The sequence below is a fragment of the Zootoca vivipara genome, chromosome 11 (genome assembly GCF_965207765.1).
Source record: "Zootoca vivipara chromosome 11, rZooViv2.hap1.1, whole genome shotgun sequence".
Taxonomy (NCBI): Eukaryota; Metazoa; Chordata; class Lepidosauria; order Squamata; family Lacertidae; genus Zootoca; species Zootoca vivipara.
In genome coordinates this window covers 39,557,872-39,683,766 of record NC_142594.1, presented here as the reverse complement: position 1 = coordinate 39,683,766, position 125,895 = coordinate 39,557,872, and the positions used below count along the sequence as shown (strand labels likewise).

Sequence of the window (125,895 nt, the reverse complement as noted above, 5' to 3'; positions counted from 1 at the left end):
TTTCCTGCGGGCCACAGGCTGCCGGTGGGCGGGGCCAGAGGCACACTTGTACATTTACACATGTAAATTTGACCTCTCAATCCTCCATCCTGGCAAGCATCCTCAGAAACAGGGCCGTTTCAAGCATTTCGGGCGCCCTGGCGCGAAGATTGCTCCGGCACCCCAGCGCCACCCAGCCTACCCCTAGAGCCAGCCCTGCTCAGAAAGGACACACAATCTTCTTAATACACTTAGAGCTCACCTTTCCTCCAAGGAGCTGCTCTAGGTGGCATGCATAGTTCTCTTCCTCCCCATTTTATCCTCACAACAACCCTGTGAGGTAGGCTAGGCTGAAAGTCTGACTGCTCCAAGGTCCCCAACATGGCTGGGATTTGAACCCTGGTCTGCCAGGTCCTGACCTAGTCCAACACTCTAACCAAGAGGCAGGGAGAGGCAGGACTCTGGATGATGAGTCACAAACAAACTTGAAAGTCTCACTATCACCTCATTTACTTGCCACAGCAAGGGGAGCCTGTTGATTACCCAGGTACTTAAGCAGATGAAGCCACTCTTGCTCAGGTGGGGAAATCCTGGGGCTGTTTCTCCCCACCCCCTGGTTTTAATGCTATATGAAGACACTGTGACTATGTAACCATTGACATGGTAAACCTGGGCCCAGGTTGTACCACTTCAAACTACGGGGGTGGGGGAGGGATGTTCCTTCAGACCTTGATTCTCAGCTTCCTTAAAGCATCTGGATGGCCACAGTTGGAAAAAGAAGTGCACCACTCCATCCCTTCCTACTGTGGTCGCATGTTTCCCCATACCTTTTTATATCCTGCTTATTATGGATTCATTTCCTATGAATGGAGTCTCCACCTTGCACTTGTGTTACGATATCTATACAGAACAAGAACCATGTTCTTCAGGGTCTCTGTCAGCTCAGGCACACTGACTTTGCTTCATTCAAAATGCATAGAATAGTTATTTGTTTAAGAAGAAAGCATAATACTTGTACCAGGAGAGGAATACAGGCATCCACAGGAATTATTCTCACTGTGGGGCGGGAGGCAAAGAAAAACACTGAAAGGAGAGATCAAGCTATATATTTTTTGCAAAGAATAACACCTGTCCATTTGTGTTGCATATCTCAGGTTCTACAAATGCAATAAACTTACTCATTCTGAAAAATGAAAGCTGGGAATCTGGGGATTAGGGTTCATCTGGAGGGTCAAATATGTTGGGCGTTAATAAAAAGCAGTACATTTTTAGACTGATTTTTTAATGTGTCATTTAACAAGAGTGCAACACAGAAAATTATTAGGTGAAATTTTCCCCACCATGCTAGGTGATGTTTGGGCGTCCTAACAACTCTCAGCACCCTTTAAAAGCAACAGTTTCCTGCATTCTTTGGGGGAAGCGATGACTGTTTCAGTGGTATAAGAGGGTTTTAAATGTCATGTGTGAATGTGACAATAACAAAGAAGGGTAGCAAACCTTCCCAGCAAGCTGAAGAACGGGAGGAGGGGCAAAGCTGTCTGTGGAAAAATGGGAATGGGCGGCCATTATTTACTCATACAAGGGGAGCTGAAATCTAAGATTATTCCCTAATAAAGGCATGCTCTGGAGAATACCAGCAGTGGCCTATGGGGGGGGGGACACACACCACTTTGTTTATGCATGGGAGCTTCAGTCTGTGCTTTTTATGGTGTGAGATGATGAGAGGTTAAACTATATCTCCCCTCACATTGTGTCCCCTTATCACATATTACTTTTGATGAGTCATGTTGTGGTAAGTGAAGTGGTGTGTCTGTTGAAAACCAAGATGGGGTGATACTGTTGTCTTCAGTGGGATCAAGGCCTGGCTGCAAGTGATTATTCCCCAAAGCACAGGCACCTAGATGGGCAGATGCTGCCCCATCTTCAGCTTTGCTTGACCAGGGTCAGTGATTTTCCTCTGCCTTAGAAGACAGAGCGCAGTCTCTATTTCTTCCCTTGTCCTTTACATCTCATGCATTTTTTAGATTAAGATGCCGTAAGTCACTTGCATCCCATACATTTGCAGCAACATTATACTCCTTTAACAGTCATGCTTTCCCCCAAAGAAATCTGAGTACCACAGTTTGCTGAGAGTTGCCTATTCCCCACAGAGAGCGGCCATTGGTAGAGTGGGTTTAATGGACGACAGTTCCCAGAAGTATTTGACAGCTTAAAAGAGTGCAAATTGTAACTTATTTCTGAAAATGAAATTGTGTATATATACTTTTAACAAATCACTCAGCTGGGCAATCCTACACGTGTCTACTTGTAAGTAAGTCTCACTGAGCTCAATGAGGCTTACTCCCAAGGAAGTAGGTGTGGGATTGCAGCCTCAATGACAGGAGCAGACTTTAGCAGCTGCCAGCTGGTTTCACTTTGCAGAAGTTAATATGTGTGTTAATTTTTCATTCAAAACTCTCTCTCTCTCTTTTACACAGTTTTCTCTACAGCCCTTGAGGCCTGGTTTGCATTTCAGAGCATATCTCGAAACTGCCAAATACCTGAAGGCGACCATAACTAACTCATCACATATGCAGATTAAATGTGCAGCTCTGTTACTCCTCTTATCCTACACAGAAGATCTTAAGCTGCAATATATTACATGTTCAACAGGCGCTATTCAAAAACAAAGTCACAATTAGCCTTCCCAGGCAAAAATGCCCCTGGATGGCTAGCCACCTATTTAGAAAAAATATGCACCCCTGTATTTTCATCTAAAGCAGAGGAGCACCCAGTGCTTTACCGCAACACTCTGGAAAGAGGGGGAGTTGCCTCTCTCTTTTTTACTAGCTCTTTGCTTCCTTTTTCACAGCATTTTTGACCCTGGTCATGTGGTGATTAAATTTCTTAACAGTTTTAACAGCTTCCTAAACATTCTTTCACATGAAGAACAGGAGGGCTTGTGGGAGGCAAGGAAGGAAGCCAAACAAGGAATCCTTTTTGCCAATGTGCTCCTTGACATATCACACAGGCTTATTCACTGTACCTCACACATGATGCTAGCAGGTGCAGTCCTCAGGTCATTTACTCCAGAGCAGCCTCTGAATCTCTTTCGTAATCCTAAAAGGAATACTGGTTTGGCTTAGGACAAAGGCTGTAATTCTGTGCATAAAACAGTGAGATAAACATAGGAAGTGTTTGGATGCAGCACTAAGCCACAATTGTGCAATGTGACAAGTCCAGCCTCCTCCTGGCCACACATGGCCAAGAAGAGGAGTTGGGAAGCTTTCGTACACACACACACACACAATTTGTATTGCTTTTTAAACAAATATAAGAGCCATTAAACACTTATCCAGCAGTTCATCTAATGGTGTTTGTTCTATCCAAGGCCTTTAGACATAAACTCACACTTTTGCTTCAACTTTTAGCTAACAAAATCCTTTCTTTCACCTCACAGCTCCCCATAGCCGATCCAACACCGTATAGGAGGGCCTCCTGAGTAGGGTTGCCAGACTCAATAGAGGACAGGACTTCTGTGCCTTTAATTGCCCTGCTCTCTTTTGAGTCTGGAAACCTTAATGAGGAACCAGCAGACCCTTTGTTTAATTTCCAAGCAAAGGGTCTGCTGGTTTCTCTTTAAGGTTTCCAGACTCAAAAGAGAGCAGGGCAATTAAAGGCACAGAAGTCCTGTCTTCTATTGAGTCTGGCAACCCTACTCCTGAGCCTCCAGATTTTTTGTGGGGGGAGGAGGGGATATGCAGCTGTAGCATGGAAGACAGGGCAGGAAACTCCTTCTAAAATAGGTATCCTACTTTCCACGCAAATTAGAAGGTAAGCTGTAGCTATAGAATGGCAGCAAATACTGTACATAGACGACCCCATCCCTTAACTGACAGGGCATCATACTTCAATTCAAATCCCATGGAGAGATAAAGCAGAACTGGTGCTGTTGTTACTTCTCTTCACCTCTCTGCTAATCCAAAGAAAGCATGACATCTGAGATACTACAGAGCAGAGGCAAAGAGCACACTTATTTACTCTATCCATTTGGCTTCCAGATAAATGGATGATATCTCTGCCCTTTATGAATCTTATCAAATGGTCATTAATTTGTTCTTGCTTCATCTCAGCTGCTCCCTAAGCTTCTTTGGGGAGTCTTTCTTGAGATTCCTTAACAAGGGGATGGGTAATAAAGATAAGCTTTGCAAATGCTGACCTGCTAGATCAAAGAGGGGTTCAGGGAAAGTACTCAGGCCCACCATACATCAGTTAAGATGGAACAGATAACTTTAAGAAGAGGTCAATTGCAAGTCAATTACATATGTTTAGGGTTGTTTTCTGAATTAAACAAAATATATGAGTTGTCCTCTTTTTGCAGTCAGGAAGTAGAGAATTCCTAGGAAGGGATGAGCCAAAAAAAGTTCCTTGCTAATGAGTCAACAAAAGTTACAAGGCTACAAAATTGTTCCTGACCTGCCTGCCCAAAATAAATCTGTACCTATGTTAGGGAGCAATCCTAAATATAGGCAACTCCCCATTTACATGGGGGTTACATTCCGAGGTATCACACATTTAAGTGAAGTAATGTATATTGGGAACACCATTGAAAAAGCCTTCAAGCACACAATTGCTCCCCCCAAACCTTGTTGCTCAAACTCAAACTCTCCACAGGCCTCAAAGGTCAGTGCAAGGACTCCTGGGATTTCACTAGCAAAGGCCTGTGGGATTGCTAGATGCTGTTTGTGTGTACATTAATTTTTTTCAATTTCCATACTCTTTTGCAGGCATTTTCACCCCTTTTTGTTTGTAGTGATGCGTGTGTGCGCAGTCGCACATGTCTTGTATGCACATAAATGGCTAGTTGCCTGTATGGGAAGCCAGCATAAGTTATGCTTCCTTAAATTTAGCCAGCATAAAGTAACCCAGATCCAAACCCCATTCAGGAGTGGGGCTACTGCCAGCTGAGCCAGCCTAAGCATTGCAAAGGGGAAATAATCCTTTGAAATAGAGTTGAATTACACCACCCTTTTTCATGGGCACAAGTTCTGCCAAGTTGCCAGGTCACATGAATAAGCTGAAGAAAGTTATGATCCAACATATGCCCATCCCCACCTGTTCCCCCTTCAACCACCCATTTTCCAGGCTTACGCTAGGGTAAGTTCGATCAGCTGGAAGACCACAGGTTCCCCCACCCTGCCCTAGATCAATTAATTCCTAGCATGGCTGAAGTACAGACAAAGGACTGTGTGTGATTACTTTAGACAACTCAACTGCTTTTGCGCTTGATGCTCAGTTAGTAGTTTGAGCTTGGATAATGTTATGTGGCATTCAAGCGGGCTGCCAGTTTTACTGAACTCTGCCTAAGTCAGAGACTTTCTCAGTACATTGAATAGGGGAGAAACAAATAATTTCCCTTTATGTGAGCCTCACAAAGGAATGAATGGTTGAGAAATTCATGCAGGGAATTCGTTTGTTCTACTGGCCATGCCTCTCAGCTAGAACTTGACTATCTGTTTGGGTGATCTGACAGAAATCTTTCAAATGAGTTCATATGCTGCCATATGAGAAGTGCCAGGTTTCTCTGACCATATGATAAAGCAGTTAGAGGTCCACGAAACAGCAACTCTTGCACTTTTCAAAGTTTTGCCTCTGGTGAGACCCTCTGTGAACAATGTGCTTTATTCATTAAGTCATGCAGTCTGGGGATCTTTCAGTGCAGCCTCCATAAATGCACTCCAGACTCAAGAAAAAGCCTAGGTCATTAAGCAGCTCAGAGCTCATTCGCACATGCAGTTCTTTCATTAGATCTGCCATCACTAGATTACGCAACACTCAGGCCTGGGTCATATGTGCAGATAGCACAAGTGAATTCTCTACATTTGTGGCGAATGTGTGAGCTGACTTGTGTTTGAGAAGATGTGTTTGAGGAGATTAAAAAGCAACTCACAGAACCTTTGCTAGTTAGAACCTTTGTTAGAACCTCAATACCAATTCATATAGATGTGCAGAGGAGGTGGCCAAGATGATAAAGGGTCTGGAAACCAAACATTATGAGGAACGGTTGAGGGAGTTGGGTATGTTTAGCCTGGAGAAGAGAAGACAAAGAGATTATATGATATGGAAAGAAGATAAAGTCCCAACCAGAGAAGAATGGCAGATTAAGTTGATGGATTGGCAAAAATGACCAGAAGAATCAGAAAGACCAAAATTTTTATAAAGAATGGGGGGAAATTTATAATTTATCTTAAAAACCACTGTAAACAGTTAAAATTGTTAGTAGGAATGGAATAACACTTGTAGTTTAAAGGTGAATTTTGGATATAATGAAGATGTAAAAGATTTGGATTATTATAAAAGATGCAGGAGGAAATGATTAATAATAGGACCCACAAAGGGGAGGAGGGAAGTCCAGGGGATTCTATGGGATCTTGTCTTTATGTTGTATGTTGGATATGTGATTATGAAACTGTAATCTGAAAAACAAATAAATTAATTTACAGAGGTACCTTGGGTTACAAACATCTCAGGTTATAAACACTTCGGGTACAGACTCCACTAACCTGGAAGTAGTACCTTGGATTAAGAACTTTACCTCAGGATGAGAACAGAAATCGTGTGGCGGCGGCATAGCAGCAGCGGGAGGCCCCATTAGCTAAAGTGGTACCTCAGGTTAAGAACAGTTTCAGTTTAAGAATGGACCTCCAGAACGAATTAAGATCGCAACCAGAGGTATCACTGTTTTTCAAAAAAAAGAAAGCCCCCCCCCAAGAGATTACAATCATACCTTGGGGTGTGAAAGCTGTGGGTTGCGCTTTTTCAGGTTGTGGACCGCGCCGAAGCCAGAAGTACTGGAATGGGTTGCTTCTGGGTTTTGGCGCTCATGCATGCGCAAAAGCGCAAAATGATGTCACTCACGTGCACAGAAGCACCAAATCGCGTCACACACGCGTGCAGACGCGGCGCTGCGGGTTGCGAATGTGCCTCCCACACTGATCATGTTCGCAACCCGAGGTATGACTGTAATGATAGTCATCTTCAAATATATGAAGAGCTGTCACATGGAAGGAGGAGCAAGTTTGTTTTCTACTACTCCAGAGTGTAGGACCCAAAGTGATGGATTCAAATTGCAAGAAAGTAGATTCTGACTAAACATCAGGAATAACTTTCTGATGGGAATAGCAATTTGACAGTGGAACAGTCTACCTCAGAAGGTGGTGGACTCTCCTTCATTGGAGAGACTGGATGGCCATTGGACAAGCATTCTTTAGTTGTGATTCCTGCATTGCAGGGGGGTTGGATTAGATGCCCCTTGGGGTCCCTTCAATGGTATGATTCTATGAAATGGTGGGTGGGCACATTTCAGAAACTGCTTCATTTCCATTTAGAATCAATCTGTCCTTACGACAATGCAGTTGGGGCTTAATGAACAATGTGAGCATGAGCTTGGGAGGGAAGGAAATTCTCCCCCATCTTGCGTAGTCATGCTCAGACCCATTGCCTTCTTTTGCAGCCAGCATATAAATGTGTGTCCTTACTTTAAAATATGCACATGCATGCAAACAACAGGGAAACGGAATAATGAGTAGCATGACAAAGAACAGTGTTGAAGATTAAAGAGCCTTGTGGTCCTCTGTACTTGTTATACAGTTTATTTCCTGCAGCCGGCTGCTGTACTACTGTGGTATTACAGTCCCTGTTTCTAAGGGACCATCATTCCTCCTAAAATTACCAGGAGCTGTGGAGCCAGCAGACTCACTCTGGAGAGCAAATGCATCTTAGTGTCCAAGTGAACAAAGTCCAAGTAGCAATTTTCTTAGAGATCTAAGGACATAAATCTGGCACCAGTTGGAAGCAAGTAAGTGAGGCACATTGTAAAAAGAATAATAATTACAGTACATTTTTAAAATTCTGTTTTTTGTTTGCAGTAATTACAGCAGTGATCTGCTACTTTCCCCTGTTTTGTTGAGTTCAAAGCCTTTGAGTTTGGAACAGTTGCTTGGGTAGATAAATAATACAGAGCCTGTGTTCAACAAGGAGGGGCACCCTAACCAGCAGCTGGCTGGCAATGGCCTACTTTTGCAAATCTAGAGGGAGATGTGGAAACAGAGCACCCCAGGATATGTCTCTGGTTAAAATGGCTCTGCAGAAACCCATGAGCAGCCAAACAGATGGAAGAAGCAACTGGGTAATAAGGCTGCAATCCTAACTCTGCTTGCCTGGGAATAAGCCACGTTGAATTCAATAGGACTTACTTCTGAGTAGACATGGATAGGATTGCACTGTAAGCCAGCAGCAAAAATATTTACCTCAATGGAGAGAAGACAGTTGTGCATTTGGGCTAAATTGAAAATTTTTATCTGGGAATTTAAGTTGATTAAATTAAGCAGCAGATTTAGTCAACCAAGCAAGTAGCATCTTTTTGTAGTGTATCTAGAACTAGGAACCATTGTTTTTTGTTATATCCTGCCTTTTGTCTGTCATGATGAAACTCAAGGCAATGTCCATGTCTTGTTGTTTCACAGAGTATCTTGCAAAGGGTTGTTATTTGTTCTGCAGGTCAAATCTTCATTGCAGCACACTGATTGAGAGGCAGAGAAAGAAAGTGCCCAGTTAAAAATCTCACCTATGACTTATTTTCCATGCTCATTAGAAGGATTTGGCAAGCCTCAGTTGCCTATGGGGAGAATGGTGCTGACTTTTTTGGCACCTGAGTTGTCAACAAGGCCATTGGGGGTGGAGTCCCCACTTTGACTTGGGGCACCTTGTACAGATCCTGCTTCACCTCGGACAAGCCCAATATTCCTTCTGAGGCTCCCTTGGTGTTTGGGACACCTTCCAAAGCTGCTGCACACCCCTAGGATTTAGGCATGTGTATATGTCAAACAAGGACAACACTGTGCATCTGTCGAAGTGGGCACAAACCCACCAAAACTTATTACAGGGCTGTCCCTACCATTAGGCAGAGGCAGGTGGCTGCCTTAGGTAGATGTTGTTGGTCAGTGGTGGCAACATTCACACACAAACACACACCAGCTATTCTCTGTCCCCTTCCTCAGCCATTTGCAATGCTCTGATGGTACCTGTCCATCCAGCTTTTGTAGGAATAGTGAACTCACCCTTCGTTTCAGGAATCAAAACATTTTGGGGCCAGCTCTAACAACTGTTTGTCGTTTTTTTTACACCTTTGAACCACAGGGCTACCCCTCTGGAAGTTGTAACCAGGGCTTGTTTTTCAAGTTCAATTTTGTCCCTTTATTTCCAGGCATATACTCCAAGCAGCAGGTCATCCTAGCTAATGTTAACCAACACCTTGCTTATTGGAGATGCAGTAGACTTCTGACTTACAGGGTAAACTATTTTGCAGTTCACCAGTATTACGTAATGAGGCACTACTCTAGCAAAATATACTTTGGGGCCCCTATGGTAGGTACGCAGGGAGTGAAACTCATTTTCAATCTATATTCAAGAGGTGATTGCTGAAAAGCCTAGCAGCTTTTCTTCAACTTTCTCTTAGATCTTTCTCAGCAGGAAACAATTACATGTAATACCAATTTCCTGCAGAATCTCACAAATCCTTCCCTGCAGGGATTTCACCTTCCAGTGGTCTCTAGAACGCACTACACAGCTTCTAATTGGAATAGTACTAAGTCAGAGCTGCTAGGTAAGAGAAGTTTTTTCCCCTTTGTTATTACTATTACTCTGTTCCCTGAAGGCTGGATACTTTCAGATTATCTCAACTTTTCCAATAGGCTCATCTTTTTCAAGATCATCTCTGTAAATCAATGCAGCTTATGATGGAAGGTTTACTACAGCATGGTGAGAAGGATGAATATGATGCTGTGCTGCACAGACAGAGAATTTGGACACATTAGGACTTACTGCCTCCAACGGTTGGTTCATTTAATGACTTGCATCTGAACATGTGAACTTAAAATGCATTTCTTTCCTTTGAAATGCATTTGTTTCATCCAACTCCATTACTGGAACCAAACTGCAGGCTCCCCTGCCAATGGAAAGAGAAGCTTCAGGGAGACTGTTTTTTTTTGCAGTATTAAGAGACCTGTTACAGGTCTGACTTGTTCAAGATCTGTATTCCAACTAATGTAACTCCAAAACAAAGCCTCCCCTTTCTGATGACATCATCTAGCTGGATATAACTCTTTTTACTACAGTTTACATCATGACCAAGGCAGAGGGGAAAGAGGGGTAAACTTTCCCCATCAGCCTCCTGTAGCCCCACAACTGCTATTCATGTTTTCTAAAACAAACTGCACATTAACTGCATCTACACAACACCATACAGTATCTAGTTTAGGACACAATGGGATTCTGCGGAGTGAGTGGTAAGCTTGGAAAATTCTACCCATCAATTAGGTTTATTTTTATTTTTTCATTTATATCCCACTCTTTCTCCATGCAGCTCAGGAAGGCTCACATGTCACACTTTCTAAGAAAGAAGGGCCAACTGGTCTCTTCTTGCTCAGTAATGATCTCCAGACATTCAGCTAGGTCTGCATTTTGTAAAATCCTATCAATCCTTATACTATTGCAACTGTTTATTAGCCAAGCTCAGGTTGAGGTGCCATTTGAAGTGCTCCCAGTCTTTTAGCCAGAAGAGAACAGCATTTCCACGTGGAAAGCACATAATCACCTACAGCTTAATCTTGAAGGTTAATAAGGAAAGGCACTAAGGAATGTGCTGCTGGCAAAATGAAAATAAAATAAGAAAAACGTAGCAATTAACCTCTTGAAAATGGACTGTTGCATAATGAGAGACTAGAACAGCCCAATTGAAGGATAAAGGACACCTGTGAAACTCTGCATGAATGAATAAGAATATATTTATTGTGTAATAAATGTTTGTGGACCAGTGATGTAGTAAAACAGGGATAAGGAAGGGTGCTGCCCATTATTTCACAGCTGGGATAATAATGTCACCTCCTGAGGTGCTATTTGCCAGACCCCTGTATGCCAAATAAAGAAGCTGTTATCAGATACAAACTCACTCAAATAAGCTAACCAGAGGAAGAGGTAGGTTAGCATGCATGATGGTTAAACTGCCAGTTTTAGTTTGCAAACGTTCCAAAATGGAACAACCAAAATATGACCAAAGCAACAACAACAAGCAAGCTTTTGAAGCATTAGGGTTTAGTAAGTCAGATCACCTAGTGTTGTCTACAGGCAGGCTCGGATTAAGACCTTTAGAGGCCCTATGCACTTAAAAGATTTTGGTGCCCCCATATATATATCTAATTCAAAATATAAACAATAACAAACCATAAAATAAAATTGTATTTTTCAAAATGAAATGAAACCTACAAGAAGATTGAAAACAATGTGGGGTGTTTTTTTGTATACTTCCACTACAGTATTTATATTTGATTCCCCCCCCTCCTACTTATACTTTTTCTAATTGCAAAGCCTTTGCAGTGGCCCGCCAGGGATTCAGGCAGGGGTTGTTCCCAGCTCTACTTAGAGATGTTGATGATTTAACCTGGACTCCTTTGCATGAGCTCTACCAGAGTCACAGCGCTTCCCCAGGCAAGCACCCCACACCAGTGCACTTCTTTGGCCTTTAAATCATCCTCCCTCCCCTGACTTAGACACAGATAGATTAGAGTTGCATTTCAAAGATGTCCATCTGCTCCAGGAGAGCCCAAGTCCTATGTAATGACAGCAGCCGGCTAGCAAAAGCCTCTAGAAAAGACTTCTGGAGGTCCAAGGAACTGATGGAAGAAAAGGCAAGGAGTTAATATGGCACTGAGTTGCAACCCCTTCTCTTGTCTCCTCCTAGTAAGCCTTCTCTGTGGTTATGCACTGGCTAGAGGGTTTGGCTCACTTCCCTCCACCTCCAGCTGACCTTTTCAGATTATGCCAACATGGAAGAGGCAGGACTTCCCCACTTTATGTCGGCATAGCCCCCCTGCAGGTGGAATGGAAGATTCACCAGTTCCTCCTGCCATATCCCTGACCAGAGTGGGCTGGCAGCTGACGGAGGGAGGAACACACAGTTATACCCCTTTGCAATGATAAAGCATATGATCAGTAGGAATTTAAGCAGACTCAGAGGAGCTGGTACATCTGCATGGGGATTCATTACATAAATGGTGTGTCAGAGGAGTGGGCTCTAGCTAGGTTTCTACCTGGAGCGTTTGTTCTGCTCATTCCCTCCCACAGCTTGTTATGGGAGATGGTTGGGTAGGTTATTACTCATGTCAGCACAAACTGGTGGTACCAGTCATGCCTCTTCAGTTGAGAAGGAATATTCTGGCTCAAGTATTTTTTTCCCCTTTACAGCATACGTATGTGATGAGATAATACACATCTGGTGCTGAACAGTCACTGAACTCTGCAAATCTTCCTTACGTAGTGTGTGGGCAGAGCAACTGTACTGTATATGGGAGATTTAGCAGCACCCAATCATTGATGTTCTGCTTTAAGCTGGAAGTAGAATAACAGCCTTCTAGCACTCTGTAGACAAATGAGCAGTCCCGTTTTCCCAAGCCCTAACTATCGGAAGGGGACAATTTGCATTGAGGCCGTTAAGTGTGGGTGAACTTCCTTTCATGCACTTCCAATCATGATTCTCCCTGCCCTCCACCACAGCTGAACTTTAGGAGTGGGGAAGAGAGAGCAGGTATAACGGCAGTGCACGTGGAAAAGGAAGTTTCCTAGAGAGAAGAGGCAGACCACAGAGAACAAATGGCAAGAGCAATCTATCCTGGGTAGAAAAGCAGTGCAATAGGCCTGGGGAAATTGCACTGCTATTCCACATCATTAAAAAAGGAAAAAGTAAGCTTTTCTTAGCTCTAGAATGAAACAGCAACTGAACAGAGAAAACATGAAAGGGTAATGTTTTGTTCAGGACATTGTGCAGATGCCCCATAAAAATGGATGAATAAAGCATACCAATTTCACAGTAAATGCCCAGTGTGGACATAGCCAATATCACCTATACAAGTGAGATAATCCTAAATTATTCTAGACTCTGAAGAAAATGCTTAAGGCTTGAAACCTATTGATAAGGACCACTTCACACTTTACATGTAAAGTATGTATAAGATGTATTGAGTACACACCTGGTATGACAAAAATATATCAGGGATCTCCAGTTGGCTGCAGCTCCTTGTTAAGTGTACACTCAATGGCAACTCCAGGTTTGCTCTGCAGAATACAGCGGTACCTCTATTTACGAATAACTCTACTTACAAATGTTTCTACTTACGAATGGAGCTCCGTCTGCCATCTTGGATGCAGTTTAGATAGGATTTTTTCTACTTACGAATTTTTAGATAGGGTTGCTTCGACTTACGATTTTTTTCTCCCAATGCATTCCTATGGGATTCGACTTACAAATTTTTTCTACTTACGAATGTGTGTTCGGAATGCATTAAATTCGTAAGTAGAGGTACTACTGTATGCCCAATGCCTCCAAAGGCTTTACAAATGTGTCCCCTTGACCCATTCAGTTCATACCTGTCAACGAGTCACATTAGACAAGATGTTCAAAAACTATGAACAATCTCCCCCCCCCAGTCCTATCCTTCACCTGCTATTTGCCTCTTTAAGAAATTTCCTTTTTTAAAAAAGAGGTTGGAGAACTGACCATGAATCTCCATCCATTTACTTTGGCCCTCAGTCCAAAGGGTCTTCATTGTCTTTGGTCTGACCTGCTTGCTTAAGCTTCATATTTGGATCACACATTATCTCAAGTGCATTTTTTCATTCACAGGAGTTGTCAATGCATGAGCAAAGTAACATCCAATCCATCACGTGTTGTTAACTTGGGACTCATGGACAATTATGCACTTGAGATTAGATAGTCACTGGCCCAATTTGGACACAATGCTAAGTGTGAACAAGCAAGCATGTGAGTGCATGGCGTGAAGACTACAGCCTCTGTATCATTGGCCACATTATTTTTTGTACATTTGTTTTGCATTGTTACAAACATGGTTTTTGTTTCTTATTCACTATTTTGGATTATCAAAATACAGTGAAGAAGTCTATACAAAATACAAGAGTCTTGGTGGTCTTCCATTTATTTCACCACCTCCAATTCAGTTTCAAAATGAGCAGCAGTTGGAAAAGCTCAGTTAAGTTTACTTTAGCTTTCCTTGCTGTAATGTGATTCCCTTCTTTCCAGGGAAGTGAACCTTGAAGGTGAACAAAACAAAATAATTGTTGGAGGTATCAAAGATTGTTCAACAGAAATAACACAGAAAGTGATACTACTGACCAAAATGTGCTGATATAAGAAGCCAGCTAAGGCGGGAATTCTTCCCCCAGGGAGTCCTTGCACAAAGCACACAGGCCTATCAAAGCAAGAAAGATAAGGAAGCTCCGTGTAGGATTCCTTTTGCTCTTTGCAACCTTTGACTAATCTTCTTCCATGGACAAGTGATGCCAAGCAGTGACAGAACTAAGGTCCTGCTGTGCAGGCCAATCAACCGTTCATCCACAGTCCAGACCTCCTTGTTTTATCACTCTCTTAACTACACTTCTAAATGAGCACAGGGGGCCCATTTCCTAAGAAAGGGTAGTGGGAACGAGAATCATTGTCTGTAACTAGAAAGAAGATTTGTTTCCAAGCAAAAATACTGGATTGAGATGGAATGGAATGTAGTTTCAATTGTGCTAATTTTAAATTTGCTTCATTTTTAATGCCACAGTCTGCTGAAGGCTGGAGGTTAAATATGATTCTCACATATGACTAATTCTTTCTTTGCAATCTGTTTCTGTTTTGACTGCTTGTTGCTCTTATGAGTTTTTGACAGCTTAGTATGCATGTTTTTAGGATGTCAGCTATGGTGAGCTGAACGGAGCTTTTTGGGGGGAGAGGTAGGGTAACAAATGGGTGGGGGAAAATATAAATATTCATCATGTGTGGGTGATCCTGCAGCAGCAGTTAAATTAATCTGCGAAGGGTCAATAGGTCCATCTGCTACACCCCTCTCCACATAGCTGCCAGGTTATCCCTTTTTTTAAAGGGATTTTCCCTTATGCTGAATAGGCTTCCTCGCGAGAAAAGGGAAAACTTGGCAGCTATGTCTCCAGCCAACTTTCATATGGTGGAAATTAACCTCAGGGTTTTGTTCTGTTTTTTTGCTTTGGTGCTGGTTAACTGATTGGGGTCATTTGGGTCTGAGAAAGGTGAGTTGACCCCAGATTATTTAAAGCCCAAACTGATAAATGTAAGCAGAGCACATGACAGACTGCTCCTTGGTGAGGTGGCTCAGTTGGGAAGTAGAGTGGAGGTGAGAAGAGAAATTGCAGGGTTCAAGCTACTAGACAGTAGGTAGATTCAAAGGCAGATGCAGATACAGGTGTTTCCATCTTTGTATAGGTGGGTATATATGTGAATTGGCGATGCCACGTTGACCCACTAGGCAACTATTGAAATAGGGAACTCAGAAAGTGACACGGAATAATCGCACATCTCTGCTGGCTCGGGAGCAAACAATCTTGTTACCAGTTACCAGTACAGTCCATTGTCCAGGTATACAGATAGGGGAGTAAGTTTTATTTAATCTCAGTAAAAGTAATGCCTATTAGCCCAGGGGTCGTCAACCTTTCGGGGCTGGTGAGAAATACCCCCTCAACATCTTCTGTTGGCTGCAACAGAGTGCTTCTCTAGAGCTTATCAGCAGGCACCCTTTGGGCACTATGGAGGGCCTATGCAAACCCCACAATCCTCTTCAACTTGTTATCACTGCATAGCAACATGGTTTATTTTCATGGGTTCCAAATATTCATTTAAGTAACTTTCCAAAGTTAGTTCTGTGTTAAGTTATGCAGCTAAAGTAACAGCAGTTTTGTGGGTAGATGTTATCCTGACTAATTCTTTGCTCTGTGTGGGGGAGGAAAATCCTGCATCCACCTCCCCCCCCCCTCATACACACACACACACACACACCTATTAACCAAGTTTTCATTTTTGCAGGATGCAATCACTCTTTTAGTGAATAATTCATTATTACAAGCGTAAATTTCAAAGGATTCGAGAATATACAGCTTAATGATTTCAACAGCTTTTTAAAAAAAATGAAATGAAATTAAAAACAAGCCACAAAAGCACAGAATCTCATTTTGGTGGGACTTGCGCAGCATCATAATTTTGAGGCTTTGGCCTGGTGAAATTCATTAAGAATTAGGCATCTCAAATCTCTGACAAAATATTCTCTGTCAGGCACTGAGGTCCAAGTACTGATTAAAAACCTAGAGCAGGTGAAGAAGCAGGCAGGTAATGTGGAAACAAGGGTGGGGAACCTCTGATCTTGGGACCAAATGTGGTCCTCTATACCTCTTTGCTTGGACCTTGGGACTCTCCTCAGGCACAGCCCCTTGCCAGCCCTCCTTTAGACCCTCCTTGAGTGCTTTTCCCTGTTGGGAATGTGTCCTTGAACTCTGATAAAATGCCTCTTGCTTGCCTTGGAGACAGGTGCATAGAAAGCAGTCTACTAAGGCAAAATGCATTAGTTGCTCCACCCACTTTTGCTTCTGGTCACACTCACCCCTGGCATGTTCATACCCTCCAACATTTATCTGATGAAAATGGGGACATCCTATTCCATCATCATTATCTGATTATTTATACCCAGCCCATCTGACTGGGTTGCCCCAGCCACTCTGGTTGGCTTCCAGCATATATAAAAACATAGTTAAACATTTTTTTAAAAACTTCCCTATACAGGGCTGCTTTCAGATGTCTTTTAAAGGTTGTAAAGGTAAAGGTAAAGGGACCCCTGACCGTTAGGTCCAGTTATGGACGACTCTGGGGTTGTGGCACTCATCTCGCTTTATTGGCTAGCTTCTGGGTCGTGTGGCCAGCATGACAAAGCCGCTTCTGGAGAACCAGAGCAGCGCACGGAAACGCTGTTTACCTTCCCGCTGGAGCGGTACCTATTTATCTACTTGCACTTTGACGTGCTTTCGAACTGCTATATTTCCTTGCCTCCATACCCTCCAACATTTCTCCAATGAAAATATGGATGTCCTAAGGAAAAGCAGGGCATTCTGGGATCAAATCAGAAACCAGGACAGCTTCTGTAAATCTGGGACTGTCCCTGGAAAAATATTTGGAGGGTCTGCATGTGGCCGCTGGGTGTTTGCCTGGAAGGGGATGTGGATGAAAAAGATTTCCCTCCCTTGGCTTGGCAGTTCCCCTCAATGAGGAAGTTCCCAGACTGAGAGTGTGCAGCCAATCTGGAATATCTGTAGTGAGTAATGACAGGAGAGTCCCTCTTGAGCACCACTTGATAGCCAGGAGGATTCTGATCCGTATTACTATTATTACTGTTGATGGTGATTATGAAGATATTGCTTTCGAGGCAAACATCTCAACTGTTGTTCTGTCTCTAACCAGTTGCAATTTCCTTTCCCAGCCAGCAGGCCTGGCACTATAGAGAGTAGAAAACTAGTGCCGGGCATACTGGGGTTCCAGTTTAAGATTTTTGGTGCCTCGTCACGCCCTAGTATTGCATGAATCCTGAGTATAAGTGAATCACAAGTGCAAATGAATCCTGGGTATTCTCACCAGCTTCTTTTGCACATGTCCAGTGGAGAATGCACAGCCACAGCTGTATAAAGCCTGAAGCTCTTTGCGCAGGACATCCCCTTTGTTTAGCTAGATTATTCTGAGCTCACAGATCTTCCAGTAGACGCTGCAAGTGCAGAGACGAAAAGCTGGAATAATCGGCACTGACATAATCACAAGATGCTTGGCTGAACATGAGGGATGACTAGGCCAGTGGCTATAAGCATCCCTACGAGGCTAATGTGCCTGTATTGTCGATTCCGGTGAAGAACCCTTTCTCCATCAGAAATTAAACGGAGGGAAAATGTGTCTAACTGCCCAGCCTGACTGTCAAGGTATTTATATTGAACCTGATGGGTGTCCCACTGATTCCAGTTGGCTTGGATCTAACTGCCAATTTCAATTAACTCTTTCCTTGACGGAGGAAACCCTTTAGAGGAAAATACATTAAAAAGCTGCATCAGAAAATGGCATTTTAATATTAGAATCATAGGATCATGGAATTGTAGACCCCAAGGTTCCTCCTCCCACCACAAGCCTTTCTCTTCACCACCACCACTAGCTGCTGTCCTGCTCCTTTTCCGCATCCTTGTAGCACCCATTTGCCTGCTCCATAGGGAGCCAACGAAGGAGCTGTCAGTGGCATCTCCTGGTCCTTTTTTGGCTAATACTCCATAGTTTGGGACAGAGCAAGAGCTGCGTGAACAAGGAGGTTGCAGTGGTGATGTGAAAGAGCAGGTACAGGAGATTCATGTCAGTGGCTGCCTGGCTGGGGTAAAGGCACTTGGCAAATACCCAGCCATGCTGATTCTATTTCTGCATAGGCTCACTCTGCTTATCTGCATGTATTCTGGGCAAGAGACCTGACGCAGGCACTTATAGCCCTTTCATCACCACCTCAGAGGACCTGAGAGAGTTCTTTCAGTTTGTTTGCAGCACACATCAGCCCCGCAGAGCAGAAAACATTTTAATCCACCATGGGAGGCAGAAATGCTTCTACATACCAGCTGCTGGAAGCCACAGGAAGAGTGCTCTTGTGCTCAAATTCTGCTTGCAGGTTACACACAGTTATTTGGTTTGCCCCTGTGAGAACAGGATGCTGGAACTAGATGGGCCATTGGCTCTTATGTTACAGAAATAAAATAGGCAAGGGCTAACAAATATGCCATTTGCTTTTCCAGAGTGACCATGATAAGCTGCTTCTTGGTAGTGGTGGTGGTGGTGTTTTTTAAAAAAAGAGCTGTGGCTTTGTGAGTGGGATGGTGGAGTGCTCCCATGCCCTGATACCCTCAGCTAACACTTTGAGCTAAGCCCAGAGCCACCCAAGCTCATCCCCATCCTATTCCAATGGTGGCACTCTCCTTCCTCTGGTCCAAACGCAGGAAGCTCCGTTTTCTAAAGGAGGACCCAGTTATGAAGAATGGCTCCACAGTTCCAGAAGAACGAATGCACACAACATGTGTCATTTTCATACCGGTATTTTTTTAAAAAAAGAAATGCTAATTAAGGCTGTAAGATACTTGAAAAACCAGAAGGTTTTGCAAACAATCTGGAAAGCAAGATCACATAAGTGCCTTGTTTTTCTATATACAGTATGTAATTCAAGTCCATTTTAAAAGGGCTAACATACTTCTCTGGCAGGTTCCCATAAATACTTTCCACAAAAGTTCATTTTTCCACATGAGCAAACGCTTTCAGTGTGTGTGTGTGTGTGTGTGTGTGTGTGTGTGTGTGTGTGTGTGTGTGTGTTTTAAACTAAGTCTTGATATGGAACTTAGAAAATTCTTGGCACTATTGTGTGGAGTTAAAATGACATCAGCTGGGCTTTCTATATTGAAACGCAACCGCATTTCATTGTTCTGAACACATCAGCTTTGCATCTCTCATGCAGCTCTCTTTCCAAAAATAGAGTGTGATTACAAAGTGGCCGCCTGTATTCAGAGCAACCCTAACTTACATGCCACGAAAGTGGGAAACCCTAGGGCAGCATCTCTCTCAATGCAACAAAAAGAAGTACCATCATCATGAAGCGGGGTGGCGCGTCCCATTTTGCCACCTGGGGCAAAACGGAATGTGCTGCCCTGCCACTCGGCCACCACAGCCTCCCTTATATGGGTAGTGTGGCGGCACCTGTGAAGCACTGCAATGATGGCAACTTCCATCATTGTAAGGAAGGGCATACTCGTTGATGAAAGTGTGTGTGCTCAATTCTGACCAAACTAAGCCTCCTATGTTCTACGGTTGGTCAGAATCAAGTACAGTATACATTTCCAGAGTTAATGCTAAATACATTACTTTTGCTACAGAGGCAACATAGCCGATTTTGTGTCCTGGGCTTTTTAGACGCGTCTACCCATATACTATCTGAAACCCAAGGGGTGCATTGTTTGCCAGATGTTAAATATATTGGCATTATTTTCAGCTCTCCTAGCCAACTATGATGCTCCACACTGAGTGTGATCAAACCAGTTGCACTCCCCTAAATCTACCTCTGGCTGTCAGCCAGCCCACACCTGCCTGCCGTCTTACTTAAATCTACTTAAATCTAGTCCAGGGGGTGGCCCTGGCTGTCAGCTTCTTCCTCTTTTTTAGACTCTTTACTAGAGAAGACAGTGGGGACCAAACTAGAATTAGTTGCCTCTGCCACTGGCTCTGGTTCCAACTAATGCTGTTGACTCTCTGCCTTCTGCCCCACTAGCCTCAATGAGCACCAACCACCACTGAGGATGTGCATACCTTTGCCAGAACTACTGGCTTGCTTCACAATCATGCTACCCATTCTCAGGCAAACATCAACCAGAAGTCTCATAAAAACAGTGACATTGAATACAGGCACCTAACATTTCTAAATACATACAAGTGTGTATTTTAAAGGGAGGGAGATATATGTTTGTACCACAGAGGTAGGGAACCTTTTTCTATCTGATGGGCCACATTCCCTTGTGGTCAACCAGCTAGGAACCACATGCCAATGGTGGGGAGGGCAAGAGGCAAAAGTGGGTGAAGCAATGAATGTGCATTGTACAGTAGGCTATATTCTAGCAGTGCAAGCGTTAGAGGTTTACACACACATATACATACACGTATCTCCAAGCCAGAGACATTATCACAGTTCAAGGACACATTCCAGCCAGGCAGAAACACTCAATGAGTGTCTGCAGCAAGCCATGGAGGAGTTTGGCCCAGGAAGGGCCTGGCTATAATCCCGAGGGCCAGGTAAAGAGGCCATGAGAGCCACATTTGGCCCCCGGGCCCAAGGTTCCCTACCCCACCTTTGCTATTTGTGCAAACACATTATCTTTTTCAGCATGCAGAAAAATGATGTGCATCACAGATGCGCATTGCCTGGATTGCATCTCCACACATACTAAGAAAAATTCAATATGGTCTTGGGCCAAGACTAGCCCAAGTCATGGCCTTGGGCTAGTCACTTTCTCATTTGTATAAGCCCACATGCAGGTGTCTAAGCATATGGTACCTATTGGTCTTGGGCCAATATGGTCTTGGGCCAAGACTAGCCCAAGTCATGGCCTTGGGCTAGTCACTTTCTCATTTGTATAAGCCCACATGCAGGTGTCTAAGCATATGGCACCTATGAGGGAGCCCACAAAGCAATTCCCTTTCTTCCAGTTGTTGTTGTTTTTAATGGTGATCACTGATTGCCAATCCTGAACCAGAATGTGGTTTGAGATTCCCCTCTGATTATCTGCACAGCACGGAGAGGAGGAAGGAGCAGGTACTGTTTACATAGCAGAGTACTATGTGGAGAGTTCTCTTAATCCAGCATTTTGCAGAGCTGCTTTGTTATTTGCATTTCAGCATAAAAGAGGTTTTCACCTCCCCCTTTTCCTCCCCAATGTCTCAACAATTGAAACTGATCTGTAAAAATGTTATAAGAGACATTGTACACGTCTTTGTAAACTGAGAAAACAGTTAATAATTTTTTTTTTAAAGAGGTTTTCACCAGAAGCAAACCCTCACTGTGCCTTTGAAAGGAACCAAGCGGACAGAGAGGTGCTTAATTATCTGGCAAGGCTGCATTAAAGAAATACTCTGGAACACAGGGCAGTCTTGTGGTTACTATAACAGCATTAAGACATACACTGTAAACACAGCTAGTGCGATCCAAGTCAGGCACAGCTTCAGCCTTTGGCATAGGGATTACACCGAGAGACCTGAAGAGAGGCTGTGTTGAATATTCAACCAAACAAAACCAGCCAGGAGTGTAGCGTTACGACAACAGATCAACTCCACAGCAGCAACATCCAGTTGTGCCATCAAAGTCCCAAGATCCACAAACAGTTTCCTAAACACATTGCCCTCTTCTCCATGTGACACAGGAGTGCTGGTTTGCTACTATCTGCTCAGGGCACTGGGATAATTTCACTCAGGTTGCATGTACAGAAATAGCCACAAGACCAGCTGTGAACAGTTCAAAGCCTTTGCCACTAAATGCTTCTCATAATAGCAACAGCAGTCTTGTGGCCACATTCACACACGAGTAGACAGCAACACACACACACACACACACTCTCTCTCTCACACACACACACAGCCCAGAAAATCATTACCTTGAATGCAAAGAGGAGACACCTTGCTTTCCTCTCATGGATTGGAAGAAGCAGGATTTTTAAAATGCCACCCTAACACAGACCCCGCCTGCTGAGAGTTCTTTCAATCCCACTTTGGCTAGCGACTCTAAGTTTGTGCTCTGAATAGAGGCTGTGTTATTTTAACCACAGGATTTCTAGTCATGGGGGAGGAGAGATGGATTAGGTACGTTTGCAATCTAATGCTCAGCATTCGATGCTGGAGAAATGAACCAGCCCTAAAGCTTGATGGAAAGGAGAACTTTGTGTCGAGAGATACATTTCAAGAGACCCTGCAAGCCAATTATGGCTAAACTAACATGCTAAGGAACTGTAAAATTCCAGAGGAGTAAGATAACATACGCTTGTGTTCTTTCCTAAATAAAAGGCATGTGTGGAATTTCATGCCAGAGACTGACATGAGGGAGGCTGAGCAGATGTGCTCAGTGCGGGTCAACCTCTGTCTCGATACCTGAGCATACCTGACCAAGAAGCATGCCCAACACCTGCGAAAATGGGTTTCAGCAGCCATATCATCCATTTGTGTGGGACATGGGGAGAAATTTGATTCATGTGCTAGATTGATGTGCATAGGAACCCAGAGTGGCAGAAATGGCTGCAAGTGTTTTCTTTGATGTGCCCTGTGCATTCCTTTGGCTGGGGAGATCCCTTGACAGTGCAGAATTGCACAACAGGATGTTTCGTGTGTCACCAATTGAATATTTCCTTCGTGGCTTGCTCATATTTTGGGAGATTTCATCCATAATTGTCAAGGCTGAGTTGCAGGCAGGTGGGTGATAGGGGGGGGGGAGGAGTCAAGAGTGTCATTGCTCCCATAGGTACAATGTGACTAGGGCAAAGGGCTTGATCTCAACACTTTGGGCCAAGCGGTTGTGCGGACAGGCCCTAAAAGGGCACATTGCTACAAATGCACCTATTAGGCTTCTGCATTTGGATGCTAGAATGTAGGCAAGATCTCTGACTTGCAAGAAGAAGGAAGTAGCTAACATGTCTTAACACAGACATGTGTACCAGAAATAATTACAGACCTAATTAAATGCAAGGATGAAATTGTTCCTGCAAAACTAGTTTGGAACATCTGGATTAGATCCCAGGCTTAAAATAATATATGCCTGATGTCACGCTATTTCATGGCAATACAGCTTTGGGCTTCTGTACACACCTCAGAAGCAATTGTTAAAAACCACAGCCGTTAATAGCACCCTGTCTTCCTAAGATGAATGCTTAAAAAATAAACACACACACGAATTTGAGGGAGCAGTGGGGGGGACACACACAGCGAAAGCGAGGGTCAACTTTAATCCGTCCATTGAAACAAAAACACTTGGGCTTAGTTCCATTGAGAGCAAAATCCAGATCTATAAATAAATAAGCAAGTCCTATGAAAAACCGCTCATGGTGGGACATTGTTTTGCCCGCCCTTAAAATGCAAGCATCTCTTTAGTCACAGGCAGAGCACAGATGCCAGAATGCTCTGGCTACCAGTGTAAGAAGGAAAGGACAGCAAATCCCATTGAAACCACAAGGGGGATTTAAAAAGGCTGAATAGGCTGCAATTACCTACCCTGGAATCAGGCCAGCATGTCAAGACTAATACCCTTTACTCTTGTGAAAACGACATGGTGGAGAAGAGCCAGTCCTTTGCTAGTATTTAAGCCTAACACACATAGAGCTCCTTTGAGATTCCAAAGATCATGCTCCAATAAAGTGAAGGGCTCAAATCTATTTAATTATCATCGCAAAACTGTTAAATAAATTTCAGCCCAAAGCCTCAGCTGCCCTTTTACTCCACCTAGTGGCCAGAGGAATTTGTTGCTCAATTTCTTAGAGGGCAAAGGGGAAACTCCTGCAGGATTAGGCTATCTATGAATACTAGCCAGGATGGCTATGCTCTACCTTCACTGTTGGAGGCTGTATGCTCCTCAATGCCAGTATTATTATTATTATTATTATTATTATTATTATTATTATTATTATTATTATTTGCTGGGAATCCCAGGAAGGCAGAGTGCTGTTGTGCTCCTATCCTGTTTTGGGACTTACTTGAGCAAACAGGAATTCTACCCCAACACGCAAGGCAATTATGAAACAAGTTGGGATAAAACCTGAAATCCTATGCATGTTAACAAGTACCTGCTAAGAAGAATTTAGTATAACAAACTGGGTAGTCGTAAATAATAAGGATGTAATTAGTAAACTTGATAAAATAAACCCAACATATGGAACAAATAAAAATTGTACTAAACATCAGACTACAACAAAATGCTTTCTGACCAGATGGGCTTTTGGATGGATCTAGCAGGCTCTTCTAATGTTCTTAAATGAAATGTCGGAAGCTGCAATTGTGGATCTCCAATGCCTCTTCTGGCTTGGCCCTCACTCAGATAAATTTGAACGCTTTCCCAACCAGGGTGGGCCCATAGAGGCACCTGCACAAAAAGAAGCTTGGACATACTAATCTTTCATACACAGTACATATATTCATGTTTCAGCTTTTTGCAATGATTTAGTTTTCAGCGTGGAATTATTAGACATGTTTTCAAAATGGGTAGGTGAAAACTCAAGTGTCAGGTGGGAAAGGCCAGCTAAGGTGGAGAGAAATTGCCATGGAGCTTTTCTAGACATGCCTTCCATTGACTTTAGTTCTCTCACCTGGAATGAGAAACAGAATGGAGCTTGAAACCAAATATAGCATTTCTCTAGTTTACGGGCTAGCAAGATTAATCACCAGAACAAGATGGTAGGTGTCCCACACCCACATTCTGACATATTTTTTCACAGCTATGTGGGATGCTAGCAGAGATGGGATATGTCTTGTTTTCCAGGCAATCAAAGACCAGCCACACCCACTGATTTGCAGCACATCAGTTTTAATTAAGAATAAGAATACTATATTTGGCAGGCATAGATAGATAAAGGCCTCAATTGGACACCATGTAAGGAACCTTCCAGAGGCCACACACTAGTATTGGGTGGAGTCGGGGACAAAAGTAGGCAGAGCTATAGGCTATTTTCTACATACACTCAAGCATCTCTCTAACCTCCATCTAGGCAAGAACGGCATTATCAGAGTTCAAGGACACATTCCAGCCAGGCAGGATGTAAAGCAGGGCCAGTGAGGGGTGTGGCCTGAGAATAGGGGGTGTAGCCTTTGGAGAGCTCCAAGGATCAGATGGAGAGACCTGGAGGGCCACAGTGGGTTTCTGGGCCTGATATACCTCATCCCAGTGATAAATGAGAGATAACATTATACCATGATCATATTTGCACTGGGAGGAAACAAACAATGACCTCAGGCTGAGTGTTTACATCTGAAGCAGAGATCATGGTTTCTTTTGCTACAACAAACCATGATCAGCAAACCTTGGCTACAGATCATGGCATATTGAAAGCATTATCCAGCACTCTTCAAAGGAGGAGGCTGACCAGGAGGAGGGGAGGCAGTTAAACAGATCGAAGGATGAAGAGGATGGGAGAAAAGTCACACTGGGTGGGGAGCATTTCCTTGTTACAGAAAGCCCTGCTTCCAAATATTTAACGGGGAAACCACCCACACTTTTTACATTTTTCTCCAAAGTCATCTTAAGCTGGAAGTTCTGATTCTTCAAATTCCACAGCAGATATCATTCGGCACTAGAGTTACGTGTTCATTAGCACAATTCCAGCCATGTTATTTTCCAGAGCCCTCTGCTCAAAAGGTTTGAAGTTTCACGGGCACCAATGAATTTGTCAACATCAAATCCATGTCAGTATCTCAGTTTTGCAGATAATGAATTAAGCCAGTGAATAATTTGCTTAGGGGCAGTCATTATCTCAAAGAGTTTCATTCTCCTCCATTAGCGGCAGCTTGTTTTTATGCTTGCTTCCTTCCTTCCCGCTTCTGTCCCAGTAGATTATTTGATACATCAGCATGTTAAATAAACCAAGAAACGGGGTTAACCCAGACACTATCATCTAGCCACCATTTGCCTCTTTAAATAGCACTAATTTCATCAGAACTGGCCGATTTCTATAGCTCTTGAAGACTTAGGGCCTACATAGAAGTTATTTATCATTATTTATTTATAAAAATATTTCCATACCACTAAATGATAAAAAACACCGTATATCAAAGTGGTTTACAACATTAAATTATTATTTTTTCAAAAACTAAAACCATACGATAAAAGCATAAAAGGCTAAGACCATTTTAATGCAAAAAAGGTTATTTTTATTATAAAAAAAGGAAGAAGTAGAAACAAAATAAAATAAAAAATAAAAATAAAATGAGCATCAATCCCTGCATAGGCCTGGTGCAATAGAAAAGGGGCACATGAGGAGGTGACCAGCCTGAACCTCCATGTTATCTCCTCAGCATGTCGTGTAAAATATGTGATGTTGTGTTGCCTTATATTAAGAATTTCCTGGCCACCAACAAATTGGATTGGAGGAGATGTCATGGGATGTGTCTGTTTTATTGACCTTAGTGGAAACAGATATGGGGAAGGATGCAAGTCAATGTCTGCTACACATATCCCCATATTACCAAGTGAGGCCCTGAAAGCCTCTGTGTGTGTGTGTGTGTGTGTGTGTGTGTGTGTGTGTGTGTGTGTCCTACAGGCCAGATAGAGATGCCTGGAGGTCTGCATTTGACCCTGCACCACCCTGTTCACCATTGGTGCTTTCTACAATCCCCATGCTGATTTGTTACCTGGTTCAGCATAAAAGGTAAGGTTCCTCAAATTATTTATATTCATTTATTTATTTATTTTTAAAAAATATACACCACTGTATCATAAACATGTTTCACAGCAGTTTACAACAAATAGGAAAACATAAAACCAGACAGTAAAACCATGAAAAGTTAAAAACAAGTTTAAAGCATAAGAAACAAACAAATAAATTCTATTATTCCTCCTCCTTTCCTTCCCTGCACAATAGCTTCCCATTTATGTCTCGGCAGTGGTTGCAGTTGGTTCATGTGGAGTTTTTAGAGGAAAGGAAAGCCATTGGATTGTGGTCTTGTAACTCCTCTGACCAGCTAGGCAGCCTTAGGGTGACATTGTGGGTCTCTTGTGTGTTTGGCATTTGACAGGATGAAGCTGCCTGGGTGTTAGCACTGTGTGGCTGTGGTATGTCCCTGGGGGATCTGATGCCAGGGCACTGGGGAAGTTGCATGAGCATACTGGTATTTGTGGATCGTGGCCCACTCTTCTAAACTTCTAATGTAAGCTTCTCCCCCTTTTCAGAAATTGATTCATCCTGCTTCTCTAAGGCAAAAGACTGGCACTGCAATAGCCCCTTCCCATGAGATATAATATAACTTCCAATATTTAACTAGGAACTGAAAAAAGCATGATGAGAAATGAATACCAAACAAAAACAGTCTTCCCAACTCAGAATTTCAGAAAAAGAAACCACCCAGTGTGTTTTGCTTAATTAAGAACCGAAGGCTCAGGTATCAATCTATTTTGATAAGTACACTATTAAGTATCTATTTCTGCAGAAGGAAAATATTTTTGTTTTAAGTGAGACTTTTAGAAAAGAATGTTGGTCCTAACCATATGGTGTTTAAAATTCATCACAAGGAAATTGTGGGGGATATCACAAAACTGCTCTGACGTAGGTTGCAGTTTTCTATGGAAGCAGGCGAATTTGCTTTAAATATGTATTTGACTCAGAAATACAAAACAAACCTTAGAAAACTCTGGGCTGTTTCAAATGCTTCGCATTTCCAGATCTGAAAGCACTTCCCCGTATGAAATGGGGAAAACCATAGAGGAGAGGTCACCATTCACATAGATTTCATCTACTTTACTACATAGAAAAGCTGCTTTGTAGGAAATGCATAACATAAACGGAGCACCCAGCCAAAGGTAAATCTTAACCTTTTTTCAGAAGCAACATCACCCTTTTCATTTGGCTTTTTGGTGAGCAGGATTAAGCCGTTAGCAAAAATTCTGTGTGGTGTCTTAGAAGGGGGTCTGATTTTTATCTGGTGCTGTGTTATTTTAAAACTATGACCCACTCGAAGCCTTAGGGATGGGGCAGGCTAGAAATGGAACTACATGAAATATATAAATTATTCCATGCATAGCTAAATGAGAATATTTATGGAACTCTGTGAACCATAACCTAATTCCACCAAAGACGCAAAGTGAAAACATACTTTGCAAACCAGCGTACTTTGTTATTCTCCATGGGAAAGCCACCACATTTTTAGTCACTGCAGAACTAACAAGTTTATTAGTATAGAAGAGCTTGCTAGAGTTCATGCCGTGTCCATCCCAGGATTAATTCAGGAAAAGACTATTTCTTTACTCAGAATATTTATACCTGCCGCTGATAAAGGAGCTTCCAAACATGAGTGTATTTTGGAATTGATGTTGGTCAGGTCCACAACTTTTTTTTTTTGTAGCAGCCACGTGATGCCATTGTCATCAAAACACCAGATTTTACACACACACACACACACACACACATATATATATATATATATATATATATATAATCCAGATACAGTGGAACTTCAGTTTTCGAACGTAATCCGTTCTGGAAGTCCGTTTGAATTCCGAAACTTTTTATAAAGCGAGGATCAAAGGGCTGCCAGCAAGTTCAATGGGGAAATTTGAAAAATGTGCCTCAGAAGCCATTCAACTTCCGAGGCATGTTCGAAAACGGAAGCATTCACTTCCGGGTTTTCGGCATTCAGAAACATTCGGCAGCCGAGACGTTCGAAAACCGAGGTTTGACTGTAATTACATACCATGGAAAATCCAGTAAGTAAAGATAAGCTATTAAACATCCGCAGTCATTGTTGGTTTGGAAGTTCATTAGCACATTTGTAAGCGGGCGTTTTGTCGTGTGCATTTCGTAGGTGGTCTCTTTCAACACTTCCCTACTTCCTTTTCCTTTGATTATCACCAAAACACAACCTAGCCATTTTGTTTCCAGCAGACCCCAATACCAAACATAACGCCAGTCGTTGTATGCCAAAGTAACACCCAGAACACAGGAGATACTGTCCATATGAAAAATGTGGGGATTACCTGGAATATATTAACTGCAGCACACATACATTGGACTGAAAAAACAATAATACAGGGGTCTTGTGCAAGATTTCTTTATCACTCTTGCATGAGACCTCACTGTTAAAAAGCCAAATGGAAATAGATATTATCCCTCTCCCAGAAAGCACGAGCCTTCATTTTGCCTACTATGATAACTGCCCACTATGTAACACTGCCAGGTTACAGATAAGGAAACAAATCACAAGGAGCACACACAGGTTGTATAGCACGCAATTTGGAACAGTAAAGAAGCAAAGCAGAGTGAAACCAGGACTGTTATCAAGGGTAAAATGAGCTACAGCTATTTAACAGCGAAGAATTAAATAGTGCAAAAGTCATGTATACCTAAATGTCAGTCCAGCATTAAAAGCTCTGGGTGAATTTGTAACAAGAGACTAAACTACATGAAGCATAACTTGACTTGCACCAATTGACTAACAGCGATTCTAACAATCCTACTGGGAAGTAAACCCTATTGAATTCAGTGGGACTTACCCCCAAGCAAGTGAGGTTAGGATCGCAGCCTAAATTTTTGCATGGCATTTCAACCTAAGTGGGGAACATGTTGAATTTCAAGGAGAACTCTGTAAAATGCTGCATAGTTGGCAAGAATTGCGACTACAGAGAAATGCAGAGCATGTTTGAGTCCATCAAAGTTACCACAGGCCCCAAAGAAATATAGTTGTGGTACTATAAAGCCCTGCCCTGTTTCCATCCTCCAAAAATCTTGTGGAATGTTAGAAGAAATAATATACATCTCTAATATCCTCAACATTATGATACAGTGGTCTATTTAACTGCACCAAGAGAAGGCCCACAGCTGTAATTTCAGCCTTCAAATTTCCTGGCTTTGCAAGCTTAAGCCAGATGCTCAGTTTTGTTTTTGTGAGGGAGTAATATATAACATCACTGATGCATGCATGATTTTATAAGGGAAAGGTATGTTTGATGTATATGAAATGGTGCCTCATTATGATGTTGCCGTTTGAGAGCATAGGGTACCGAGCAGAAAGGATTCTTCAAAGTACAGTCTTCTAGAGGCTGAAGAAACTTGTGAAGCATATAAGCACCAATGTTTTCATGGCGGTGTGTTAAAGTGGATGCAGTTGGGGGAGGACGGCAGTCCAAAGTCAGCCACAAAACTCACAGGTGACCTCAGTCTAGCCTACCTCGCAGGAGTGATGTAAGGATAACAGGAGGGATACGTATACTGCTCTGAGATTATTGGAAGGTGGTACAGTGGTATCTCGGGTTGCGGACCCGATTCATTCCGGGGTGCAATTCACACCCCGAAAAGTCCGCAACCTGAGCGGCACTTTTGCACATGCACACACGATAGAGCGCTTTTGTGCACGCATGCACACGCAATAGAGCGTTTCTGCGCATGCGCGCGTGGCGAAACCCGAAAGTAAACACTTCAGGGCCCGACGTGTTCGTAACCTGGAAAAAGGCAACCCGCAGCAGACACAACATGAGGTATGACTGTATAAGAATGCAATAAATAATGTTTTGATTGCCCCCTCTTTTTTGTTTACAAGGTTCTCTATATTTTGTGAGGTAGGGCAATAGTGAAATGCAGACTTTTGTTTCGAAAGGAATTGTACTCTCCATTTGTCATTGGAGATAAGTTTGAGTAAGGAATCGTCAGTGCTTAGTACTAGAAAATGTTTCCAGTATTAGGCCTTAGACCGGAGAGGTGATAAAGAGTGAAGTGATTTGAGGATGTGCAGAGTGTGTCTTCCTTGCAGCGCTGAACAAGCACAGTGAACAATTCCCCATGCCTATGGCTTCCCCCAAAGAAGCCTGGAAACTATATGTGTTAAGGGTGCTGGGAATTGTAGCCCTGTGGGGTGTAAACTACAGTTCCCGGGATTATTTAGGGGAAGCCATGGTGTGTGGGTGTCACCAACGTGCCTGAAGGCCACAGGATGTGATTCGCCCTACCATTTTCACACAGTTGTTTTGTTTTCTAGGATGTGGTAGCTTGTGATGCCACCATACAGAGCTTTCCAATCCCAACTTCTTCACCGCACAAAAAACTTGAGAGGGTCAAAACTCAAAAACGGGTCACGCAAATCAGTTCTTGTCTTGTCAAATCCCCACAGATTGCTCCCTCCAATAAGCTCAAACAAACAACGCCCCCAAAATGGATGCCGATTTGCTCTGTACCTGGCGGGGACTTGCCAGGTCCCAACTCCCTGAACTTCTGAACTCTTCTTAATTCTCTGTACCTGGTTAAAATCACTTGGCGCTGTGGGGGGGACGGGATCCAGGCCTACTGACAGCAGCATTTAATGAGCCCTCGCCCCGTTCTTGGCTTGAGGGAGTGAGAGAGACAGAAGGGATTCTGGTGGCCTTCCTGGGGCCTTTTAGCATTTCTGAATGATGACAACGCAAGTGAGCGAGACGTACACATTTTTGAGTGAAGCGCTACATGGGTTTAACCCCTTCATCTGGCAGTACATCTTAAGTTTGTTTGGATTTTTTTTTTAAAAAAAGACAAGGCAGTAATACCTGAGTAGGCCCATCATTAGGAGTTGCCCTGGGCAACCAGGTCACAGAATGTGATTTATCTTCCTGTTTTCTTGTGCAGCATAACAGTAATATTTCAATGACCACTTTCCCCTTTCGTGCCTCGACAGCTCAGCAAACTGAGGAGGAAAGTTAAGCAGCATTCGGTCAAACTGTGCCACAAAAGGAGTCTGTGGGTGTTTGTGTGGGTGTGTTTACAAATACAAATTGAGCACCCCTTACCTCAGAACAAAGATCTTGAAGAACATGAGCCAGTGATTTTGTTAGGTCCCCATCTAGATCTCTAAAGCAGACACTTCTTGAGACAGACATTCTTCCCCTGCCCACTGCATACTTTCCAACACTTTGAAGCCAAAATCTGGGGCGCCGTCTTCCCAAAGGCCGCCTTCCCATTTTTTTTACTGCGAAAGCAAGCACAGCAGCCATTTGGGTTGCTGTGATCTTCTTGCGCAATTCGTATCACGGTTCCCCTACCCAAAAAAAAACACTTTGGGGGACATGGCGCCCCAAAAACATACATTTTGGGGTGCCACATGAGATTGCAGCCCCAAAAAGTGCTTTTCCGGGGGTTGCTTGGTGAATTTGCTTGGGATCATGGCAACCAAAATGGCCACCATTCTCTCATGATGGAAAACAGGACGTTCCTTTAAATACAGCTCAGCCTACAGATTCCTGCTCTCTTCCTTTGCCTGTGGGCTGGGCCAGGGATAACCAACCTGGTGCCCTCCAGATGTTGTTGGATTACAGCTCTCATGGCCAATGACCATGCCAGCTGGGGATGATGGGAGCTGTAGTCCAATATTATATGGGTTGGTTACTTCTGGGCTAGGAGAAAAAACCCTGCTTGCAAGTCTGTGTTAGAGCCCTGCTAGGTGCATTGCCAACATCTTATACAGCACCTGAAGAAGCAATCAAGATTCAACAGACAAAACAACATCTTGAGATGATAGGTGCGATGTTAGTAGGAACTAAAGTGACTTAGAAACATAGCTGCCAAGTTTTCCCTTTTCTCGCGAGGAAGCCTATTCAGCATAATGGAAAATCCCTTTAAAAAAGGGATAACTTGGCAGCTATGCTTAGAAATTGTTATACAGGGGAAATCATTTCTTGGTGAGATCATCAGGGAAGTTAAGGAGTACCTGACTAATTTCAGTTTAGTATGTACTTTTGGTAGCAGGGTGGTACCCTGTAAAGTTTGTTCCTTCTAATCCAGTCTGTGGATGATTTATAATCTTGCAAACACTGCAGGGGGTGGGTCTCTTTACAACATGATTTAACCAGACAAGATCCCTTTCTCCGCTTTTATTTTCCTCTGACTGGCTTCTTTTCTCCTTTTCTGCATAGCCAAGCTTTATACAATCATGCTGTCTTCAGAAAGGCAACAGATAAGTCTTGCGAACACATATGAACTCTATTTCACTCTAGTTTTCTGAAGAGTCCCTTTTACCATCTGCTTTCTTTGAAATCTAGGCTCTTGCATGTAGATTGTTGATACTAACAATAAACATTAGCGTCTGCTTAGAAGAAATGGTAATTACCCTTTACAAATAGGTGATGATTTTAGTGTCTTCTTCCCAGACAGAGAATCCATTGTTTATTGAAGATAAATTCTAGGCAGCAGCAGGCTCCGAATTAGCTCATCCAGTAGAAACAGAAGATAATCTGAATGCATTTTCTCTATGTAAATCATCCCAGGCAAATAGCTGGACCTAATTTAGTGGGAGAGGGTGCTCTGTGATGTATACAGTAAACATATAATCAAGGACCAAATCAGTGCTGGATTTACACACCGGATTGTAAGCAACAGCATAGGAACCCAGAATATGTGGGACCACTAAATTAAAATGAATAAATAGGCTAAATTTAAATTACTAAAAAATTACATAACTGGTTAAATAATAAAGGAAGTGGAAAACACTCTAAGCAGACATTACAAGTTTTCATATATGGAAAGTAGGAAGTCATAAGGTATTTTCATTTAAAGGCATTTCGTATGCAAATAGACTTATTGCAAGGTTAAATTATATTGTTAATCTACCATTGAGCTATGGTGTCCCCAAAACCAGGAAAAATCTGGTGGGTAAGAAAAGGAGCCAGTAGAGTTCTGGTGAAGTCCTGGGGGAAAACGGCATTTGCTGACTTTTCACCCCAACCTCCCCTCCCAAAAAAGTGTCCCCATTTTTGGGCCAATAAATGTGACACCGACACACAGGATAAGCTCATGTATGAATTAATGTCAACCTCAGCTTCTCAGAGGAAAAGTGGGATACAGTGGAACCTCGGTTGATGAACACCTCGGTTTATGAATTTTCGGTTTATGAACGCCGCGGACCCATCTGGAACGGATTAATTCACTTTCCATTACTTTTAATGGGAAAGTTCGCTTCAGTTTATGAACGCTTCAGTTTATGAACAGACTTCCGGAACCAATTACACCCATGTTTCAGTTTATGAACGCTTCAGTTTAAGTACTCCGCGGACCCGTCTGGAACGGATTAATCCACTTTCCATTACTTTCAATGGGAAAGTTTGCTTCAGTTTATGAATGGTTACTCCGTGGACCGTCTGGAACGGATTAATCAACTTTCCATTACTTTCAATGGGAAAGTTTGCTTCAGTTTATGAACGCTTCAGTTTATGAACAGACTTCCGGAACCAATTGTGTTCATAAACCGAGGTACCACTGTATAAGAATGAGAGAAAACCTAAGCCCAGGGGTCAGCAAACCTTTTCAGCAGGGGGCCGGCCCACTGTCCCTCAGACCTTGTGGGGGGGCGGACTATTTTTTTCGGGGGGGGATGAACAAATTCCTATGCCCCACAAATAACCCAGAGATGCATTTTAAATAAAAGCACACATTCTACTCATGTAAAAACACCAGGCAGGCCCCACAAATAACCCAGAGATGCATTTTAAATAAAAGGACACATTCTACTCGTGTAAAAACACGCTGATTCCCAGACTGTCCGCGGGCCGGATTTAGAAGGTGATTGGGATGGATCCAGCCCCCAGCCCTTAGTTTGCCTACGCATGACCTAAGCCCTTGTCAAGAGTTCAAAATGTGTACAATGAGCACATGGATGTGTGTGACAAATTATACATGTGGAGGCACCCTGCAGATGCTCTGTTAAGGCACAGGTTGAGGGCCAGAGTCTCCTCCTCCCAGTATTCATTTTGAGTGTCTGAACAGAGTTTAGGCCTACCTGGTCTCGACAATAAGAAACAGGTGTTTGGTTTGGTTTGATTTGAAAAGAAATACAAAATGCACACTTTACTCCATGATCATATTTCTTCCTTGTACCGGTTTCAAAAAATGCATTCCACAAGTATATGAAATAGAACTGCTAGGTGTATTTTTAGGTACGCTTATTGCTCATACATTGCATAGCAGCTCATCAGAACTAGAGCTTCCTAACATGTTCGAAACATATGGGCCAGGTGACATATGCCACACAGATGCACTTTACTATTCAGTGCGTGAACCTCAAAGGAAAGAAGGCAACTCATCTCAACTGTAGGTGATCCATTGATTTGCTCTTAGTATCCACTTTCTTTATGTTTTTAATTTTCAGCATATGCAGGCTCTTAGGAGAGAGATGAGGTGTGATTTCAAACACAAGCTTTCATATGGGTCAACTATCTAACAATCTGGTAATTTAGTGTGATGCTTCAGCTGAGATTTCTCCACATGAAGTACACGCAATTGATTTGCATTTCTTTCAGCCATCTGCAAAAGATTGTATCAGATCCATGACAACAAACAGCTAAAGTATATATGCAATTCTGTTGTTATGTGGCTCTAAAGGGCTCAGATGGTCATGGGCAAAATATCTCTGGATATCCCTGGTTATTCCCAAAACAGTAATGTAAAGCTAATGCTACACCTGGCTCCAGGTATCAGAGTGAGACACCTTCCATAGCCTCTGCCCTCCCCCCAAATAACATCACCACTTTTCTCACCAGCTGCTGCTTTTTCCTCTTCCTGCCTGCCCGACCCCTTCCTATTTTTTTGTAATTGTTTTATGAAATTGTTAATGCTTTATGTTGCAAGCTGGAATAAAATAGAAGCCCTGCAACATTGGAAGAATGCCAGATTGCCTCTGTGACAGATATGCCGGCAGATCACCCCAGTGTCATGAACTGGCAGGACACCACCGGGACAAGCTGAACATGGGGAAGGGGAGGTTGAGGACTTAGGAGGTACTCACAGGCAGTGCCGGATTTACATATAAGCTAAACAAGCTATAGCTTAGGGCCCCACTCTCTTGGGGGCCCCCAAAAAAATTAAAGGGAAAAAACCTGGATGTACATTTCCAAAGTTTAAGATAAAAAACAAATAAAATAAAACTTACATACAGCAACAGTGTTTTGTGTTGTGTAGGCTCCTAAGATTTAAGTACAGTGGTACCTTGATTTAAGTACACAATTGGTTCCAGAAGTCTGTACTTAACCTGAAGCGTACTTAACCTGAAATGAACTTTCCCATGGAAAGTAACGGAAAGTGGATTAATCCGTTCCAGATGGTCCGCAGAGTACTTAAACTGAAGCGTACTTAAGCTGAAGCGAACTTTCCCATTGAAAGTAATGGAAAGTGGATTAATCCATTCCAGACGGGTCCACAGAGTTCTCAACCTGAAGCGTACTTAACCTGAAGTATGAGTGTAATTGGTTCTGGAAGTCCATACTTAATCTGAAGCGTATTTAACCTGAAGTGAACTTTCCCATTGAAAGTACAGTCATACCTCGGTTTAAGTACGCCTCGGTTTGAGTATTTTCAGTTTAAGTACTCCGCGGACCTGTCTGGAACGGATTAATCCACTTTCCATTACTTTCAAAGGGAAAGTTTGCTTCAGGTTAAGTACGCTTCAGGCTAAGTACAGACTTTCGGAACCAATTGTGTTTGTAAACCGAGGTACCACTGTAATGGAAAGTGCATTATTCTGTTCCAGACGGGTCTGTGGAGTGCTTAAACTGAAAGTACTCAAACCGAAGCGTACTTAAACCGAGGTATGACTGTAATGGGCCCCGCCTGCTCCCTAAAATATCACTGGTTTGCTCATTTCTATATATAGGGTGCCTATTAGGTTCATAAATTACCATATAGCATATATTCAACACAAAAAACAGCAACAATTTGTTGTTGACAAAGGACACCTGGACATATATAAAGGACCCCATTACCTCCAGTAGCTTAGGGCCTCATCAAACCTAAATCCGACCCTGCTCACAGGACATTGGAGGACATTGCAGGGCCAGTGGGCTCTGAGGCATCAAGAAGTGTGAGAAGTGCACTCCAAGAGACTGAGGCAGGCAAGTGAACACAGCCCAGACCCCTAGTGAACTAGGTGGAGATCATGGGGCTTCTTAGGTCGAGGAGGAGGTTGATGGTCACTCAGGTGGATTAAGATTGGGGCAAGCGAGGATCACGTGCTTCATCAAGCGGCGAGGTACAGCTTCTCAGCTTGAGCAAACTCAGGTGCAGCAATCCAGGTTGGGAAGGATAAAAGGGGAGCGAGGCAGAGACTGAGTGCAATGGGGAGCAAACTATGGCTGCTCTCTTAAGTCCTTCCCACAGAATGTTCTGAGGTCCATTGTATATCTAGCTTTCAAAAAGGATTAAGTATACAGAGTGTCAGCTGATTAGCATTATTCAAGCTGAAATACTATAACACCTCTGACAACGTGTAATCAATGTAGAAGATTAATATGGCAAACATTGAAAATTCCCCTGGGACATCTAGCCAACTAGGGTTGGGAGAATTCACTATACCAGGGTTTCTTTGTGTGTGTTTTTTTGTTTTAGGGCTGCATGGGCAGTGATCTGGGATTACACGCATGTACCGGCTGCAATGGACATGGCCAGAGTGGGCAGAACAACTGATGTGCCTTTTACCTTTGTGTAGTTGGCTACATTCCAGCCATGCAAAAGTCAAATTTCTCTGACAAATCTCTCTCTCTCCGCCCTGGCAAGCAAGAGGCATTATAACAGTTCATTGGCATGTTCCAGGCTAGGAGAGAGTAAGGCAGGGCCACTCAGGGAAGAGTAGTCTAGGGGAAAACTTGAGAGCTGGATAGAGAGGCCTAGATAGAGAGCTAGATAGAGAGGCCTAGATAGAGAGCTGGATAGAGAGGCCTAGATAGAGAGCTGGATAGAGAGGCCTAGAGGGGTTCCTTGCTCCTGCACTGTGCACACATTGCAATGAGCAGATCATTGGTCTGGGTCAGCATGACAATCCTTATCAACCCTGATCGGATTTCCAGAAAGAAATCAGTCCATAAGCTCAATGATTACTTGGCCTCTTTGAAATGGCAGTCTCAGTTGTGGGGATGCCTGATCTCCTTGCATTACAAACTTTCTTGGTGACCAGGAAAGATTTCTGCATGGTCATTTTTCATAGTGTGTGTATAATATATCTATATCTATTATATACTGTATACACACACACACACACACACACACACACACACACACACACACACACACCCTTTAGAATTCCTATAACTGTGAGCATAGTCTGAGCTGCTTCAGGGTGCTTTGGCAAACAAAGAGAAAGCAGAAGGCCATTTTCCCAGCTGCGAGTGAGCACTACAGGAAGTGTGGCTCTGACTTGGTGACTCACATAGCGCTAGCCAACAATTGGAGGAACTCTCTAGAGGAAGTGACCAGAATAGCTGTGCAGGATCCTGCTTGTGGCTGTTTAAATAAATATGGGATAAATAAAAAGCCAGGCTGTAGGGCACAAAGTATGGACGCCAGGTTTGAGAATTATTTAATGCCAGTTCCGTGTCAGGCACACACCCACACACCCAAACACAACACTCAGGAAACAGCAGTGATCTTATGCCTACGTCTTAAGGTGTGTGCCCTTAGGATATTTCATCCCCTGTGCCAGGAGAATAGATGGAAGCTTCTATTATGGCTTCTAAAGCTGTGCAGGTGCTTCGACAGCTGCAGGGGGAAAGAAGAAACAGGTGGTGCTGCCGCTAGCACCATAGGAAATGGATGGAGGATGGGAGGCACAGAGGACCAGATGGGTGTGACCTAGGACATTGGTTTGGAAGCTGTGGCTGGAGAAAGGCTTGCCAGCGTTGATGTAAGCAACTGTGGAAGCTGCCAGGGATGTCTGAGAAACAAGGCAATAGCTTCCTCATTAGTTTCTCACTGACAGAAGATAGCGTGGGGATGGACCTCAAGGCATGCAGAGGGCCTGGTTCACACTTGCCTCGTAAATTTCTCCCCCAGCTAAGCTGACATTAGGAGCTGCCGAGACCCACAGACAGCTACCCCATGAGGTGATCCCTGGAACTGCAGGTAGCAGTTTCTCAGTGCAGTACACTGGCTTCTCAAATATCTATTCTGGATTCACTTTAAATAGTAGTTTTATTGTTGAGCCAAACTGGAATCCCAAACAATAACTGAAACACAGACTGTGCTCTCAAACTTTTACCTGCTGGAAGAACTGAACAACTTCCTTTTGTCCAATAAAAACGAGCAACCCCAGCTGCGCTGTTATTAGCTCTGGGCCAAAATGCTTTTACCCTAAGCCAGGCATCCCCAAACTGCGGCCCTCCAGATGTTTTGGCCTACAACTCCCATGATCCCTAGCTAACAGGACCAGTGGTCAGGGCTGATGGGAATTGTAGTCCAAAACATCTGGAGGGCTGAAGTTTGGGAATGCCTGCCCTAAGCCATCAAGGACCCTGAAAGACGAAGCCTAAATACTTAACGGTTTTAACTTGCTTGTCCAAAAGTCATTCCTTCAATTCCTTTTGGAGAAGAAGACCAGTATTTTAGTTTTTTCATAAACTGAACCTGGGCTCCTTTGGAAGAGAATTAGGATGCAAATACTGTATAATCAATTAATGCGGGTGCTGTTTAGCGTGCAACCTCCCAAAGCTTTTTGACAAGTGCATACTTTTAAATCTTTATTTTATTTTACTTCCACAATCATTTGGCAGCATGGAAGCCTCGAAGGCTGCTATGAACTTCCATAAAAGGCTTCACTCAACATGTATTAATAATATTTGTGCAAGCAGTTGGCCAGTGTTTAAACAGGACAGAGAACGGAACTAAGTCCTGCCAGCTCTCCTCTCCCATTATGAGTGATGTGACCAAAGTCATTTGTGGCATAACCCCACAGCGATCAGGGTGTCCTTGTCAAGGTGGAAAGCACAGACCACTCCCTGTAGCTTTTGAGGCTTCTGCATTTGGTTAAGAAAGCAATAAATTTGCGTAGCATAATGTCTCTTATCATATCCTTTTTATCCTTTGCTTCAAAGAAGCCAAATATATTTACACAAAGAGCACAAGACTTTGTGGAGTTTATCTTAACATATGTGCCACAATAAACAGGACTTCCAGTAAAAACAGAATCATAGTTCTACTTCTTCCTTTGTTTTACAAGGGGCTCATAATATAGTTCTTCCCTCCAGCTAGGCTTTAAACATATTCATTGCCCTTTTCCTTTCCTTTTTCTTTTTTCTTTTGCAAGGTTTCCTCTATATAAAGCATAAATATATGTTGCTTGCTTTGATCTCCTCACTGGCAGCACTTGAGTTTGGTCCAGACCTCTGTGTAGTTAAACGTTATCATATGCCATACAGCATTTCCTGCGGACTGTATTTAAAAAGAATGTGAAATCTATGCATGTCTTGCTGTAAAGGATGGGGGCATGACCTGTGTTCTGTTTTTCAAAAACTTTGATTCAGCTCTGCCTTGCTCATACTTAGGCTACAAGTTGCCTGGCTCTAATCCATAGCCTAGTTAAGCCACGCTACTTCATTTTAACGTGATGTATTCCTCTTGATTTCAACAGGAGCAAATCTGTTTAAGTCTAAGTCCTTCAAGTTTAAATAGGATGTGAATGGGGCTCCACCAATTCCCATTATTGTTACCTAAAGTAACTCTGTAGCCTTTCAGCAGCAAAGGGAAAAATGCTGAATAAATACATCAACTCCAATCAGCAGCGCTATTAAAGTCTTTCTGATCCTTTGTAATCCCTCCAGAGTTTGGTAATGTTTAGCCTGTATAAACTAGGGAGACTTTGTGGAGGGGAGATATTGAAAAAAAGGACTGCATTGTGTGAAAAAGAAAAAAGCTTCTTCCCTCCCTCCTAGTTCTGCCACGATACCCAAATCGCATGCAGAATCTGATCGTAGTCATGGGCAACAAGTAGTTCTCTTTGGGCAGGGGTCGGCAACCTAAGGCCTATGGGCCACAAGCAGCCCACAGGGGTCATTTAACCGGCCCATGAGCCGCCCCCCAACCGAGCCGCCCGCTTGGCGAGTCCCCGCGTGCTGCGCTAAACTGGTGCAGCACGGTGCAGGGACTTGCTTTCGCGATGCCGGAAAATGCCTCTGAGCACGCACCCACGGCTGATCAGGCCCACGAACGGATCTCCGCTGGAGTGAACTGGCCCAGGGAAGGTAAACCTTGCCGACCCCTGTCTTTGAGGAAGGGCTGTGGTTCAGAGCACATGCAGAATCCTTGGCATCTTCAGGTAGACAAAGTTTTAATTCAAAGACAGTGCAAGAAGAAGAAAAAGAATAACCCAAACAGTCATAACCGTAACATATCAGATGAATATCATCAGTATTATTGGGTTGTGTATTTAGTCTAACTTCCGCAAATAAACCAACAAGACACTTTAATCATAGTTTGCAAACTCTCTTTGATTGGGGGGAGTCTGTAGTGAGCAGAATGGAGAGAGAGAGTTTTCCTTTCCATCTCAGAAATACAGAAAATCACTAGCTCCACATTATTGAGAAAGTGGCTTCTCCTTGCCGCCCCGCTAGGTAGGAACCATCCTTGTCGCCTTGCTCTGACTTTGAATTTCCAATGTGTTTTGAATGCACACACTAATGGCTCAGAAGGGAGTGACGTTGTGGGAGAGAAGTTAAAGATTCTGGAATTGGTGTTTGAAATCTAAATCATCTTTGAACTGCCCAAGTCTCTCTGCTCTCATTAGAGAAAGTTGACATTTTCAATAAGGAAGGTCCATTTGTGGTTATTACTACAAATGTATTGCTTTTCCTGCTGTCAAAAGCTGAAACTCAAGCCACCTAACTGTGCTGGAGACATGCAAGAGGCAACGTTTGAAGAGCAGTTTATTAAAGGAGGAAATGTGCTGAAGCTCAGATGTCACAAAATAAAGGCAGATTTGTTTTTAATACCCTCCATATAACATTAAGGTTATTGTATTATGATCCACTTGTTACGAGACTCGGTGATCTTCAGTAAAGCAGAGCAAAGACAAAGGTTAGAAAACACAGTGGCTCAGATTGAAAGTACAGACAGAGTTTAGGGATATACCGTACATGCTGTGTAGAAAAGATGTCATAGTCGTACAGGACTACCTGTTTATCGAGCATTTATCCTGTTTCGTTTGCAGGAAGACTAGACATTGGCTGTTTAATAAGCATTCACTCTGATTTGTTTGTGGAGAGGTTATATGACATCGCGTCAAAGCAGGTGGTATCTGACTTTCTCACTTTCCTTATTGAAAAAAGTCTGTATGAGCCTTTTCCTTACACCAGGATTATATTAAAAAGATGGTGATTGCACGTCTCTTGTTTTCAGTCACCACTGCTATCGTGTGGCTGTCAGTGTGTATCAGCATCCATCACAACAGTGCGCCAGGAGACCACTCGTGCTTTTGTTTTTTAATCTAGCATCTTCCTCCATCATTGCAGTCATCTCAGTCCCGCTCAGAAACACAACTGAGTTGCTGCGACCAACTTCCTGTCAGACAAGTGGGGGGGGGGAGAGGTGCTGGGGGGGAGGGCAAGTGTCCCTTTTCTTTGCACACACAGGGAGTGCAGAATGCTTTGTCATCCAGCAACTTGATGTGCCAGGATGTGGCCTTCCTGGTGGCCTTTGGTTTTAACACGCTGCAAAACTGCTTGCTGGTTCCATTTGTTTTCTGCTGGGAATGCAAAGAAACAGTTCATAATTTCCTGCACTTTATTCCCCCAGGGTGTCATCATTACGGGGAAACACTGCCGAAAGAGGAGGAAATGTGTATGCGAAAATAGCAACAGAAATCAAAGGGAGGCATATTCCATATTCCAGTGCAACTGCAGCAAAAACTGTTGACTGTAACATGTTAGCAGGGTCGTTCTTCTGCTTTGGGTGACTGGTACAAATTCTAGAAATTCTGGAAGTGGGGTGTGGAATAGGGGTTTTCCCCTAATTTGGTTTTTTTTAAATGGAAAAAAGGTAGGGAAAGTTGGAGGGAAATTATAAAGATCTCCAACATTTACTTAACTATTCACAATAAAAATACACTTGGCCTATGCCAAGTTGGGACTAAATATTAGGAAGAACTTTCTGACGGTGAGAGCTGTTTGACAGTGGAACAGACTACTTTGAACGCGTTGGACTCTTCACAGAGGTTGGATGGCCAACTGGCAAAGATTCTTTAGATTCCTGCATTGCAGGAGGTTGGACTAGATGACCCCCAGAGTCCCTTCCAACTCCACAATTCTATAATTCTAAAGCCAAACAGATTCTCTCTCCAGTACAACAACTCAAGGGGCCTATTCCACTTTTAATGAACATACGGGTTATTAACTGCACCAGACTAGAAAAAAAAATCACATTTAAGTTCCACTGAAGTCAATGGTGTGGGCTAAGTTCAGGATATACCGGTAAATGTAAGCAAGGCTTTGTTCTTTAGAGTTGGCCTTAAGGAGGGTTCTTACATTGTGCCTTTGCACTGGCCATGAGGAGCTTTTTTTCTGTTGGGTGAAGGGCTGGCTGATCTTATCTGCGGGTTGGCACCAGTCCCCAGTTCAGACTGCAGAACATAGACTGATCCGGAGCTAAAACCAGTGTGTGTGTCCTTCCTCTGCCCATTAACTCCTCCATTGAGGAGGAGATCCACTGTGGAGAGGATTTGGGAGTCTCAAACATCGGTGCCGTGCAGGAGTTCATCATTCCCAGACCTAACCCTAAACCCCAAGGAGAATCAAGAAATGCATGATTGGGGCAAAGGTGGTACAGGCGTTCGCCTGTGAGACTTTGACTGCGCAGGTCTGGGTTTGCATGCCTCATAAGTCATGAGGTTCACTGGATATTCCTGGGTCTGGGCTGAGCCTGCCTAAAAAAGAGCTCATGTGCCAGGCCATCCCATGCGCAGATCCTGTTTTATGAAACTAAAGGAGCTTAAGATTCAGGGCCCTGAACCCTTGAGGGGCCTCTGAAGCGACTTTAATCCTCATTGCTTAGAGAGAGGGGCTAGTAAACCAAATTTGAGTCACACAGCTCAAATAGGTTAATTTCTGGTGGTACCTATGTTGACAACTACAAAGTCTGACAGTCGGTAGTGCAGGTGCTGCAAAGGTAAGTTGGTAAGTTGGCTGTTCTGCTGAACAGTGCTTAGATTCTTTCTGCATTTGGTCTCCAGAAAATGACATTGCAGGAAGGCTCTCCACTGATTAAACTGGGTGGATGTTGCTAGAAAACCCAGAAATGGTAGAGGTGGAAGGGACACTGAGCATCATCCAGGCTTTGACAGGTGAGATAATCCAGGACTGCCATTTTAATCAAAATCTGAGATGTAGTAGTTAGTTGATTAAATGTGGTGATCTGTCATGGAAAAACCCCATTGAAGAAGGTAACAGGGGTGACCCAAACCTCATTGCTGGTTGTGAAGGGGCCCCCATAACATTTTGAGCTTCAGGGTCCCAAAAATGTAGGTCATTCCCAAACATACAACACTGGCAAATACTTCAACAAGTGATGCCAGCCCTCCTGCTATGAAAAAAGTACCAGAGCTGCACTCCCACACATTAATGCTCTTTAGCCGTACACTGGTCTCAAGTCCACAGTGATGGCATTCATAACCTTGTGCATGGTTTTACTAAAAGTTGGTCCAATTAATGGTGCTCCTTTTTCTACTCTCTCTCCCACCCCCCATCACCCGGTAGTATCCAACAGCTGTTTCCAGCAGTCATTCTTCGTATTCAGCAAACCTTCCTCTCCCAACAGCTGGAAATCGATCTATTCTGTGTTAAGACTCTTTGCTGTGAAGGTTACTAATATCCCTCTTGGGCCTGCCTTGATTTCGCCTGGCTACATCATTAAGCAGGTCAGGACTTTGATCTTTTGTGCTTTGTACTTTGGTTTCACAGGGCTTAGATGCTTGTGAAAGGAGAGGCCTAACATGGTCAAAATATCTGCTCTGAGTTAGCAGCTCTTTAAATTCTCCTGTGTTAATGAACCTGCTAGGAAATTTAAGGAGGGTCAATCCAATAGCAAAACACTCAGATTGGCATACTAGGAGTTCCGATGTAGTTCATACTAGGAGTTCATGTAGGAGCTCCAATTACTGTATGCTTCATACCTATTGTCCCAGTATTCCTTTTAGGAGGGATGGGGGACCTATGAACCTGTGGCCAGGTCCTTAAAAGATTCGGGTGTGAGCCTGTAGACAAACATTGGCATAAAGTTATATGTGTGAATTTGAAGGTCACAGAAGGCAAGCCAACTAGTTTCTCGTACAAATGAGGAGAGGAGCTCAAGAGCAGCTCATGTCATGGGGCACAGATGCAGCAACAGCCTCACTGCCACTTACCAGGAAGTGAGCTTAACATCTATTCCAGGAAAGCTGGTATTAAACATTGTCAAATTAAAAACCGCCAAGCATATACAGGAGAACAAGTCTTGCTGAAGCAGAACCAGCATGGTTTCTGTAAGGTTAAGCCTTGTCTCACCAGCCTGTTAAAGTTCTTTGAGAGGGTCAACAAGCATCTAAATCAGGGGTCAGCAAACTTTTTCAGCAAGGGGCCAGTCCACTGTCCCTCAGACCTTGTGGGCGGCTGGACTATATTGGGGGGGGGGTGAACGAATTCCTACGCCCCACAAATAAACCAGAGATGCATTTTAAATAAAAGCACACATTCTACTCATGTAAAAACACGCTGATTCCTGGACTGTCCATGGGCCAGATTGAGAAGGGTCTTAGTTTGCCTACCCATGATCTCGATAGAGGTTATCCACTTGACATTGCTGAGGGAATTTGTCAAAAGTATGCAAAGACTCCTTGGATCACTTAGCAGTGATGGAATAAGAGGAGAGGTCTTCTTTTAGATCAATACTGTAACTGGTTTAGAAACAGGAAGCAGAGAGTAGGGATAATAGACAGTTTTCCCTATGGAGAGACGTTGAAAGATTATTGGGAGTCCCCCAAGACAGGGGCAGAGATACCTTCACCAGATGGTTTCTTTCCCTGCACTGAGTGAAGCTTTGATCTGCGCATTTGTAAGAGCAGCCTGAAGTGTCCATTGCACAGGGGAATTCTGGAGGGTAGGACTCGAACCAATGGCTTCAAGTTACAATAAAGGATTTTCCAACTAAACATCTGGAAGAATTTTCTGACAGCAAGAGCTGTTCGACAGTGGAACGCTCTCCTTTGGGAGGCTGTGGGCTCTCCTTCTTTGGAGGTTTTTAAGCAGAGGTTAGGTGGCCTTATGTCATGGATGCTCTCACTGAGAATCCTGTATTGCAGGGGGTTGGGCTAAATGACCCTTGGCATCCCCTCCAACGCTACAATTCTGTGATTCTATCATTAAAATGTCCTCCCTAGTATTTTCTGATGCAGCTTTTAAATGTAATTCTATGGTTTCTGCTTTCAAATCGGATATTAAAAAGGAACTGCGAGATTGAGAGTGAGAAACAAAGCCTGATGGTGGGAGGGAGGGAAGTCATAAGCTCGGCAGAGCGAAAGGATTGAGAAGGGTGAATATATGATGAAATGTAATTTGCTTTGTTTATTTGGAAAATTTAATGAAAATTATATTAAAAAACAAAAATAAAAAACACCAAATATGATGGGAGCTTGTTTCAAGAAAAACACATTGAGGAGGAGCATTTCCCTTAAGGCTATGGGGCACAGATGGATTGTGGCTAACGTCGTCATGTGAACCCGGCTTAAAAATATCAGGGGTGGGAGGCATGCTGGAGTCACAGTAAATGGTAACACAAACACAACCGCTTCTTGCTTCTAACAGGGTGACCCCACCCCACCGAAAGCTTGGTCTCAGAGATTTCATTCCTGCTAAGATAATTTGTGTCCTGTTTCTCAGGAATAGAACCCCTTTTCTCTACATGGCCTTCACTCCGGGGATCCGGGTTAACAGCCAAGGACTGGCTATAAATTGTAAGATGCATCTGAAGGAAAAAATCTCCGAGTAACAATTATATTTGTCACAGACTTGCTGGAGGGGAATCAGCCAGGTAAGTCCTGGCTGATGAGACAAGGTTTGAACTTCCAGTTTCATACCTCGGTATATTAACTTCCCCCCTACTACGTTGAATATGAACTCCTTAACTTCTTTGTAACCTTCAAAAAGATGGTTGATAAAGGAGATTCCACGTGAAGCTGCAGAAAGGGTTTGTCTCCCAATCAAAAAATGCATGCCCCAATGAAGAGCGTGCAATGAAATAGATTTTTTTGAATCCCCGGGGCTCTTTGGCTTCAGATGAGATACTGCTCCATTTGTTTGGGTTTGTGGGTGTGCAGGAGGCTGTTCTGTTGGCCCCGGCTCTGTTTTGCCTCGGAGAGCAGCAGGATCCGTGCCAAGTGCAACCCTGCCTGCTCATAAACATGTCCAAAAGGGTAGGGGCGTAGGGAGGACAAACATGCCAGCGGCTGCACATAAATAAATAAAACCCAGTTCTCCGGCCTCTGTTGGCATAGGGACTCCAGGGAGATCCCTTTCCCATTAATGCTTCTGAACTTTCAGATTCTCCTTGTTGCTTTTTTACTCTCTCTTTTAAGAGAGGTTTTTTATTATTTCGGGAGGCGAGGCTCTCTGCAGCACACTGTGGGACATTCTGAAATGGAGTCCATGTGACTCAGTAGAAAGCTCATCATTACCTTGCTGGGTGGCCAGGTCAAGGTCTGTCTTCATCCTTCCCTTACCTGGACCCACCAACTTGAACCAAAGCATGCATTTGGGCACCCATTGCTTTCATATCTTTGTAGGGTGGTAGTAGTGCTGTTACAGCGCCCACCTTGGATCAGGTATCAATCAACTGGTAGTGGGTCCCGATCTCCCCAGTTGAAGACCACTGGGCTAGTCCACCATTCTGCTTCTCTTTGTGGTCCTGAGCCCCATGGAGATGTCATGGGGTGTGTGGTCGAACTCAGAGGAGCAATGGGAGAAAAGCAGAGAGAGCAGAGAGCAGAGTTTGGGGAATGGAAAGATGGAGGACCCTTGACAGAGGAGTGATCTGCCCTGGGATATTGGACACTCCTAGTCAGAAACCTCCTGCTGCAGAACTGCCTCTGATGCCTCCTCCTGTCAATGTGGAGCCTCTTCCTTTGGAGAAGGCGACTGAGAGTAAATCAGATGCTGAATTGGAGCTGACACCACCTCTATCTCCAAGGCCTCGGACATGCCAGCATTAGTGCAAAGTCGACCTCACAAGCCCAGCCCACTCAAAGGAGTGCCCTGCTTGCTTGCCCAGTCGTGGGACTCCATCTGCTTGCTGTGCTGTGGACACCCCATCCTTCAAAAGGAAGGTGCAGGGGGTCTGTTGCATCCATCTATATCTTCTTTGTGCCTGTTGCTCTGTGTAATCCAAACCTTGCCTATGCATAGAAACATAGGAAGCTGCCTTACACTGAGTCGGACCGTTGGTATATCTTGCTCAGTCTTGTCTACACTGACTGCCAGCGGCTTTCCAGGGTTTGGGGCAAGAGTCTCTCCCAGCCCTTCCTGGAGATGCCACCAGGGATGGAACTTGAGACCTTCTGGGTGCAAGGCAGATGCTCTACCACTGAGCTACGGGTCTCCCTCATTTACATGTTGTAGCCTTTTGCCGAGTTTGCTGTTCCGGACCACATCCATCTTCATGTAAATAAGCAAGAGGCACTATCACTATTCAAAGATGCATGCCAGTCAGGCAATAGCACCAGAGGAGGACATGGGTCCAGAAGGGTAAGAGGTGTGGCCTGGGGAGAACCCCGAGAGCCAGGCAGGGAAGACTGGAGGGCTGCATGTGGCAAACAGACAGGAAAATCCACACCTCCAGGCATGAAGGTTATCTCTCCAGAAGCATGTGATAGTCAGGACAGGGGTTTTGAACCAGTGTGTGCCTTGAATGATGCTCGGGGTGCCACAGGCAACACTGGCCTCTGTCCCTCTTTCCTCCCCTCCCTCTTCTGATGCCTTCTCTTGTCTCTGCCTCCCAAAGGCTTTTGCAGCTGTTTGTTGCAAACAGAGAGGAATCTATAAACCAAAATATTGTTCAAAGGAGTCCAAGTGGCTGCTTTTTCACAAACTCTTTGGCTGGAGTAAAAGTAACACAGAAAGACAACCTGTTCCCAGGCATTGCCCAGGCTGATGTCTTTACTGATAACAGAAGAATTCCAATTCAGGAAGCAGGTGAATTAAGATCTGTTTATTATTTGTACTTCCAAAGCTCTTGATGCTTTTCTAGTCGCCGTCCCCTTCCAATTCCTTAAGCCATATTTTGTAGCACAAATGTGCCTCAGAGCAAAGTTTCTCTCATCTTATAATGTTTAATTAAAAGTGCCAAGAAAAGCAGGCTAGCTACACAACCGCATAGCCCAACCACAAGGATTTCTATTTACTCCACCCAAGAGAAAAACACGCCTGTAACTTGAAGACTTGCCTGCTCATTTTCATGTCTTAAATCAAGAGCTTGTGAGAAGAAAAAAGAGATACGCAAAAGATGATGACATCTCTTTCGCCTCCCAAATTTATCCCTGAGGCCACCCAAGGAAACTGAGGGTAAAAAAGAACACAATGCAGTCATGCCTTGTCTTATGTTTGCTTCACGTTGCGGCTTTTCAGGTTACAAATGCGGCAAACCCGAAAGTGTTAACTTCCGGGTTCGCTGCATGCGCAAAAGCAATCTGCGTGCTTTGCGCATGCGCAAAAGCGCTCTATCATGCTTCGTGCACCCGCAGTAGCGGTGCTCTACTTATGGACTTTCCGGGTGCGAACGGCACCCTGAAACAGATTGCGTTTGTAAGTAGAGGTACTTGTGTAGCTTGCAAGTGTATCAATGGTTAAAACAAAAACAAAGCATGGGGCCAATTTTAATCAGGGATACAGCACATGCAGATAGATTTAACATTTGACTCCCTAGCTGTGATCCTGACAAAAATGCCACCCCCATTCTACCTAATAGTAGGCCTGGCCCTTAGTGGTGCCAGGGGTCCTCACAGCTAGCCATCCATGTTACTTTCTGTGATCATCTCATACTGAGGGCCTTTGATGCTGGCTTTGCTTGTACATTATGCCAAGCTCCTTCAATAAACTAGTGGCCTGCTTATTTCCATTTATGGGTACAGTACCTGTCTCTTTCTTCCTCCCATGACAAGACTACCTTCCTGGTCTTTTGTGGCAAGATTCCATTGCCTCCAGGCCTTCTGAGCAATAAACTGGGTTTGGTTTGGGCCTTCCAAGATGCGAAGCTTGAGCAGATGCCCTTGACTCCTTAGCCACAAAACTCCATGCACGCAACAACAAAAAGCAGAGAAAGCACATTTTATTCTCCTGGGAGTTAGCAACTGCTAATCCAGACAGCTCACTAGAGCAATCCAAAACCTGCCTGGCATTAAAAGCAAACAAAAAGAGTCCACCAAAAAGAGTCGTACCAATCTTAATGGTAGGTACAAAACCAGAGAGAGAAAACCTGGACACTTTGACAGCTGGCACTGGTTAATATTTATGGATTTTTCCTGTGATAAGTGGAAGAGCTTTTTTTTTGTTTTTTTAAATAACAATCCAGGAGATTCAGAGTGATGAGGTGTCTCTGAATGAAGTCAGCTTTAGTCTATGCGATCTGAAGTATTTCTCTTACCAGTTTTTGGAGCATAAAATCCTATCACTTCTGCCCAACTGTCATGTCCAAGGAACCCTGCTCAAGACAGCTTGGGAGTAAGAAGCAACCAGCACTTGGCTTCCTTCCCCCTACAAGTCAGTACGGCAATGCAGGGCCTATTGCTCATTCAATTCAGGCAAAGGAGGGTGGGTTGATGGGATGATAAGAGGCAGGGAACCAGAAACAGACAATGCTGCCATTACTATTTTGTAGAAGAAATGCATTCCAGAAAGAACAAATTAAATCTACTCACAATTGTTCCTTATGACCCATAGGGGCTGGCCTGTTATAGTGAACAGGGCATTGCCCCAACAACCTAAGCCTGCCCTCAGCCAGCCCCCCACCTGCCTGTCTTCTTACAACCAGCCCAAAGGATGGTCCTGGCTTTCAGCTTCCTCCTCCTCCATTGTGATGCCCTTGTGTAACTCAGCAGGAAGGAATGTGGTGAGAAAGCCAGAATTATTTGGCTCCACCTGCCTGTGGCTTTGGGTCCTCCTCTTGTTTGGGCTCCCTGTCTTCTGCTCTACCAGTGCTAACAGACACCAGCCAACACTATCCACAGGACAACCCAGATTGCTTTCACTGAAAGCTTTCACTTGCACCTAACCCTTGCTCTGATCAATGCTTTATTTCACAAATTTTGACTTGCCATGTTCCAAATACTTACCTCAAACTTACAAGCCTAAAGCCCTGATTTGTTATAAGGACAGTATGTAATCTAGATTTGCTTAGATAAAAAATTGCCTTGTTTCTCTTTACTCAATGCCTAACAAGGAAGCTTTATGTTCTGGTTAATGTTAGAGACAAATTTGGGTAACTGCTGACTGTTTTTATCCCGTGGGGGGGGGGGGCAAGCAAGGGATGAGGCATGAGGCTTGTCTCAGAAACCTACACAGCAAAGCTGAATTATGTCACTGACATGCAAGAAGCATGCACTACCTAATTCAATGGGGCTTTCTCCCAGGTAAGCATGTATAGGATGGAAGCTTCGATTTTAAGGCTTCATTAAACAAGGCTGATCATGGAAGAATTGATGCTTTTGAATTATGGTGCTGGAGGAGACTCCTGAGAGTCCCATGGACTGCAAGAAGATCAAACCTATCCATTCTGAAGGAAATCAGCCCTAAGTGCTCACTGGAAGGACAGATCCCGAAGCTGAGGCTCCAATACTTTGGCCCCCTCATGAGAAGAGAAGACTCCCTGGAAAAGACCCTGGTGTTGGGAAAGATTGAGGGCACAAGGAGAAGGGGACGACAGAGGACGAGATGGTTGGGCAGTGTTCTTGAAGCTACCCACATGAGTCTGACCAAACTGCGGGAGGCAGTGGAAGACAGGAGTGCCTGGCGTGCTCTGGTCCATGGGGTCACGAAGAGTCGGACACGACTAAACAACAACAACAAATCCATTGTTATGAACTTGGAGGACATGGCAACTTGCTCACTCTTTTGCGACATTTTGAATTTCTTAGGGTTTCATTAATATAAGTCGCACAAATGTCCATTGAGTATGCAATGTTTAAACCAATTATGGCCTTCAAATTAGTGACATCTAATAGAAATAGCAATGAACACCAATTGATACCACATTGTGCAGAAAATGCTCAGAGCTGGAGGGAAGCTCACGAAACCTGGAAGCCAGCAGCTGTCATCCACATCCCACTTTACTTTTATGGAAGTGTGCTGAATGTGTCATCGGCAAGTGCTTAAAAGCTGGAGAAATACTTAGCACTGTAAGTGACCCGTCAAGCTGGACGTCCCAAAGTGCTTTTAGATCTGCTTCCTGCTTTGTGAACCGGGAGGATTTCAATTCCCTGTAGTTTTTTTAAACAAAACGTGACTCAGGAGGTGATCCCCCCCCCCCAGTAAATCTTTAGAAGAGATATTTGTGCCTCCTCCTACCCCCTTCAAACTCCACAAGGTCAAACCCACATACCGTAATATGAGCCTTTAAAGTTTTAAGTGCAGGCTCCAACCCTGTTGTTGTTATTGTTTTTCTTCTATACTGCCCTTTATCAAAAGATCTCAGGGTGGTTCACAAGATAAAAATACAAGATAAAACCACAGATAAGTACCGGTAGTTAAAACAAAAAACAAAACAATAGCCTCCTCTCCCACACCTTTAATAGGCTGTAGATTAATCAGCCAAAGGCCTGGTTGAAGAGGAACACTTTTGCCTGGCACCTAAGATATATAATGAAGGTGCCAGATGGAATTCCCTTGGGAGAGCATTCCACAAACAGGGAGCCACTGCAGAAAAGGCAACACCTGCTCTCATGTTGCCACCCTCTGGACCAAGCGATGTTTGTGCTTTGACTTCCCAATTTTCGGGATTTCAAAGCGCACTGCTGTTTGAAAGCCCTTGGAAGTAGCTTCATGCCTTGCTTAAGAAGAGCAAAGATTTCTGTTCAGTGGAAACTGCTTCTTCCTTTCCTGTACTGCTCCTTGAACTTCTAATTTTGGAGGCTTAAAGGAGCGGCGTGAACCACTTCCAAAGGGCTTTGCAAGCTCCTCTGTGTGGCTCCGTTAAACTTTCAACATCAGAAACTTAAAAAGCAGTGCAGGGAGCAAGAACAATCTTCCAGTGAATGGAAGCTACTTCCTGCTCTCCTTGAGCAAAGTGCATTCCTACCACCCACCAGGTGTTGGGCATTTAAGAGTGTGCCCTGCTCTGGCAAAGGAACAGGGAGCCCACTTTAAGCTCCCGATTGTTCCTTTGAAGCCTTGTCCTTACCCACCCCACAACTAACATCATAAATGACTTTAGGTCTAAGTCTGATGGGCATGGCTTCCCTATAACAGACCAAATAGGGAGGCCTGGGGGACCAAGCTGGACCTGAAGGCTGGAGGTTCCCGACCCCTGCTGTGGAAAGCAAGGGTTGGGATGGCTGAAGATTGCTTTATCATGTATAATGAGATGAGATTCCTACCAGTATGTCTCTGTTCAAACCAGGCCCCTCCATGGTTTTGAGCTTGGTGATAAGTTGCAATTCAGTTAGGATTCTTATCTCATTATACATGATAAAGTGATCTTCAGCCAACCCAACCCTTGCTTTTTCATGCAAGACCATTTGCAGTCGTTCACAGCTATCAGTCAGTCAATCACCCATTTCCACCACCCTTCTGAGTGATACGCCCTCCCCACCCTTTCCCTACATAAGCGCCTGGGGACTTCTGCTTCAGTGTATCTGAAGAAGAGTACATGCACACAAAAGCTCATACCAAAATAAAAACTTAGTTGGTCTTTAAGGTGCTGCTGGAAGGAATTTTTTTTATTTTGTTTCGACTACGTCAGACCAACACGGCTACCTACCTGTAAATATAAATACCTGTTAGAATGGGAATTAAAAGATGAGGTGGTGAAGTCCACCATGATAAAATGGGCTCAGGATATAGGGAGGCCTATATATATGAATCAGTGGGATAAATTACGGAGGGAGGGGATGAGATTTACAGCGTGTACAGGGATAAAAGAGAATATGCTAAAATTAGTTTACAGGTGGTATTTAACCCCAGAAAAAATTGCCAAAATATACAAAATCAATGTGAACAAATGTTGGAAATGCCAGGAAAAGATTGGCAGCTATTATCATTACTGGTGGCAATGCACTAAAATTTTTGAATTTTGTATATGAAATTTTTTAAAGGATGCTAAAAATGACGTTTGAAAAGAAACTGGAATTATTATTGCTAAATATGGTACTGTACCAGAAAACATCCCAGAAGATAGAAATAACATACTCCTATATGCCTGCACAGCAGCTAGGCTCATCGCACAAAACTGGAAGGGAGAAAAAATGCCCACAATTTTGGAATGGCAGGAAAAGTTGGTGGAGTTTATAAATTTAGATAAAATGACTGCAGTAATCAGAAATACTCCCAAGCAGAAATGTAAAATTGAGCGGAAATACGTTGAAGACTATCTGATCAAAGAAGATATAAAAACTGATTTGGTGATTTGCTTAAATTAAAAGATATGCAGGGAAATTTAGAGAATGTATGTAAATATAGGGAATCTATGCAAACAATAATGTGAAATGTAGATAAAGCAAGATATAAAGAAAATTAAACAAAAGGGAAGCGGTGTACAAACAATAAGGAGTCAAGTTGGGTTTTTTATGTGTTATTGTTGTCTTTCTTTAAATTTGCCTTTCATCCCCCCCCTTTCCTTTGTTTATATTATTTGTTTATAAATTTCTTTATTTGTTAATGTTCATTATTATTTGCTTGAAAATTTTGTAAATTTTATAAGTCTTTGTTATGGTCTCATATGATTTGTTATTGTTTCTTATTTCCTTTTGTTTTGTTTTTTCTGTGCTGTTGTTTTGTTCCTTTGTAATATTTTAAACAATTTAAATAAAGATTTTTAATGGGGGGGAATAGTGTGAGAGAGACAGAAGCTGGGCAGGAGCAAAGTGAGTTTAGTGTCTTCTTACTCCCTGCCACCCCTCTAGGCTTGACGCTCAGTGACAAAACTGGTTTGTGTGGATGGCCCTCCTTGTTAAATAGAAATGGAGGCTGGAGGGCAAATTGATGAATTAAACAAGCTAGTCACTGGGTCCAGATTCGACGCACTGAAGAGTTCTGAAAGAGCTCTCATGTAAAACTGTTGCAATAAAAATGCCAAGTCACTAAAATCAGTTTCTGTACCAGACGGTTAGAAAGTAGCCAATTTAACACTAATGTTTTTTAAAGAGTTCTGGATGGAAAGGGGGAGCAGTCCAGGAAATTGATAGCATAAGGTCTATCATACTTAAGCTGGTGGGAAGCATTAAAGCCAATATTTGGGGAGAAAACACATACAAAAAGGAAAGGCCTTGCTGCAGAAGAATCAGCACGGCTTCCCCAAAGCAGATTTCTGTCTTAGCACCTTCAAAGAATTAAAGAACAAACGTTTTAACAAACCCATAAAGACATGATCCAGTAGACCTTAAATACTTGGGACTTGAAAAATGATTTGACAAAATCAATCACTAAAGACTTCTGAGTAAACTTAGCCATTCATAACAGAGAATCTATCCCATAGTAGCTAACTGGTTAAACTGAAAGCAGAGGGGCCGGAATAAAGATAGTTATCACGGAAGATGTTATTTAGTATTGGAGCTGCCCAAATATCAGTACAGGAACCAGTGCTATTTAAAAGACTAATTGCTGATGTGCAACCAAGAGTGAGCAGCGAGGAGCCCTAGTCTGCAGAAACAAAACAGATAGTGGAAACTCTTCAAAGGATTTCTCCAAGTTGGGTTGTTGTTGGCATCTGCCCGTCTTGAGAGACAATGGAGTATGCTTCTGGGGGTGAATGAGCAGCATAATGCCAAATGAGGTCCAAGGTAAATAGTGATATGATGCGTCTTGATTAGTCAGCTGACTTCACATACAGAATGATGTTTGAAGGGGTAGGGAAAGTGAACTCGGTGTCATCATAGGTGGCCCTAGGAAAAAGATCAACTCAGTGCGCTGGAGGTAGCAAATGCCAGGAAAATGATTGAAACACCTCAATACAATGATGAGCGTATATAAAAACCAGTTGCATTTGGAATGCTGTGCACAGTTCAGATTGCCCCCATCCCAATGAGGACATTGTAGGGATGAAGGAAGTACAGAAAAAAACAACTAAATTAATCAAGAGATTGGAGCGCCTTTCCTACAGAGAAAGGCCACTCAGTTTTAATTTATTATCAATTTTTTTAAAAAAATATATGGACAGAGTACATGACCACAGAATTGCAGAGTTGGAAAGGACCCCTAGGGCCTATCTAGCCTAACCCGCTGCAATGCAGGGATCACATGATAAAGGATTATACAATTATACCTGGTGTGAGTGTATTATTTTTCTCCTAAACTCAAGGTTGTCCAATAAAACAGATTGGCAGCACGAAAGGCTGCAGCTCAGGTGGCAGAGCATGTGCTTTGCATGCTGAAGGTCCCAGTTTTAACCCCCAGGAATCTTCAGGGAGGGCTGGGAGAGAAGCCTACCTGAAACCGCTGCCAGTCAGTGTAGACAATCCTGAGCTGGATGGAACCATGATCTGGCTCAACATAAGGGTCCCTATGCTCCTAGATTCAGGGGAGGCCAAAGAAATCAGAGCTCCACACAGAATGGAAAGTTATTTGACCACAGGCTTGTAGATGGCTTTAAAATGGAATTGGACCCCATACTCCATAAATGCGCACTGCTGCTTGGAAGCAGGGGAAGACTGCAGCCTTTGTGCCCTCCTGTGAGATACCCAGAAGAATTTGGCTGTCCACTGTCAGAAACAGGATGCTGGTCTCCAGCCAGCCAGGCTCCTCTCCTACTCAGTGACAAGCAGTGGACTGGCCCAACCTCATTCCTTCCCCTTGATTTCAGGTGCTTCAGAAGCCATCCACATGATTGGAGGGAAGACCACCATGTGGCACTTTGATAGCAATTCAGATTTGGAAAACAAGCAGGATAAACACAGAAACTAAGAGGATGAAGACAGTACAGTGGTGCCTCGCTAGACGAATTTAATTCGTTCCACAGGTCTTTTCTTATAACGAAAAATTCGTCTAGCGAATCCCATAGGAATGCATTTAATTTTTTAAAAAACTTTTTTGCCCATAGGAACGCATTAATTGAATTTCAATGCATTCCTATGGGAAACCGCAATTCGCTAGACGAATTTTTCGTAAAATGCATTCTTCTAGCGAGGCAACCTCCGCTAGAAAAAACCTTTCGTTAAGCGGAAATTTCGTTAAGCATGGCATTCGTTAAGCGAGGCACCACTGTATGCTAAACATTTCACTCTTGATTCATTTTTATCATGTGCCGTTTAGTTTCACACTGCAGCCTTAGAAGCCTGTTAAATAGTCAAAGGAAAAATTGGCCATTTTTAAAATAGAAAAAGGGGTAATATTATTTCATATTAATGGTTCCCCATACAGTCATACCTCGGTTTAAGTACGCCTCGGTTTGAATATTTTCAGTTTAAGTACTCCGCGGACCTGTCCGGAACGGATTAATCCACTTTCCATTACTTCCAATGGGAAAGTTTGCTTCAGGTTAAGTACGCTTCAGTTTAAGTACTCCACGGACCGCCTGGAACGGATTAATCCACTTTCCATTACTTTCAATGGGAAAGTTCACTTCAGGTTAAGTACACTTCAGGTTAAGTACAGACTTCCGGAACCAATTGTGTTTGTAAACCGAGGTACCACTGTATTCATTAGAGAAGCTGCCTACCAGAGTCTGGAAGGCCAGTCACCATCCATTTATTTCAGGCTGACAAGAATGCTATTCCAGCAGGAAGCAGAGCAGTCAAAGTGACAGGTCTCAAAAGTGAAAGGAACAGAATGATTTTGAGAGGGAGAAAGTCAGAAATAAGGACAACGCTGAAACAGAGGGGAGATGGAGTGAGTTGTTAAGCACAGCAGTCACCTACAAAAATATTGAGCACACACACACACACCCGCAAAAAAAGGGAAGAGGTTTGTGTGCGTAATCACACATGTACGCAAAAAGCACAGCACAAATTAATTCAGGGATGTGTACTTGGATCTGTGCCACCCTACAACATGGAGCTCAATGGGAAAGCAGAATAATGGCAAGTAGCTGATAAATTTGCAGGAGCCGTGTGTGCTGTGCTTTGGGCTCCTGCACACGTAATGTGTCCTTAGATCACACCAAAGAAAAAAATACTGCAAATTCACAGGAAGGTCTGTGACAGCTCGATTCAGAACCTTCAGTGCAGGTTAATACAAGTTCCAGGCAGTATCAACAACACAGGCTGCAGTCCTCTTGGATTTCAACTTCCCAAACCTTTCAAGTATTAAAATTAAATGAAGATTTCAAATACAGAGACAACATGACAGTAAGGAAATGGTAATATTGTGTTAAAAAACTTAAAAGGGGTTTTTTTGTGGAGGGGGGGGGTGTGGATGCACAAAGGCAGCTTCTACAAAGGCATCATCTGCAGTATTTGTTCTCATATTGAAACTCACAAACACATTTCTTGTTCAGCACTGAAGACTTCCACGACAGCAGTACCACATGCAACCACTCTGCCTTGCTCACTTTATTTCACCTTGCATCGTTTATGGGTGTGGTTACAAAAACAGATATAGGTACTTTGGCTACAACTGTTTGCTGTGCATTAGTGCGCTAGGTAGGTGCAAGCCGTTCCCAGAAGGAAGGGGTTTACTGTACATTTCCCCCCTCTCTTATTTAACAATATTTCCAAGACCCAGATTCTCAGATCCTTTGTGCCTTTCCGATCACTACTGAGCATAAACCTATTCATAAAAAATTTGATATTTCTCAACCAAAAGAGCAGCACAAACAGTCAAGAAGAGCAAGAGGAGATTCAGCATATCAACCTCCCCAGTTGCGGAAGACCTGAAGGCTGCGCTGCTACGACTACCTTTTCATTCCATGCAGAAACCAGGTTGCTCAAGAGATCATGGTTGATGCTGCAGAAACTACTACGCCCGAGTACTAAAAGGCCTCTTCGCATTCTCAGCGTTAAGCTTCAAGGAGTCCAACAAGCCCTTGATCCGTTCGCTGGCTGGTCCCCTCTTCCTTCTCGTACCCTTGCTGGCATTATTTCCTGCTGATGTTAGGAGAAGGGCTGCCAGTCCCCAGCGCTGGTTGCTGCTGGTCGGACCCTTCCCTGTCTGCTGCAAAAGCCAGGCGCTCTCTCTAGCCAAATTGACAAATCTTTCAAGCTGCATTGCATTTACGTTCTTGCTGATATTATGGTTTTGTTCAAAGGGGTTCTGTATGTGAAGAGCAGACGCTTCTGGCTTGTTTTGCTCTTTCCCCTGTATACAGTATTTGGAAAAAAGGGGGGCAGTGGTGAAACAAAAATCATTTAACATGTGCACCATGTATTATTGACTGCCCTGAAGCAGAAACCCATGCAAAGTCCAAAACTACCACCACCCATTTATTGGGCCTTTCAAAAGAAAGCCAGGTGTTTATATGCAAGGGTATGCAGAAGGGAGATCGGGATCTACTGGTGGATCTCTGGCAAGTTGCAGTAGATGAGCAAGAGTTTCCAACTCCCAGAAATGTAATGGCTTTTCTTGCTTATAGCAGAAGTGTGCATGCACACGAAAGCTCATACCAAAATAAAAACTTAGTTGGTCTTTAAGGTGCTACTGAAGGATTTTCTTTATTTTGCTGAAATGAAGTAAGCTAACCAGAAATGGATTCGTGTATGAAAGGTCTGAGTGCTCAGTTCAGTTCTAGTACTGGGGGGGGGAGGGGAGAATATTTAGGCATACAATATGCTCAGAGGCACCCTGTTCTACAATATTAACAGAATATCTTTTCTGCCAGGCTCTGGTTTGCAGATCTAGCAAAAGACACCAACCGTCCTGACTTTGCCTACCCCTGTAGTACAGAACACAGGGAATATGCTGTGTCCTTAGAGAAGCATTTCGATGGGCAAGCCAGAATTGCTGTGGCAGAGACAATGAACTGGGCTCAGAGGGAAAGTTCAAGAGCGGAAAGGCAGCAATTTCCACATACTCAAACACAGCAAAATACATATTTGCATATTTCTTTCATTCACAATAACTGAAAAGAGGAGAAAGGATTCAAGTTTTCGCCCCCATCTGTGAATAAGTCCAAGGGGGCTCTTAGCTGGAGTTTGTGCATCAGCCAAAAAAACAACAACAACCGAGGGGTGGCCTTAGATGCTTTGTCCTAAGGCAGGGGTAGGCAACCTAAGGCCCGTGGGCCAGATGCGGCCCAATCGCCTTCTCAATCCGGCCCACGGACGGTCCGGGAATCAGCATGTTTTTACATGAGTAGAATGTGTGCTTTTATTTAAAATGCATCTCTGGGTTATTTCTGGGGCATAGGAATTTGTTCATTTCCCCCCAAAATATAGTCCACATGGTCTGAGGGACGGTGGACCGGCCCACAGCTGAAAAAGGTTGCTGACCCCTGTCCTAAGGCCATAGCCAGCAAGGCCCATTTAGATCCAACATAGCAGGGAACTAGCAAGGTATTAAAATGTTCTCCCAATACGGCTGCTCAAAAAACGCCACAAGCCACCCACATCCATTCAGCAAACAGCCCCTCTCTCACCCAAATAATACATTTGGAGGTTTCTGAATTGAATGCCAACCCATACTGGCTGCACAATACAGTCATAGCAACACAGCAAAGCAGGAAGAATTACTAATGTCGATTTGCCCCCCCCCCCGCCTCCAATATTCAGACATTTTCATACAGTAACGTAAAGACTCGTAATAAACCCCACAGGGGTGTGAAAGTTAAATACTTTTACCTTCCTGATATTTAGTGAATACTTGTTAAAATTAAAATTTCCAAAGTATTCAAAGAAGTCACTCAATAGGACATCTGAAAAAAGAGAAAAAGCACAGTGAGGAAAGAAGAGACCCAAGTTCAGATCTGACTGGTGAAAAGATTTACAAGGGGGCCTTCTTACCTAGGGTTTCTGTGTTTTCTGTGGGCTTAATTTTGTTCAAGTTACTAACGAAGGTACAGTCATGACCTTCAATCACATGCTTATCTTCTGCATCTGAAACAAAAAAAACACTTTTGATCTATCACATACAGAGACTATAGAATTTGATAAGGGATGAAGTTAATTGCATAGAAATTACTGTGTGACAAATTATAAAAATAACCGTTCAAGCACTTCAGCATTAAAACAATTCAGGCACAGACAATTATTATTTATATCTCTTATTCACTCTTCACTGGAAGGTCCCAGGGTGGGACACAGCATATAAAAAGGCAATACAACTGAAACAGCAACAAATACACACACCACCCCTTAATGCCTGAATGAGTAAGGAGGGTACTCATTGCTCCTAACAGTACCTTTTGGAAACGCAGAGGTAGAAAGTGGTGCAAAATCCAAGCAACTGCTCCAATTTGCAATGCTTAACAGTTAAAAACTTTTACCCTCCTTCCATTGCTTTTATCAACTAAAAAACAAATTGCAACCACTGCGAAGTTCTGGGAGGGGTTAGACTCTCCCTGAAGGAACAGGTGCATAGTCTGGAAGTAGTCCTTTGATTTAAATCTGTAACTGGACTGCCAAGCAGCTTCTGTGGCTACGAGTGCTTATGCCCAGCTCTGGCCATTCGTGGACTGGGATAACCTGGCCTCAGTCGTTCATGCCAATGACCTCCCCTTTTGGACTACTGCAATGTGCTTCATGTGGGGCTGCCCTTGAAGACTGTCTGGGATACTGCAGCTAGTGCTGGGAACTGTGAAACTTAGCTGTGAGGATATCTGGTTTTGCAGTTTGATTTTTTAAAAGTCCATTGTCTTTTCTTCTTTGTTGTATTTGCTCTGGGTCCCTTCCGGAGGAAGGGCAGGAGAAAATCTTATAATTATTATTCCACCTGCACATGTTCGTCAAACCCCTCCCTCTTACCAGCTAGCACCCTCAGCTGATCCAAAGTTGGAATGATGGGGGGCTTTCTTCTTTGCAGAAAAAACAAGACCATCATTGTGAGCGAGAAATTAGTAATCCAGGAGCCAGGAATGCTGCTGGTTATGGCTTGGACCCGTGCCCAGCACCGCACACTGAACACCAGAGCTCTCACACGCGGGTCGAGGCTGCCGTAGATATACAGGAGCTCAGAACTTTTCAGGGCAATTCTGTTGGAAAAGGAATGGAAGAGGGTCAAAGGGACAATATAGAGTGTCAACAACTTATAAGTGCAACACATGAGGGTCTGAGGAGAGCCCCTGCCAACAGGGAAACTGGGAGCATGCATCCTTTTTAAAGAAATGGCAACAGACTGTTTCCCAGGAGACAAAGGATCTACAACTGTAAGGCTTGCATAAACCTTTGCTGGTTTATTGCTGAAGAGTCAAATCAACACAGAATCACAGTTCTCAATGTATGATGTTCCCTGAGATGCAAACTTTATAAAGGCAGGGGGCATTGTGCTTATTAGTATATCTGCCCCGCAACCCAGATGTGGACCCATTAAGAGATACTAGGTTGTATCCAATGCTAGACATACTCAAGAGAAATTAATGTTCATGGCTAATGCAGGGTTATTAAATTCAACTTTGAGTAGAATTTAGTAATTGGATTTCACCCACTATGTCTCCTCATAGGAATAGGGCTGTCACTCAGAAGGGTAAAGAGGGAAGCAACTAAGGCCATCTGAAACGGTATCAGGAGGCTTCAGAGAGGGCTGGCAGGCAGGGTCAGACATGAGTGGTAACATGGAAGCACTGTGATCTTTCTTTGCAGAGGGCAAAACGACAGCTTTTGTCTGGCACAGAGAACTCAACATGGCAAAGTTCACAAATGCTAATCTGGTCAATGAAACATCAACACAGGTGTCTCCTGTGGTTTATTATAAAGGCAACTGTAAAGTATTCATATAATTGGTATTTCCCCTATACACAGGATTGAGAAAGGAAAGGAAAAAACGCTCAAAGAAAAAAAGAAAGAAACTGTGCCAGAAATGTTATTACTATGAAGCCTGCTCCCCCTACTGGTCATCAAGTGAAAAAACAAAGTTTTCTTTAATACAGTGGTCCCTCAACTTACCAATTACTGTATATTCTTGCGTATAAGACTACTTTTTAACCCAGGAAAATCTTCTCAAAAGTCGGGGGTCGTCTTATACGCCCAGTAGTCTTATACGCGGAAATATACGGTACCTGACATCTGTAGGTTTTGACTTATGAACGGGACAAATGGCCGCACACTTACGAATTTTTCTACATCTGACCGGAAACCGTTGGCGGCTTTAAATGCGGTTTTTCGGCTTACGAATTTTTACATGTGGTTTTTTCGACTTACGAATTTTTCCGAATATTTTTTTTCCTATGGGAAACCGCATTTCGACTTCCAAACTTTCCGACCTACGAATGTGCATTCGGAACGGATTAAGTTCGTAAATCGAGGGACCACTGTACCTCAACACTAATGCCCATCTGTATACTTTTATCCAGCAGTTCTCAAGTGGTTTCTCTCAGCAGACCACTTGAAAACTGCTGTTAGTCTTGGTGGACCACTTAACAGACCCTTCCCCACACCCTTTAGTGCTGTCATCATTGTCAAAACCAGCACCTAATTATGAACATTACAGGCCCTGTTGAGAAGGGCCCCTTTACCTGTAATTTTTTAGGGAGTAATTTGCAGGCTGCACCAATGCCACATTACGATGGACAGAGGCCCTAGGCCAGGGCTGTGGTGGCCTGTCTGATAATCCAGCCTTGCTTGGTCAAAACAATCTCAGTCTCCATTGCTGGAGTGGGGTGAGGAATAAAGTTGGGGGGGGGGAGAGATTATATTGATGCTAGCAGATCCCAATCTCCGTTTTGCCTGCTCCCGCTCAAGAATGCTGATATACATTGCCACTCTATAGCCACTGATGCATCCATATCTAAACCCAATATGGTGTGGTATACAGTATCGTGCATGGATGGGGAACCTGCAGCCTTCCAGCTGTTGATAAACTACAACTCCCATGATCCCTGACCATTAGCTGCATTGGCTGGGGTTGATGGGAGTTAAGAGCCCACCAGCTGGAGATTACCTGGTTCCCTTTCTCTGGTGCAATGGATGCAGTGCCAGGCTGGAAAGACATCACTAAGCGTCCTGGGTATTTCTGGCTGCCCTTGCCCTGAGTTTCCTGGACGGTAGGATATACATTTGAAAATGCTTACCTATTATTAGCTGTCAAGTCACACTGAAATCCTGAAGGCTGATGAGAAAATCGTACCAACGGACAGCGAGCATTAAGTATTTTTTGGACGCCGACACACCCAGGGCCAAAGTTATCAATAAATTCACCAATCACATAAAGGGTCCTCTGCGTTGCTACTCGTTCAGAAGGTACTCTCTTCATTAGATAATCTATGTTGAAGGGACCTGTTTGCTAACACAAAAGAGACAGAATAAGTCAAATGTTCAAAACCAAGGCAAGCCCCCTGACACAGTGTCCTCTTCAGAAATTTGTGTAAGATGATGAGCACTTGAAATTAGGATTGTTACCTGCATCTTCTACTGACCTGCCTCTTTTTAGTCTTTGCCCCGCTGAATGAGCAAAATATTATTGTTCCACACCTAGAACTCGAAAGATGTGGTTTATTTATTTAACATAATTTTTATACTGCTTGATTGTAAAAAAAAAAACTTCAAATTGGTTTACAAAGAAGGAATAAACAATACAGTCATATCTTGGTTCTCGAATGCCTTGCAACTCGAACGTTTTGGCTCACGAATGCCGCAAACCCGGAAGTGAGTGTTCCAGTTCGCGAACGTTTTTGGGTAGCCAAATGTTCGACGTGGTTTCCACAGCTTCCGATTGAGTGCAGGAAGCTCCTGCAGCCGATCGAAAGCCGTGCCTTGGTTTTCGAACGTTTTTGGAAGTCGAACGGACTTCCGGAATGGATTCCATTTGAGAACCAGGGTATGACTGTACAATTATTAGTATAAGCAATTAAAACATTCAAAAACTGAAAACCAGCAATAATCTAAAAACACACTGGCTTTCTAGATATCTCGGTAGGCCTGTCTAAACAACATGTTTTTAGCAAAGAGTACAGTGAAGGTGCCTGGCTGATATCAATAGGCAGGGAGTTCCAAAGTATAGGTGCCACCACACTAAAAGATCAAGTCCTTACAAATGTGGAATGGGTATTACACGCCATCTGTAATAGTGCCAGTTCTGCCAATCAAAGCTGTTGAGTGGGCATATCTTGCAGGCAAACTGTCCCCAAGTTGTTATGGGCTTTGTATACTAATAGTATACCAAGTAACTTGGCTTGGTAGCAAATCGGTAGCATATCTTAGAGTACTGGTGTTATAGGAGGCAGGGAAGAGCAGTTATATCCCTAAAATTAAATGGCCAGGATCCAAAGAGCCCCACTCATACCTAGTTTCTACTAACTTGTCCTGGCTTGCCCTAGATGCTGCTTCAGCTTGGGAGGGAGGGGGGCATATGGAGGCTGCAGCAGGAGAAAGGACAGTCAGAGACAGGCTGCATATAACCCCTTAGAGCCCAGCCAGTCTGAATCATGTCCAGCTCCAATGGACACTTGGGGAATAGATTTAACTTTTTTATATATAAAAGCAATGCTGTTCAAGAAATGCTCTGATATTGGAAACACATGCACCATCCATATCCATGACAAGAAAAGCTGCCTCCAGGCAAAGACTGAAACTGAGCCAGTTCTCTCAGTAGAGAGAAAAACCAACCTGGAGAAAGTCAGGGGTTTCCCACATGTGATGGGGAAATGGTTTTTAAGCACACAGCCTCTGTTTACAGGAGCAAAACAAGGCAGCATTGGCCAATACACTCTGGCAAAAATTACGCAAAAGGAGGAAGTGGTATATCTGGGACTCCTTTGTGCTGATGGGCAGCATTTTATTATACTGTCATAAGAACAATGTAACCGTGAACCGCATTACTGCAGTTTGCATATACTGCTGTTTGAGATAACATTGGCTAATTGCATAGAGGAAATGTACATGGCTTTGTAGCTGCCTGGAACAAACCTGCTTAGTTTGCTTATCCCCATGCGGACATTGTGTTTAACTCTTCCTGTGCTTGCACATTCATTGTCCAGGAGCATGTTAATGTGGCCACCGGCTGCAATGCAGCACATGGTACGGGCACCCAAGTCCCATTTTCATTGCAGAAAGCAAAGATGCATGAGAGCAGACTGTTTTGTGGGTGATGCTGATAAAAGCAATAAACACCATCAAAATTTTAGGGCAGGGTGGGGAAGCTGTAGCTCTCCACATGTTGCTGGACTCCCTGAATCCATCATCCCTGACCTTTGACCCCATTCAGTGGTAGTGATGTTAAATTCTCGAGAATAATCTTTTGGAGAATATTCTCGATTAACAAGAATATTAGAGAATTTTCATTTAAAATAGGAGAATATTCATTTTAATGCATTGAAAATGTTATAATTCTAATGCATTGAAAATGATATAATTAGTTAATATACATGTTAATCATGGGTAAACTTGTTCAGGTGGCAACCAAAAACTGTACAGATACTTTTATTCAATGGGGCAATGCAGTGAAATCATTCTTTGATTTTTTTTGCACGAAACTTCAAATTGAAAATTCAACATGAATGACTCATGTTAATCACTAAGCCTGCCACTAACCGTATATTTACCATCAACTTTGGATTCTAATTATGCTGTGTTTGTATGAAATGTAGCTTTTAAAGTAAAAGGAATATTTAAAAAACTCAGCTTGACTTGTTAGTTACTAGATTTTTAAAATGTGGGTTGTAAAACTGGTTCTTACATTAGAATTTAGTTTGTGAAGAATATTCTCCAGAGAATTTTCTAGCAGAGAAAATTTATAGTACCATCTATGTACACAGCACTCTTTGAATATGAGTAATTTGTAGCACCCCCAAATTTCAGTGTCAGGAAATTCCAGGAAGTAATGTGAGCAGAGAGGGAAAGTATATATATATACACACACACACACGGTAATCAGTCAATGAAATGCTGTTGTTTCGTACTTGAAGAAAAAGCCATTTACCGTGTTTCTCATATTTTAAGGCATCCCCAAAAAATAAGCCATGACAGGATTTCAAAGGGTTGGTGAAAAATAAGACATACCCCAAAAATAAGCACTATCGCAAAGCCCCGACCGAGCGAGAGGCGAAGCCGCGGGACCCAGCAGGAGCCTCGGTGTCCCCTGTGCGAAGCCCTGGGACCCGGCAAGAGCCTTAGAGCGCGTGCGCTAACCCCTGGGACCCGGCTGGGCCGCGGGAGTGAGCGCGAGTGGCGAGAGGCCGGCGAGGTAGCGCAAGATCGGGCCCTCGCCGGCTCCGCTACCACCGCAGCTGCGAGCCCTGAATTGCGGCGCGGCGGGGACTTTTCGCCGTTTGCCTTCCCCTTGGTTCGAGGAAGGCAAACCGCGAAAAGCCCCGCCGCGCCACAATTTGGCTCCTTCCCGCAGGCGCTTCGTCTCGGGCAAGCAGGCAGGGAGACGGCAACAGCCGGAGAAGCTGCGGGCTGTTGCCGTCTCCCTGCCTGCTTCCCCGAGCCGTAGCACATCGGGGGACAGAGCCGAAGATCGGCGGGCGCTCCTTGCTGGGCTTGACAAGCCCGGGAAACAGCGCCCGCCGATCTTCGGACCTGTGCTGTGTGACAGGCGGGGGTGGGGGGGAAGCGGAGATCGTTCTCCGCTCTCCCCCCACCCCCGCCTGTCACCGAAGATTGGCGGGCGCTGTTTGCTGGGCTTGACAAGCCCGGCAAACAGCGCCCGCCGATCTTCGGCCCTGTGCTGTGTGACAGGCGGGGGTGGGGGGGAAGCGGAGATCGTTCTCCGCTCTCCCCCCACCCCCGCCTGTCACCGAAGATCGGCGGGCGCTCCTTGCTGGGCTTGACAAGCCCGGCAAACAGCGCCCGCCGATCTTCGGACCTGTGCTGTGTGACAGGCGGGGGTGGGGGGGGAAGCGGAGATCGTTCTCCGCTCTCCCCCCACCCCCGCCTGTCACCGAAGATCGGCGGGCGCTCCTTGCTGGGCTTGACAAGCCCGGCAAACAGCGCCCGCCGATCTTCGGACCTGTGCTGTGTGGCAGGCGGGGGTGGGGGGAAAGCGGAGATCGTTCTCCGCTCTCCCCCCACCCCCGCCTGTCACCGAAGATCGGCGGGCGCTCCTTGCTGGGCTTGACAAGCTCGGGAAACAGCGCCCGCCGATCTTCGGCCCTGTGCTGTGTGACGGGCGGGGTGGGGGGGAAAGCGGAGATCGTTCTCCGCTCTCCCCCCACCCCCGCCTGTCACCGAAGATCGGTGGGCGCTCCTTGCTGGGCTTGACAAGCCCGGCAAACAGCGCCCGCCGATCTTCGGCCCTGTGCTGTGTGACCGGCGGGGTGGGGGGGAAAGCGGAGATCGTTCTCCGCTCTCCCCCCCACCCCCGCCTGTCACCGAAGATCGGCGGGCGCTCCTTGCTGGGCTTGACAAGCCCGGCAAACAGCGCCCGCCGATCTTCGGCCCTGTGCTGTGTGACCGGCGGGGTGGGGGGGAAAGCGGAGATCGTTCTCCGCTCTCCCCCCACCCCCGCCTGTCACCGAAGATCGGCGGGCGCTGTTTGCTGGGCTTGACAAGCCCGGCAAACAGCGCCCGCGTGCACTTTATTAAAAAATAAGACATCCCTTGAAAATAAGCCATGTTGTGTTTTTTTGAGGAAAAAATTAATATAAGACATGTCTTATAATATGAGAAACACGGTAGTTGCAGGCTGGAAATTTGGGTTGAAGATGTAACATTAATTCACACATCAACTGAAATGCAATTCTTCTGATGGCTGAATTGAAGATAATGTCACTAGATGCTCTCCAAGGAGCTATGTATATATTATAAGCTCATGTTTGAGAAAGGATTAGGCCTATAAATATTAGATCCTCTGATAATTTGATTGGAGTCCAGCAAATGAAGCCATAACGGACACATGCAAGGGTAGGCTTTTTCCAGCTTAGAACCTGCCTGCTGCTTAGTCGTATGAATAAACTAGTAAGTATATACACTGAAAGACTGGGAGCAGTGGATGCAAAGCAGCTTAAGATGAATGCACGGCATTCAGGAAGTTCAGTAACAGCTGTGCAAAATGACAAAAACAAACCAAAAAAGCTGTAGATGTAGCCAACTTTGATATTTTGCATCATGGCAATTAAAACAAATCAAATTAATAAAAATGGTCATGATTGTGAAACAGTCATTCCACACTCTAATCAAAAGACAAACAAATGGAGGATGCTGTTAGAGAAAGACCTTACCCTTTGGGTAGCATTTTTTCGGATCCCATCCAGATCCAAAAGCATGTCTAAGTCACATCCCAGTTTACCAAAGCTGTTCACAGAAGAGCCAAAGGGCTTCACAATGCAGTCTGGAAAATAAGCACTTGCAATGTCTTGAATTAAAGAGCAGGTTAAAAATCGGAGCTTAGTGTTTTCCTCTGTCAGCTGATACTTCTCTACGAGCATGTACAACTGGTCGCTCAACTGCAAAGACAAAAAAAGGGAGAGGGGGGACACAATCTCAGGTTATGTGAGGCACTTGGATGACCTTTGAGAGTTGAGAAACAGCTGCATTGTCTGCGAGGTACAACTTTACAACATAAAGCAAGCAGAGGCTAAACTCAGCATTCTTTCTTTCCAAATCCATCCTTAAAGATTATTGGAAAAACTAGCTTAAAACTCTGGTGTGCAGAGCAAGTACTGTACTTTAAAAACAAGTACTTTAAACATCAGTTCTCTCTGCACTGAACACAATAGATAGTGGTTCAATGGAAGATCAACAGATTCAGAAAAGACATAAGTAACTTCTATATACAGCAATTCTTACATACTTGGCTTAAAACATCCCCTTTTGGTAGTCCTACTGACTTAATTGTTCCTGCTATTTGGTGCTTGCTAAATTACTGTGCACTATTGAAGATAAAAAGGGATGGAATTTGTAAGCCACCATAATCCACTGACAGTTTCATCCTAATATTAATCATCAGAATGTCTCAAGTTCTAACATCTACTGTTATCCGAGTGTACCAAGTGATACATTTAGCAAATATGTAAAGTCACCCTGTGCACATGTCATTAAGCTATAATTGGTGGTTTACTGTGAATATGCTAACTGTTCCTGCTTTGTTCCTCTCAACTAGTGAGTAGGAGCAACAAGTCACAATCCTTGGCTTAGTATTACATCCAAACCAGGGGTCGTGGTTTGTTTCACTTCCCCAAAACCATGTTTGGAAACAGGGCCGTCTTAAACGCCCCTGCCGCTGTGGTGCGCCGGATCTCACCGGCGCCCTCCCGCCCCGTTTCCCAGCGCGGTGGGTGGGTGGGCGCAGCGGCAGGCGGGCAGGCACAGCGCGATCTCTCTGGCGCCCTCCCGTCCCGTTTCCCAGCGCGGTGGGCGGGTGGGCGCCGCTGCGCAGCGGACCGGTGGATCGGCCGGCCAGCAGGCGGGCGCAGCTCGCGGCGCCTTTCTGGCGGGCTGGCGCCATGGTGCCCTGCACCACCGGGGGTCTACCTAGAGCCGGGCCTGTTTGGAAAGCCAAACTATTGTGGAGAAGTGAAGCAGAAGCAATCTGCTTGGTCACAGTGGTCACAGTAAGTTAGTAACCACGGCTTACTACAAAGTGCAAACACAATAATAAAGCTGCTTTATTTCTTATAAGAGAAATTGCAAACATGAACTTACACTGTCAGCATTACATAGGTTCGTCAGCAGCTCTCCAACTTGAATAGTTGCCTGTTTATGACGGTAAACTGGAGTCTGATTGGAAGCTTGGCTTGGTGGGTTTTTCAATGTTATTGTAAAAATTCTGGATTTAAATGGAACAGGACAGTCATCCACCAACTGTACAGAACCAGTAGCATCCTGCAGTGAAGCTATACTGTTGGTCTCAGAAAATTCTACTACTGCATACATCCCCTGAAGTAATAGAAAAGAAGAAATTGTAACATTTATGTAGTATGATACATAACAGATTATATCTGTAAGCACAGGCTAGACATTAGAATGATTTTTCATTTTTTTAACATGTTAAGACTACAGTGGTACCTTGGTTTTCAAACTTAATTCGTTCCGGAAGTCCGTTTGACTCCCAAAACATTCGAAAACCAAGGCACCGCTTCCGATTGGCTGAAGGAGCTTCCTGCACTCAAGCAGAAGCCGTGTCGGGTGTTCAGCTTCTGAAAAATGTTCGAAAACCGGAACACTTTACTTCCAGGTTTTTGGCGTTCGGGAGCCAGTGTGTTCGTCAACTAAGCCATTTGAGAACCAAGATTCCACTGTAAAGCTAAATGTTCCTGCTATGTGTATGAAACTAACTTTATTTTGTAAGTTGCCTTGGGAGACCTTTGTGTGCAAGTATTTTAAAATCTGCCAAACACTAATTCCCATGCTATCCACTTCTGTAAAGGATACAGATGAGTTATCTTAAGTCCATCTGCTCTTGGGTCTTTATATTTGAATCACACAAATTCAGTTGTTAATGCTGCAAATACTGTACTTACGTAACTTTCATAGAAGAAGTGATTCTTAATGTCTCCATGAGATGACAAGTATTTGAGTAGTTTTTTCTCATTGATTTTGGATGGGCAGTTAATTAACACTGTTCTTTGTGCCTGCTCTCGTCTTTCTGCTAAGACCTTACTGAATGTCTTCTTTCTGGTGCTAATTTCAGTATCTGGATGGAAGGGGGGGGCAGATTATATGAGCAGAGTTTTACAACCTGATATTAGTACATGTACTTCATTTTTAAAAGCAAAAAGGTACATACTACATAACAATCCCCCCCCAAAAAAAACCTACATAAAAGCTTGTGTGCATTTTTCTTTTCACTAAACTTGTTACCTGTATAATTTTTACTTCTTCAGACATGGTCAAAACCAGAATAATTATTTACATAAGGTGCATTTCCCACACTGGAATAGCTGCCATGTGCCGATGCTCATGCTTGCAGGTAGCATATACAAAAATAAATCACCATTTGAGCCTATGTGCAGCAGATCTGCTAAGGTAGTAAAATGGACTTACATCAGACTTCAGATAGGCACACCATTTCTGAATGCTTGCATAAAGGGTGGAATGGAATATTTCCCCAAACCAACCTAGTTTTATCATTCCCCTACACATGCCATGCTAAAAAAAAAAAGTCCAGAGGCTACGGTGCCATCCAGGTATTAAGCACAACATCCCTTGCCTGCATGAACTGTCCTGTGGGGGCTTGGATGTGTGTGAGAAGGCACACTTTGCTCAACTGGAAACAGCCCCAGGTACCAGGTATAAGAACTTAAGAGGAACCCTGCTAGATCAGACCAAAGGCCCGCACCCTGTTTTCCAGTGGTGAACCAGATACCTATGGGGAGGATGACGGCAATAACACTAGTATTCACAGGTGTTTGTGTAATTTGGGAATATGCGCAAAATTGCACCAACTGCTCAGTCTGTTTCTCAAGGTGCCCTTCCCCAACACCCGATATCTGTTCATGGTTAGGATGCCAGCTGTGGTAGGCATCTTGAAATAGCTTAAGGCCATAGGCAATGTGGGTGGTGGTGGTGGATCTCTCTTCGAACTTGAATCTTTCTGTGTATTTGAATTTCTTCACTTTAACCTCTAAGACCAAGTTCCTGCAAACAGTACAGTTTATGATGCAGTAATACAACTTATGAAGCATGTGTGTGTGTGTGTTTGAATTATCTTGAGTCAATAAAACACTTTATACTGAACGGTGTTCACTGTCAATTCTAGAAAGACCAACGACAGGAAAATGAGAAGATTGTGAAGCTTTGCTGGACTACTCTACTGGTGCTGCACAACTCAGCTGGTCACACTAGTATAGGTCCAACTGAAGCGGACCCAAAAAGGGCAACTCCCTCCCTACCAGGGAAGAACCGGTGAGGGAAGATCCACCTCAAGAACAAGGCAGTGGTGGTGGCGGGCGAAGAAAGCTTGACATTGGGATCTGCCGCCCCTGTTGGACCCTACCGCCTGAGGCAGTTGCCTCATGGGTGGGTCGTCCCTGTATGGATGCAATATTAAACCACTATCAACAGACACCCTGGAGGCGATATTGTTTTCGAGGTTATAGCCACTGGTAGCTTTATCATCCGTCCCCTTTCAAAGCCATCTCAAGTCGGTGGCCGCCAGCGCATCCCCGAGGCAGCGAATCCCTTCGCCTCGCTGCTCACCCACTCGACATAGCTGTCAAGTTCTCCCTTTTTTTCAGGGAAATTCCCTTAGGCTGAATAGGCTTCCTCGCGAGAAAAGGGGAAACTTAACAGCTATGCCACTCGAGGGTCCCTCGCCCTCTCCCCTCAAGTTGCCAAGCAACAGGCAGACCTCAAGAGAGAGGGAGGAACGCGAGGGCGGGCGGGAAGCGGCCTCCCAAGAAATCGAAACCTCTTTTACCTGCCGCCGCTTCCTCGCTGCCGGGGCCCTGCGGCTCCCTCCGCGCAGCTGCCGCAGCTTCCGTGGAGCTGAACCGGTTCCCAGCGACCCTCAGCCTGGCCTCGGCGCGGCGGAGGAAGCACAGACCCCGGCACTGGAACCAAAGAGGCACTCGCCCCATGGGGGCCGCCATTCCTGAAAGAAACGCGGGAAGGGCCCGCACTGCGCACGCGCGACACCTGACGGGGCGACACGAGGGTCAATATTCATCGGCTTCAGTGCGCGCGCGCGGGCGTTTTTTTTCCTTTCGACGGGAGCGCGGAGAGGGCAAATCTCCGGGGTTCGCGAGAAGAAGCGATAGATTATTGGATAGAATGCTTCTGAATGCGGAGGCTCCGTTTTTATCTGTCGTGGCGAATGGCCCATCGGGACTCCTGTCGATTAATTTGTTTGCCTGTCGTAACAACAGTGCTAAGACCTGAACTGAGTGCTGGTTTCAGCCACCATCAGGGCTCCAACGCCGTAATTTTTTGTACTGTAATCCTGGCTTTATTTAAGGATGGGTCACCAAAGTTGCTGCTGATAGAGCGTTCGAACTGTGCTACAGTGAACCCAGTCTATTTAGGATTATGGTAAGTCCTGTTAAACTAAGCAGAATTTATATCCAAGTAAACATCAGGACAGAGCTTAAATCTTTGCACATGAATAATAAAAAAGGCACCTGGAAATAAGCAGCAATACCGGTAGCAACGTACCCTCAATTCTGAGCCCACTTAGCACCATTTGTAGTGACACGTGCAGCCAAGCTGAGAAATGAGTTTGAATTTTGTAGGAATGGACTTTATAAAGTAACAATATGATAAAAACAAAAACAATGTGATTAAGAAAACATTATAACACGCTGCCTGATAAGGACCACTGGTCCTTTTGGCAGCAGCACATTTCTGGCAGGGGGCATTCCCCAGCTTTGCTTAGAGATGCCTGGAATTGCATTGGAGCAGGGTGGATTTGATTTAAATCAAACTGATTTAAATCACGATTTGAATCACGATTTAAATCACTAGTCAGTAAGGCTTGATTTAAATCATAGTTGATTTAAATCATAAAGACTAATTCTTGCTGGTATAACTTTAATATGCAAGTAGATGTAGATTTTTAGAATAACAACTTTTCATATTAGTTTTTTTATCCCCAGTTTAATAGGTTAATCATTCATATTTGGACAACTTTACTGTTGTACTTAGGAAGGAGAAAAATAATCATTACCTTAATAATAACAATTTAAATAGATTTATTCAACTGAAACAATAACATTTCAGCAAATGTTATTTGCTTAAACAAACATCCATGTTTGTTAACTAATTTGGCTAAACAAAAACAATATATATATATATTTTAAGAAACTTAAGACTGTCAGCCCAGCCTACACATGAAAAACTTAAATACTGTCCACTCCAAACAATCAGAAAAATATTGTTTCTATTCTATTCACTGAACTTCTTGAAACTTAGCACTGAAGGGGTTGTTTCTGTATTCATAGGTTTGTAGAACAATAGGATTAAGGTCTTTTTCTCAACTCTGTTCATGTTATGACATTTTTGCTGTGAAGAAGAGGCATGTGATCTCTGTTTAGTCAAATTCAGTTTTGAGAACTGCAAAAGTAAACCAAGCACCTGTGATAATATCTTGTAGGCAGAGAAACTGCCCAATAATCTTACAAAAACCTCTGGAAGAGCATAACATTGTGAATGGATTAATGGAATTTATTTACCCCCAAAATTAAACATATACAACCTTATACTACAAAATTAAAAAACTAATATTTATTTCATGATAGAATAACCTTTGGATGGTAATATGTTTTCCTCAAAAAGCATTTTATTTAAAAAAATCCAATTTAAATCAAAAAAATCGATTTAAATCAAAAAAATCCGATTTAAATCAAAAAAATCTGATTTTTTTGATTTTTTTTAAAAAATCATTGATTTTTATCCACCCTGCATTGGAGGACCCTTGTCTTTAAGGGATGTGTTCCACTACCAAGCTGCAGTCCTGTCCCCATCCTTAGTAGGACATTGACTAGGTGTGTTTCTATAACGTTCAACTTCAAAGGGCAACTGGATGCTGCAGAAGACAACAGTTGCAGGGAACAGGGGTGCCTTTCCAGACTCCTACACTTTGATGGCATGCTGCACCTGCTTAAATTTCCCCTTCTAACTTTGGGCCAGTGTTAGTTTTTTTTTGCTGCCTGAGGTGAAGAGATGAAGCTTCTACCATTTCTACCATTTCTATTCGTCTGTTTATTTGTCCCTTAACTGTGGTCCCCTTGTGGCTCATTCACCTGCCCCTGGTCAACTTCCTAGTCCTCAAGGTGTGTGCTCTTAAACAATATTATTATTAATCCAACAGGATGAACATATTGTTTATGAAATAAACAAATGGAAAGAATAAAACATGAAACATTTGCAATAATTTTGCCCGCAGTTGCATCGATAATATTTATGTCAATCCTATTTTTATCTTTGGCACTATATGGAGAGTTCAGAGAGAAAGAGAGTGGGGACAGGACATCTTATTAAATGAAAAGGTAGCATATACTGAGATAAATTCATTATGAGGACCATGTTTTTCCAGCGGTATCAGCTGGTGGAAATAAAGAATGTTACTGCACCTAGGTCCTGTTTCTGGCTTTCCACAGGCCAGTATGAGAACAGAGTGCTGGGCTAGGTGAGCCATTGTTCTGATCCAGCTCTTCTGTGCTTTTCTTCAGAGCAACTGGTGTATTGTGCACAGGTTTCCTCAAGCAGCCTCTGCCAATGCACTGCCCTAGAAATGTTTTGAACTATAACTTCCATTACCCCCAGCTAGATTTGAGTCAAAGGACAAGTGAACTGGAGCAATATTTGTTCATCCCTAAATTGTGGCCCATTGTGTGGGGAAGCTTTAGACAGAATGGGCAGGACTGGGGAACCTGCATAGCTGCTGTTGGACTCCCATCTCCTATCAGCCCCAGGCAGCATGGCCAAGATTGACGGCCGGGTGATAGAAGCTGGAGCACAGCAACATCCAGAGGGCCACAGGTCTCCCTTCCCCATCACTATTGCTTAGGAAAAGACAGTCCGCCTCTACTTCCATCTATTCTATAATTTCCCCAACTGAAGTAAAACACTTCCCTTCTAGTGATTTGTGCTGAAGTAAATTAAGGTGTTATAAGTGTGTAGAAGCGATCGTGTTAACCGCTGCCTGTTTTCTCGGGCTTTTATTTTACCTCATCAAAGTGATGGTTATCCCAAAGATAACTGGATCTTGACTAGTCTCACGAATGATCCCTGAGGGACTTTGCTGTCCATCCCAAGCTTCCTTTGCCGTGCGTATAATCTGGATGCTTCCAGAAGGAGGAGTCTTCTGCGCATGGCTCCCATTGAGCAGGCAGGAGTCATCACAGCAGGACTGTCTGGGTGGCCAATTATGACACCTGTGCACGTGAGCCTGGAGGGGGAGGACTGCTTTCAGTTTCCACACCCAGAAATCTAGGTGACCACCCTTTCTGTTTTTCATGGGACATTCCTTGTTCTTGAAGTCTGACTGAAGGAATCATTAGAAGTGCTTTCATGAAATAATCATGAAAGGCCTAAAGACTGTGGTAGACACTATTAACTTTATTACAGGGTTCCTAAACTGTGGTCTGCAGATCACCAGTGGTCCAGAGATGCTTTCTAAATCCCTTGTTGTCCAGGAAAACAGTCTCCCCTAGGCAATGAGGGTTCTGTGCCTGCTGAGCAACTCTAATGCCTCAGTCGCTTATAATTTGGCCCTCTTTGCGCTGGCAGGAAGGAAAGATCAGGAAGAAGGAAGATAAAACTGCAGTAAATTGTAAGGGAGATTCAGATGTCTAAATAGAAATTTGTTGTATGAAGTTATAGAGGCACCCCATTTACAGTCTCGCTTGCAATATACGGTTCTGATTGCTTCTGCAGAGCCTTTATGTTTTTATATATGTATTTATTTCCTCTTGATAGTGTTTGTATGGTTTTGTCATGGTCTTTGGCTAGTACAATAAAATATTATTCTTGCCACCCTTTTTGCCAGCGGTCCCACCAACAATACATGCAGCATGTTTAATTCAGCCAGTTTGAAAACCATTTCCGGAGTTAGCGTAATGAAGCATAATACAACTCGAACGATGCATTTTGCCTTAGGCACCTGTCTGGCCACTGTGGGAACAGAGCGCCAGATTAGATGGACCTTTGATCCAGCAGAGCTTTCGTTATGTTCTGAAAGCACATCAGCTGAAAACTATTTTGGCTCTTCCTTGTTGTCCCTGATGTTCCCTGATGAAAAGTGGCTGCACCACTTGTGGCCTCTTCTAACGAGTCAAGATAGAGAGGTTGCTAGATCTAATTTGTTGGCTGCTCAGCTAATTCTGACATTCTTCATCCACACCCATTTGCTGTCTTGGGTCAATTGCTGGCTGCAGTGTGTCTCTATGGAACAGGGAACCACACCCATCTGAGATAACACGGTTGCAGCCTTGATGATTAAGGAACCCATGATCACACCTGTGGGGTTACTGATTCTCGGCTCATTTCAATCTTTGATTCACATCTACAAACCAGTTAGAGGTTGGGATGGGAGTCGCAAAGAGTTTTGGCATTTCTTTGTCAAGATAAATGATACTATTTGAGGGCAGGGGGGTGGGTGGGATCTTTTTTAGACTGGGGGCCACATTCCCTCCTGGGCAACATGCCAGTGTTGGACAGAGCCAGAGACAAAAGTGGGCTGAGCAGAAATAAATAAATTTCACATTTGTTCAGAAGGCTGGTTTTTCACACACTCACACCTTATCTTCCATTCAGGCAAGCAAAAGGCATTGTAAGACCAAAGACACAGTCCACCCAGGCAGAACCATTTGAGGAATGGCATAAATGTAATATTTCTCTAAAACATATATCCTACATTACATTCCTTCTTCTCATTCCTTTGCTTATATTTCAAGTCCTGCCTGCGATTTCTATTTGACTGTAATATTTTCCTCAGATAATCCGGAAAGGGTCTCCATTCTTCTACAAGCATTTCTTTTTTGGGGCCTCTAATTTTTGCTGTCAGTTTCACCATCTGCGCATAGTCCATAGGCTGCAGTGTGGCAAGGGGAGAGGAGGAGACATGGCCTGGAGAGAGGGCCAAGGGAGTCCCTGAGGCCTGAGGTTCTTCACCCCTGTTGTAAACAGGCCATGAAATGCTGCACAGCCCATGTGCTCCCAAACCTTCCAGTGAAACACAATAATAATAATAATAATAATAATAATAATAATAATAATAATAATAATAATTTTTTATTTATACCCCACCCATCCAGCTGGGTTTCCCCAGCCACTCTGGGTGGCTTCCAACAGAGATTAAAATACATTAAAATATCACACATTAAAAACTTCCCTAAACAGGGCTGCCTTCAGATGTTTTCTAAATGCCAGGTAGTTGTTTATCTCTTTAACTGGGAGGGCGTTCCGCAGGGCGGGTGCCACTACCGAGAAGGCCCTCTGCCTGGTTCCCTGTAGCTTTGCTTCTCGCAGTGAGGGAACTGCCAGAAGGCCCCTCAGTGCTGGACCTCAGTGTCCGGGCAGAACGATGGAGGAGGAGACGCTCCTTCAGGTATACTGGGCTGAGGCCTGAAGGAGGCATGAGATATTCCATTTATTTATTTATTCCTTGTATTTGTAGTCTGCTTTTCTTTCAAATCTATCCCAGGGTGTTAAGGAAGTGCAATGAAGTGCAATTACACAACACCAACTATTCCACCCACCGCCACTTGTAACAGTTTGCAGGGTTACCCTAGAGCTGTTCCCTTTTGCAGGATTAGCCTTCAGCTCGGAGCTTGTCCTTATGATGGGTAATTCAACCCCACCCATAGAGTCCAGCCGCTGGTATTTAGGTAAGCAATCAAGTGACAGATGTGTCACCTGATTATCACATAGGAATTAAAACCAATGTCTCCCACACTTTTAACTGTATACAGTGTGTGTGTCTAATGCTGAAGTCTTAGGGACTACTTTACATGCATTGGCAAACCTGGGATAGCTCAGTGGGTAGAGCATGAGGCTCTTAATCTCAGGGTCGTGGGTTCGAGCCCCATGCTGGGCAAAAGATGCCTGCATTGCAGGGGGTTGGACTAGAGGACCCTTGTGGTCTCTTTCCAACTGTGATTCTATATGATGATGTGAGTCCATCTCAAAATTCCACCCTGAAGTGAAAAAACCTGAGAGATTCCAGACAAGGGTCACAGATGCTCTAGAACAGAGAACCACTAGTCTGATCTGGCCTGCCATGCCTTCTCTAATGCCCCCCCCCCAAGCCCCGCAGCCCAAATTTTCTGGTGGCAATTAAGTACGTAGAGCAAAAGAAACAGAGGTAGAGTTAATTTCATCCTCATCATGGTTTAAATCCTTCCATCACACCGAGATGCAAATTGCCCCCTCCCTGCTCATCTGTTTGGACGCATGAAGAAGCATAAGAAGCTGCCTTTTACCAAGCAAGACCATTGGTCTATCCAGCTCAGCATTGCTTGCACTGACTGGCAAAGACACTCTGGGATTTTTTTTGGGGGGGGAGAGAGACGGGGACTCTAGCCAACCCTACCTGAAGATGATGGGAATTGAACCAGAGACCTTCTGCATGCAAACCAAATACTCTACCACCTGAGAGCTATGGCCCTTCCCTGTACTTCACTGGTAGAACATGAGTGGGGAGCGGGCAAAAGGCTTGTGTGTGTTGCGTGTGGATGTTCTGTACATGGCATGTGGACGTATGGGAGGCCTTTGGCCACATCCACTGCCAGCTTGTGGACCCAGGAGAGCTGGTCAAGGGCGAGTGCAGCTCTCAGACCAATCAAGGGTCGCCGTCCTTATGTGGCAATGGTGCCAATGATAACAGTGCTTGTATACAGTACCTCTAAAAGGGTGCCAATTAGCTACAGCCACAAGGTTCGAGGTGCTGGTCCTGGTGAACCAGCTAGGGACTAGGAGACCCCAAGGATTGTCCCATCCCCTAGATTGCCAACCAGTCACTGGGCTCTGCAGGAGAGGGCATGTTGCAGACACCTTCCTACCAGGAAGCCTGCTCTGCATGATGTCATGATCAGGTCTTTAGTGTAGTAGCACCTCATGAGAAGACAAGACTCCCTGGAAAAGACCCTGTTGGGAAAGATGGAGGGCACAAGGAGAAGGGGAGACAGAGGACGAGATGGTTGGACAGTGTTCTCGAAGCTACGAACATGAGTTTGACCAAACTGTGGGAGGCAGTGGAAGACAGGAGTGCCTGGCGTGCTCTGGTCCATGGGGTCATGAAGAGTCGGAAACGACTAAACAACAACCTTCTCTTTGGAACTCTCCCTCCCATTGTATATCAGTTCCTTCTCTGCTGCCTCTTTAAGGAGCAGCTAAAGACCTTTCTCTTTTAACAAGCCTTCTTAAGTGATCTTTATCCTAGTTCAAGCATAGGCAAACTCCGGCCCTCCAGATGTTTGGGACTACAACTCCCATCATCCCTAGCTAACAGGACCAGTGGTCCGGGATGATGGGAATTGTAGTCCCAAACATCTGGAGGGCTGGAGTTTGCCTGTGCCTGTCCTAGGATATGAAAAGTTTTATGCGCTTGGCGACAAAATTTTAAAAAAATTAAAAGGGGGTGGAAAGAGGGCAGGTATCTGGGAGTTAAAACACCTGTTGTGTTTTAACTATACACAATTCTGGCTTTAGGTGCTATCCCTGGCTTAATGTACACACCATTTAAAAAATCTGTCTATGTATATTTTAAAGAATGTTTTATATTTGTAATTTTTAAAAACAGTTTTCATATATGTAACTGTTTTATATATGTTTTTATTTAGCTGCAATTCACTTTGGGGTTTCCCCATGGGAGTGATTCATAAATGAAAACTATTACTACCACTATGAATAATAATAATAATAGTAGTAGTAGTAGTAGTAGTAGTAATAGCTACTACAGCTTAACCATCTCCACCCTGCTCTCGAGATGAGCCAAGGGCCACATGGCTGGGTGCTAAGCTCTTTGATAGCTTTATTCCTCCTCCATGTGCTGGTGATAAAACTTTTCCATGGGCCTCGCCTCTGGAGTCACGGCACATGCTTGGGCTATGGAATCTCGTGTGGCACACCCTGAAAAATGCACCTTGGCAACTTGAGAAAGAGACGCCTCTTCATCCTGTGAGGTTGGCCCTGTTGGGAACCAAGGGTGTCATTAAAATTAATTGTGAGTTTCAGAATGCTAATAACCCCGGCAGGTTTTTTAAAATAGTGACACCTGAAGGTCCGGCTGCACATTACTGTAGGTGCTCAGAAGGACGTACTGCTCCTCGGCTACACTTGTCTATTCCTCACCCTGTATTCCTCCCATCGCTCCACACCTGATATACTTCCTTTGCCCGTTTCCTTTGCACGGATTTCTTCAGGGATTAGCAGGCTGAGAGAGGATCTCGGTGGAAGATGAATCACATGGACTCCATCTTCAAGAAGGTGAGCCCAGGAAAAGCAAGGCTGGAATGGATGAGAGATAAGAGAAACCCCTAACATGTTATCTGCCTGTTCACATGTCTCTGGTGTGGATTAAAGGGGAAAACAGAGAGACATGTATATATATATATATATTTAATCTTTTCCCCTTCGAATGGAAAAGTTCCCTTCCACCCCAGGCTCTTAAAATCTTGACCTGAAAAGATGACCTCGGTGGAGCTTCCACGCGAAAATAATCTGTGGAGAGTTTTTCGAAATAATTTGCGGAAGGTGAACTTTAGCTGGTGTTGGACTGAGGCTAAAGAGATTGGGTTCAAATCCAAGCGGCAATCTGGCACACACTCACTCGGGAGTAATTCCCAATAAACTCGGTGGGGCTTGCTTCTGAGCAAGACATGTATAGGATTGCAATGTTAAGTCACAAAGCCCACTGACAGGTGCAATCCTAAGCATGTCTACTCAGAAGTAGGGCCCCAAGAATTTCATTGGGAGAGACTGTGGCCCAAACGGTTTTAGACCAATCACTGTTCTCCAATCTGCCTCCCAGGATTGTTCTGGGCTTCTGGGTGAAAATGTGGGCTAAAAATGTTACATATGCTAGGCATTGTTGAAGTTGGAAGAGAGATAAAATAAATAAAGAGTGAAGTGATAACTTTGGAGAAGTTAATTTGGGTGAAGGCTTTAGAGGTGAAGGTAACTTTGGAGAAGGCTTAATTTGGGTGATCTTGCAGAATCTGGGTAGCGCCAATGGTTGTTTTCATGTTCATCTGAGGTTGGCTGGGGTGGCTATGGTGTGGGTGAACCCTTTTATAGTCTCGTATCCTGACTTCATGTTTTTAACACTCGCTGGGGTGTGTGTGTGTTTTATTGCTCTATTATTGCTCTGGTTGTAAATCACTTTGGGACTTTTTGTAGTGAGAAGCTATACCTGTATACAAATTTAATAAACTCAAACCTGCTTCAAAATGTGATAAGCCCTCTGTAATGCGTGGGGGGGGGCGGAGGAGGAACCCTGATACCGGTACTAGTTTTGCTACGTTTTGCCCCAAAGTCCTGCCTTGTTGACGCAGCTGCATACCCAGGGAAGCTGGGCCAGTAAAAGGCATGGTTTATCATTGATCTTCAATGGGTGTGTTTTGTGACCCACAACTGAACTGGTCTACTCTAGAGGCGACATACCGGCATACCTTTTTAAGAGAAGGAAAAGGATGGAGATTAGGAGAAAGGGGAGGTGAAGAGAAAACTCGGCCATGAAGCTCTGTCCATTCACGTCCTCTCATCCCAACCTAACTCACAGGGTTGTTGCAGGGATTAAATGAGGAGGTTATGCCACTTGGAGAAAAAGTATGCACTTTATATCTCAGTATCTCATTTTATGATTATGCCCTGACTGGGACAATAAAAGGGTACAGTATTACCATCACAGGAAACTGGAACTGCAACTGGAAAACACCAACAACCGTTTCTGTTATTTGCTCTCATTCAGACTTCACAAGTTTATCTAATTACAGGTAGGTAGCCGTGTTGGTCTGAGTCGAAGCAAAATAAAATTAAAAAATACCTTCAGTAGCACCTTAAAGACCAACTAAGTTTTTATTTTGGTATGCACGAAAGCTCATACCAAAATAAAAACTAAGCTTATCTAAAATATGGATGATGTTCTGTCAAGTGTTCCAAAGGACTATAGCATTATATAGGACTATATCTATATCATTTTGGTGGTAGCGCTGTTGTGGGGAATTGCCCCAGGGCTCACACATGGAGGGGGGGGGGGGTCAAAACAAAACTTACAATCAACATTAATACCGTAAGTAGGCATTAACCTATGGCAAAACCTAGTAAAGGCCCACAGGGAAGCGGGGGCAAAGGATATGTAATGGCCCATAGGGATGTAACTACAAATCGTATTTGTTAGAATAGTGAAATCTCTTTTAAACTGGCATGATACACCAGAGACTAAAATTTTGATACTTCCTGCCGAGTTGTATGGACAAATTAATGTTTTTGCTTAGTTTTACTTAAGACTCCCTATCTCTACAAGATGAAGGGGGGGATTGTTCCGTACTATTAATATGGAATTAATTTTTTTAAAAAAACTTTTTTTAAAAAAATCTGCTTTAAATGTGCAGATGGGGGCCTTGGAAACTTCCTCATCCTAATATGAGCCCCTATAATCCAACCTGGAGGGCACCAGGTTGGCAAAGGCTGCTCTACATTATCTATGTTATTTTACCCAGGTTCTGATTTGTCTTCCAACAGCAGAGAGGGGAGAGCTGTTAAGTGCTGGAAGCAGAGCCTTTATGGTGGCTGTGGAAATCCCCGAAATGAGAATTTCCTCTTCTTTAGACACCTGCAGAAATGCCTGCAAGGTGCGGCCTTCCCCTCTGGCTTTTGGAGAGGCAGTTTAAGTATAGCTAGAACCATTCAGACTGCCATTAATCCCTATCCCCCACTGCAAACAAGCCTAAAGCTGGGTAAATGAAATAAATATATGTTATTCCCCACTTAACTCTTTCCTGCTGTTTCCTGTCTGCCACACTTTTGTTTGTAAGGTCCTGGGGGCAGAGACCTGCCCTCTTATGCTTTGCAAAACGTCATGAATGTGCCAAAGTGTTGTAGGGATTGCATGTTGGACTAGAGCCCTGATGGAGACCAGGGTTCAAATCCCTCACTCAGCCATGAAGCCGGCCGGGTGGTTTTGGGCCAAATCATTCACCCAACTCTCAACCTGACCTACCTCCCAGGGTTGTTGTGAGGAAAGTAAAGCAAAGGGAAGAGAGACACCTTACACCCAGCTTGAGCTCCTGAAGAAATAACAACCACCATATTAGTTTAGCTTTGCTTTTATGATTTTGTTCCTTTTTTTAAAAAAAAAATCACTATTTTTGTTTGCCTCTTTTGAAGGAAAGGAGTGGAAAGCTATTGCACAAAAAATGTCAGGGCCTCCTCCCGCAGGAACCAAGGTTTGGTAGGCTTAAAAAAAAGGCTGTACTGTACTGTACTTCGAAAATTCCTGCAGCTCCCGCAAAAAAAAGAGGAATTTGGGAGGCCAGGCAGGTGTCTGAATTCCCTGGAGCAAATGCAGGAGTCAGTGTGGCGCAGTGGTTCGAGCGTCGGATTAGGACTTGGAAGCCCAGGGTTCAAATCCCCCCGCGACCTCCCTCACAGGGTTGTTGTGGGGATCAATTGAGGAGAGGGAGAGCCATGCGCGCCACTTTGGAGAAAAAGGCGGAGTGTGAATGCAACCAATAAATAAATAAAGAAGTAGATCACAAAAAGTTAAAGGATCCGATCCCGCGGCTGCAAAGCGCCAGCGTCGGCGCCAGCTCCCGCTTCTGTCGGGTATGGGGAACAAGCGAAATCGAAACCGGAGGTAGAAGCGGCAGCGGCCGGACAGTCTCTGCGCGTCGAGGAGCCGTGAGTCAGTCCGTCGGCCGCCCGGCTGGTCTCGGGATTGCAGGCGGAGCTCCGCCTCCTCCTCCGCCGGGATTTCCCCAGTCTCAGCTTGGACTGCGCCGCCAGTGGCTCCGGGTGCGAGTTCGGAGAGAGGTGGTTGCCCTGCCCGGCTCCGGCTGCTGCCTTCCTTGCTCCCGGGGCGCCAACTCCGCGGAGGCGCTGGAGGTGAAGCTGGCTGCGCGGGACGCGACGCCAGGAAGCGGGGCAGAGACCGACGCCCGCCCCGTCGGAGAGTCCCCTCGGAGAGCCGAGGGCGAAAAAGCAAGTAAGCATCGGGGCGACCCATCCGAAGAACGACGGCTGCTGCTCCCCACTTTTGCTGAAAGGTTTTTCCCCTCGCCCCGAATTTTCCATATTGAAATTAAATTAACCTGTTGCCCGCCCTGAGCTTCTGATATATGGCGAGATATATAGTGCTTTATAGACATCTCCCGTTCAGTTTTAATATGAAAAGGAACCTGCAGTTTAAACTTCCGCAGCAGCTGCGTGGTGATAGGAAGAAGGGGCACTTTCTCTTCCCTTTTTACAGCTGGGAAACTGAGGCTGAGAGTGACTTGTCCGCGGGGTATCATGTCGAATAGCATTGGGGTGATCCCTCTTCCTTAAGTCTTCATTAAGAGGGCGTCTTTGTTAAGGACTTGAACTTATAATGACAACATCCCATTCCCAAGTGCTGTGGTGCTTTAAAATCTTATACTGTATAGACTTGGGTTGCAATCCTGGACACACTTAACCTGGGAACAAGCCCTATTGAACTCAGTGGGGCTCACTTCTGTGTAAGGCTAATTCCTTTTACCCAGAGTGCCACAGCCCCATTCCAGCGACATTATTTTCAGATAATTTACCTTTGGAGATAATGAGGTTCCTGACCTTAAGTTAACCAGGCTGTAATTCTGTGCACCTTATATCTGGGTGTATTGAGCTCAGTGGGGCTTGCTTCTAAGCAGATGTGCATGGGGTTGCAGCTTCCAGTGGCTTTTAATTGGTAAATGTGAATCTGGATTCTGGAAACTGTCTTGGCCAGAAGGCAAACTTGCATTACAAATGCCTCTTCAGTCTTTTGCATTGACAGCCCATCAGATATTCACAGTGCTACTGGTAGTACAAGGGGATCTCAGCTGTGATTTCATTCATCCCTGCAGGAAATGAATGTGAGTGTGTTTGGGAAGTCCCCATTCAAAGCTCCCTTCTGGCAGTAAGCCTCTGGCAGGCAGCCTCAGACCCTCCCATCACAGCTATGGGAATAATAAGGCTGATCTGCCTTATAGCATTGTTGTAAGGAATGGTATGCATGAAGAGTTTTGGATACTCTTGTCTAGAGAAAGTACTGCTAAGTACTGTTAAATTTGTTTGGGGTCAGTGTTCAAAGCTTTTATACAAACCCTGCACAAATAGTCCCTAGTAAATCAGTATGTATGTACCTGTAAAATGGAGTGTGTTTGTCTATATAAAATAGTTTTTTTTAAAAAAAGAGATCAGTTATTGCATTTTTAAATGCAAAAAAAAGGTATTTGGCAGCTGAATGAGTCTCCATCCCATTGCAAAAAAAGGGAAACACTTTCAATATATCTGAGGCTAGTGAACATAGAAAGTATTTGTGATTTTAAAAGTAGCAGCTGCTCAGGTTGTGTTATTGAGATAGGTCTTTATCCATGCAGGTTATTGTGTCAGGACATTTTCCTGCAGCTCCTGTACCCAAATCCCTTTGTCTTAACGCCTTGGCTTAAACCATTGAAACTTATCTTAGAAGTGCAATGCCTTGGGTGTTATTCAGTGCTAGTCCTACTCAGAGTAGATCCACTGAAAGGATGAAGCCTAAGTTAGCAATTACGGTGCTGGAGGAAACTCTTGAGAGTCCCATGGACTGCAAGAAGATCAAACCTATCCATTCTGAAGGAAATCAGCCCTGAGTGCTCACTGGAAGGACAGATCCTGAAGCTGAGGCTCCAAAACTTTGGCCACCTCATGAGAAGAGAAGACTCCCTGGAAAAGACCCTGATGTTGGGAAAGATGGAGGGCACAAGGGGACGACAGAGGACGAGATGGTTGGACAGTGTTCTCTAAGCTACGAACATGAGTTTGACCAAACTGCGGGAGGCAGTGGAAGACAGGAGTGCCTGGCGTGCTCTGGTGGTCCATGGGGTCACGAAGAGTCGGACTAAACGACTTAAAGATGACGACAACAAGAACAAGTTAGCAATGTCCATAGATGTCAGTGGGTCAACCCAGAGTAGGAGTAGTGTTTCCCAATTGCCCATTGCTACATCAAACATGCCAGTGGATCATTATACTGTCAGTTTGGTACCATTTGCTGAACGGTTGGAGCCAGGTTAAATGAGTTTAACTTGAAATCAGTGGGATACATTAGTTATGGCTTAACTTAGCTCCCACTGAAATCAACAGGCCTCAAAGTACATGCAGCTAACTTAAGTCTTGATCCGACCCTATGAGCTTGGTGATGATGCCATTGACATATGCTAATATTGTAAGCAAAAAGGAACGTTTTCCTGCCCTGAGGAGGCTGCGGTATTTCAATAGTGGGAGAGATGACAGGTGAGAACTAAAGGGTTAAGCTAGAGGTTTTGTGGGAAAGGAAGGAAGGCCTGGAGGAAGAAAGAGAATGTTTGGAATAAAACTCCCATCAGCCCCTGCAAACATGGTCAACCATTGTCAGGAATTTTGGGAGCTGTGTTTCATAACAGTGTGGTATAGCGGTTAGTGTGCTGGACCTTTGGCCAGTCACTGCCTCTCAGCCTAACTTACCTCAGAGGGCTGTTGTGAAGATAAAATAGAGAGCAGGAAAAACCATTTATACCACCATGAGCTCCTTTGGAGGTGGGATATAAACGTGACGATTATAATAACAACAGTAACATATTCTGGCCATTCCTGACTTTGGTGTTTTGAAAGAAGATGCCAATATTGGGTTAAATTCAAACATGCTTATACTTAGAGAAGACCCCTTGAAGTCAGTGGGGTTTCAGTTAGCCATCACTAAAACCAACCCGTTGTTTGTATGTTAACACTTTGGATGGAGAATAGCAAGCAAAAGAAATGCGATTCGCGCTTGTTGTTGAGCACGAAAAAAAGTAGTATGCAGAAGTTGCCATAGTTCCTTTTTCTACTTTTCATTGTTACTGGCTGGGCTCTCCCGGCGTGCGAGATGTTGCATCATCTCAAGCGAAGGGGCAGCCGTGAGCAGAAGCAGTGGTTCTCCTGAGTGAACACGAAAGTGAAAGGGAGCCTTCTTGATTTCATTGGGTCACCCTGAGGAAATTTCACCCGGGATTTCTCTACTCCCTCTCAATGGCGTCTAGGCTTGGTGCCTCTGCCCTTTGAGGAGAGCTCAGTGATAGGACACACGCTTTGTGTGCAGAAGGTCCCTGGGATCTCCGCTTAAAAGGAGCTCGGAGCTGGGAAAGAGGCCCCTGTCAGGAGGAGCCAAAGCGAAGTTCACCCTTCAGATGTTGCTGGACTACAACTCCCATCATCCCTGAGCATTGGGACTGATAGTTCTTGTAGTCCATCAATACTATATTGGCTCTCCAAGTTTGGGGGTTTTGAGAGCTGCGAGGGGCAGTGCTAGGCAAGGTGGGCCAACATCTTCCGCCTTCATTCACATGCTCAGCTTGGAAACATGATTGGCATCCCCTGAAAGCCACTGCCTTTGCCTTTGGGGTGGAGAGGGTGAAAATATGCTGCCAACCGCAGTTCCCAATGTCATGTCTGTCTGGATGCTCCCGACCTGACTCACCTGCAGTCTGTTTTGTTTACCTGATAGCAGCACGTTGCATGAATCAGATTTGTGGAGAGAAATGTAGTAAGCGGGGGAAAGGGAACAGGCCCGCCTCAAAACTAGGTCATGTTGCTGCCCAATGGGGACACAGGCAAGTGTCCTTGTCCCAGATAAAGGAATGCTTGCTTACGCCTCCTCTTAATAGCTTTGCTGGTCAGCTCTTAATAGCTTTGCTGGTCAGCTACTCCGAGGCAGAGTTATCTGGAATGCCACCTTAGTGGAACCTGCAACGTTTCCAACCCATCAGGTGGGGAGCAATCCCAGTGTAGCACTTGGGCAAGGTCTTCTTAGCCAATCCCAACAAGTGGCTTCCCCAAGCTAGTGTCCTTCCAGGGGACTTAGCACTTTGTCTGTACTTTGTTGTGCAAGAGGCCCAAAGGGTCAGCTGTGCTGCAGGTTGCCTGGAATAATCTCTCCGGCCTCCTCCCTATGTCCTGGCAAAGCTCCTTTCCTGGAAAATGTGCCACGCGCATACTCAGAAAGGTTGCCTTGTGAATTTCTTTAGTGGTGTTGCTTCAGAATCTGTGTGGGACCATCATCACTGCTAGGAATGGGAAACAACAGCCACAGGCCTTTCCCCACCGAGAAAATTTAAAATGCAGTCCTGATACAGCCTAGATAGAAAGCAAAAGTGACTTGAAAGGGTATGTACACTGGAAGGTGGGAGAATCAGGAGCTCCCCAGATGTTGCTAGACTTCAATTCCCATCATCCCTGACCATTTGCTGTGCTAGCCGGGGCTGATGGGAGTTGGAGTCCAGCAACACCTGGATGGTCACGGGTTCCCTACCCTTGTGCGACTTTGTTGCCTTAAACTGCTTTACCTAGTCATTCCCTTTCCTCTGGGAATTCTGGGAGTTGTAGTTTTGTGCATTCAGGTAGGTAGCCGTGTTGGTCTGACGCAGTCGAAATTAAAAATTAAAAAATAGTTCAGTAGCACCTTAGAGACCAACTAAATTTGATCTAGGTATAAGATTTCATGTGCATCTGAAGAAGTGTGCATGCACATGAAAGCTTATACCTAGAACAAACTTAGTTGGTCTCTGAGGTGCTACTGGACTATTTTTTAATTTTTTATTACTTTGGTGCAGTGAGGCTAAGTAGCTCAGGAACCACAGGCGTGTATGTGTGTGTTCAAAGAGTCCATTAATTATCACCCTATGAAGATAAAGGGAAACGGTGTTTGGGATATTTAGGGGTTCTTTCTTGAAGACAGGGTGGAGTATCTAATTCACTCAAAGGTGATGGCTGTTTTAGGTCACCTTTTGATGAGAGGGGCGTGGTCCACCATGCCAGGTTTCACTGCCTGTGTCACCACAGGTTGTTGATCTGAAATTGCCGAATCTGCAATGCAGAGTATTCCAGATCTTCCAGAGCTGGTTTAATGCGTGAATAGAACAAAGGGGCAAATTCATGCAACTTTCGTATCCACTGTTATATGATTCATTGTATTGTTGTTTTAGGCAATCCAGGCATAATAGTATATGCCAATAAAATTTTTGGCAAGCCCCAAAACTCACGTTTCCCAGAGTTGTGTGGGCATGTGATTCTGATAAAGGTCGAACTCTTCTTGTGATGTTGTTCTACCTGAACACTGTGCTCTGCATAATCGGCTGGGGGTTTTTTTTGGGGGGGAATCATTTGGGTGGCTCCATCCTAAGTACTGTTTGCAGTGCTAGAACCTTCTCTATGGATGGAGATGTGTAGGGAACCTTTATGCCAGGCATCCCCAAACTTTGGCCCTCCAGATGTTTTGGACTACAATTCCCATCATCCCTGACCACTGGTCCTCTTAGCTAGGGATCATGGGAGTTGTAGGCCAAAACATCTGGAGGGCCGCAGTTTGGGGATGCCTGCTTTATGCTAACACTGATTGTGGGAACCTGTGTCAGGAGCGTATGTTAGTCAAGCGCTTGAGTTGCTGTTTTGCACTGCTGAAGATCAGGGGTATGCAGTGTGGTGCCCTCCAGATATTGTGGACTACAGTTCCCATCATTGCTGATGGTTGGCTACATTTGTTGGGGCCGATGGAAGTTGTAGTCCAATTGCCGCACAAAGTCTGCAGCAATTGTAGATCTCTTGGCTATAAGGAAGAGTGTCAAATGGTCAGATGTATCATTTTGTGAGAGTTTCTTTCGGAATTGAGGGATTTCTGAGCTTTTTCTGCTTGTTAGGAATACATATTTTTTTTCTTTTTCAGAGGACAGGGCATATATGCCCTAAATACTATAGTGCTGAAGGTTTTGTATTAAAAAGGCCAACTTGATGAATGCACTTGAAGTCAGCTAGGGCGTCAAATGCGGGGCAGGTAAAAACCTGGCTCTGCTGAAAGGGGGTTTGCAAGCCCCACCAACCTGGTGACCAGCAAAGTGTTGCCTAAGAGATACCGCTTTGAAAGAAAGTCAGCTGACTGTCGGGTCTTCAGAAGCCCCTTTCAGCGCCCTGCTTTGCACAGTGCTTTGGAAGGGCAAAAAAGGACAGCTGATGTCATTGTGATGTCAGGTGATTGGCAGGTGGGTGGCTGCTGGTTCACCTGTTAAACCTTGACGGGTGGGGGAGATAACAATCTGGCCTGCTGGCCAGATGCTTTTCCCCTCCCATGCTGCGCTAGAGATTTAGTCTGCCAGTGTGAAACTTCGCTCCCAGGACCAGTGATCCAAAGTGAAAAACCCCGGGCTTCCCATCCTTGGAATAGTGGGTGGAAGCAACTGCTGGGGACAGGGGTAAAGGGAGGCATCTATTTACTGAATTGGAAAGCATTGCTGTGGAAGAATCCCCTGTGCAGGAGCTCAATCTGCTTTCCTATACCATCATGGAAACAATTATATCCTTTTAAAAGAACATCGATAAGCCTCACAGTACAGCCATTTGAGTGTAGGCAGCAGGAAACTTAGGAGATGTTGGCCCTGGCAATCTAAAAAGAGCAACAACATTAAGATAAGATAGGGGCACTTCTGGCTGTTTCTGGTAAAAAGATGAAACTATCCTATCTCCTGGTCTGTTTCAAAATAATATAAGATGGAACAAATCACACTTTTCAGCTAGTGAGTGGCTCTCCCATTCCCCATTTCATATTATGTTCAGTCCTTCCTCTTCTCCTTTCCTTTAATTTCATACTGGAGGATTGCAATCCTCAGATGGCCCTGATCCTTTTTTCAAAGGTGCTGCAAGGTCCGCAGCCACCTGACCTGGTCCTTTGACATAGATCCCAATGGGTTTGTTTTCCACGTACCTTGTTTGAAAACATTTGCCAGAAGGCTTCTACAGCTATGTTCTGAGAAGGATGAAGATAAGGATCTTGGCCAAGGAAGATAACTAGGCTGCAGCAGATCAGGTGTCACCTGTCCAACCTTGGGAGGAGTTAATTGATCTCTCTCTCTCTCTCTCTTCTCTCTGTGTCACTGTCCGGTTCTTCCTTCTTGTCATATGTAGACACTAGCGGCTTGTGTTCAGCAAGCCGGGTGAGTCAAGAGGCACTTGTCTTCATTTAGAAGAAAGGTAGGCATATTTCTTGCATTGTATTTGATGGGTAGAAAGGGTGAAATTTAGATCGCTTTCAAAGAATGGTCCATCTCCAGTCTTGTCTGAAAGTCTGAGGTGGTCCGATCATCTTAAAAGCATGAGAAAATATAGCAAACCTACTGGGTCAGGCCAGTGGCCCGTTAAGTCCAGCTGCATCCTGTTCTCACAATTGCTACTAGGTGGTCAGAGAAAGCAAGGCTTCTGAATACCATTTGCTGGAAACCACAGGAGGGGAGAGGGCTTTGATGTTTGAGTCCTGCTTGAGAGTTTCCACAGGTATCTGGTTGGTCACGGCGAGAACAGGATTCTGGACTAGATGGGCGATTGGCCTGATCCAGCAGACTCATCTTACATTCTTATGTTCATGGCTAATCAGAAGCCTGTGGGAAGCCTGCAAGCTGGACATGGGTGCAACTGTACTCTGCTAACCTGTGATCTGCAGCAGCTGGTATTCAGAGCCACAGTGCATCTTACATGGGAGGTAGAACATAGTCATTGGGCAATATATTGATATATGGTCCAAAACCGGTTTGAAGTCCATATCGTGATAACAGTTTCATCGTTTTTGACTTGGCAATATATTGCAAATTATGATGTGTGTTAGGACTGTGCCATCTATCGTCCAAAACCGATAGAAAGTCCATATCATGATATTGGTTTCATAATTTTTGGCTGGGCAGTGTATTGCAATCATGACGTGTGTGTGTGTGTGTCTGTGTGTGTGTGTGTGTTATGCAAAAATCACAATGTGGGACAAATCGTGAAGCCCGACAGTGTCTCTACATAGCTCCATCCTTATGGTGATATATCAGTATATCACGATGTTTGGCTGGTGCTATACTGCAGCAAAGTTGCAAATCAGATATCACTCAGCCCTCATTGTGGCTAGTAGCTGTTAACAACCTATTCTTCCACAAAACTTAGCATGTGTCATCTTTCAGACAGGAAACCCCCTCTTTTTTTTCTCAGGACTTCTCTGTTTCTTCCTATGAGTTCAGGGCCAAATCATCTCATGAGAATGAGGCTCTTCTCCAGTGGTGTGTGCTGTTCCTTAGAAGTTCTGTGTTGCCTAAACAAAAATAAAGGGGATACGTTCCTCTTTGCCTCTGTGCAAAAGGTGCTAAAACGTAGTCTGGCTTGACTTGTGCTTTTTAATAAAAACACCGGAGGATAAATATGCTTCCGAAGCCAAAAAATTGCTCAAGTCCCAGTTTCCTTCTTACCAATGTCTATGGCGATATGTTATGTGTTGGGGAATTTCCAGTCACCTGATGGTCTAAAATAATGCAATCCTTGTTTTTCCAGGTTTTTAAGGAGTGTGTTGTGAATAGGAAGGTTCCTTCTGATTGTGGACTGGAAAGTGCTTTTAGTTGGCATGTCAGTTTTGGATTCCTGTAAGTTCCCCTCCCCAATCCTCTTACTGAAACTTATGTCAAGAATCACGTAGAAAACAAAACAGCAACAAGCTGGAAGCAAAACAATGGGAGGGGTGCCATTTCAACTGATCACTGTATAGTTGCAGAATGTTTTTGGTAGCTTCCTGTAATGTGGAGTCTTGCAGGGTTCCCACCCACCCCCTTTTTAAATGTTGCACCACATATTGCTGGAATGCAAAAAATTTAGAAAGACAAATTGCATAATGATTATCCTGTTCCAGCCATTGCAGCACATTCTTTGATTGTCCTGGTGGGGAACATGACTTTGGTCACAGCTAGGGACACAATCCAGAGCGAGCTCCAGCCTGGGTTTCCTTGCAATGCATAGGAAGGATTGTGATACCTCTCAGATTCCAAATGGTAGCACTTCTGCTGATGGGATATTGCATGATCTCAGCCCGAAGCAGAATCTCTCGCTCTCTTGTTTTCTTTTAAACTGGGAAATCGTTATGCTTCCACCAGATATCACGGACATAGCTAATATGGCTGTGGTGCTTGGATTGCAGCACCTGGAATGTGATGGCATGGGCACTCATTGGCTAGTTCCTGTGACGTGATGAACCACACCTGCCACACAGCCTGTGTAATTCTTATGCATTGCCTTCATCAATTTCTTTGCTGGATGAGTGCTCCTCTCACCAAATGCATTTTAAAAAAGCAGAAAGGGGGAAAGGGGTGGGGATGGGATGGGATCTAGGCAGGTTTCAACCAATGAGTGAAGGAGGTGGCATGGGGCTGCCCCAGCCTGCAGCATTTCCCTGGTAGATTTCTCCCCCGCCCCCTCTGCTGCTAAACTTGAGCAGCCACTGTCACAGGCAGCCCACACACTCCTCTCCAGTACATATACTGGTGGCCAAAGTCACCTTTTCGAGGCGGTGCAGGGGTGGGGAAAAGGGCAGGGCAGTTTCCTCCAGCAGGCGGCTGCAGCAGAAGGTATGACTTCTCTTGCAGAAGGAGGAGGAGGGCAGCTGAAGGGAAAGCCCCACAGCAGGGGCCATCCGTGCTGTCCTGAATTACACCAGAGATAGGGAACTCTCTTGACCATTGGCCAGACTTCCTGAGGCTGATGGGAGTTGGAAGTCCAGCAACCTCTGGCAGCCTACAGGCTCCCCAGCCTTGAAGCACACAGTGATATCCCTCCTCCCCTGTACTTGTAAGCTTGGTTAGCAAAGTGTGCACCTCAACTCCACTGACCCAAGCACATTGCAGTCCCTGCTGCAGGCTTGGATCCTTGGCTCCCTTCCAATCTGTTGTGTCGGAGAGCACGGCCTTCCCATCACATTAGTCCAAAAGGGCCCTGTGGCCTTCAGATGTTGTTGGAGTCGAAACCCCAACAGCATAGCCAGTGGTCAGGGATGATGGGCAATGGTCAGGCAATCTGGAGGGCCACAGATTCCCCATCCTTGCAGCAGTATTGGAATAGCTGTCAGTTAAATCCCCCTTTGAACATCCTCTGAAAAAGACCATGTTAAGTCCTATTGATTTCAGCAGCAGCTTGATACAAAGTTAACATGCAAGTCCGGTGGGACTTAAAAACGTGCAACCTTGGCCCATTGTAAGAATCCCTTATGGCCACCTGCCAGCTTCCCCAGTTGCTTTAAATGGGGCTTGCAACCTGATTCTATACACGTTTCTTTGAAAGTAGGCCTTGCTGAGTTCAATGAACTTGCTTCCTAGTAAGGTCACAGCCGCTCCATACATTCTAAGCACGTATAAAACATGTGGCTTTCCGCAGAGAATCCTGGGAGCGGTAACTTGTCAAGGCCATTGGGTGCTGTAGCTCTATGAGGAATAAACTACAGTTCCCATAATTCATTGGGAGAAACCATGTGCTTTAAATCTGTGTGACATGTGCAGCATGGATGTGACCTAAGTATATATAGGATCCCGGCCTTATGCCTGTTTAACTACGCAAGGTTGTGGCCTAAAGTATGCAGGCTCCATAGGCTTCTTTCCCCCCCTTCAGTGTTAAGATATGCGTGTTCTAACAGCAGATGCCCAATAACTTCCTAAGTTGAAATCATTTTGCTTTTGTCTTTAGCTAACTGTGAAATCTTATTCTGCTCTGTGTGGTTTGCCATTTGCAGGTAGAATAAGGGGAAGAGGGAAAACCGTGATGGAGTATATGAGCACCGACAGTGACCATAAGCAGGAGATTGATTTATTGCTAACAGACTTAAATATGTCTGAAGTGATCGACATCATGGAGGACCTTTACCCAAATGGAGACCTTGCCGTTTACGATGACAGCCTCCTTGCCCTGTGTCCGGAGACAAACAAGAATGAGGAGCGTGCTGAATCCTTGCTGTTCAGCGGAAGGGAAGTTTCGGCGTTGTCGTCCGTCAAGTACGGGACCGTGGAAGACTTGCTGGCTTTTGCAAACCAAGTATCCAACACTGCCAAGCAGTTTTGCCGGCCCAGGAGACAAGAGTCTGGAATCATATTAAATATGGTATGTTCTTTTCTTTGAAAGGCCAATCTGCCGTTGTGAACGCACTTGGCCTGCACTTGATTCAGAGGCAGTAAGCCTCTTGTTAGCAGTTGCTGGGAATCACAAATGGGGAGGATGCTGTTGCTTATGGGAAGCCCCAAAGAAGGAAACGAGTGTGTCTGGTTGGCCACTGTGGGGACAGGATGCTGGACTAGCTGGGCCTGATCCAGCAGGCTCCTCTCATCCTCCAGTTGCTGTTGAAGGCCGTGGGACTTGCTGGTAAAAAATGGGCTTAAAGTTAGGGTCTCCAAGATAGACTCCGGCTTGTGGATTGGATGACCTAGATGCACAAAATGCAACACGCAGAGACTAAAATCACAGGAAGCTCCTTGATACAGAGTCAGATCATTTGTTCATCTAGCAGCAGGTTTCAGACAGGACTCAGGGCTTTTGTCTGCAAAGCATGTACAGAAGCTACAGCTCTTCCCCAAACTTTGTCAGTTACTGGATTCTTTTGAGGAAATGGACCACACGGTTTTGATTTTTTACATGTGCAAGCTGCGTACAAACTTACAGCCCTACCTGGGGATAGAGCCCATGCACCAAGTGTGTGGTAGGGAGAACAGGTGCGATCGCACTCCCCTCCATGAGATGGACTGGATTGGGGGGACAAATATCCCCCGATCTGTTTTATGCTTCAAGCTGCAATAGAAATTGACAATATTTTCCAATTGTATACCTGTATCTTAATCCTGTAACAGAGAGGAAGTCTTATAAAACAACTGAAAGAACATTGCTCTGAGCTTGGGCAGTCAGATAGAACTGGATGGGTCTTCCCAACTGTTTTGGATTTCTTTTATTGCCTTCCTTACACCCATTCATGGAGGTGTGGCTTTATGTCAACAGCTCTGACACTCGTGAACCAAGCCTGCCCACCCAAGGGGGTGGGAGGGTATCCTGATGCAATGACAGTATCATGGCTCTTGAAGTTGCATAGTGTGGAGGGGCTGGGAGACATAAATGCTGTGCAGAAGGCAGCTGCTGCAGCAGAGCTAAGGTGCTAAGGCCCCTGTGTTAGATCCTGCAAGCAGCTTGGCTTTAAAATGCATATTGCGGTTTGAATATGATGTGATCAATTGATTAATTAATCTTGGTTGCCTGGATTAATCTTGGTTGCCTGGATAGAGGATGGTGATATTTGCATGTGTGCAGAAGCTAGCCCAAGGCAAATGGGTAAATTTTTAGTTGTTGTTGTTGTTGTTGTTGTTGTTGTTGTTGTTGTTATTATTTATTTCTACCCTGCCCATCTGGCTGGGTTTCCATAGCCACTCTGGGTGGCTTTCAACAGAACATAAAAAAAAAGAATAAATCATCAAACATTAAAAACTTCCCTAAACAGGACTGCCTTCAGATGTCTTCTAAAAGTCGGATAATTGTTTATTTCCTTGACATCTAGTGGGAGGGCATCCCACAGGGCAGGCGCCACTACCGAGAAGGCCCTCTGCCTGGTTCCCTGTAACCTCACTTCTCGCAGTGAGGGAACCACCAGAAGGCCCTCGCCGCTGGACCTCAGTGTCCAGGCAGAACAATGGGGGTGGAGACGCTCCTTCGGGTATATCCCTTGCTTTGCCCACTTTGGCCTCTTGGCTCTGCCCCCCCCCCAGGCCCCCAAGAAAGGAATGTGGCCTCAGGCTCAAAAAGCGTCCCCACCTCTGATCTAAAAAAAACAGCTGACTAAACATCGCAGCCCTACTTTTAATTGTGAGTAGCTCAAACTCTCGCCTTTCGCTGTTTGAGAACCTTGCAAACGTAGCGCTTTTGCCAGCTAGCTGTGCTTGTGGTTTCAAAGTACCATTCAAACCCGCATGATGTCATGAGGCTTCATATCTCTCTGCTTATCTTCTTGAATATTTCGGGAAAGTGCTTCTTTCCCCCTCCCCTGTACCTGCCTTTGAGGGTAGGAAGTGTCAAAAACTGTTTGCTTACCTTCTCTAACCAAACCCACAGCTTTGTGGAGCAAGAGGAGGGCAGGTTCCAGGAACGAACAAACAAACCAGCAGATGGACTCATTACGCAAATCCCTCAGCCAGGTTGTTGTTGCCAGACAATAAGGTGCAGCTGAGTCTTTATGGGAGGCCAATCGCTCACTGGAATTATAAATATTTCCAGAGCGAACTGAATACTTCACATGCTGTTCCCATTTGATTGGTCCACATAAAGGCTGCTCCTTCCTTTATGCCACAAGGCTTCTTTGTACTGCGAAGAAGAAATCAGGCAAAGTTAGGTTCCCAGAATGTGAAGGCTGATCACTCGAGGGGGGTGGACTAGATGACCCTTGGGGATCCCTTCCAACTCTTCTATAATTCTATGCTTGGCACACAGAAGGTCCCAGGTTCAACGCCAGGCAACTTCCATTTAAAAGATCTTGTGAAGTGTTGTGTGTGCAGGGACAGTGAGACTGGAGAACCATGGCAAGAACAGATGGCATTGGACAAGGTGGGATCAGTCAATCTGATTCTGGGAGGGTAATACATATCTCCAAAAACCAGACCTATCTTTCTTTGGTGAGTTTCTCATGAAAAAAAATTAGCCTCCTTTAATTTCCCCTCATCTTACTATTTTTTCTGTAGATCAGTCCGAAAAATGGACGCTATCAAATTGACTCCGATGTGCTCCTGTTTCCATGGAAGCTAACCTATAGAAATATCGGGACTGACTTCATTCCACGGGGAGCTTTCGGGAAAGTCTACTTGGCACAAGATACAGAAACCAAAAAGCGCATGGCTTGCAAACTGGTATGTTCCTAGGGTTCCCTTTCCGAGGGTCTGTTATGTGTTGGGTCCGTACCGCTGTTAGATGGACATTCTGCCGTTCAGTTAATGTAATGATAAGCAGGGGAAGAGGGGTATTGTTACTTTTATGATGGAGGAAATATCTGTCCAGATGTAGTGGGCTGTAGCCTGTGCTGATTCTGTACCCACTGAAATGAATGTGGCTAACTTGGGGCCTATTTATTTCAGTGGGTCTTCTCTGAGTAGATAGCACCCAATATCTCCAGGGTGCACCGTGGTGCACTCTGAGATGTGAATGGAGCTCAATGCAAGCAAGGTCTTTGCCCTGTTGTCTTACACTTTGGGATATGTGCATTAATTGGTGACAAATGGTGAAGATAATTATAGTGGCGCCCTTCCCATCAGATGTCAAGGAAATAAACAACTATCAGACTTTTAGATGACACCTGAAGACAGCCCTTTTAAGGGAAGTTTTCAATGTTTGATCTTTTGTTGTTGTTTAGTTGTTTAGTCGTGTCCGACTCTTCGTGACCCCATGGACCATAGCACGCCAGGCACTCCTGTCTTCCACTGCCTCCCGCAGTTTGGTCAAACTCATGTTCGTAGCTTCAAGAACACTGTCCAACCATCTCATCCTCTGTCGTCCTCTTCTCCTAGTGCCCTCCATCTTTCCCAACATCAAGGTCTTTTCCAAGGATTCTTCTCTTCTCATGAGGTGGCCAAAGTATTGGAGCCTCAGCTTCACGATCTGTCCTTCCAGTGAGCACTCAGGGCTGATTTCCTTAAGAATGGATAGGTTTGATCTTCTTGCAGTCCATGGGACTCTCAAGAGTCTCCTCCAGCACCTTTTATTGTGCTTTTAATGTTCTGTTGAAAGCCGCCCAGAGTGGCTGGGGAAACCCACTCAGATGGGTGGGATATTATTATTATTATTATTATTATTATTATTATTATTATTATTATTATTATTAAATTTCCAAAGCAAGTCCCATTCTGGCTCTAGGGTGTGGGTGCTGGACATTAGGGGTGCTCAACATACCTCATCCACACAGCGGCAAAGTAACCCTCTTTCTAACCTTGACAACTCCCTTGCCCTTCCTCAAGTAGTTCACTGTTTCCTGAGCCTTTTGTATTCCTTACCACCTTCCTTCCCTTTGTAATAGTAAGCTCAGGGCATAGAGACAATGATCTCCAGAGCATTATGTGGGAACTTCACATCCCTGGTGTGGGATCAGAGTAAGTGCTTTGTGTCAGCTCATGAACCGTGGATCTTTGCTCTGCCTGCTTTACTTACTCTTGCGTTCATTTTGGCCCCCTAGGTCCCAGTGGAACAGTTCAAGCCATCGGACGTTGAGATCCAGGCCTGCTTCCGCCATGAGAATATTGCTGAACTTTATGGAGCCATCTTGTGGGACGAGACAATCCACCTCTTCATGGAGGCAGGAGAAGGAGGCTCTGTCCTGGAGAAGGTGGAAAGCTGTGGGCCTCTAAGAGAATTCGAGATCATTTGGGTGACGAAGCATATCCTCAAGGGACTTGAGTTTCTTCACTCGAAGAGAGTTATACACCAAGATATAAAACGTAGGTTATAATTCACTTTTGAACAGCTACACCTTCTCCTTACACCAGTCGCACTGTGTAGTGTTCGAAACCTTCAATTTAGAACAGGCATAGGCAAACTCCGGCCCTCCAGATGTTTGGGACTACAATTTCCATCATCCCTAGCTAACAGGACCAGTGGCCAGGGATGATGGGAGTTGTAGTCCCAAAACATCTGGAGGGCTGAGTTTGCCTATCCCTGATTTGGAAGTGGTGGCCCTCAGAATGTGGTTGGGCTCCAGCTCCCATCAGCCTCTGCAAATTTGGCCAGTGGTCAAGAACGATGGGAGTTGTAGTCCAGCAACCCCTGAACGAGCACAGGATTATACTGGTAGCTTGTCCTTATGTGCAACACCCATGATTTATAAATGGGGCTCAAGATAATCCTGGAAGTTCCTTGGAAGACCTATCTGGAGGTTGCCAGTGAGATTTGTATGCTTATCTTAAGTAAACGTTTATGCCTATGATTTCTGTTCATTCGGATCTGGGAGAGTCCTTTGACAGAATGTTAGAAATATAAAGAAATAAAAGCCGCAGCTGTAAAAAGCACGCCAAAGCCAAACAAGCATAAGGATGACTTTCTACAGTCTGTTCACAAGCCTTCTAAAATAACCACCATAAATGAAGCCCAGGGATCCTTCCGAGGAAGGCAGGTTTTACATCTGTTACTAAGTAGAATAATAAATAGTCTTCCAATGAACCTCAGTAAGAAGGATATACAGAACGAGGCAGATGGTCAGTAATGGCATTTTAGGAGCAATTTCCCCTGTGTAAACAGAATATCTAGAACAGGGGTCCCCAGACTTACCGTGCGGCGGGCCGGAGGGTAGGGGAGTGCGCGCGCAGCGGGCCGGAGGGCGGGGGAGTGCGCGCCCGTGCGCATGCGCACACGCACACGGGCGGGGAAAAAAATCGCCGAAAGTCGCTTGTGCGCATGCGTATGGGCCTCCCCTGACCCGGAAGTGCACCAGAAATGACCTCTTCCGGGTCGGGAGAGGCCCATACGCATGCGCACAAAGGATTTTCGGCGATTTTTTGCCGATTTTTTAGATCGTCGCTGCGCCGCGCGCCGTGAGAGCGGGCGGCGGGGGTCGTCGCGGGCCGGATTGGAAGGCCGATTGGGCCGCATCCGGCCCGGGGGCCGTAGTTTGGGGACCCCCTGATCTAGAATATGCCTCCGAGGTCACCCACTGCAGTCCTTGGAGCACCTTTGGCAGTCAAGCCAAGATTGGAAGTGGCCCTTACTGCACAGTCCTGGGCATGTCTGTTCAGAAACTAGTCCCATGAAATCCATGTACAGGATTGCTGCCTTAATATGTGGGGAACTGCTACTTTCCCTCTTTAGAAGATGTGCACCCTTATTACTTATTTCTTAACAGGAGACACATGTTCCAGATTCCTTGATAGTATTTGCATGCCGCCTGCTAGCAACAACAACCATTTGCAATAACAATGCACGACATCAAAATTCACTTTGAAACTATAAAACCATTGAACACAGCATCAGGCTCCAGCAGCAGAGAAATAAAGCCAATCGATCAAGCCCCAGGGTAGTGGAGCCAAAAATTCCGCAGAAGTTTTTGGGCTAATTGTTTACCTTTGTTTGTTTGTGTGAGGGACAGGGGATATCGCGAAGTCCCTCCCCTCCTGAGTTCAAGCCCGTCCCCGAGCAAAGGGGAAAGCAGGGAGAGTTCCGATTCCAGTGGGGAAGCAGGAAGTCGTGTCCGAGGCTCAGGCAAGGTAGAGGAGCCAGGGTCCCAGGTGGGACAGGAAGGGGCAAGTAAGGGGGGAAGACCCATCCCCCCAACTCCAGAATTACGCAGGAAGAGGAGGGGCAAGAGGATGGGTCTGCCAAAGCTTTTGTGTTGGAGAAAGACGCGCCAAAAGCCATTAGGAGGTTCTGAAACAGACTGACAACATCGCTCCGTGTAAATAGCAATGACTTGAGCACTGTAAATACGCAGCACCAATAAAAGAATAAAATGCAGAGCTGCGTAGCGTCGTTACTCTGAAGTAGTCCACTCCGGCCACTGTGACAGCAACCTCCTAATCATTTTTGGGCTACTTTGGAGTTGCCGGGATGAGCGTGTCAGAGGCGGAGAAGTGGCGGCAGATCGCTGAGCAAGCCCAGCTAGAACTGCAACAGCTGTCGCTGCAGGCGCAGGGAGAATTGAAGGCAGCTAAAGAGGAGACTAAGAAGGTCCAGGACGACCGGCTACAACTTGCGGAACAGGTGAGAGAGCTCCAGGAAAAAGAGCAGCATTTAAGGGCGGTGGCGGTAGACCTCCAAAACAAGCTGGATGCAGAGAAAAACAAGGCGGGAGGGGCACCCCAAGTCCAAGTGCTGCCAGGAAGGAGAGCTGGGACCCTAGTAAGCAAGTTCAATGGAGACCCGAAGGAGTTTCAGGGCTTTGAGACTGAGATTGTGTATGCTCTTGAGCTGCACCACGATGAGTTCCCTGATGATGAGCACAGAGTAGCGTTTATTGTGGAGCACCTTACAGGGGCGGCCAGGGAGTGGCTAAGACCGTTAATTGCAACAAGGAATCCTTGCATGAAGAATGTCAAACTCTTTCTAGAAGGTTTGAAAACGATGTATTCGTCCGATAGTCATATGGACCAGACTAAGGAGGAACTTCATAATTTACGCCAAGGAAATATGACAGTTCGCGCGTATTGGGCGAAATTCACCATGCTGGTGCACAGATTGGGGTGGGATCTGGAGTCTGCCCCAATGCAAGCGGCGTTTTACTTGGGGTTGCATGAGGAGGTGAAGGATGAGCTCTCGAGAGGTCCAAAGCCCAGTAATATGGATCAACTGAGCAAAGCGGCTCTGGCGGTGGGGGTGAGGCAGGAATCCAGATGGAGCGACAAGCAAGCAACGCGCGCAAAGCGGGCTTGGTTCCCACGGTCGCAGGAGAAGCCACTCCCTCAACAACCCTTTCAAGCCACGCCTGGGGCCAGTCAGGACCAGGAACCCATGCAGATTGATAGCGCGCGCGCGCGGGCTTTTCAAACCCCAGCGGCGCCAAGACGCAAGGAGGGAAGGGGTGGGAATTGCTTTCTCTGCAACTCCCCCCAGCATCTCGTCAGAGACTGCCCACATCGCAGGGAGTGGCAAGGAAAGGCGGGAACGGTTGTGCCCTCCCCCACTGACGCAGCACCACAGCAGGGAAACGGGAAAGCCTGGCTGCAGGAGACAAGGGGCGGCAGCCAGGCACAGTCAGCAGACAACAGCCCCAGCCCACCCACCCGCACAGAGAGGAGCGGAGCCAGCCCACCCCTCCCAGAGCAGGAGTGGTTCTAGAAGTGACGCTCACGCTCCCTAATGGCTATCCCCTGACAGTCCTCGCCTTAATTGACAGTGGGGCGTCAGCGAACTTCTTCTCGAGGAACTTTGCAGAAGAGCACCAGATCCAGCTTCTGCAGCTGGATTTTCCTCTGCACGTGGCAACCATTGACGGCAGAGAGCTGCTGGGAGGGGCCATCACTCATCAAACCCCCCCCCATGAGAATGACGGTTGGAAGGCACTCAGAGACACTGGCATTCAACGTCACCACCATCTCAGACCCCCCAATCGTTTTGGGCATGAGCTGGCTGGCGCGCCACGACCCCTCCATAAGTTGGCATCAGAGATGCATCACTTTTGGATCGGACTTTTGCCTGGAACATTGCATGCAGCACCAACCAGGGGAGGGGCCTCCGATAGCCACGGTGGCCACCATGCACGTCAAAGGGGGTGAGGCGATACCCAAACCATACTGGGACCTGCAGGAGGTCTTCAGTGAAGCGGAGTCCGACCACCTGCCCCCACACAGGCCTTTTGACTGCCAGATCAACCTGGTGCCTGGGGCAACTATACCCCCAGCCAAGCTGTACGCCATGTCAGACCAGGAACTGGAGGATCTGCGCGCTTTTATCGACAAGAACCTCAAGCGGGGGTTCATCAGAGAAAGCAAGGCAGCAGGGGGCAGCCCGGTCTTCTGGGTGGACAAGAAAGACACGCAACAGCGCCGTCTTGTGGTGGATTTTAGACGGCTGAATTCGGTGACAGAGCCAGTGGCTTTCCCCATGCCCAGAGTGGATGATCTCCTGACAGCGGCACGCAGGGGCAAGATTTTCACCAAGCTAGACCTGAGGGGGGCGTACAACTTGATCAGGATCCGGGAAGGCGATGAGTGGAAAACCACGATGTTCACGCCTCTGGGCTCTTTTGAATATCTGGTGATGCCCTTCGGGTTGCAAGGGGGCTCAGCATGCTTCCAGGCCTTCATGCACCACGTCCTGGGGTCCCTACTCTTCAGGAAATGCTTGGTCTTTCTGGATGACATCCTTATTTACTCCAACGACCCAGTGCAGCACGTGAAGGACGTCAGGGAGGTGTTACAGCGCCTGAAGGAAAACCACCTGTATGTGAAGCTGGAGAAGTGCAAGTTTCACACCAAGGAGGTGGACTTCCTGGGCTACAAGCTGTCAGACAAGGGGCTGGCAATGGACAAGGACAAGGTGCAGACCATCCTGGACTGGCACAGCCCCAGGACGCGCAAAGATGCCCAACGCCTACTAGGCTTTGCCAACTTCTACAGGAAGTTCATCAAGAACTTCTCTCGAGTTACGGCTCCCATCACTGACTGCCTGAGAGGCAAGCAGAAGTTCAGGTGGACACCAGAGGCGCAAGCAGCGTTCGAAAGCCTCAAGAGGGTGTTCGCCTCAGACCAGAACCTGTTCCACGTGGTTCAGGACGCGCCCCTACGCATTGAAACAGATGCTTCTGATAAGGCGGTGGGCGCCATTTTGTTGCAACTGGACGCCAACAGAGAGTGGAGACCCTGTGCCTTCTTCTCCAGGAAGTTGACCCAGCCCGAGCGAAACTACACAGTTTTTGATCGGGAACTTCTTGCGATCCACGCGGCGTTCCAGCACTGGAGACACTTCCTGGTGGGCGCCAAGCACCCCATCCAGGTGTGCACAGACCACAAGAACCTGGAGTTCTGGAGAACTGCCAGGGTGCTCAACCAGCGGCAGATACGGTGGGCGGAGTTCTTCTCGAACTTCAACTTCTCCATACACTACATCCCAGGAGAGCAGAATGTCAGGGCGGATGCCCTCTCCCGCAAGCCAGAGTACATGGAGGAGGAGGCGCCACCAGCCCCAAGGCACATTTTCCCCCCGTCGGCATGGTCCTGCGGAGCAGCAGTGGTGAGCGAGGCAGAACTCACAGCACTGACGGCAGCGGATGAATTTGCCAACCGCATCTTCAGAGAACTGAGAGGGGGGAGGGAGCAGGCAAAAGACTTTGCAGAACGCAGAGGGCTGCTTTTCTACAAGGGTGCGCTGTACCTACCCACCACCCAGCTTCGACGTACGGTCCTCAAGCAGATGCACGACAACCCTACAGCGGGGCATTTTGGAAGGGACAAGACCACTCACCTAGTCATGAGACACTTCTGGTGGCCAGGGGTGAGGGAAGATGTTCGAGACTATGTAAGGGGCTGTACCACCTGCCAGCGGGCGAAGGTGGTCAGAGCAGCGCCACCAGGGTTGCTGGAGCCCTTAGCCACACCACACAGGCCGTGGGAAGTGGTGTCCATGGACTTCATCACAGATCTGCCTTCGTCCAGGGGTAAGACTGCAGTGTTGGTGGTGGTGGACCTCATGTCCAAAATGTGTCACTTTATACCGTGTGCCAGGGCAGTCTCGGCAGAAGAGACAGCCAAACTGTTTGTTGATCACATTTTCAGACTGCATGGATTACCTTTAAGGGTTATTTCGGATCGTGGCCGCCAATTTGTTTCCAGGTTCTGGCGGCGGCTCATGAACCTCCTGCAGGTGGAGGTCAGCTTGTCGACGGCTAGACACCCGCAGACCAACGGACAAGCGGAGAGGGTCAACGCCATTCTGCAGCAGTACCTGAGATGCTACGTCAGCCAGCGGCAAACGGACTGGGTGGATCGCTTGCCACTAGCAGAATTTGCCTACAACAATGCAGTGCACGTCTCCACAGGGGTGTCGCCCTTTAAGGCCAATTACGGGCGCGACCTCAGATCTTTCCCAGAGAGGGAGAGGGAGGAGGAGGAGGAGGGCCCACAGGCTGAGGATTGGGCAGAGGAACTGGAGACGGTGCACCAGCAGCTCAGAGAACACTTGGAGAGGGCCAAGGAAGCGTACAAAAAGGGGGCAGATCGCCACAGGCGACAAGGGGAGGTCATCAGGGTGGGGGACAAGGTGTGGTTGTCCTCGGAGGGCCTTCCCACCAGAGGGAGGTGCAAAAAGCTGGCACCCAAATGGCTGGGCCCCTTCACGGTCACGCAACAGGTCAACCCGGTGGCATACAGGCTGGCACTGCCAGAGGACATGAGGGTGCATCCAGTGTTTCATAGATCGCTGCTGTCGCCGTACAGGGAAAGCAGCAGGCTCCGAGACAGCGAACAAACCCCCGAGGGAGGGGGGGAGAGGGAAAGCAGGGAGCAACTCAATGAGGCCACGGCCATCCTGGATTCAAGGTGGGGGGTGGGGGGCCTGGAGTACCTCATGGCATGGGAGGATGCTCCACCGTCCCAGAATGAATGGGTTCCCGCCACTCAGATACAGGAGGAATTCTTGGTGGAAGAATTTCACGCCCTCTTTCCCCACAGACCCAAGCCCTGGCACATGGAAAGGGAGGGGGAGGAGGAGGAGGCACGGGAGAACAGCTCACCATGGCGCTGGGAAGCGGAGTTTGAGGAACCAGAGGATGAGGTATGGGTGTCGCCAAGATCCACCCAGTCAGAGGAAGGAGCAGATTGGCAAAACATTTTTACCCCCACCAGCTCTGACGCCACGGACTTTTTGGGATTCCCGTCCTCCCAGGCGGAAGGGGGGGGCTCGCAGGACTGGGGGGAGGTGTTCACACCAACGGGCTCGGAGAGCACCGAGTTCTTAGGCTTCCAGTCGTCACCGACACATGGGGGGGGCCTGGGGAGGGGTGAAGGAGAGCTTGGGAGGGGGGTGGATGTGAGGGACAGGGGATATCGCGAAGTCCCTCCCCTCCTGAGTTCAAGCCCGTCCCCGAGCAAAGGGGAAAGCAGGGAGAGTTCCGATTCCAGTGGGGAAGCAGGAAGTCGTGTCCGAGGCTCAGGCAAGGTAGAGGAGCCAGGGTCCCAGGTGGGACAGGAAGGGGCAAGTAAGGGGGGGAAGACCCATCCCCCCAACTCCAGAATTACGCAGGAAGAGGAGGGGCAAGAGGATGGGTCTGCCAAAGCTTTTGTGTTGGAGAAAGACGCGCCAAAAGCCATTAGGAGGTTCTGAAACAGACTGACAACATCGCTCCGTGTAAATAGCAATGACTTGAGCACTGTAAATACGCAGCACCAATAAAAGAATAAAATGCAGAGCTGCGTAGCGTCGTTACTCTGAAGTAGTCCACTCCGGCCACTGTGACAGTTTGTTTGTTTGCTTACCGGTAGTTAGTTAGACAAACAGGTTATGCAGCGGAAGCTCCCTTGAGTTTGTGATTCTGCATTACAAAGGCCAGGAGGCCCAAGGAGGGGGAAATCCTTTCTTATTCTTCTCTACATCTATAGCTTTAGGCCAGGATTTGTACAAAAAGCCTCATTTGCGGTTCAAGGACCCGCCCCACCCCCCATGAGAAATGAAGACACAGTGACACATGGATTTGAGTTAATGGGTAAAATAAGGCCACAACTTTGTTGGTTAGAGCAAGTGAGAGGTATTGGCTTAGGCATTGGACTCTCTAGCAAGCGTGACTCCACCCCGCTCAGCGGGGGGGGGGGGGTCATATCAGGTTAACACCCCAAGGAAGGAGCCTGTTGATGCAAATACAACTGAAAGCTCCCCCTGGTGTCACCGGGGGTCGTGCCATGGCCCTAGCCTCAGCAGGGCATCAGACAGGATCAACTGCCGGATCCCTTAAGGGGATACCCCTATAAGAGGAGGGTTGGATGATGGCCACAACCAGTCCTCAAACACACCTGACGCTCCATATTCCAATGCCTAACCACCAAATACCGAAAGAAAGATGTGACGAATTGCTACGAGGTAGGCGGAAAAACCAAGAGGCCGGTGCCTTCTGCGTTACAAAGGCCAGGATTTGTACAAAAAGCCTCATTAAGAGAGGTGTGTAGCTGAAATGCCATGAAGTCTGGTGTCTTTGGGGACTCCTGTCTCCAATCTTGTTCAGTTTATTGCTGTCAAAAGCTTCAGCTTCCAACATTTGCCCTGAAGCCTGAAAGCTACACAGGAGCTCTAGTTTGTTTGCCTTAAAAAAAAAATGTCTTGCTTCAGGTGGGTTTTTTTTTTTTTGGTTTGGTTTTTTTTTTAACATCTCTTGGTTAGCCGGATGCTTGGATGCTTGGACCAGAGTCCCAGAAAAGAGAAACTAAACCAAAAAGATTTCCTGCTTCCTCCTTCTCCCAGCCTCCTGTGCATTTACACATAGGCTCTTGCAAATTTAATAATAATAATAATATAGGTAGTAGTAATATAAATAGTAAATAAAAGTGTAGCATTCTTAGCTATTAGGGGATACTTAGGGGATAATGATATTTTGCATTTAATTTTAGTCTTCAAAGCACCTTGCATACATTTCCTCTGTAAACCTTACAGCCAGCCCTGTAAGGTAGGCCAGTATTTACTATTGCTGCATTGCAGGGGGATGATGGGGGAAACCACCTTCAAGTTGTTTAGTTCTGCTGGGGAGAAAAATCCAGTGCACATTGTCCTCCGTTTTGCTCGCCTGCACCTCAAGCAGATGTTGAGATTTCCTCTCCAGGTCCCTAACAAATCCCTCGTTTGTCCTCCTTTTGTTTCTAGCCAGCAACATTGTTTTCATGTCAACCAAAGCAGTTCTGGTGGACTTCGGTCTGAGCGTTCAAATGACGGAAGATGTTTTCTATCCCAAAGACCTCCGAGGAACAGAGGTAAGACCCATGTGCAAGAAGGAAGCCTTGCTGCTATTTCTCTCATGTCATTATAATGAGTGCTGAACGGGAAAGAGCTGCTGCAAGGGTGGGGGGTGGGGGTGGGGTCATAGTCCCATTGGAAGATCTATTGGGAGCTTGTGCAGGAGAACACTCAACTGTATCCCCTTTTTGATGCAGTCATGAAAATGAACAAATACTTGATTTTGCACCGTCTAAGTTTAAAAATAGGCAATAGTAATGGTTTAAAAAAGCCTGGAATGATTTGGTGATAACTGATAGTTTGGGGGGGGGGCAGGGAAACCAGACTTTGGTTTAGTTACATCCCATCATTCCACTGGAAGGTTTCAATCCTAACCTGCAGGTTGCAACGCTGGTCTGCAAATGTGTGCGTGCTGAAGTTTCAGTTGCCTGGGTTATGGCATTTCTTCTCTATAACCGTTGGCTCAGTTCAGATGTAATGCCAAACCACGGTTTGGTGTTACATGAATGAGCCACAGGCTCAAGCGGTCCCTGCTCACTTTGCTCTTTCCCAGACGCCCGCTGTCTTTTTTGTTTTGTTAGCAGACCATAGTTTGACAAATGGTTTTGCCTCCAAGGCGAAATGGGAAACCCACTTCAAACCCATCAGCCCTTGCAAGTGTGGCCAGGGATGATGGGAGCTGTAGTTCAGCATCATCTAGAGGACCAAAACAATTCCCCCACACCTATGCTAGAAGAGGGGGTGGGGGTGGGGGAAATAAAACCACTTCCCTGTTGCCCAATCTTTCTTGCTGTTAAGACTGTCAAGATTCAAGACTGGAGCTAATTTTCCCTCTGGGTTCCATTTGCAGATTTACATGAGCCCAGAAGTGATCCTTTGCCGAGGCCACACTACAAAAGCCGACATCTATAGCCTGGGAGCAACCATCATCCACATGCAGACTGGCATCCCGCCATGGGTGAATCGCTATCCCCGTGCGGCATACCCCTCCTACCTCTACATAGTAAGCATGGACTTTGGCCGCGTGGGCAATGGATCTGTGCTGGCCCAGGTGCCCATTCCCAGCACACACCCCTTTCTGATAGCACCTGCCTTATTTTTAGGCTTGTTGACTTCCTATAAGCAGCTGGTTAGCCACTGCAGGAAACAGGGTACTCCCTTAACTAGCATAGGAAGCTGCCTTAGACCCGGTCTGAGTTATTGGTCCATCTAGCTCAGAACTGTCCGCTCAGCCTGGCAGCAGCTTTCCAGGGTGTCGGGCAAGGGAAGCTCTCCCCCATCACCTGCTACCTGGCTCTTTTGACAGGAGATGCGAAGGGTTGATCTTGGGACTTTCTGCATATGCTCCATGCGCCCCACCGCTGAGCCTGATTCAGAAATGCTCCTTTTGCAATGCTCCCGAGGGCAAAACTACAGGCTGAGTCACCCTGCGCAGTTGCCAGGCCCAGAGTGGCAACACAATGAGCACCACAGATAGGTATTTCCCAACTCTGCTTGGAAATGGCACTCGGAATGAATTCTCACTGGGACACAAAGCAGGCATGTGATGTTTGAGATCTGAAACCAGACTTCTAAGTTTAACTGAAAAGAAGCTATAAGAGACCCGGATTAGAGCAGCAGGTGTGTGTGTGTGTGTGTGTGTGTGTGTGTGTGTGTGTGTGTTCACACCATTTCCCCAAGCTATATAATTGTCCACCCCCCTGCTATTAGCCTCACCAAGCTATGTGGGTGGAAGGATACAAATACCACTTCTCTCCACATACCCAGGAGCAGGATGAAGGGTGGTTTCATTTGGCAAAGTGGCATGGAAGGAAAGGGTTAGATTCTCACCTGGGACCACTGCTTTGACCCAAACTGGAGCTTGCTCCATCATCTACTTATTTAATATATTTCTAAGAATACTTGTGTGTCTTCTGTATTGCCCCCGTCCCCAAAGTGTGACAAACCTGCAGAATCTGGACAGCACTTCAGATGGCAGGTGGGGTCTCACATGGTTAAACGCTTATCCGTCGGCAGGGGATCCTGCACACAGAAAAATCGAAAGTTAGAGGAGCATTTGGGTTATGAGCTCCCGCCTGTCGTTTGAAGTGGTACAGCCACAGCAGAGGTTTAGTGCCTCAACGAGAGCGAAGCCCCCTGACTTGCATTTCCACAGTTGCATCGCTCGCTCCCAAGCCTATTTTTCCCTTTTCTTTTTGACCTTCTTGCTGTTTGAACTTGGTAAACTTCCATGGGATTGTGGAAGTATGAACAACAAGGGGAATGATGCCATTTGTTTCTCTCTGATCTGAGTGGGAGGGAGGTGGAAACTGCAAGTTCACAGGCAGAATGTGAACTTGGCAGAGGAACTCTAGGGCGATGAACTCAGGCCCCCGTGACTGCCCCAAGGTTTTAGGCCTCGCAAACTGGAGCCATTGTGTGCAGAAGGGTGTTTTTTTTTTAAAGCAGATTTTCTTCAAGCCAGTAGCTCAGTGGTAGGTCATCTGCCTTGGATGCAGAAGTTCCTAGGTTCAGTCCCTAACATAGCAAGGTGGTGGTGGGGAGAAAGTTCTTGCTTGGAAGCCTGGAGAGCTGCTGCAAGTCACTGTAGGCAGTGCTGAGCTGGCGGGTCCCCATGACCCAATTCAGTATAAGGCAGCTTCCTATACTCCTATTGTTTGCATGGTGACCTTGATCCGCCAAGCCTCCTCACACTGCCAACCAGTGTGTCACATTGCCAGCACACAAACCGATGTTTGCCGAAACCGAATTGATGCTCCGTTTTGGCCTGCAAGCTGGGTCATCCCCAGTTGCTCTGTGTTCGTTGGCCCAGATTGCGGAGCGAGGATCTCCGACCTTTGGGTGAACTCTAAGCCGGTTTGTTAGGGTTTGCTGTTCCACTTTGAAACTGGCTCCCTTTCCAGCTTTGCTGTGGTTCTCCACGGCGGCGGCAGAGTGGCAGTTTTCCAAAGCATGAGTCAGGGCGAGGAAATTCCTAGGGCGGTAACCTTATGATAGAAAGGAGCCTTCTCCAAAGCTGTTTTCCCCTCTCCCTCTCGGTGAGCATCGTGCTAAAGGCCGCCGGCTTTTCTTTCCTCCCGATAGATCCACAAGCAAGCACCACCTCTGGAAGACATTGCTGAGGACTGCAGTGCTGGCATGAGAAGGTTGCTGGAAGCTTCTCTGGAAAGGAACCCAAACCAAAGACCCTCTGCCACAGAGCTGCTTAAGCACGAGGCCCTGCACCCCCCTCCGGAGGAACAGCCTCGGTGTCAGAGCCTGGACTCGGCACTCTTCGAAAGGAAAAGGCTGCTGACCAGGAAGGAGCTGGAGCTGCCAGAAAACATTGCTGGTACAAAACCAATCCATCTACTTCTGCCCCTCTGGGTGTGGCTGGACTCCGGCACCCATCAGCCCCAGACAACATGGCCAGTGGCCAAGGATGATGGGTATCATAGTCCAGTAACCTCTGGGGGGTCCACAGGTTCCCCATTCCCTGCTCTAACAGAAGGGGACAGGCGGACAGGACTGAGCCTGTGCTAGACAGGAGCACTTTGTCACGTCACAGGTCAAGTTGGAAGCGGCAGGTGAAGGGAATGAGGTGAACGCGGGAGACTGATATAGACTCTTGTCAGAGTATTTGTCTGGAGGAGGGAGTGCACAGCTGCTCCTATCCAAAAGGCTCTAGATGGACCTATCCCTGCGCTAGTCTTTTTCAGGTGGAGGCTGTGCTTACGGCAAGGTTGAAGTTTAAGGTCAAAGTCTTAGGATAAGGTCAGGCTGAGGTTCCTGTTCATTTGGTTTTTTTATTTTTGTTTTAAGAAACGGGACGTGTTGAGGGAAAACAACAGCAATGCAAATCAGAGTTAAAAACAACATACAATTTTTTAAAATGCGATTTCTTAATTTTTGGTTTTGTTTTAAAAAACAAACACATGAGTATGGGACTACCTGCACCCGACCTTTTCAAGCAGCAATGGGCAAATCTGACAAAATTATGTCTGACTGTCCAGAGGTGTCCCACCCACATCCTGCTACTAGACCCTTTCTAAGACGATTGCTAAAACGTACCTTGTGTGGTGGGTGACAATATCCTAGCCCTTTAACAGTGCTCAGAACTAAGTCCCGCTGTGCTCCATGGGGCTGGCAACTGTGTACGTGTGTTTAGAATGGAAGCGGTAACCTTTTATATGTCAGCTGTCCCGTCAGTGGAGCTCCACTACCTTTCGAGCTTGCAGCAATAACTAACTCAGCTGCAGCACAGGCCGAGCAAGGGTTTGTCAGACATTTGCATTCATGATGCCTGGTTTCCCTATGCCGGTTCCCTCTCTGGCATACCGGAGGTAAACTGCACCAAGAAATGGGAGGCACAGATAGATGGAGAGAGAAAGATTAGTGCACACGAGAATGGAACTATTTCATGCTTTGCGCTTCACTTGCTAAGAAAGCTGCCCCCTACTACTGTAATAGGTTTATAAAAAGGAAACATCCCTTCTACTCACTGTAAACTTTATTGATGCTGCAGAGGAATTAAACTGAGAACTGGATGAATGGCTGTAACCACCTATTACGGTTTCATCTCCCTCGAGTCTGTGTTTCCTTTTCTTCTGCAAAGGCTGCTGATTTATTAGTTTTCTCGAAAAGAAGCATATTTAGTGAGCTGAAGCAGATTTGAAAAATCACCACCAATTACTCTAAAGCAAGTCTTGCAGCATAATATCATATGGTGACCTCTCTCTCTCTTTTAAAATTCTTCCTTGTCAGATTCTTCAAGTCTTGGGATTACAGAGGAATCGGAACTGCTAAAGAGGCAGCGATCGTTGTACATAGACATTGGAGCATTAGCTGGCTACTTTAACATTGTCCGGGGAACAACAACGCTAGACTACGAATAAATCTGAGGATCTCTTGTGCTGGACAGAAGGAGATAATGCCTCTTATAGAACTAACTGCTTTTGAAGAAGAGTGCAATCAGTTTTATCACTGGAAGGATTTTCTAAAGCTAACCCTTTTGGGAATTCTGACCAATATATAATGATCACCACTGTCTTTACATTCTGGATGAAAGCAAACGTCAACAGATTACTTGTTTTGTTGGCATATGGTGTGTGTTTTGCGTGCACACATCATTTGTGATTTGAATAATGTTCAGTGTGTAAAAATATTTGTGTGTGTGTGTGTGTGTGTGTGTGTGTGTGTGTGTATTTGTATATATATTGTAGAATTCTATTATATCACACACACACACACACACACACACACACACACACACACACACACACACGTAATGTGCATTAAAAAAGAAAGAAAGACGGACCTGACTGGGTCTGAATAGTTAAGCTAAGCTTCATTCAGACCCCCATTAAGACTCCTTGACCGCTTCCACCTAAGAACTGTCAAAGTGCACATTGGATCGGATCTACGGCTGTTTCTAAACAGTGCTTGCTTCCAACAGTGGCTTTTTGTAGCGTTGCCTTGGCTAGGATGCCTCCTCTTTGCAAATCCTTGGCTCACAGCATGGGGCTGGCTTCCCCAAGAAGGCCTGGGGCATTGCTAGTTGGGGTGCCTGCCCTTTTCTGTCCCCTCTCCCCTTGCTGATCTTTGCTTGCATCCAGCGGCAGCTCAGTTGACCCACAAACCAGCATGGCATGAGCATCTTTGCTCATCTCCACCCAACCGCCCACTTGTTTTGCTGATGGCTTGTTTTGGATGCCAAGGAAGGGAAACTCCCCATCTTCCTCTCCCTGCCCTTCTTTTGCTTCCCTTGGGTTCTTTGACACATTTCCCAAGCTCTCTCCATGGCGCTTATTTGACCTCCCCGCTTTTCAGACTGAGAGTTTGCCAACTTGGGCAAGTCAGTGGTTTTGTTGCCCCAAGTCTATGCAGGGGATAAGTCAGGTGCTTCCCCTCCACCTCCAAGCTAAGTTGAAACACTGACACCAGAGTTTTGAGAACCCTGCTATATAGGCCAAGGGTGTTGTGGCAGATCCGGAATAAGCTTGTAGAAATAAATGGGAGCTGTAAACCATAGCTGCCAAGTTATCCCTTTTTAAAGGGATTTTCCCTTATGCTGAATAGGCTTCCTCGCGAGAAAAGGGAAAACTTGGCAGCTATGCTGTAAACATAAGTAATGACTAAATTGTCCCATTGAGTTCAACAGGGACTGAAGCTGCAATCCTTACTCCACTTGCCTGGGAGCAAACCCCAAACTGGACTTATTTTGAATAGACATGATTAGCATTATGCTGTAAATTCAGCTAACTTAACAGTGCAGCACTGCCCGTTCTTACTCAGAAGTAAACCCCATTGAATTCAATAGGCTCTCAGGAAAGTGGAGTTAGGATTGTGGCATGATTCAGGATTTAGCCCATTGATAAGAAATAGCTGGACTCCTGTGGCTTGAAGACAGACTCTTAGAATTGAAAACCAGCAAAGAAAGCAAATTGTAGCGACAGGCATGTCTCCTGCTTGCACGTAGTAGGGTGGTGTTCAGAAAGCACTAGCACCCTTGCCTTTTGACTGACAGTGCAATGCTGGGCATGTCTACTCAGAGGTGAACCCAATAATGCTTGCTCTGCATCATATTGCAGCCTGAGTTAGCCGCATCAGGTGCAGTTTCCCAGAAAGTTCTTTTGCATGAATGGGAGCTGTGCAAAAAGCACGGAATGAGTTCTGGCTTGCAAACTTCTGCAAAGAATAGAGCAGCTGTGCACACGAGCCATTTGATGTATAATGTTGGTGAACAATATTGCACTGTGTTTGGAATCTTTGCCAGTTCAGATGGTGGTTCAATTTGTGGCTGCAAGACTTCATGTTGGTTAAAATAAACATGTGTTTGGATGCCATGAATGATACATTATTTTATGTTCCTATGGAAAAAGACTTCCTTTTCTCTTGAAGATGTTGAATACATTTAAATGTGATGTTTTAGAGGGCAGTAAAGCTGTTTCAAGAACATAGTTTGGTACATCCCATGGGATGAATTTGTAAACTTTTATAAAACTGTTGTGTACTAAGGATTAGTTTCGTTTTTAACCACCTGTTTCCCTTTTTTAATGGCATACTATGTATGTTGTAAACAGAACTAGTTATAAAACAACATATCTGTTTCAAAGTTTATATTTAAGGCTCTTTGTATACAAAATATATTTGTATTAATTTCTTCCACTCCTGATTCCAATAGGACTGGATTAAAGATTTGAAGGAATAAATCCATGTGTTCCTGTGTGCATTTATTTTGTCATTTCTTAGTATGTGTACCCATTTCTTAGCCTGTGTAAAAACAGTTGCATTCCTGTAGATATTTTGCTCCATCACCCTTTTTGTGGTCAGTTACTCTTGCCAATTGCAAAGCAACTGGGAGGACCATCAATAAAGGAAATCTGCACACCTTTTCTGGTGGGCAGTGTTGTGGCTGGGCATCCGGGCCCCTGCAGTGATCCGGCGGGGGGCGGAGATTGACACCCCCCTTGTGCCATCCCAGCTGCATCACTGGTGCTGGGTGTGGCCATGCCCAGGGGTGGCCTCGCTGGAACGGGATGTGGCCACGGAAAATTTAAACCGTGGCACAGCCAGGGTGCCCTCCCCTCTCGTCCTTTGCCGGATCTCCCAACCCACCCTCTTTTTATGCTTTGCTATGACGCAATCTTGCTATGCACAAATGTTTGCCGCCATATTGTTGGGGCTGGGTAAGAATTTTTTCCACTTGGCAAACTGGCACCAGAGCCTACCTCGTAGCAATTGTCACAACTTGGAGAGGTTAGGCATTGGATAAGCCTTTGGATAGAGGAGAGGTTGTAGCCTCCACTGGTGGCTCCTCATTAAGGGTATCCTGTTAAAGGGATCTGGGGGTGTGGATTCTGCCCGATGCCCGGACATGGGCTAGGGCCATGCCACAAACCCAACGGGGACCTCTCAGGTGCCCCTTTTTGATGTAACTTATAGGGCTCGCCCTATTGGTGGTTTACTCTTAGTTGGACTCCCTGCAGATGGGCGGGAATCGAGATATAGCCTGGCTTCCCCAAATTCCTAAGCCAAACAGCTCACATCTGTAACCAATAAAGTTGTGGCCTATTGGAACTCATAAACCTAAATACGTCCATGTGTTTATTACCCGCAAAGGAACTGCAGGTCACGGGGCCTTGGCACGCAATTCATTCTTATAGTGAGACTCGGCTGAGAGCCTGACCTCTGCTGGTTAACTTCAATAGGTCCTCCTAAGTCAGAGATGGGGAACCCGTTGCCCTCCAAGTGTTGCTGTTCTCCAACTATCATCATCCCTGACCATTGGATAGATAAATACAAGGTGTGCCAGACTCCCAACTCTGCTCTGTATACAATTTCTTAGGGAATTCCGAACGCCAGCCACTTTCGCTTTCTGGTGTCAGGGCCCAAGATGGAAAGTAGCACCTCAACTCGTGTTTTTCCATTTAGAAATGAGCTGGACCAGTCTGCTTCTTCTGCACAGATCAAAGCAGTGGAACAGGGCAGCAAAACCATGGCAAAGGAGGGTACCAGGTTTTGATTAAATTGGCCAAATGTGGGGAAGGGGAGACCTGCAAAAGATAAAACGTTCTGTATGTGTAGACCCTGAATATCTTCTAGAACGAGCAAGGGAGAATGGGAGCAGGGTGTTCATGATGTCATGCAAAAGCCCCTTAAAAAGTGAATGAACATATTCCACAGTCCATGCTCATTGCAGAAGCAGCCTTGACTGAAGCTGAGCTGTGTGTGTGTGTGCGCGCGCGCGCGTGAGAGGGAGAGAGAGAGAGCCTTGTGCTTATGATTCAAGAGGCAGCCAGATCTCTCCCATCTCTCTCTCTCTGATGATCAGCTGCTTCCGACAATACCAAGGTTATCACAGTCTGTACTGCACTCAGTGACTTGGTGCTCTCTGTTCCCCTGGAGCACTTGGCCTCCAGACTTTTCTCATGGAAAAACTGCTTCTTCACTAAACGGGCACAGGGTTTTCCATAATGGGTCATTGAGGTTTGTGAGAATTTTGAGCCATGGCACTCAAATTCTCCTACATATGCAAAAGCTAAACGCAATCACTTCATGACTACATCTTTGAGAATAGCTAGATTTGGGACATAGTATGCATAGTTAAGCATATATAGTGAGAACCAGAGAGGACAGGCAACAGGTAAGGATAATGTCTTCATTGAGGAATGGAAACTTTCTAAAATGTACTGGAGTAATAATGTTCAAGATGATGTAAAGGCATTTGTGTTACTTGGGACCCTGCGATATTAATTTATTATGTTTGATGTTGGTGTGGAAACTTGTTCTCATATGTTTAGTTCTACTTTTATTTTATTTGGCATCTGTTAGTATACAATATTATGTTTTACTATAAATAAAGATATTTTATTATTTATTATAACTAAAGATACGTAAATAAAAACACAGAAAACATAGATAAAAGTGTTTTCTATGTTTTTTATTTAAGAAACCCCTCAAATCTGCTGGCCCCCAAATCTGCAGGTGAGGTTGATTAAATTTTAGTCCAAAGGTAGAAGGAGCAAGGGAAAGATTGAGGGCACTAGGAGAAGGGGACGACAGAGGATGAGATGGTTGGACAGTGTTCTCGAAGCTACGAACATGAGTTTGACCAAACTACGGGAGGCAGTGCAAGACAGGAGTGCCTGGCGTGCTATGGTCCATGGGGTCACGAAGAGTCAGACACGACTAAATGACTAAACAACAACAACAAGAAGGAGCAAGGGCAATCTAAGGGCACTCCCATGCACGAAGGAGAAACTGAGGCAGGTTCTTATGGTAGATTGGTTGGTGCTCATTGGCTGAGCAGAGCAGCTTATATAAGCAGCTTGGAAAGGTTTTGTAAGGATGGCTGTCAGGCAGGCAGTGAACTGCATACAGAATGAGGCCACCTGTTCAATCTGCCTATAAATTTTTAAGAAGCCTGTAATTTTAGACTGTGCATGTAGTTTTTAAAATGCCTGCATCATCCCATGCTGGCAAGGCTCTGATAGTGATGTGCCCTACCCTCAACGCAGGAAGACAATTCCTAATATGAATACCAGGCTGTTCAGAACCGCAGGCCCCAAGAAGGGCTGCAGCAAGTGGTTTGATGCAATGTGAGGTTGTCTTGACTTGTTCACACCCCAGCAAATGTTCATGCATCCTTTATGCACAAAGCAATATACATCAGTCTGTCCAGAACCTCCCATCACACCTGGTCGCTGAGGCCATAGGTGGCAGCTACCCAAAGCTCCTCCCCTCTCTGGGCCCATCCCAAGGCTCACAGATAAGCACAACATCAAAGCAAGCCAATTAGCATACATCAAAGCAAGGAAAAATAAGCATATATGAGCTCATTCTTGCCACAACTACTAATTAGTTTTGGGGTTATCTTGACTACCAAGATGGAATTTGCATTTCGATTTGCTCCAACACATACACAGGCCAAACAGCCAGTTTGGAAACATCCTGGGGCTTCTGAAGCAATGCCAGTTGTGGCATGTCATGGTTGTCATGCGTGAGCTCCACCAGAAGCCCCCAAACCTCTTCCGCAAGGGTGACCAAGTACTCTGCTGCAAGTGTACCGAACAGAGTGCTCACGCGAGTCACGCAAGTCACATTTTTGGTCCTTTGGAACCAGCAGATGATGGGTACAAGGATGAAATCCAGACACTTCTAAATCCAAAAGGAAGCAGCAGGAAGTGGTTCTCAGAGGTTTCCCTGAAGCAGGGAGTCAGAGGCAAAATCTAGCGAAACCCTTGGAAGATCACACTGGAATACAAGCAATTCTGCCAAGGCTGACGTAACACATCATCAATGAAGAGAGACTTATGGCGACCAACTTATCAAGTTATCTGGGCAGAAATCGCCAGTGTTGAAAAGCAAATCACTAAGATGGAGAGAAAGTCTGTAAACAGCCAGCTTCTGAATTTCTACAGGACATCAAACAGACCTTGAGCAAGTATGGAATCTTTTCTCTCTGGGCTCCACATTCCCTTTACACTGTGCCATTGTCCCACACAATAAGATGAAACACAATACTGAGAAAGCAACAAGTCTTTTTTGTCCTGGACCAAACATATAAATATGCTGCAGGCTGTAACTCCCCCACCCTTGTCCCAAGCTGTGAAACATTTCAAGGGCTTGATTGTGCTTCACCGCAACTGAAAGTGAAGCGGTGTGATCTCTCTTTAAGAAGGCTTTTTGCACAGAACACACTTAGGAAATGGGCAAAGGCCCTGCCATTGCAAGCACAGGCCTTTAAAGCAAATGCAAGGCTGGATCCAACTAATGTGCATCTAGTGCAGTCAGGGAATCTAAAGGGCACAAAGCACGGTTCTTTACTCAGATAGACATTGGTTCTGTTGCCTGTGTGCTGGGCTATGAGAAGCTTGCTTCAGAGAGGCATTACTGGGAAGTAGAGTAAAATAAAAAAAATCCTTCAGTAGCACCTTAAAGACCAACTAAGTTTTTATTTTGGTATGAGCTTTCGTGTGCATGCACACTAGAGGTAACTGTTTGAGGTGGACCCAGTGGCTGTGAGTGTTGGTAAGGAATCTGTCAAAATAAAAGGTGAAATTGCAGTGGAGATGGATGAGGGGATCTGGGCCCTGAATTCAGAACTCATTTGTCTGCCCTGGCCAGTGGCAGGGGTGGGGGTGGGGAGTTCAGCAGAATCTGTATTGATCTGGACTTCAAAAACTGGCAATTTTTTTGGTGCCAGTTCCAGTAATTTGACACCCACTTTCATAATAGTTGCTTTTGCTGGGGACAGAATATTTCTAATTTCAGTGCTGTTGAAATGTCGTGCCCAGATGAAATTACGTACTTGAAGACTTTGGATTTGCGCCTCCTTGCTAGACAGCCTAGCTAGTGTAATTGTAGCTCACCCAGCCATATTGCAGGGAACAGCTCAAGTTGTAAAGCTAAGCTGTTTCTTGGGTAACGTTTTCATAAGATGCTATGTAGATCTCAAATGTTGTATGGTTTTTTTTTAGATGCTAAAAATCCTTAAAGTGTTGAAATGTTGTTTTTAAAATGTTGGGTTTTCTGGACTTGGGGAAGGAAGCTGAACAAGAGGGAAATGGAAGCAGGGTGTCCGTGATGTCATGGAGACAAGGGCTGTCTTAAGCATATCTGGCGCCCTGGCGCGAAGATCCCTCCGGTGCCCCCCTGCCCCGTTTCCCAGCCCGGTGACCTGGTGCCCTGCGCCACCCAGCATTGCCGTAGGGCCGGCCCTGATGAAGAGACCCTTAAAAAGTGAATGAACATAGCTATTCCAGAGTCCATGCTCAGTGTGGAAGCAGCCTTGAGTGAAGCTGAGCTGTGTGTGTGTGAGAGAGAGCCTTGTGCTTATGATTCAAGAGACAGCCAAATCTCTCCCATCTCTGTCTCTGATGATCAGCTGCTTCCGACAATTCCAAGGTTGGCATAGTCTGCACTGCACTCAGTGACCTGATGCTCTTTGTTTCCCTGGAGCACTTGGCCTCCAGATTTTTCTCATGGGAAAACTGCTTCTTTACTAAAGGAGCACAGGCGTTTCCATAATGGGTCATGAAGGCTGGTGAGAATTTGTACCACGGCACACATCCTTTTAGGTAATTTCCACAGAAGCTAAACCCAGTCACTTCACGCCCAAATCCACAAGTCTAGACTTCGGCTTGCAGTTTCCAGTCATTGACCGGAACTGCAACAACAACAACAACAACAACAACAACAACAACAACAAAGCTTGTAATTCTGGGAGGAGGAAGCATGTGTAAATGAATAGGCGAATTACATTGCAGCACAACAACAAAATGAAATAAAAGACAGCAAGGAGGGGGGACTGTGGGTCTCTGTCTAGATATAGCCTAAGTGAGGGGATCCTTTATTTGCTTGAAAATTCTGGAATCTCAAACGTGTAGAATCCTCTAGTCCAATCCCCTGCAATGCAGGAATCTTTCACCCAATGTGGAACTTGAACCCATGATCCTGAGATTAAGAGTCCCATGCTCTACTGACTGAGCTATCAGTTAACAGAGTTCTCAGTGAGATTCCTGAATAAACTGGGGGATGGATTCTGGGATACTGGTAGTTTTTGGTAGCCCATTAGGAGAAACCCATTAGGGTAAGAGCAGCTCAGCAATGGAACCAATTGTCATGAAATTCTACTCAATATTGATCCAGAGCTAATTCCAATGGTATAGTTAGCAGAAGAAAAACTTAAACCCTTTGCAGGATTCTCCCTATGTGGAGATAAATTAGACACTGGATGTAATTTTCTCAGTAGGTTGCGTTTTGTGTCGTTTATGATTGCTCCTAATAGACACATTTTTGTATGTCGTTTTGACTCATTTACAATCCCTCGCAAGCAATTCCACAGAATACAATGCAGTTTTATATGTTATTTTCACTAACATATAGCACTGCCAAGGTGAACTCTGAAATTTCTTATCTAATAATGACCACACCAATTAACTGCCACACAACCTTAACAACAAGACTACATTTGCGGCCTGATCCAATGTATCCATGTTTACTTAGAAGTAAGCCCCACTGTGTTCAGAAAGGCTTACTCTCAGGTTAGTGTGCCAATGAGTACAGCTGATATCTGCAAACATTGTGTTGAGTTTCAACATTGTTTTTCCAGTTGTTTGTTGGTGAAACCCCCTCACCACGCCAAAACTCAACCCTTTTCCAACAACCACAGAAGTTGTAGTTTGTCATGAGTTTGAGGAAACATTAGAAAAAGTAATGCTAATAAAGAGGAAGAAATGTTTCCCTTCCTCTTCTGCTTTTACAACACAGAAAAGAAGCAAATAAAAAATGGTTTCTGAACAAGTTGCAAAAGGTCATCGAACCGAATACCGTAAGTTCATTTCTCCCCCTTAATTTTGGGGGAAAGGACTTTCCTTCATCCCACCAAAGGCTTCTTTCTGTCCTGCCCCTCTGCTTCCCACAATGTGTATTGAGATGTGCTATAATGTCATTGATGTGTTAAAGAAGAAAGTTGTAAACACCAGGTACTGTATTGGGGCACAGAAAGCAGCTGTGTGCTGCAGTGTTCAGCCCATAAGTGGGCTTTTGAACGTATTCAGGAGTTTTCTTGGGTTTCAGTGGGCAGGTGAACAGTCTCCCTTGAGAGAATCAGCACACAGCACACTAAAAAAAGCACTTTGTATTAATGTCTTTTGACCTGTGCTTGGCCTGTCTGGGTGGAGGAAGGGGCTTGTGAACCAGAAGCAGTGCTCACCCACAATAATAATAATGGTTTATAATAATTCATAGTATAGATATAGTTTATAATGAGAATAATTTGAATGTTTGAATAGTTAGAAAAAATGGAATATGCAGCAGGAATGAGAAACTTTAGGGAGCCATGGAAGGATGGAATAAAATTAGGGATTGATGTAACGTATCATTTTTCTTCTTTTTATTTCACTTTTTTCTTTTATTCTTCAGTTCTGTATTTTTGTACTTTTATAAATTGGACCACATAATTTCTGGCCAATACCACCTCCTCTTTCTTCCCATGCAATTCCATGCAAATGTATAAACATACATTGTCCTATCTAGTCCAGCATTCTTCTGTTCCTCAGTTGGTGGCCCAGAGCTTACGGCAAGGTCACAACAGCAGGGCTACCACTATATATGCTGGAAGATTAAGAAGTGGGTCCCATGTGTGGGAGAAAGATGGTGAGAACGGCTAAATATTTATTTGCCTGGTGGCGGCTGTCCTTAGTCTTCAATAGACCTTAGTCTTCACCTCCCACCTGATTTTCTTTTTTTTACCTCTAAATGATAGCAGGATTGAACCGGCCATCTGCTGCATGCCCAACACCAATTTATTGCCCTTCTCTGAGGTGCCAGGAGCTCCTTGGGGTAAGCCACACTGTGGTGTAGTGGTTAGAGTGTTGGACTGGCACCTGAGAGACCAGGATTCAGCCATGAAGTCACATTCTCTCAGAATGTTACACAGAATTTCCTGCAAAAGTCACAAGATGTAACCAGGCGATAGGCTCATCGGGAAAGATGTCCTGTCCTTGCCCCCCCCCAAGAGCAACATGGGTAGCTCCATCCTCCAAAAAGTTTTGGAGCACCCAGCCCCAACCTGGTGTGTTCTAGGCATTGCCACATTCCAACTCCCATCAGCAAGCACACTTGAACTTCCTCCTTGAAAAAGCAGGCAAGCATCAGCTGGAAAAATTTTCTTTGGAGGAGCTAGCCGCACAATGAAACTGTTCTCAACATTACTAATTAAGACACAGGAGGACTCTGGAGGAAAAACATTTCTTGTTGGTAGTAATTCTTTCCGTGTTGAAAAATGTCGGAGCTTAGGAGAGTCCCTTTTCCAATCTGACTCACTAAGCATTCCCATTGGTTGCTATTTATGTATCAGGTGATGATAACTGGGTGAATCTTTTCTCTTTCTTCTCACTAGACACTCAGTTCAACGCAAAATATTTAAGTAGCAGCACCCCTAAGGGCCCGATTTTGCAACTACCTAGGTGAGTAATTGCTCACATGAGTAATTACATTGGTTTAAATTGTAACACCCACAATGCTTATTGACACTCTCTTATACAATAAAGGGACATCGTAGAGGCTTATGCAATAAAGTGAGTGAAGAGAATGAATAGGTGTGGCTCTCACTAAAAATTCTAGTGATCTGGGGCTTCCAATCAGCTTTTGGTGGGTTGGTCTTTGTGACGTAAGACTGGATTCAGAAAAAAAGTTGCACTTAAATCACATTGACTTTGATGAGACAAGTTAATCATGACATGGTTACCGGTACCTATGATCTCAATGGGAACAAAATATGTCATTGATCTCAATGGGTTCTATGTGCAATTAACTTATGCTTACCTGAAAATAAACCCCATTGAACACAGAGAGACTTTTTTTTCAGGGTTGGATTCTGACTCTCAAAAGCCCCAGCCAGCATGGCCAAAGGGCAGGGGTGATGGGCAGGGGTCTAGTTCAACATCATGTCCCCATCCCCCCAGATTAGCAGAAGTGGCTGCTTAGAATCATAATAAGACTATTTGACCACCTAGCGCAGGCATCCCCAAGCTTTGGCCCTCCAGATGTTTTGGACT

General features: G+C 45.1%; 2 protein-coding genes and 1 pseudogene across 11 annotated transcripts; 2 read left to right on the top strand and 1 right to left on the bottom strand.

Annotated features, from left to right (window-relative positions):
- Positions 1 to 41,778: 41,778 nt before the first annotated feature.
- MTPAP (mitochondrial poly(A) polymerase) lies at positions 41,779 to 73,597 on the bottom strand. Of its 3 annotated transcripts, none has more exons than XM_088653416.1 (9): positions 73,416 to 73,597; positions 71,518 to 71,690; positions 70,700 to 70,933; positions 69,277 to 69,501; positions 64,189 to 64,400; positions 61,928 to 62,154; positions 60,968 to 61,060; positions 60,806 to 60,879; positions 41,779 to 42,610 (listed from the first exon to the last, which is right to left on the bottom strand). In XM_088653416.1, the coding sequence occupies exons 1-9, from the start codon at positions 73,585 to 73,587 to the stop codon at positions 42,386 to 42,388; spliced, it is 1,635 nt and encodes a 544-aa protein (XP_088509542.1). In that variant the 5' UTR covers positions 73,588 to 73,597; the 3' UTR covers positions 41,779 to 42,385. The 3 variants fall into 3 exon arrangements, with proteins under 3 accessions (XP_088509542.1, XP_034985698.1, XP_034985699.1); XM_035129807.3 differs by lacking the exon at positions 41,779 to 42,610 and adding an exon at positions 58,443 to 59,327; XM_035129808.3 differs by lacking the exons at positions 41,779 to 42,610; positions 71,518 to 71,690 and adding an exon at positions 58,443 to 59,327.
- Positions 73,598 to 81,784: 8,187 nt separating this feature from the next.
- MAP3K8 (mitogen-activated protein kinase kinase kinase 8) lies at positions 81,785 to 117,058 on the top strand. Of its 8 annotated transcripts, none has more exons than XM_035129628.3 (9): positions 81,904 to 81,922; positions 93,998 to 94,086; positions 96,216 to 96,580; positions 99,190 to 99,354; positions 100,671 to 100,932; positions 109,763 to 109,869; positions 110,703 to 110,855; positions 112,937 to 113,183; positions 114,596 to 117,058. In XM_035129628.3, the coding sequence occupies exons 2-9, from the start codon at positions 94,068 to 94,070 to the stop codon at positions 114,724 to 114,726; spliced, it is 1,449 nt and encodes a 482-aa protein (XP_034985519.1). In that variant the 5' UTR covers positions 81,904 to 81,922; positions 93,998 to 94,067; the 3' UTR covers positions 114,727 to 117,058. The 8 variants fall into 8 exon arrangements, with proteins under 8 accessions (XP_034985521.1, XP_034985519.1, XP_034985524.1 ...); XM_035129627.3 differs by lacking the exon at positions 81,904 to 81,922 and adding an exon at positions 85,437 to 85,640; XM_035129629.3 differs by lacking the exon at positions 81,904 to 81,922 and adding an exon at positions 92,609 to 92,668.
- A 2,619-nt stretch (positions 117,059 to 119,677) lies between these two features.
- On the top strand, positions 119,678 to 121,167 carry LOC148684272 (zinc finger protein RFP-like; annotated as a pseudogene).
- Positions 121,168 to 125,895: the final 4,728 nt, after the last annotated feature.

Coding starts and splice junctions, on each gene's coding strand:
- MTPAP (XM_035129807.3), bottom strand. CDS start 73,587: ATGGCGGCCCCCATGGGGCGAGTGCCTCTTTGGTTCCAGTGCCGGGGT. Junction 64,401..69,276: donor GAAAAAATGCTACCCAAAGG/GTAAGGTCTTTC, acceptor CTTTTGTGTTAG/CAAACAGGTCCCTTCAACAT. Junction 59,328..60,805: donor ATTCACTAAATATCAGGAAG/GTAAAAGTATTT, acceptor TACTGTATACAG/GGGAAAGAGCAAAACAAGCC.
- MAP3K8 (XM_035129628.3), top strand. Junction 100,933..109,762: donor TATACACCAAGATATAAAAC/GTAGGTTATAAT, acceptor TTTTGTTTCTAG/CCAGCAACATTGTTTTCATG. Junction 109,870..110,702: donor AAGACCTCCGAGGAACAGAG/GTAAGACCCATG, acceptor TTCCATTTGCAG/ATTTACATGAGCCCAGAAGT.